Source organism: Phodopus roborovskii, unplaced genomic scaffold (genome assembly GCF_943737965.1).
Source record: "Phodopus roborovskii unplaced genomic scaffold, PHOROB, whole genome shotgun sequence".
Taxonomy (NCBI): domain Eukaryota; kingdom Metazoa; phylum Chordata; class Mammalia; order Rodentia; family Cricetidae; genus Phodopus; species Phodopus roborovskii.
Genome location: NW_026125680.1, coordinates 1399656 through 1543834, shown reverse-complemented (window position 1 = coordinate 1543834; position 144179 = coordinate 1399656). Strand labels below are relative to the sequence as shown.

General features: G+C 40.7%; 2 protein-coding genes and 1 non-coding gene across 4 annotated transcripts; all 3 read left to right on the top strand.

Annotated features, from left to right (window-relative positions):
- Positions 1-62866: 62866 nt before the first annotated feature.
- Lonrf3 (LON peptidase N-terminal domain and ring finger 3) lies at positions 62867-99047 on the top strand. Of its 2 annotated transcripts, XM_051178425.1 has the most exons (12): positions 62867-63779; positions 66475-66593; positions 70246-70368; positions 74579-74734; positions 76640-76886; positions 77589-77679; positions 85384-85498; positions 88421-88542; positions 90643-90801; positions 92732-92894; positions 93892-94041; positions 98705-99047. In XM_051178425.1, the coding sequence occupies exons 1-12, from the start codon at positions 62942-62944 to the stop codon at positions 98858-98860; spliced, it is 2439 nt and encodes an 812-aa protein (XP_051034382.1). In that variant the 5' UTR covers positions 62867-62941; the 3' UTR covers positions 98861-99047. The 2 variants fall into 2 exon arrangements, with proteins under 2 accessions (XP_051034382.1, XP_051034383.1); XM_051178426.1 differs by lacking the exon at positions 74579-74734.
- Positions 99048-100735: 1688 nt separating this feature from the next.
- LOC127217462 (U6 spliceosomal RNA) lies at positions 100736-100842 on the top strand. The gene has a single exon (XR_007834098.1). It is a non-coding gene; the product is annotated as a U6 spliceosomal RNA (small nuclear RNA).
- A 23677-nt stretch (positions 100843-124519) lies between these two features.
- On the top strand, positions 124520-137693 carry Ct47c1 (cancer/testis antigen family 47 member C1). Its single transcript, XM_051178458.1, has 4 exons — positions 124520-125367; positions 125894-126042; positions 134968-135012; positions 137379-137693. The coding sequence occupies exons 1-4, from the start codon at positions 124572-124574 to the stop codon at positions 137691-137693; spliced, it is 1305 nt and encodes a 434-aa protein (XP_051034415.1). The 5' UTR covers positions 124520-124571.
- Positions 137694-144179: the final 6486 nt, after the last annotated feature.

The following is a 144179-nucleotide window of genomic DNA, read 5'->3' as shown; positions in this document are numbered from 1 at the left end:
GCTAACAGTTTTATATCTAATACAGCATCTCGTGTATTATTTGGGGCTGGCACGGCTCTGGGACCAGACCGGCAGGAAAACGTGCACATAACAGATAGCTTTCAATTTTATTTACCCACCCATTTCTCCTCTTGAGTTTTTTAAAACTATCATTTACTACTCTGCCTATAAACAGATGATTTATAGTATTATATAATTTTGTCCTGTGACTCAAGGTACAAGTATGATCATCTACTTTTACCCTGGACAGCGAGATAGGCGGGAATATGTCTTCACTTATTAAGCAGGTCTCAGATTTTTGAAAAAACTATGTCCTTCAACATTTAGCTTATTCTTTATGGTGTCAAAGGCCTATGTCATTGTGTTCGTGGTTCTTCTAACATACAGTTGGTTGTCTAGGATGAATTCTATGACATATTACTCAGGATTTTATGATAGTAATTTTATAAGCTTCATAGATTTCTTTTCTCTACCCAGTGTTTGTAGTTAGAGTAGAGACCAAGCAACTTAATCTCCAGTGAATTACTGGTGCTTTTCTTCACTAATGTTGAAGAAGTTAGTGAGTGCATCTGTATTCACTTCATCCATATTCTTTCTAACATTAGAGGGGTATTAAATCCAACATAGTAACTGCAGGCTACATGCATATTAAAATTTTAAAATATAAATTAAGAATAAATAAAATGAAAACTCCCTCCCTCAGTTATCGTAGCCACATTCAAGGGTTTAATAATCACACAAAGCTAGTGACTCCCATATTGCAGACTAAAAATGTAGGACATTTTCATTCTCACCACAGAAAGTTCCATTGGACAGCAGTGATCTAGACAGGCATGTCCAACATTTTGACATTGTGACAGAACATTGCCATCTACAGTGTTTATCCTTGAGAACCCTGTAATCGGGTTGCTAAAAACTGGCAAAAAAAAATTGCTCATAATTTTTAAGTAACTTCAAGATATTTTAAGTAAAAATAGATTGCTTTTCATACAATATATTCTGGTTGTGGTTCCCCTCCCCCATCTCCTCTTTGATCCATCCCCACAAAATCCACACCCTTTTTTTCTCCCTCCCATTAGGAGACAAACAGGTATCTAAAAATAAATAATAATGATGATAAAATAAAATAAGATAAAAACAAACAAACCAGAATAGCATAATACATAGCAAAGAAGGGCCAAAGAAAAAGCACAGGAAATACACACACAGAGAGAGAGAGAGAGAGAGAGAGAGGGAGAGAGAGAGGGAGAGAGAGAGGGAGAGAGAGACAGAGAGAGAGACACACAGAGAGAAATGCCATAAAAACACAAAACCAGAAATCATAATATCTAAGCAAAAGACTGGTAATGATAAAAGAAAACAACCTTCAAAAACACCATTGAATTTGTTTTCTGTTGGCCATCTATTGCTGGGCATGAGGCCTGCCTTTAAGTATGGTTTCTATATCCAGTGAAACTCCAACGGAGAAAATTTAAGTTTTCTTTAGGTGTGCCTATTAGTTGAAGATAGCTTCTATGTTAGGGATGAAGGAATGTGTCCACTTTCCCTCTAAGTCCTGAGACCCCATCTAGTACAGAACCGTACAGGCCATGTGCACAGTGTCTGTGAGATCATACCTACGTCAGCGCTGTTGTGTTTAGAAGGCCTTGTTTCCTTGGTGCCTTCCATAGCCCTTTGACTCTTGACTCTTTCCATTTCCTTTTCTGCATAGTTCCCTGAGCTCTGAAGGGAGGGATTTGATGGAGAGATCCTGTTTAGGAATGAATATGCCATGGTCTCTCACTCTCTGCATATTGTGTAGTTGTGAGTCTCTGTATTTTCCTCCCATGTATTCCAGAAGGAAGCTTCTCTGTTGGGTTCCATTTGTAGCTCTCCTGTGACACACATGCAGTCCACAGGCCTCAAGTTAGACATGCCTAGAAGATACTGAGCCACTCTTAGACTTTATGTTTCCAGATTAGTCTCATATCTTACTGTCTTTGTAGAGCACACATGAGTGTCCTTCTAAACTTCAGCACCCTCTGACCTCCAACTTCCTCCATCATGTCAGTATATTCATTTCCCATTGCTGTTATAATAAATGACTACGAAGAGAGATCCTTAAAACACTGCAAATATATTATCATAAATGTGAAGGTCAGAAATCCTAAGTCAGCTATGTCCTTGCTCCTGGATACTGCTTGCATTCTTTGTCACATGGATTTTCAAAGCCAGAAGTAGAGCATCTTCACAACTCCCTTTCTGACTTTCAGATTCCTAACTCATATCGTTTTAGAGCACTTTGACCCTCCTTCCCATCTTTGATATGAAATCTGTAATTAGATTAGGCTTCTTCGATTTAAAGACACTTACAAAGACTCCTGGTTTCCTATGAGGCAATATAATTCCATGTCTCAGGGCATGGCCAGGTTTGGGGGACCATTGTTCAGCCCGCTAACAATGAGATGTCTTTAATGGCATCTCATTTTCTTAGAGGACCAGTAATTCACAGAGTATGCCATGTACTGATATTCCAAGATTTTATATAAAGGTCAGAGAATGTCTTAAAATCTTGTTATCTGCTTCAAGCCTGTCTAGAAATATGAAAAGTTGGTTGTTCTGACTCTTAAAAGTATGGTGCTTCTGTGAGCATAGTGACAAAAGGATCTCATAGCCAAGGCAAATTAGCAGTTAATTCAGCGTGTTGTCAGTGTTTTCCCATTGTAATACAGTTATTTCAAGGCCAGACTCTTCTAGGATTTCTTCTCAAAAGTGGGTACACAGGAACACATGCAGAGCCACCTCTTCCTGTAAGATTTCTATATTAACCAAAGCAAAATGTCCCGAGCTTATTCATGCCTCAGAAATGGTGACACTTCAAAGTATGAGTCATCCATTGGAGACTCAGCAGCAGAAACAACTACAAAATTAGCCTTCCATTTCCAGTCTAAATAAGATGGTGTAGACTCATTTTCCTCTGCTCCTTCCTGCCAAATACAACCATAAACCCAGGAAGTAATGCAAGAGATGATAATAGGAACATTTTGAAAACTGTAAATAGAAAGGCAGAGAGTGATTACGATCTCCAAGATTAGATGACCCCCATTGTAGCAGGAATCCTTTTCATTCCCTAACCTAAAAATGAAGGGTTCAAGCCAGCATTTCCCAGCGTCCAGCTTTGCAACAGAACATGGATTAGATAGACTCTTTCTTCTTCTGAATTAAATGGAATTCCTGGCTACAATACTAGGCAAGTATGGCAGCTCCAACAAGTGGGGGTCTAGCAGGAATCTCCACTGACAATATTCCAAGACAACTGGCTCTTTTCGTCACACTGGAGAAGATCCCTCCTACTTGTGCTAAAGGTACTGTGCAAGCAAGGAAACCATCAAGAAGAAATACCATCCTAAGTAGCCTGGCCCAGAAATCCCTTTTGCCACCATGCTCTTGAGGGGACAATCTTCCCCTTGTCCATATGAGAGGTGCAGGTAGCATAGGTAAGGAGAATCTCACTAGTACAAGCAGAGACACCAGAACCTACAGACCTCTACAACCCCAGCCTCCCAAAACACATAGAGGCCTGGGAAACTCTACTTCCTCAGACAGCACCACCAGGGACCAGTTGACCCAGAGTCACATTAATCAAGCTGACCAAAAATCGCATGATGGAACCTCAGAAAAGTAAATTGTCACTGAATCACACAGCCAATAAAAGCAAGCCTGGGCCTGTGCAGTAAACCTAGGCAAAGTACCTGCCTGCTAAGCTGAAGTTTAATTAGTAATCAGAATTTCCTAATAGTCATCACATTCAAAAGTTAATAAAATCACTGACGATAATCAACTAATACTAAACCATGATTAATTGGATGCTGGAATTATTGGATGAGGGTTTTAAAGTGGCAATTACAAAACTACTTACATAAAACTATAAAGTCTATTAAAACAAATAGAAAATCTTAGCAAAGAAAAATAAGATATAAAAAATATTTAGGGACATAGAGAAGGACATTTTAGGTAATACTTATTACCCACATTTCTTTTAAAGATTTTAAACATTTTATTTGTATGTCTCTTTGTCTGCAGGTACATGTATATGTATGTGCCCCTGGAGGCCAGAAGAGGCTGTCATCCCCTGAAGCTAGAGGTACAGGTGGTTCTACACCAACATTTGGGTGTTGTGTATGTGGACATGCAGTTTGCCTAGAACCACTTGTTGGAGATACTGTCTTTTCTCTAATTATGTGTTTGGAATCTTTGTCAAATATTAGATGGATATAATTACATGTACTCATGTTTGAGTCTTCTATTCCTTAACTTATGTGTCTGTTTTTTGTTTTGTGCTAGTACCATGCTGTTTTTATTACCATAATTCTATAATATAGCTGAAAACTGGTAGGATACCCTCTCCAGCATTGTTTTGTTTGTTTGATTTTGAATAGGTTGCTTTGGCTATCCTGGGTCTTTTTATACTTCCAATACGAATTTTATGATTTTTTCTATTTCTGTGAAGAATGTCTCAAACTTTGGGTTTTAATTGGTACTGTGGTTGAATCTGTAACTGACTTTTGGTAGTCTGTTCATTTCCCAACAGTAATTCCAACCAGTCCAAGACTGTGGGTTGCCCATTCATCTTGTAAGTACCCTCTTCAGAGATGTAAAAGTCTTTCATCTCCTTGGTTAGGCCTATTTCTGGATTTAAAAAAAAAAGACTATTGTGAATTGGAATGTTTCCCTGATCTCTTTCTCAATATGCTTATTATGGGTACTGAGTTTTGTAAGTTGATTTGGTATCCTGTCACATTGCTGAGTTTCTAAAAGTTTTGTGGTAGAACTTTTGGGATCTCTATAGACTCATGCCATCTGCAAATAGGGGTGTTCCAGCTTCTTTCCTTATTTATATACCTTTAATTTCCATCTCTTGGATTATTGCTCCAGCTAATACTTTGAATACAATTGTAACAGGCTTTTGCTTTTTGGGGCATCAACTAGCTCCCAAATCATGGCATGGAGACTTATTAGTTATGAATGCTTGGCCTAGCTAAGTTTTGTTTCTGGTTATCTCTTTTAACTTAAACTGTTTCTCTTCCATCTAGCTTTTGCCTCAGGGATTTTTACTTTTTCTTTCCTTCTGTATGTCTTACTTTCACTGCTTCTCCTGTTTATCTGGCTGGTGGCTTCCTGGTTTCATGCCTTGGGTGTGGCCTTCTCTTTCTCCTTGTTGTTTTCTCTTTTCTTCTTTCTCCTCTTATTTATTTTTTCTGCCTGCCAGCTCTGCCTATCCTTTCTTTTGCCTAGGCAGGCAAGGTGAAACAGCAACATCTTTGCATAATTAAACAAATGCACCATAAATAAAAGCAACAGACCTTTACACAATATCCCACAGTAATATTTCACAGCATGAACAAATGTAGCATATTTTCACATAGTTAAAATAATATTCTACAACATACAGTACTGAAAAAGAGTGGGGATAGTGGACAGCCTTGTCTTGTTCCTGACTCATATTGGGGTTGCTTCCAGCTTTTCTCCATTTAGCATGTGGTGTTGGCTGTGGGGTTTTATATATACCCTTTATTATGTTGAGATATGTTCCGTTCAGTCATATTGTGTAGTAATTTTATCATGAAGGCATATTGGATTTTGAAAAAAAATCTATAGAAATGATTATGTGATTTTTACTCTTTAAGTCTATATATATGACATTGCACTTTTTGATTTATGTATGTTGAATACCTATGACTTGACTGTGGTGAATGATTCATGCAAATTTGCTCAACTGATGTTTTTGACACAGGGGCAAAGACATTTAACAGAGAAAGAGAGTGTGTGAGGCTGATTTGGCTCTGACATCTGTCACACCATTGATTGTCAGGCTTGATTTAGCTGATGTGGATGTCCACTTCTTCCCTCATTCATCCATCTGCATCCTTTCTGAAGCTGTGTGCTTGGTTGAGAAGGACACCCTTCCTTGAATTGAGGAGGACTGCTCTTTAATTAAGTAGGTATACAAGCAGCTGGGCTCCTGGCTAGAACCTCCAGACAAGCTCTACATAGGGAAAGAATAGCCTTTGAAACAAATAATATAGAAGCAGTTGCCACCCATATGCAAAATAAGTCAACTTTGATCGTTCAATTTATTCATACATAACTCAGAATGGATTGAAAACATGACTGGAGATGCTTCAGTGGAGGACATGAAACTGTAAATCTTTTTGAAAAATCTAGGTGAAAAATTCATATTCAAGGGCTTAGAAAAGAGTTCTTAGCGCCCCTTACCAGAAGGAAGTAGTTTGGAAAGAACAATGTCCAAATTTCCAAATATTGTCTATAAATGTTTGTTTTCATTTAAATGGACTTTGTTATATGAAATAAATTTAAAAATTTTTAAAAAAAGAGTTCTTAGGTTTAACATTAACATCATGCTCCACAATTAAAAAAAATTAAATTGGACTCCATCAAAATTTTAAAAAGATTCATCATATCAGAAATCCTGTTATGTGAGTGAACATGGTAGAGGTCAGGAAACTAAAAAGGGAGCCATGAAGGGAAACAGAGGCTTTGAGGAAGGGGGTGAGGAGGGTAATAGAGTGGTACTTGTATGGAAGTGGAAAGGGAATACTGAGATCAGAAGGGCTCAAGCAAGGAGATATGAGAGAGCAGTGAATGGCAGTGTCAGGTAAAACTAAATAGGTATGAAAAGACCACAATGAAGGCTGTTCCTTTGTTTGCTAATAAAACATTAAGTGCATTTTTTAAAGCACGAATAGACAAACTGCAGGCAGGCAAAAAATATTTTCAAGTCACACCTCTAGCAAAGGACTTAACTATCCAACTAGGAACAGATAAAATGTCTTAACAGTTATTTCTTCAAAGGAGATGTACAAACAATAAATAACACATGACAAGGTTGTCAGTATCATCAGCCATCGAGGAAATTCAAAGCAAAACAAAGGAGACATCATTACATGCCTATCAAAATGGCTAAAAATATGCTTGGTGTGGTGGCTCATGCCTCTAATTCCAGTCTTGGAAGGCTAAGACAGGAGGATTGATACAAGTTTTGGAGAAGCCTGTGCAGATAAAGAGTAAGACCTTATCTTAACAAAAGAAAACAAAAAATATTTAAAAAGTAAAGTAAAATAGTGGCAATACCAAGTTTTGGCAAGGACACAAAGAAACTGGATAAATCATGTATTGTTGGTTCACTTCAACAGATTAATGATTAAACAAACTAATATATTCATGCCATGGAATGCTCTCAGCAATAACAGGGAATGGGGTATGGGTTCATAACAATTTTCATGAATCTCTTATGAATTTTGCTGTGTAAAAAAGCCATTCTTAAAAGAGTATATCTTTTGTATGTACATAAAATTGAATGTTTTAGAGGTGGGGAGAAGATTAGCTGGCATTAACCAGTGAATGGGGTAGATAGGAAGTTGCATAAGACTACAAAGGCATTCAGAAGAATGTGGGTAGATATGATTGCTGGATTCTCATTGTGTGAGTGAATACATGAAACTGCACATAGGAAATAAAGTAACATAGAGCTCAATATAGATGCATAAACAGAAATGATTAAAAGAAGTAAAAAGAAGAGGGGGTTGTAGCAATGCCCTAGTTATTGCATTATAGTACAGGTTTATAAGCTGTTTTCACTAGGGGAAACAGAGGAAAGGACACAACACCTTAGCAGGGCTCTGATGATACAGAAATGCATTGTTCACATTCTAGAAATTCTTGGCAAATTTGACTGAAATTTGCTTTAGTGTAAAAACCAAATTTTTGCTATGTAACTTTCTATATTTAAGGGTAGCTTTGGAGGTGAGAATAGGATATCATAATCCTTGTTTTTCCCCATCCCTTCTTTGCTTGTCCATTGGTCATGAGGTTAAGATAATACACCTTCATGGGCTTATTAACTGTAAATAGTGAAAATATGTCACCTAAACCCTGGCTAGTCAGTCAGCTGGCTTTTACCACTAAAGAATAGTGGAGGGGAGCAGATTGTGTGTAGCTACATGCTATTGCTGGGTCAAGGCCATAAAACATGTGTCCTATCTTCTTCAGCCGATCCCTCACTTCTGAGGAGCTTAAACAGTTTCTGTAACATTTTATTCAAAGCTCTTTTCCTCCCTCCCTCTCTTTCTCCCTCCCTTCCAGACAGGGTTTCTTTGGGTAAGGCCTGGCTGTCCTGGAATTCAATCTTTAGGCCAGCCTGGCCTTGAACTCATACAGGTCTGCTTGCATCTGCCTCTGTGTGAGCCACCACCATCTGGCTGGCATAGGCTTCTTTCATTCAGCACAATGTGTGTGAGAATCATCACACCATTCCATCTGTGAAAGTTTGTTGAAGCACAGTAACTACTTAAAATGTGCTCCTCAGTTTTTCCTGTGATGAATTCTGGAAGCAGGGTTTTTGATGGTGTAACAACAGTGTGATTTATGTGCAAGGAAATTACATTTGCTCAAATGACTGTTACTTACATTTTAAAAATCTATATCCTATTTTCATCTTCTACTAATGACACATGAAGTAGGTAGTAATTTCTAAAAAAAATATGCTATTGCATTATAAATCAAAAAGCAGGAGCTCTGCCTACCTCAACTCTTAGACCATTTCCCCAACTCACTAGGGAACCTAGCAGGACAGCTTCAGCCACATGAGGTTCCTGCCAAAGGAATCATCTATGGAATTCAAGAACCACTCCTACATAGAGGTACAAGAAGAGTTGCCAAAGACAGCAATGTTTTAAGGTGTTCTTAAATTGCCATTGTGAGTTCCTCACAAGGTCTGTTGCCAGACATTTCCACTATTCTCATGCATTTGGACTAAGGGATTCCAGATATCTTTGAACAAGGCAGGCCTATCATTTATAAAGGATCCCACTAGAAAGCTGGGCCTTGGGAGATTAGAAGGATACATTTTGCTTCGTGTTGGAGGAAACATCTTGGCATGATGTTCAGGACTAATTAATGGGAACCCCAGCTGAAGAATTAAAGGTGGATTTGAAGAATAGGTTTCATACTGGGTCCTAGGAAAGTGGGATACAGAGAAAAGTGGCAAAATTTGAGCATGTTGAGAACAAATTATGTGTATTTCATTAATATGCATAAATTATATCATGACAGGCTCGTATATGAAACTGTATAGCCACCTGCCACATTTCCTTTTGTCTTGTTTTATTTTATTTGGGGTTTTCAAGACAGGGTTTCTCTGTGTATCTTTGGAGGCTGTCCTGGAACAGTCTCAGTAGACCAGGCTGGCCTCAAACTCACGGAGATCCACATGTCTCTGCCTCCTGAGTGTTGGGATTAAAGGTGTGTGCCACTGCTGCCCGGCTGTCTTGTTTTAACAGTTATCCTCAACATTCAACTGGATGAGATTTGAAATTCCCAGGAAGATGGGCCTCTGGATATGCCTGTGAGAAATCATCTTGGTTTGGCTATTTGAAGTAGGAAGAGTCACCCCCTATGAGTGGGGCCATTCCCTTGGCTGGGATCTTGAACTATGCAGAAAGGAGGAAGTGCTCTCAAACATCCCTTGCCCTCTATTTCTTGATTGTGGATGCAGAGGGACCATCTGTCCCAAGCTCCTGCTCCTGTGACTTCTCAAAATGATGGACAAGACCAAGATACAGAAACACATAGAGACAGCTGACCTGAACAAGGAGGAGCTAAGGGCCTCCAGACTAATAGCTGGGAAGTCAGCATGGGACTGACTCAGACCCCCCTGAACATGGGTCTCAGCTAGAAGGCCTGAGCAGTCTAAGGGACCTCAGACAGTGGAGCCAGGATGTATCCCTGGTGCACAAAAGGAACTTGCGGACACATCCCCCATGGAGGGATACTCCCTTAACCTAGAGACAGGAGAGAAGTCCTAGTCCCTACTTCAAATGATCTGATAGATCTACATGACCCCACCTGGATGGCATTGCCCTACATGTGGAATTGGGGTGGGGGATAGGAGGGGAGGGTCGTCAGGGTGCATGTGAGGGGGCAGAGAGGGTAAGAGGGAGGGAGGAAGGGAGGAAAGAAAGGAAGGAGGAGGAATTGGGATCAACATGTAAAATAAAAAAAAATTTAAAAAAGACTGTTTATGAATTCACTGCACTTAGCTAAAACTAGTGATAAGGGTCCTCTTCCACTGCAAGAGAGCTTTTCTTTATTTAGTTTCCTTTCCTTTTGTGTTTAAAGCCTTTTGTTTCTTTCCCTAGTAGCAAGCCATCCTTGAAGTCCTACTTGTAAACAGAACTGGTATGTACTGAATACTGCCATTTTATATAAGGGAGGGCATTTGCCACCAAATTTGATGGCCTGAGTTTGATACTGAGAATCTACCTAGTGGAAAGAGAGAGCTGACCTGTAAGTTGCCCTTCGACCTCCATGTGTCCACCACGGGGACACACACACACCTAAAAATTTTGAAAAGAGGGGATTAGAGTCTGTGATGGGATTTATCCTGGAATTGAGTGTGCTAGGGAACCCTTGCATGCTGAGTGCAGGAAGCACCCCTCTTGACTAGGAACAATGGGGGTCTTAGCTGTTTGCACTACTTTACAACTTTTCCCAACAGAAGCACATGCTGTATGTGGTATGAGTGCTAGCATATCTGCCTCTCTGCCAATTATCTAGGGCCCAGCAATTGTTAGATGGTGCTTTAGCTGATGCTTCTTCAATCAAATGGGTCAGGAAACAGATGGTTGCTTGTTTTTCTTCATATGTAACTGAATCTCAGAGCATTAAAAGGATGATTAAAGCATCGAAAGAATAATCAAAACCAAAAGTTCTTACCTTGGTTATCACCCCAAGCTACATAATGACAGCAGCCCATGGTTAAATAAGAGCAACCTCAGATTGGCTGCAGCAGTACTGAGACAGGCTGTCTCATTCCCAAAGGGTTTGAGGCCATGGCAGGTGTATAGCAGGCAGATGTGCTTAGGCATGGCACAGGGAGTATGGGAGATGAGAAAGTAAAGTTCTAAGCATCTTCACATTAATAGTCATGAAGGACGTAATATTTGCTAAAAAATAGAAATAAAGTACATGTAGGAAGCTAGTAAGGCATTTTGGAGACTCAAATGAAAGTGGGAAAGAACTGTGTATTTAGAGCCTTCCCTGTTGAGGCACACTTTTTTTTTTTTTTTTTTTTTTAGTTTTTCCCTTTTTTAAAAAAATTTTGAAACAAGGTTGTTTTACATGTTAATTCCAGTTCCCCCAACCTCACATCTCATCCCCCTGTCACCCCCACCAAACCCCATCCCATCCCCTTTCTGCTTCCCAGAGAGGGTGAGGCCTTCCATGGAGAGTCTTCAAAGTCTGTCATATCATTTGGGGCAGGGCCTAGGCCCTATCCCTTGTGTCTAGGCTGATGGAGTATCCTTCTGTATGGAATGGGCTCCCAAAATCCATTCATACACGAGGGATAAATACTGATCCATTACTAGAGGCCCCATAGAAAGCCCAGTCCTTGTAACTAACACCTACATTCAGGGGGTCTGGGTCAGTCCTATGCTGGTTTCCCAGCTATCAGACTGGAGTCCATGAGCTCCCCTTTGCTCAGGTCAGCAGTTTCTATGGGTTTCTCCAGCCTGGTCTTGACCCCTTTGCTCATCACTCCTCCCTCTCTACAACTGGATTCCAGGAGATCGGCTCAGTGCTTAGCTGTGGGTGTCTGCTTCTGCTTCCATCAGCTACTGGATGAAGGCTCTAGGATGGCATATATGGTAGTCATCATTCTCATTATCAGGGAAGGGCATTTCAGGTAGCCTCTCCACTGTTGCTTAGATTGTTAGTTGGGGTCATCCTTGTAGATCTCTGGGCATTTCCCTAGCGTCAGATTTCTCCTTAAATCTATAATGGCTCCATCAATTATGGTATCTCTTTTCTTGTTCTCCTCCATTCTTTCTCTGATTCAATCTTCCTGTTCCCTCATGCCCATCTCTCCCATCCCCTTGTCCCCTTCTCTTTCTCCTAACTCCCTCTCCCCTCTCTCTATCTTCCCAATTTGCACAAACACTTTCAAGTGGAGCAGCAACTTCCCCTCCATTTTTGTTGGCCTTGCTTTCCATATTAGTTGATGTCATTTCTTCCCAGCCTTCTTCGGGGCTCCACCCTAATTATCTCATGGCGGTGAGACCATTCATTGAAAAAACTGGCACCTTAGCAATCCCCAGATTCCAGAATTATGGCTTGCATCTACCTGCTCTGGTACAAGGACCACAAAGCAATGTGGCATCCATTGTGCCCAGTTCAAGGGACTGAATCAGCTTCGCAGGCTGAAACAGAAACCTAGACTTAACCAGTTACCCAGGATGAAGCCTCTGGATGTGGTGCTCAGTACTGGTTCTGAGACTCACCTCATGTCTACATATTGCCTAGGTGGTAGAATAGATGCTAGAGTCAGTTTACTCAAAGTGGGTACTGAGAGTGCCAGGCATGTGGGATCCCTGGTTCCACATCTCATGCGAAGGAGCTAGCTAAAAACTTGCACTGCATTTAGAGCAGGGGCTTTCCACATTGACACTTACAAAAGCCCTTTATGCACAAGACGAAATTGTAGAGATGTTTCTAAATAATCTCCTCCTCACCCCTGAGAAAGTACAAGGGTTACTCATAGATCTGCTGTACCAGCTTTCCATCGAAAGGGCAATGTGCTTTTAGTCACAGTCCTTTTATTGGATTATTTTTAACCTTTAGAATGATGTTAGAAACATCGACGTTGAATTGTTACTTAACAGCATAGCAGAAAGTGGCCCAGCCTAATATTTCCAGTGCAGCTCTGAAAGTTTGGTAAAAACAGTAAGTGCATTGAGGCAGTAGTTGAACACACTTTATTTTGTATACACTAAAATATTCTTGGGGTTAGAGAGATGACTCAGGACTTCAGTGCATTTGCTGTTCAAGTATGAGGGCCAGAGTAAAGTTCCTTGCATCCACACGAAAGCTGGGCATGGTCCCCACACATTGACAGCACTGAGAGTGACAGAAATAGGAGGATTTCTGGGGACTACTGGCTGCCAGTCAGACAGGAAAGGATAGTTCTAGGTTCCGGAGACCCTTTGTCTCAAAGGATCAAAGTGGAGAGTGACAGAGTTTGACACCTGGTGCCTTCTTCTGGCCTCTATGCACCCATAATATATATAATGTCAACTGTGGGAAACGTTAGAGCAAGAAGAATCTCATCATCTCCTCTAAAGTTAGCAGGGTTGAGGAGGAGGAAAAGAAAGCAGTCTGAGACCTCCCCGTTTGCGCTGTTGATTAGCTCTCAGGGCACTGCATCACTATTATACAGCTAAGCACCGGCCTGAGGATCTAGAGATCCGTCATACTTTCCCTTTTAACTCTCATTCCCTTATACTTACTGCATTTTGTAATTGTCTGGAATCTTTGGATTATTGCCTGTTTCCATGAGCTTATACAAAGAATATGATCATCTTCAGCTCATTTGTACCAAGGAGAGCAACTAACATAGCTCAAAAAGTCTAGAGGAACCATAAATCAAAGAACCAGGCTGTTGCTATGGAAGAAGCTGTAGAAACCCCAGAGGCCAGCTCCTTCATTTTCTCACAGAGCCAGACAGATCCATGGAAAGAGGTTGCTCACATTACAGTTCCCATTCCTCTTATCGCCCCCTCCCCAGAACACGGTGCATGGCCTTGTCACTACATGCTCTCCTGTCTAATTGTGGGCTGTAAAGGTTACTCATCAGCACTCTGGGGCATGTAGCCAGTTAGGTATTAAGGGGAATGGACCAAGAGCCATGCAACTCCACCCAGACTAAACTTTCATCATGAATTCTCACATCTGGACTACATTATACCTTACTGGGAAGTGTTGACATTTTCCTGGGTTCTGTCCTTCTGCTTCCTATCTGTGCTTAAGAGTAGCTCATGTTCACGGCTGGCTTATCTAGCAAAGAAAAAATGAAGAGGAATTGGAAAGTTTTCACTGCTGTTGTGATACTTTTCTGCCTGTCATGAGAATTAATGCCTTTTCCCCAGTTCAGTGCCAATGTCTCCACCTGTCCATCTTACATTGTTCTTTGTGTTTCTGTTATACTGTCTGCCAGGTTTGTAACTTCAATAAAATCTTGGTGTCATTTAAATGAAAAACAAAAACTTTTAAAAACCTGTTGAATTCTCTCAATTACCTTGTCAGCTAGTATTTCGAAAGGAGAACATCTATTGAATCCTCCAACAGTGTTCTCCATTCTTTTTCTGTTTTAGTTTTTGTTGTTATTGGTTGTTCTTTTGTTTGTTTTTTGATACATTGCTTCTCTGTGTAGCCCTGGCTGTCCTGGAACTCACTCTGTAGACCAGGCTGGCCTCGAACTCACAGAAATCTGTCTGCCTCTGCCTCCGGAGTGCTGGGACTAAAGGTGTGTGCCACCACCACCTGGCTTGTTCTCTGTTAAGATTGTTTTGGCTGCTTTGGAGTCTCTTGAGGTTCCATATGAATTTTAGGATTTTCCCTAGTTTCTTAAGAAGTGATATTGGGATTTTCTTTTTTAGAAATTACATTGAATCTGTGGGGTTATGGCATAATAAGGACATCTTAACAGCATTAATTTGTTCCACCAATAAGCATAAGGTATTAAATTTACTTCTCCAGTAATTTGAGATTGCCTAGTGCTTTCTATTTGGTATACAATCTGTACTGGAGAATTTTCCATGGATTCTCGAGGATACATATCCTCCTGCTATTGGATGTGGAAAACTCAGCATGTGTCTGTTAATCTCATCTTATTTATACTCCTGTTTAAGTTAACTGCTTCCTCGTTGATTTTCTGCGTGGATGTTCTATGAGTCATTGGAAGAGGTGTGTTGGTCTATTACTATTACTTTATTGTTGTCTGTTTCTCATTTCAGGTGTTGCACACACACGGTGTTCTGATGCTAGGTAGATAGATATTTGTAATTGCTGTATTTTTCTGTTCAATTTACCCTTTTATCAATATACATTGACTTTTGTCTCCATGTGTGTGTGCGTGCGTGAGTGTGTGTGTGTGTGTGTGTGTGTGTGTGTGTGCACATATAGACATGTGGAGGCCTGAGGTTGTCATTGACTCTTCTTCCATAGTTCTTCCAGCATGTTCTTGAAGCAGGAGCTCTCCACTGAACCCAAAGCACATTGACACAGTTAGTCTGACCAGGCAGCTTGCTCCAAGGATCCTCTGTCTCTGTTTCTGAGCATTAGAATTATAGGCAGGCTGCCACAACCCACCTAATATTTATGTGGGCTCTGTGGATTCAAACACTGATCCTCACAGTTGTGTGACAAGTGCTTTAACCACTGAGCCCTACAGTCTGACTTATAGTCTATTTTTCTCAATTAGTATAGCTATCAATGTGCTCTAATTTGAATGACATATATTGCTATTGCTTCCATTTGAGCTCATGCATGTGCATGTTTGCTTGTTGAAGACATAATCTTGCTGTGTAGCTCACACTGACCTAGAATTCCACTGATTCTTCTGTCTTATCCTCCTGAGTGCTGAGTTACTGGCATACAACATGTGTGTTGTTGCATTTAAAGTGAGCCTTATACACAGCACATTACTTCCTGTTTGTTAGTTTGTTATTCTTTATGCATATTGCATTTCTATTCAGTGCAGGTACCTCCAAACCTTCGTTTGGGGATGTTAACCATTTGTATTTAATTAGAGGTAAATAAGGATCTACTATTGACATTTTGGGTATGTGTCTGTTGTTGCTGTTGAGAGCTGAACCCAGGACAGTGCTGGGGCAATCTTGTACCAGTAGGCTAAATCTCCGGCTTTTGCATGTGCTCCTCTTTTAACAATTTTTGGGGTTTTTATTTTTTTGGTATTTGATACGTTAATGATTGAAGTAAGTACTGCATCCTCTGCCTGAGTTGTCTTCTGGCTTTTACGATCATCTTCCTTCCATAATCTTAGAAACTGATCAAAGCCTCTCACATTATAAAGTTAGTATCAGGGTCCTCCTATAACCAGGGGTAGCTGTGAAAGTTAATTTTTATCCCCTGTGGTCTCTCTATCAGGTTTTATGTTCTAATAAAAACACAACTTCAATCCAGTTCTATCAGTCACACCTCTTCAACAGATAAACATAGTCCCTGTAGGCTGCAGAGATGGATCAGCCATGAAAGGCTAGGCTCACAACCAAAACTAGAAACATAGCCCCACAACTTATTTATTTATTCTAATTTCATTTTATATTCCAACCACAGTTCTCTCTCCCACACCTCCTACCACTCACTTCCCCCTCTTCCCCAGACCACCCCTCCATTCACTCCTCCTAACTGGTAAGGGCTCCCATGATGCGTTAACAAAGTCAGGCACATTAAGTTGGGGCAGGACCAAGCCCCTCCCCGCTGCATCAAGGCTGAGCATGGCATCCCACCATAGGAAATGAGCTCCAACAAGCCAGCTCATGTACCAGAGAGAGATCCTGGTCCTACTGCCAGGTCCCTTCACATACTCCAAGGTTCAAAACTGTCTCCCACAGAAGGTCTAGTTCAATCCCATGGAGGCTCCACAGCTGTCAGTCTAGAGTTACTGAGTTTCCATGATGAAGTAAGTGCTGTTGCAGTATATTCCTTCTTGGGATACTTCAGATAGTAGCTTTGTCTAGGATGTTAGCATGTTTGTGTATACATGTATGGGAATGTGTATGTGCCTTTTACTGTCTGATATTTGTTATGTAAATCATAGACCATCTAGCACATCTATCTTGTCTTGTATATTTGTGTACATTGTTTTATCTGTAAACATCCCTTCTCTCCAATAGGTCTCTATTGCCTACAAAATAACATTTAAATGATTTAAAGTTATGTGTGGTACTTGTACGACTGCCTTTTACCTCTTAGCTCTTTGAATTTTAGTCAACGATTACCAAAGTACTTGTAGTTGGTTTCTACTAGTGATGCTATTGTACTGCTCTGTGTGGTGCTTATGCTCTGCCCCTGCCTGGGGCACCTTTCTCTCTTTCTTCACTTGTCTCATACTTACTCATCTTCTATGACTCAGCTCCAGCATGAACCTTTTCAGAAAGCCTTTCCTGTAATCTCTCAGAGTTAAAGCTTATTTATTGGTCACTTGTATAGTGCTGACTCTGTGCCAGAAACCATTCTAAGCACATCAAATCCTCATAATTCTACAAATTAGGTTCTGTTGCTGTCCTACTTTCCAGATGAGCAAGCAGAGGCATTAGAGTTTTGAGTCACCCATGTTCAAGTAACATGTGTGTAGCAAATATTCACACAACATTTAAATGGCAAGCCCACACTTCAAACAGGGGACACATGACTTTGAGTCTATACCCACATACTGTTTTATTTGTTCTGGAGATAGGATATTTTCACTGTTTCCCAGGCTGGTTGAGAACCTGTTGGCACAAGCAGCCCTCCTGCCTTATTCTCTTGGTGTGTATCTTCTTAATTCATATGCTATAGTGCTTCCCAATGTCCTTACTACACTTTCTCAAAGCACCTTAGGTATACCTCTACCTTAGCATTTAGTGCAATAGTTTGAAAACATCTTTTTCTGTATATGTCCACTGCTCTACATAAGTCTCTCAAAGTCCATTAGCATCTGAGACAATATAATACTGGGGTTAATAGTTGAGATTATGAAATTTAGAAGCAGATAGTACCTGAGGTTCAGTCCTGTCCCATGTACTATCTATCTATGTAATCTTATATGTGTTATTTAACCCTTTGCTGCTTTTTTGCTCATTTTTCAAGTAGGACTAAGAATACTGAGTATTTGAAAGAACAGAATGGGAAAATGTATCAAAAATTCCTGTCAGGACATATTGCATAGTAGGAAACTCTTATTAATAATACATGGAAATTGCAACTAGTGAACATCCCTGTATCTCTAGCAAACAGCATGGTGTCTCAGAAATAGACACTTGAAAACTATTTGCTGAACCTGAATCATTATAGAAAAGTTTAGGCTGATACAGATATCTAAAGGGTACCTTAGTATGTATAAGTTCACAAGTAATGAGCTGTAGTTGCATAGAACACTCACTTGGCTAGTACACCTGTAGGAGTTTTACCCCAAAGGTTAGTTAGCCTATAACTCTGTAGTCATGCCACTAGTAATCACATATTCCTTGTGGCCATATGTTTTAATGCAGTGGAACCCAGATGGGATAGATAGCACAGAACTTAGAACTGAGTTTCATTTTCCAAAGTCATTTCATCATCTGAAATGAAAGAGAATGTTGTTGCTCTTATTTCCTTTTCTTAGAATGGGGACTCCAGAATACCACAGTGCTGTCTGTTTTTCTTTCCTCCCCAAATTATGAGACATGCTCACTGTTGGAAATGAGATTAACCTAGAGGTGCTGCAAGATCTTCAAGGCATACACAAATCAAGGGCCATTGGAGCATCCTCCTGTGTGGAGGTCAGTAGATTCAGAAAGTGCAGACAGATGTGTCTGTCAGCTGTGGTTTTTCTCCTCCATGTTCACACCCAAATTCTGACTTAGGGGCTTCCATTCCCCTAATATCCTAAGGAATTGTATTGTTCCCAGATATAACAAATACATTTATTTTGAGATGTTTTTTCTCTTGATCTTCATTACAAAAAGGTGGGTTTTTAAAGATATACCTGGGTTATTTTCCTTATTGTGATAATGTCTTCATTCTTGATACTTTCACACAATGAAATTCTATGAAATATGGTCAAGTCTACCTCCTCATTTTCCTCCACTTCCCCCCAACTTCCCCTAATATCACCCTCCTAACTTTATGTTTTCCTGTTTGTTTGCTGACTAAGTCCAATTAATACTGCTCATATATGTACATGGGTGTGGAGACATCCAGCTGAGCATGAGAAATCTATCAGTGGGAATATCCTCAAAACAGAATAATATTTCCACCCCTAGCAGCTATAATCTGCCAATAGACTCCGTTATAAAGGGTGTGGCCTGGAAAGAACCTCCCCCAGTTGTTCCATACTTTTGGCTGGCTTGATCTTGTACAAACTTTACACAGGTAACCACAGCTATTCTGAGTTCACTGGCTGCATTATGTCTAGAAGATACTGTTTTGAGAAACTCCCCTTATAAATTAGTTCTTACATTCTTCCAGTGTCCTTTTCCATGATGTGTACCTGGGATATTTTCTCATTTATACATTCTCCAAAATGACTGGGATAAGTCTGAAAAGTACATTTTTTATTCTTTTGCCAAATGACTTTTTTAGTAGAAGTAATTGACCCAAGCATTGAGTAATCTCTGTCCTCACCTAAAATCTGGCAGTTTGGTTAAGCCTCTCTTGGTTTATGTTATCATTTCTTTTTCCACATAAGCTAGTATATAACAATTTATTATCACAACCAAAAATAAATTTAATGAAAGTCTCCAGCTTCTTAGGTGCTGAAGGAGTTTAATTGTAGGCAATGCTGTGGTGTGAATTTGGGCAGAAAAGTCCTGAAGAAGGTTTCTCAGCTGGATGATGAAGGGTTGGCAGGGTGTACTACAGTGGATGGATTATGGCTAAACATAAGCATGGACATAGTGAATTAAGGTAATGTCTCTGCTGTTTTGCTCATGTTAAGGCTGGGATTGCCATCTATCTTTCTCTCCAAGTGGTAGAAACAAATGATGATGGATTTAAAAAAAAAAGTTCATCCCTAGAAAAGAACACTGGCTAAAAGTAAGATGTATTTGCTGAGCCAGGTTCTACAACTGACAAGTTCTGTAATGGTGATGAGATCTCTCAGACCACTTCTTCATTGGCAAGATAGAGATACCTGGGTACCACACAAAAGAGGGTGGGAAGGTTTGGTGAAAGCTTGCAAGTGTACACTAGATGTGTTACTGGGACACTGTTGCTAAAATGTAGATGCCCCAGGAAGAAAGACCACCCACAGCCTATCCAGCTTCTATCTTATCAGATAATAAACATTATCTGCTCAGAGACCCCAAGAAGTATTAGGTACAGAGAAGGGAAAGAGTATTTCCTGTGGTGCTGGGGTGGGATCCAGGGCCAAACATATGCTAGGCAAGTATTCTAGTCCTCATTTACAACCCAGATTAAGAAAGGGTTGCATTTAAATGAAAAAATGGCATCTCAGAGGGCTTTAATCACTAGTCAATGGTTGAACAGGAAAGGTGCCAATGCTCAGTGTGAATTACTTCACTGTTTTGCATGAAGACCTTAGAAACCTGTTTGTATCCTTTTGGAAAATGTGAGTGACTATGGGTGAGAGTTCCAAGGGTAAGAGAAAGCTGCTGATGGGAGTGTTTTCGGGGCTGGCAGATGGTTTCTGATCCTAATAGTTTAGTCTGTGCGTCTTAATCCACATTGACTTCTGAGTGACTTGATTGCTTCTTAAACTTCTACTAGGTAAACCTTTTCACTATCCTGAAAATGTGTCTACTTCTACTGAGACAGAATTCTAATAAAAACAATTCCATTTTTATGTACTTTTGAAAGACCTTGTAAATTTTGGTTTTCTTCTATGTGAGTTATGTCATTCTTCTGAGGATGACCTAGAAGAGAGAGCTCGAGTTAGTTGGTAACCTATAGGGAGACTATGTCAGATAAATAGGTAGCAACTATTTGTGTAGTGGTATTTCAGGAGAGAGGGGTTAGAGGGAGAGGGAGAGGAAGAGACTGATTAGAAAGAAATGTTGCAAAGAACTACAGTTGGTTCTGAGTTTAGATTTGTAGAGGAGGGTCATGAGCATGGGTCTGGGGTGGGGAAGGAGGATGGAGAGGTAGAAAATAAGAAAGAAGGACGAAGAGGGATGAATTGAGAGAGCACATTTGTGTAAGCCTGCTACTCCCAATACCCACTAACTAGATTGAAAATGTCCTGATTCTCATATTGGTATCTGGTCATCAAAGCCATTCTAATCTTCTTCTTAGATTTTATCAGTCACCTCTGTCTTCAGCTCTTGGAGAAACTTGACCAAAAGGAAGAGAATAAATATTCAAACCTCTCTCTAAGGTGTTTTTACTGGTCTTTTAGACATCTGCCCCTGGGAAGGCATGTTCTGATATTGTGGGAATGATTCCTTCCTGCCACTCCACCAGCTTTTTGCTACTACTCTTCCCCTCTTTGTCCTTGGCCTCATTAGCTGTCACCTGGACATGATCTTTGGAACAGGTTTTTTTTTTGGGGGGGTACTTTTCTTCTAAAGATATATTTGACAAGATTTGTCACAAGTTTTCAAATATTAAACTCTAAACAAACTTTGATTTAAATATTCCAAACAAAACTTAGCTCTTTTGTTTCCTTGTATTGTTTTGTTTGGATTTGTGACAGAGTCTCATGTAACCTGGGGTAGACATGAACTTTCTTTGTAGCTAAAGATGAGTTTGTACCAGTATGTCTTTCCATCCATCTCCTGGGTTCTGGGATAATGGAGAGTCGAGTCATGTACCATACCACTCCCGGTGCATGAATAAAAGGGAATTTAAATAAATCTTACAGCTTTGCTGCAGAGATTCCAGTCTTCCTCCCGCAAAGGAAAAAAGATTTTACTATTTTATTTTTATTTATTTATTTTGTGCATGTCCATGTATATGTGTGAATGCAAACATGTGTGATTGCTTTGACAATTGTGTGGAGTCAATCTCTCCTTCCCTCTCTCTCTCTCTCTCTCTCTCTCTCTCTTTAAATATCATCTCATTTATATAAAACTAGATTCATCTGTGAAGTGTTAGAGTAGGTTTTTCTGCCGTTCTGGTCCCATTTCTGAGCCAACCCCAAATAGCACATAGAGACTCTGTATTAGATATAATGCTGTTGCCAGTTACTAGTTTCTTATCAGCTAACTCTGTCTTAAATATTAACCCATTTCTATTAATCTAAATGTTTCCACGTGGCCTCATCTTACCGGAGAGTGGGGCTAGTGTTCTGCTCTCTCCAATCTCCCCATGTTGACTCCTCCCTACTGCTTCCTCGAGTCCTCCTTATCTCCTAGTCCTGCCTATCTTGATTTCCTATTGGCCAACAGTGCTTTTCATTAACCAATAAGAGAAACATATTTACAGAATGACATCTCCCATCATCTCCTCTTTTCTGTCTAAAATAAACAGGAAGGTTTTAACTTTTAACATAGTAAAATATATATCAAATAATTATCAAATAAGAATCACAGTTGACAATATTTAGTTCATTAACATTTAGTAAGATTTAAAGAAACTATTCTACCATCTATCCTATTTTTGTGAGTTTAAAGTCTTATATGTAACTTATCTTTAGTCTTAACTAAGGAAAACTATAACCATAACTATCTGTCTTCAACTCCATCAAAGACCACAGAAGGATAATATATAAACTCTACAAATGACAGAGACAACTTGCCTGGTCAGGCACCTGAAGTTCTTCTGTAATGTTCCATCTTCAGCCCATAGCCCATAGTGTGTCTGGAAGATTTCTCAGCAAAGCAGGAAACTTCAAAAAGTCTACCTGTATCGGCAGTTTGTCAGTCACCTTTTTTTGTTTCCTGTAGAATGTCTGGCAGACTCTTTCATGAAGAAAGAACCCTGTATCAATGCCAATCTTGTATCAGCAGTCACTTTCCTGTGGGTCCTGTATGTCCAGTTTATACTGCATAAAGTCAAGCAGTCCAGACAAGAGCAGTATCTTGCCCAAATGGCTAGTCTTGCTATACTGGAGGCAAACTGCATAATGTGTTTCTTTGATGTCCATCTTCCTTTCTGATGCAGGTGGTGTTGCCAGGAGCAGTTTTGCTTCATTGTCAAGAAAAATCCTAAACTATTTTAAATGTCATATTCTGTAGGTCTTTGAAAGGTTTGAAGAATGCCTATCTATCTCAAATACATCTTAAATACATCTTGAAAACCTAATTTAACTCTAAGAATTGGCTATCATATGTAACTATCTATAATCTATGCTAAATTGTACATTTCTAATGAGCTATATAAACACAATACCTAAACAAGAGAAATATACATACAAAATTGACCTTAAGTTTGTATCAAGAAAAGAAAATCTATTCCAAAACAAAGTAATCATAGCTATACCATAATACTCTTTTTACCTTTAAAAAGACTGGTTGTTGTCATTAACCATTTATAACCAACCCTATTTAAATGAAAACAAACATTTATAAACAATATTTAGGAATCTGGGCATATTTCTTTCCAAACTGCTTCCTGCTGGTAAGGAGCGCTGTCACGGGGGATCTTTTTGTTTCTGCCACACTGAGTACTCCAGGCGAGCGGGCCAGTGGCCTTCAAGCTGATTCTCCTGACTCTGTCTCCCATGTTCCTATAGGAATGCTGTGATTGTGGATGCTTGCTACTGCATCCCATCTTTTTCATGTGGGCACTGAGGAGACAAACATAAATCCGCAAACATGTCAGTCTTGTGTGGCAAGCATTTTCATCTGCTAAGCCATCACTCTGGCCCAGGACAAGATAATTTAGGTGACATTTTCTTTTTGACTAAACTAGAAAAGTCTTTCTTCTTGCATGTTCTTGACTATAACCTATATTTGGGAGAATTTTGAATACAATTTCCTGTAAAACTGTTGGTTGAGGCCATTCACATAGCAAACTCTCACCTTTTATACTTTTGTCAAATAAAGGAACTGAATTCAACTGTTGAATTTAAAATTTGTGTGTTATCATATAATTTTAATAAATGTTTCAAGATGGATCCTTGAGGTGAAGGGAGATGCTTTAAAGTTCATCATGATCTTCTGCTCCCCACCCAGTGTATTTTACATAAAATGACACAGATTTTCTTAATAACTTTAATGGTGTGCTATTATAATATATCTGCAACATTAAACCAGGAGTATTATCAGTGCTAAGTACTCTCCAATTTAGAATACATGAATAAATTCTCTAAAACACTTAAGAACATCCATTTGCCTCAGCTAAATGATCTGAAAGTTCAAAAGGTAAGAGGAACATTTCTTCTTATATGAAAAGTGGCACGTATTTCAGGGTAGAAATTTGTGTGTGTGTGCGTGCGCGCGCGCGCGCGCGCGTGTGTGTGTGTGTGTGTATGTGTAAGAGAGAGAGAGAGAGAGAGAGAGAGAGAGAGAGAGAGAGGGAGAGGGAGAGAGAGAGAGACTGGAGATTGAAACCAGAAAAACTCTGCCATTGAACTGCATGTAGTAGTCTCCCCTAGCCTTTCTCTTTATTTTGAGACAGAGTATCATATCACTATCTCACCCAGGCTGGCTCTGAATTCACTTTGTAGGCCATTGAGGCCTTAAACTCATGGGCCTTCCTGTCTCAACCTCCTGAGTGGCTGGAACACAGGCCTGGGTCAAAAGCTTTCACTCACATTAGAGTTCAGTCGTCTCCTTTTCCCTCTCCTTATTCTTTTCTATATTCCTTTTCTTTCCTGGGTTTTTGGAGACAGAGTTTCATGTAGAATAGCACTTATTGTCACTGTTTCTTGTTGATAGTCATGCTGACTGGAGTGAAATGGTCTCTTAAAATACATTTTATAAGACAGAGTCTCATGTAACCCAAGCTGACATAAAAGTTGTTTATAGCCAAGGATGACCTTGAACCCCTGATCCTTGTCCCTTTATCCCAATGGCTAGGTTGATAGGTATTCACTACCATGTCTGGCTTCAGAATATTGTCTTGATAATCACTTGTGAGCGCCTTGCTGGCACATTTAATCTTCTTTGGTAGCAACTATGAATGCTGTGTCCCCTTTCACGTGGAGGTCAAAACAGTGTCTTGAGGTACTTGTAGCTCTGTTACTTCCACATTCCATTACTACTCCTATGGTAGGAACTTGCCATAAGGTCACACGATATGCAACAGAGACTGACACATAATGTTTAAGATGATAAAAGGGTGGTTAGAGATTTGGGGAATGGCTAAGTCCCTTTGCTCCAGCTAAGTTATCCCAGTTATTAAGTTACTCTTTGGGTACTAAACCTACTCTTCTCTATCCTGCTTTGTGAAACTAGCAATAGCCCACAGCAAAGTGAACTTCTGCCTTGTCAAGTGACTCTGTTGTAGGTTCTCCCACAGGGGATCACCAGGGCCTGAACAACTGAAGAACTTGTTCCTTCCTGTTTGCTGACTGCAGGTTTCTGGTCTTTTCAGGCTTCCTGTGAGCATCACTCCAGCCTTGCTTCTTCGCTCTGGAAATAGCAAATCTTCCCGATAGCACCAGCTGATTCACTTTGGAGCTTTTCAATCCACTAGCCTCAACCACTTCACTCTGAGGTACCAACTGAGGTCCATGGCCCTCCCAGACCTCTGTATTCTAGGACCACAGGATCTTCCCTTCACCTGAGGCATATCAGCTGATATAAGATACTAGCTAGCTTACATGACTTAAGCAGGTTTTATCAGTTTCAGCACACACGTATCAGTTTTGAATGGCCTTGGCATTATTATTTTTGTTTTTATTTTGTTAATTCAAAAATTACTTTTCAGTTTACATACAAACTCCAGTACCCCCTTCCTCCTTTTCTCCCGCCCTCCTCCCCTCCCCCACCTCCTACCCTTCCTCATGGTTATGCGGCATTTTCCAGAAGGTACTGATTTATGTAACCACCACTGCCTCCACAACCATGAGGAAGTTTTCCCGTGGACTTTTTCTTTCACTCTTTCCACCACCCTTTTCTTGACAGCTACTATATGTTCTCCCTCTCTCATTCTTTATTTAGAGAATATTGTATGACTAGAAACATACAGTGTGTAACCTTTTTGGAACTGGCTCTTTACTGAGTTTACTGAGCACAGTGTCTTTAAGAGTCACCCAAGTTGTTGGATGTTAAGGGTTGGTTTCTTCTTGTTGTTAAGTAGTTTCCATGGTATAAATGTAGAAGAATATACTTAACCATTCACAAAATGAGGAATATTTAGCTTGCTTTTAATTTGGAGGTATTAAAAATGACTGTGAACAATTTGAGTAAGATTTGTTTTGTTTTGGGACAGGATCCCTGTGTGACTCAACCTAGCCTTGATCTTGTGATGTTTTTTCCAACTTCAGATTCCTGGCTTCTGGGTTCATAGGCATCCAGTTTTTGTACAGGCTTTTGGGTGTACATGAGAGTTTTTTTTTTTCCTTAGAATAAATGTCTAGGAGTGTTATCACTAGATCACATGGTAACCGTAACATTTCACTGTGGTTTGAATTTGGATTTCTCCTTTCACTGGTGATGTTGAACATCTTTTGTGAACATGTCATCACTGATGGTGTGTTTGTTCAAGTCTTTTGCCCATTTAAAATTTGGTTGGTTAGTTGTCTAGGTTAAAGGATTTTTAAAAATACACTCTGTTGGTTTGTAAATATGTCCTGTCTGTGAGTTATTTTTCACCTTTTTTGCATAATCTTTCAGAGGACAAAAAATACATGAATGTTTCATTCATGTTATTTCTCCCTTTTTTTGGCACTATGTTTAGTGAAGGGTATATAGTGAACGGTTTATGTACCCTTCACTAAACCTCAGTTCATGACATTTTCTCATGTGTTCACTCCTAGAGTCTATAAGCATATTTTAATCAACAATCCATTTTGAGCTAATTTTTTTAAAAACCTGTGGAGATTTTGACTTAGGTTTTATCACTGTTGTAGTGCCCAAAGATCTGTAATTTTGGCAGTACAATTGTACATAAAACAACAATTTCCTGCTAAGGGGTCTCATGACTTCAGGTCTACTGATTTTCTGGAAGCTGCAAGACTCAGTAGTAAATTTAGTTAATGCTAGTGAAGAGGATGCAGAGCAAAAATTTTTGGAAAGAGCCATGCACTAGGTAAAATCCAGCAAGAGTTGGCACAGACTTCCTCCTTATGAAATGGCGTAGGATATACACAGGGCAACCCTGATTTGGAAAGCTGGGAACTTACAGCACCCAGGCAGATGGGACCTGTAGCTTATCTGAATCTTGGCAGAACAACTTGTGATCCTGTCAGTACTGAAGAGAATGGGAGGTCCCTTTTGTTTTGATGCCATAAGGATCACAAAGAGACAATGCTTTTGGGCATTCATTCTCCATGTAATTAACAAGCTGTCTTAACCTTAGAAGAGCTGTTGTGTCTTGCTGCCAAATCTTTCTGGGCCTTAATATTTTCTTCACATTCTACCAAATTCCTTTTGCAGTTTGGCTAGAAACCATCACTTCAGTTAAGGTAATGACCCCAGAGTTTCCTAAGTTCACTAACTAAGCCACGCTTTGCCCCTTCCCCAGCCTCTTTCCTGGCAATCACTCCACATAGTCACAGCTTTTGTCACTTTGCATGAATTTGTGGTGTTTAGAATTTGCAAATTGAGGGGTTGGAGAGATGGCTCAGTGGTTTAGAGCCCTATCTGCTCTTCTGGAGGACCTGGGTTCAATTCCAAGCATTCATATGGCAACTCACAACTGTCTGTAACTCAAGTTCCAAGGGATCCAACACCCTCACACAGACAAGCATGCAGAAAAAACACCAATGCACATAAAATAAAATAAGTATTTTTTAAACATTTTAAATTTTGCAATATAAATTTATTTCATAACATTTTCAAAATATATTATACAATAAACTATATTCTGAAATGTACATTTACATATCCTTACATTTACATGTAGACTCATACCTCTAGTTAAATAACTTCTAGCTTCATTGAGTGAGCATAATGATTCACCCACTTAATACCAGCAGCTAACCTATTATTCTTTTGCCTGAGTATATTTCACCATGTGTGTATAGTTGAGTATCCCAAATACTAGGGATGAGAAGTGTTCTAGATTTCAAGTTTGGGAGTTTGAAATACTGTCATATACATAACAAGATATATTGGTGATGGGCCCGAGCCTCATCATAAAATCCATGTATGTTTTTAGACACATAAGTTTGAGGGTAGCTTTATATACTATCCTTAGTGTGCCTACATTTTAACTGCTACCCATTACATGATGGTACATGTGGGCTTGTCTATTTGTTGTATCATTCAATGTTCAAAAGTTTTAAATTTAGTACATTTCAAAATTTAGACTATTAGTTGTTGAACCTGGAACATCATTTGTTTATTCATTTATCTTACAGTGATTCAATTGTTTTCAGTTTTTAGCTAAAACAATGCTAAATGTAATAGGCATCAACAATACAAATGATTTCTTTCTTCCTCCTTCCCTCCATCTATTTCTCTTTTCTTCCTTTTTTTCTGTTCTCTCTCTCTCTCTCTCTCTCTCTGTCTTTCTCTGTCTCTCTCTGTTGTGCTGTGGTTGAATGGAAGATCTTCCAGAACTAGGCAAGTGCTGTACCACTGAGCTGCAAATTAGCCTCTATATATTTTTAATTTGCATAAATAATGAATGATGGATGAATCACTTTAGAAGTTTAGCTTTAAATTTGAAAAAGTTAAATTTGGGATGCTGTTTCAAACCATTTGCATTCTTTCTAATTGTACAAAACTTTAACATTCAACAACCATTCTTTAAATTTTAAGCCATTTTAGTTAATAATGCACAGTTACAACTCACTGTGGTCCTAATTTATACTTTCACCTAATGACTATGCTGTCAAATACCTTTTCATGTGCTTCTGTGAAATATGTGTATCTTTGGTAAAGTATCCATTAAAATCTTTTATCAATTTTTATTGATGGATATACCTTCCATTTATTAATTTTAGAGTGTGCTATTTAATGTGAGTTTATTGAAGAAAGCATACACTTGGGACCCTACTTTGTTATATATACAAACATCCTTTCCTGGCCCCTGGCAGTTTCCTCCTTATATGTATGCACCAAGAGTTTTCTGTGGAATACTCAAGTGACTTTGAAGCTCCAATGAGTTCTCTTCCTGGGTATGACTCTTCTCTATTCTCTTTGGTCCTGCACAGTCTAGATGCTTTTAGCTCCTTGGACTCTCCACGTTGTCCTCTCAATTAAGTTCAATCCAGAATCAGAGATGCTCTGTTGTGTTCATATGTGCCTATTAACTGTGAAATTCACTTCAGAAAGAGCTTAGTGGATGAAAGAAAAACATATTAGAATGGAGTTGCTTAATGTAACAAGCAAGTTATTGAAATTTTGAGTGGAAATTTATTTCCCTATTCACCAGGAAAAGTGTTTTGAGAAAATATTCCTATGTTCTTCATAACATCTTTATTTTCGATTTCCATGAATTTAGGATAATGAAAAGTATGTGAAATGAATAGTCTTCCTGGCCTAATGATACCTGTAGCTGAGAGAGTCTGAGGGTATAGCTGATTGGCAGATAGACTACCCAGTATGCATGAAGTCCTAGATTTGATGCCCAGCACTGAAAACTATACTCTCATTCTTGAAGTTGGTTTTAGAATTAGGGGATTCCCACAGTGGATCTTAGGAACTGATTCTGTGGTCTTTCAAAAGTAGAGATATAGGGACCGGTGAGATTGCAGGTTAGATAAAGGCACTTGCCACATAAGCTTGGTAACTTGAGTTTGATCCTCGTAGTCAACATAAAGGTAGAGTGAGAGAGCCAACTCCACAAAGTTGCCCTCTGATCTCACACATGCACTGTGGGCTGTGAACCCATGCAGAAACATCATTTACATATACACAGTAACAATAAAAAGGGGAGAGTTGTAGCTTCACTTTCTAAAGAAGACTGATCTCCCTGCCACCTCTAGAAGTGACTGATGACAGCTTTGGGATGAATGTGGTAGATATGGGGCAGCACATTATAACTTCTCTTTCTATGTTCTGGTTCTTATCACAGAGCGTGATAGTTTGAATGTAATTGGCCACTCTAATCTCATACCCAGTGACACTATTAGGATGTGTGGTCTTGTTAGAGTAACTGCAACCTAGTTGAATGAAGTGTGCCACTGTGGGGGCAGTCTTTGAGGTCTCCTTTGCTTAAGCTTCCCTCAGTGTCACAGTCAACTTCCTATTGCCTTCTAACCCAGATGTAGCCAGCACCATGTCTGCTGTCATGTCGTACCATGATGATAATGGAAAGAATCCCTGAAACTGCAAGTGAGTCACCCCAATTAAATGTTTTCTTTGTAAGAGTTGCCGTGGTCATGGTGTCTCTTCACAGCAACATAGACCCTAACTAAGACATCAAAACATAACTTTTGCACAACAGATTCTTTCCTGGTTACGAAATGCTGTAGAAATGATATTAGCTTCATTTTTGTGGCTTCTTTAACTTCCTATCATAGTTGTAAAATATTTCATATGCTAAATACATAAATAAATGGAAGAGAGCCTAGTATAAAATGGCTTTGTCTCATAATATCTCTGGACCTGTGTCATTTGAGTGTGTTGGATTCACTTCTAGACTGATTTGTGAAACAGATCATTTGTCTCTGCTGTCATTTGTTTATAATATTTTCCTTTCTTTCAAATGTCCAATTCTCTTCACCTACTCAAGGTCACAAATCTTAAATCCCCAAAACACATGTTCTTTCAAAATTACATCTTATACCGGAGATACCTCCTGATCTATGCTACCTTGTCACATGATCTCCTTCATGAGCACTATAAGAATGTCTACTGCCAGGTAGTGGTGGCACACACTTAATTTCAGCATCTGGGAGTCAGAGGCGGGCAGAACTCTGAGTTTAAGGCCAGTCAGATCTATAGAACAATTTCCAGTAGAATTGTAGAGCCAGGGCTACACAGACAGACTGTCTCAAAAACAAAAACAAAAGAAAGCAATTAAACCATTCTACAGCATTAGGTTTGATACCCAAGGCATAAGAGTTACAGAAGTGAATGTAATGAACTCTTACTAGCATAGAACACTTCCCAGCTTTCAACCATTTCACTCCATTCCTGCTGGACAGTACTTACCCACTTCTAAAGACTTTATTTTCTCTCCAAAGACAGTCTTATGGAAGCTCAAAGTTGTTTGCCTTCACCAACTGTAAGCCACAGAAGCAGAAGACAAGCCTTTCTCTTGGGTCACAGTATCTTTGCTCATCATAGGTTGAAATTACTGCCCTTCAAATTACTACCTTGAGGAAAGCACAAACCTCTGCTAGGGGAGAAGACTATATTTTTTTGGGGGGGGGGGAAGTTAAATGAACAAATACTTTCCTTGAAACTGATCGAATTATCATGCATGTACTGTAGACAACAAAGCATCGCTTTAGAGGTTAAGAATGTCATTGCTTATGAACTGGAGCGCTTCGTCTTCCACACACATACTTAGCTGGATTTTAGCTTGGATGATATTCAGCGTAAAAGTGCTCATTTTCCTTATTTGTAAATACATATAATAGTACGTCTTCCATAGGATCATTATGAGAATTCAGCTAATCATTTCAGAGTCTTAGGATGTAGAACCTAGTAGATAGTAAGTACCCAATTAGATTATTTTTATTATCATCATTTTTATAATTATCACTATACTCAATGTCCTGTGTTACATAAAAAGATATGCTTCTCCTCTTAGCAAGTCCACAATCTAGTGGAAAATATATACATGTAATTTGTATGTATTATTGTCTATTGTATGTATGAAGGGTGCCCTGAAATGTCTGCTGTCATTGAGGGAGAAACTTACATTATGAAGATGAATCTTAAAATGGTAGCATCTCTGTACATTTGTAAAGTATCAAGTATTTTTCATGCAATTAACATTACATACCGAGACTATAAATGTTTGAAGAACTAGGTGCACAATGTTTCTTGTTGTGTGAAGGGAAATAACTGGAGCTACAGACTTCACACTTTCACTCAGACACTTCTGATGCTTTTAAACAGGAATTCTGTGGTCATGTGTTTGTATTGTAGCAGTATGTCAAGTAGCTGAGGTAGGCCTTGAACTCCAAATTCTCCTATGTACTTATTGATTTTAGATATCTCAAACATGTTGATTTTGGGCAGGTACCACCATGCCAGGGTTTTAGCTTTTTTATCGTTGTCCTTTGTTTTGATTTTTGAAGATGGTATAAATGTCTGTGAAAGGGTCTAGTGTTCCTTCCTTCACTTTGAATAGAAACCTTTATGGACAGAGGAGTTATAACCTCAACCATTGATGTGTTTCTCTCTTTTTTTTTAAATCTCCAATCTAAATAAATAATATCTTTATTAATTCTTGGAGAATTTCATGCAATGTATTTTAACTATATTCCAACTTCTCACAGACTTATCCCCATCCCCCTACCCATGCAACTTTATGTCCTTTTTTTTTTTTTTTAAAGACTCCAATGTGCACAGACCAAATATTCTTGAGTGCTGGAGGCAACCCTTAAAGCATGTGTGGTCAACCCTTCCAGGGGCCACTGCAGTTTTGGATTCTACTTTCAATAACAAAATTGTGATTCTGCTCTGATATTGAAAGAATTAAATGATCTGCAATGGTTTGTCATCTTTCCAAGATAATTTACAGCATTTTATGGATTACAATTGAATTAAAGATTAGGGACATTATTATTTAATTACTCTATACTCTTCATTTTGGAAATATATTGCTTCTTCCACTATATTATCACTCTTGGATTGTGTAGAATGTTCTTCAATTAAAATATTGGTTCTCTTTTTTAAACTACAGTTTCCTTCTTTCAGAAGTGGTTATGAAGATGACAGTTTATTTGCAATTGGTTATTTTGTATGATTCATGAAGTAACAGTTTAAAAATAACTTTGTAATAACGACACAAAACTGTTTCTTCGCGATTGTGATTCATCATAATTATTTTTGAACATTTGGTAAATCCTATTGCTGTGAACTTTTAAGAACTTTAAAAGCCTTTCTGCTGTTCAAGGCTGTCCTTAATGGATCCTCCAAAGGCTTAATTTTGTGATGTGAATGGGTTTGAGTTAAGAGGAAAAAAGAGTCATAAAATGTGCTCATAATGTGTGTGTGTGTGTGTGTGTGTGTGTGTGTGTGTGTGTGTGTGTGTGTGTGTGTCCCAACATCATCCTCATCTTTTCATTTTCTCCTCTGATAAGTACAAATGAATCAGAGAATTAAATTGAAGAACTAAAGAATTTGAAAAGAGCTACTCTGGTCCCTTCCCAAATACACTGTTCTGTGCTTCTGGGCCCAAGAGGCTAGTACAAAGTAGGCTGTGAATTGAAGTCTTTCTGCTTCACAAGAAAAGGTAAGCTTATCATGCCAAGTTTTAAGAAGAGACCTGAAATGGAGCGAATCAATGAGCTTCCGGAAAAAGAGGCCATGTGTTACATTGATGTTTGTTCCAAGTTTATTTAGTTGAACTGAATTTTCTGGTTCAAGTCTGTAATGACTATTTTGAGAATGTGGACGATACCACTCTGAATTTTACAGAATGAGCACACAGCTGTTACCTTCATTTCCTTCCCCCAAAGGCTATTAACAGTTTGTCCTAAAGTGATGGATTTTATTCTACTGCATGGAACATGAGCAATCATAAAGCATACCAATTTGATGATGAAAATCTGCATTCTGCTCATGTATATAATCACCACATTTTCTTCATGTGAACAATGATGCCTAGGGTTTCCAAATTCAAATGGAAGCCATGTATGCTTGTTCACACCTGTAGTCCTAGAAGTCAGGAGGCTGAAGGCTATGGTGTTTGAGTCCAGCCTGGGCTACATAATGAGTTCCAGGACAGCCTGTGATAGAGTGAGACCTTGCCAAACAAAACAACAACTTAGCTGGAACATTGTAAAGACTGTGCAAATAAAATTTCTCTGAACTATAACAACTGTAATGCCTATTATTTGCATGGTATCAAAATTAAAAACTAAAAAACATTCAAGTACAGACTTTAATGGGAACTTAAATTATGTTGTTCTGCCATAAATTCCCAAGACATCCTAACTTCCATGAGCCTATTTCCTCCTTCTCTACTTCCCTTTGGGTCTACTTGACCCATGCGCATAAATTTACTATGCTACTTCTGGATCCTCAGGGACTTTTGTACTTCAAATGTCCCACCCAAGTTTCTTCTCTCTAGACAGGTGTACCCCTTTCCCAGAAAGTTCATTGTTTGTATGCAAAAAAGCTATTGAATTTTATAATGGTTTTGTATCATGCTATTTTGCTAAAGGTATTTTTTTTTTAGGTGTAAGGGGGTTTTAGTGGAGTCTTTAGATTTTTCTTCTCTTAATACAATTAATTTAGACATGTATGTACGTGTTATTTTGTTCTTCTCTCATACATTTCATTGGAACCACACTTTCCCTTCCCTTCACCCCTCCCAGTCTCTGCCACCTCTCCTCTCTCTGAGATTCACTCTTTCTTAGTTTCCCTACAAAAAGAAAATGAATAAAAGTAGGCCTCCTAGGGATATCCATCAAACATAGCTTAAGAAGATGCAATAAGTCTAGGCTTAAATACTCGTATTACAGCTGGACAAGGCAACCCAGTAGGAGGATTGGCAAAAATCAAAAGCAAGAATAAGTCAATGAAATGATTCCTAATGATATTCTGCTATACTCATAGATTGGCTCCTAGCCAAATTATCACCGGAGGGGTATCTTCCAGCAACTGATGGGAGAAGACGCAGAGACCCACAGTCAAATACTAAGGAAAGACTGAGGAACATTGCAGAAGAGGGACAGGAAGAATTGTAGGAGCCATAGAGGTCAGGACATCATGAGAACACTGCCCACAGAACCAACTAAACAGGAGACTGAAGTGCCAATCACGGACCCTGTATGGGTTTGAGCTATATCCTCTGCATATGTTATGGTTGTGTAGCTTGGTGTTCTTGTGGGACTCTCAATAGTGGGAGTGGGGGATATGTGAGGCTCTTTAGACTGATTTAAATGTAGGACCATATCTGTAAACAGGGATATTGTAACTTCTTAATTTCCTGTTTATATGCATTTTATTTCGTCCTTTTGTCATATTCCTTTTTCAAAGACTTCAAACATTATATTGAGTAAAAGAAATGAGAGTGAACACATTTATCTCATTCTTTATCGGAGAAAAAATGCTTCCTGCCTGTCCTTTATTAATATAATGTCGTCTAGTGGTGTGTTATATGTTCCTTCTGTTCCTAGTTTCTTTAGGAATTGTATTTCTTTATTTTTATTAATTTTTCATACATTATATTTTGACTGTATACCTTTCCCTCACCAGATCCTCCTCACCCCCATACCACCCAACTTTATATTCTTTGTCTTAAAAAAAAAAGCTAAGAGAAACAACAACTAAAGAGAAAATCAAAACAGACAAATTAAACAAAAATAGGTAAGATCAAAAAATACCAACACACACACCCCCACACACACACACCCCCACACACACAAACAACTGTAGCGTACATTTTGTGTTAACCAGCTGCTCAAGGGTTTGTTCCCTTTCCTGGATGAGGTTCTTATAGAATTCAGGGATTTTATAATGGGTGGGTGTAGACCTTTGTCAGTCCTTTTACTGATTCTAATGAAGGGATCATGTGATTTCTGCCTTTAACTGTATTTTTGTGTTATATTAATTGGTTTGAGTATGTTGAATTTGCATCTTGGAGATAAAACCAACTTTGTCCAGTTGTATGGTTATCCTAATGGATCTCCTGAATTCAACTTGCAAGTATAGATTGAGTTCTTTTGTATGTGGGTTCATCTTGGAAATTGGTCTATAGTTTCCTTTTTGTTGTGTCCTTATCTGGTTTTGTATTCAGGGTAATACTGGATTCATAGAATGATTTATTAGTGAACTTTCACTTTCTATTTTGTGGAACAGTTTTAAGAGTATCAGTGTTAATTCTTCCTTAAAAGTTTGGTAGGATTTATCAACAAATTGGTTCATCCTTGAACTTTTTTTTGTAAGTATATATTTTGGTCCAGTCTCATTGCTTGTTACAGATCTGGTTTGTTTATATGATTTTCATTTAATTTTAGTAGGTTATATTTGTTTATAAAATTATCATTTCTTCTATATTTTTTAATTTCATGGAATACAAGTTTTCAAAGTATTTTCAAGTTTTTTGAGTTTCATTCAAATGTGTTGTAGCATCTGCTTTTCATTTTTTTATTTTCTTTTCTTTTTGGTTTGTTTGCCTAGGATGTTACTAGTATTAATCCTAAAACAAAACTTTTTCTTGATTGATTCTATGTAGTTTTGTTTTTAAATTTAATTAGTAAATTAATTTTAACAAAAAGTAGTATTGAACAATATACCGTTTTATTGGGCTAGAGCAGATAAAAGTCCAGAATATTCCCTAGGTCAAGCAGTTAATTATTACATAGCATGTCAGTTACTAGTCTATTGCTGTGAAGAGGCACCATGATCAAGACAACTTTTATAGAGGGAAGCATTTAATTGAGCAATTGCTTGCAGTTTTAGAGGGCTAATCTGTGATCATCAGGGCAGGAAGCAGATAGGCATGGCACTATAGCATTAAGGTGAGAGTTTTACATCCTGATTCACAGACAGCAGGCAGAAAAAAAAAACACTGGGTCTGGTATGGGCTTTTGAAACCTCAAACTCTACCCCCAGTAACACACTCCTTTTAACATGGACATGCCTTCTAATCCTTCACAAACAGTTCCACTCTCTGGTCACTAAGTATTCAAATGCATGAGCCTATTCATCACACACACACACACACACACACACACACACACACACACACACACACACACATCCTGAGCACTTTCAAGAAAATCCCAATGTCTCTGAGCTTTCAAGATCAGCAATAATAATAATAATAATAATAAACTTTAACTAGATCAAGCTGGTAGATGTTCCAGCAAGAATGTGAGAGAGGCTAAAGAGGAGATATTGGCAGTTAGTGGAGAGAGGAGGAGGGAGTTTCTTTAAGGACATAACATTTATTAGGTGGACCAAGCTCCAGTGGATAACCTCATAAATTAAGCTTTATAAATAATTTTTTAAAAGCAGACATGGTTTAGAGGGACAGGAGAAAAAGTTTGTATGTTGGGGTGGGGTGGTGGCTGGATCTGGGAAGAGCCTTTTTGTCTCAGTTGAGATGAGGCAACTCTGTTTTGTGTAATATTACATTAATTAATTTAGGTAAATTCAACCAACCATGCATCCCCGAGATGAAAACAATCTTTTCCCTCATTTTAGAATTTTATACCAAAGTCCTTTATTTATGTCATTATTTCTGCCTCTCCATCCTGCAACTACTTCCCTGTTTTCACTCCACTCTCTTTCAAATTTGTATCAAAAAGTCTCTGTGAAAACCTCAAATTGGTATGGTATCATACATGTATACACGAATGCATAGGTACATACATTTGTACTACATATGCATGTTATAGGTGTAATAACTATTGCTTTTATTTGGGAAAAGACATCTTTCCTGAGATAATTATGAGGAAGAATAATAATTCATTATTAGTAATTGTGCATACCTTTAAAATGTAAGCAGTATGTTTCATTTTCAGTGTTACAATGAGTGCTCTATAAAACTGTTAGCCAAAGCCTAAGATCTGTTTTCAGCACACTTTATTTCTCAAAATAGTTTAAAAAGCATTGCTATTCATGATGTGTATGCTTGAACTAGAGCAGATACTTAAAAAAGTGTTCCCTAAGAAACAGTAAGTGTAATGTTTCCATTACTTGTTGCAGCCTAAGGACTATCAAAATGGTGCTCATGCAATCAATATTAGTATATTGCCAAAGTGGAGAATTTTTCCTCTCGGTATAAGTGGACTTTTTACAACAGAATGCTTTTTGTGTTTTATATAATTAAGACTTGAGGGCTGGAGAGATGGCCCAGCCATTAAAGGCTAGGCTCACAACCAAAATAATTAAGACGTGTTTACAGTAAACATCAATAAAATAATACTGCAGTGAGATACATTAGTAAAATATCAAGCAAATAAATCTTGAACACTGACAATGTTTTGCCTCATAGAAAGTATAGCTCTTAATAGAATATTTTCCTGCCTTATAGCATAGTGGTACAGAATGTCTAACTCCAATTATCATTAAATGAATATTAACTAAATGAAATGAAAATATCACCTGGTTTCTAAGGTACATGAGCAGCTGCTGGGATTTATTTGTTGAAGTGCAGTAAGGTTTCAGAACATTTGCTGCAATTCAGGATAAAAGAGGCAAGTCTTTAGTCCAGAAGATATGTCAATTTTCACATCTAAAATCACACAGAAATCACTAATGCAGTGTTTCTACAAAAGTATTTTAGGCTGACATAAAGTGTTCAGTGTGTAGAGGGGTAGGCAAGCTCAGTTCTCTTTTGTTAGCAAAATGTTGCCTTTACTACATGAAATCTGATCTTCAGTCTCATTATCCAATGCCTGCCTTTCTTCATGGTTACACACACAGTAATTACATCATAAAGGGTCTCCAGATCACCCGGTTCAACTGTAACAGCTGGTTTCTGTGATATTACAGGAGCTAAGGCACTTTCTCCAATAATTCTCATGTTGATAAATTTCATTTTACAAGTACATTCTGCAAAAAGACAGTGGATAAGTTAAAAGAAAATAGGTTCAGCCCACTCAAGAATTTCCTCCATGGACAGTTACTGCAGCTCAAACTGTAACTAATCTGTGAGGTGAAATCGTACACAGGCATCTAGGTTGGGAAGAAAAAAAAACTTCTACTAATAACAGCAAGTAAAAGCTCACAATTTCTGCTTTGTGGTTATTCTGAGGTGCTGCAATAAACCTAAGCTTCACACTGTGCCAAAATTGCCATGGCTCCAATTCATCTTCAGCTGGTCCCAGATGCTGAAAATTGTCAAGGTCAAAGAGCCAGTGACACAATTCGCCTAGGTGACAAAACATTTTCATCCTTTACATTTTTCTTGCCTGGTGGTTTTGAAAGAGCTGAATATCTGCTGTCTTCATAGCTGGATCTGGCATTTCCTTCAGTTTCCATCATGATTGATTTTCCAGTAATCTTTCACATGCTGCGTAAGATGGTGTTTTTTAGTAGCAGAAAGCATAACAAGCCCCTGTGTTACTAAGAGTTTAAATATGACTTCTCCTTGGACATATTTTTAGTCCTCAAAAGTCCTCCACTTTGGCAATACACTAATATTGCATGAGTAGGATTTTGACAGTCCTGAGGCTGCAACAAATAATGAATATATTGCAAAGGGCCTGATATCATCGTTGTCAAGTATGCCAAGCAGGTTATGACAAACCTCCGTCTTTAACCATAGCTGAACCCTAACATCTTACATCAGTGGGCAGGAGGGATATAATGACAACATACAATTTTGCCCGTACAAAGTCCTCTAGGCTTAAAAACAGACACTTTAAGTAGTACCATTTTTCTCAATTCTATCTATTTATGTCTGAATCTTCCTCATTTCTTTCCACTTACTACTTTAAAGTTTGGCTTTTTCTTGTTTTTCCAAGACGTTGAGGTATACTGTTAGTTTATTTATCTGAGGCCGCTATGGCACTTTGCATGTAGGCACTCATAGCTTAACTCTTAGAACTTCCTCAGCTCTGACTCAGCAGTTCTGACATGCTGTGCTTTCATTTTCATTTCTAGAGACATCTTTTCTTGCTCCTTTATTCCTTCAGTGATAAGTGTGGTGTTGATGAGCCCATAGGCTCATATGTTTTAATACAGGGTCCCCAGTTGGTGGAACTGTTTAGGAAGGATTACGAGGTGTGGCCTTGTTGAAGGAGGTGTGTCACAGGGGTGGGGGGCTTGGAGGTTCCAAAAGCCCAGCCATTCCCAGTTAGTTCTCTCTCTCTCTCTCTCTCTCTCTCTCTCTCTCTCTCTCTCTCTCTCTCTCTCTCTCTCTCTCTCTGCTCCAATGCCATGCTTGCTTACCTGTCACTGTGCTCTTCACCATGACAGGCATTGTCTCTACTACCCTCAGGAGTGGTGAGACCCAAATTAAATGTGTTCTTTTATAGGTTGTCCTGGTCATGGTGTATAGTCACAGCAATAAAACAGTAACTTAGATAGTGATCAAGTAACTGATCATTTAAGAGTATATGGTTCAATGCTGGTGGAGATGGCTCAGTGGGTAAAAACACTTGCTGTGCAAGTCTGAGAACCTATGGACATGTTGAGTACACATGGTAACATGCTTATAATTTTATCATATGAAAGGTGAAGATTGCATCTCCACAGCAAGCTGACTAGCTAGAAAAGGTGTTTGTCAAAAGCTGGATGGCTGAATTTGGGTGGCCTTGTATTTGGTTCTTACCCTCTATTCCATTGCTCTACATGCCTATTTTTTGCATGTAGCATGGCTTTTATTATTCTGGTTCTATAATATGTTTTGAAATCAGGTATTGACATTCCCTGAGTATGGTGGGGGTTTGCTGAGGGATATTACCTGTTTTTTTATTCCATATGAATTTTAAGATTTTTTTTCCATTTCTATGAAAAATGGTACTGGGATTTCATTGAATCTGTAGAATGCTTTTGGAAGGGAGACTTCTATGAGCACAAGAGATCTTTGCATCTTCTATTGTCTTCCTTAAATTTTTTTTTATCAGAATTTTGAAGTTTTCATTGTAGAGGTCTTTCACTTCCTTGCTTAAGTTTATTCCAAAGTATTTTAAGGCTATTTTGACTTGTGTTGTTTTCCTAATTTTTCCCAGTATGTCTATCATTGGTATATAGAAAGGCTGCTGATTTTTGTGGTTAAGTTGGTGTCCTTCCACTTTGCTGAAAATGTCTATCAGCTCTAAGTGTTTTCTGATGTAGCCATAAGTGTCTTTTATATATAGAATCATATTGACTTCACATGGGGTTACTTTGATTTCCTTCTTTCCTATTTACCTCATATGTATTTCCTTCTCTTGTCTTACTGTTCTAGTTATGACTTCAAGGACAGTACTTAATAAGAGTGAAAAGAGTGGACACCTTTATCTTGTTCTTTATTGTAGTGACACTACTTTGAATTTTTCCCATTTACTATCCTGTTGACTATTGGTGTTTCATACATAGGTTTTATTTTATTGAGACAAGTTTCTTCCATCTGGTCTATCTAGTTTTTATCATGAAAAGATGTTGCATTTTGTCAAAAGGCTTTCTGCTTCTTTTGAAATTACCATGTTATTCCTGATTGAGACCACTTATGTGATAAATTACAGTTATTAGTTTACATATGTTGAACCTTCCTGCATCTTTTAAAAGGACCTAACTTGATCATTATGTATAATCTTTTTGATGTGGTCTTGAATTCTGATCGCAAGTACTTTACTACAAATTTTTTCAAGTATGCTAATCGCCATTTACTGCAAACAGAAGTTGCTCAGATTTGAGATGCATTGATTGCCAATTCTAAAACTGTCATTGGAAGTTGTTTTAATACCATGTTCATTTTTATAATAGTAATAATAGGTTCTCCTCTAGGGCCTATGACCTGTTTATCCATATGTTTTTAGCCTAATAAAGGTGACAGGTATGGATTTCATCTCATGGAGTGAGATAAATCCAAATAGAAAGCATCTGATTATGTTCATGATATTCATGCCACTATTGTACTAGTGGGCATATCTTGTCAAGCCACTCTTTTTGTAGCTTGCAGAGTTTACTTCTTGGTATGATTTTGGATTGTCTTTCGTCTCTGTTAGCATGCTTAACACAGAGACATGCAACTGGCTGAGATAAGTGTGTTTGGTATATGTATCTTTAGAATTGTAATGCCCTCTTGATAGGTCACTCCCTTATTCAGTATGAAAATTACCCCCAGCCCTTCTGCTAGTGTTAAAGTCTATTTTAGTATATGTTTTAATATTGGCACCTTTACTTCCTGCTTCCATTTTCTTGTAGTACCTTTACCTATCCTTTCACCCTATGGTAGTGTCTATCTTTAATGGTGAGCTATGTAGGTTGATGACAGCAAAAAGAAACATTCTGTTTTCTAATCCAATCTTCTAATTTGCGTCTTTTGGTTGGGATACTAGGAATAGTGATATCCAGAGGTTCTATTAAAAAGTATGTTTTAATTATGGTCATTTTATTGAATTTTGTTGGGTTTGGAGTTTTCCTAGTCCTCTTTTGTGTTACAGCTATCATAGAATCAATTCCTTTTCACTGTAGCTTAGATGTGTTAATTCTTCTTTTCAGGCTTCAGCATCCTCTATAGAGCTGGCTTGTAAAGTGATGACACAAAGTTGAATTGTTTGGAAAGGGAGAATGGGTCTGGGAGGAGTTGTAGGAGAAGTAAATATGATCAAACTAATTCATATGAAATTCTCAAAGAATCAATTAAAAATAAAAAAATCACTTTAGTTATTTTATCATGGGCAGACTTTATTTCTCTACCTATTATGAGAGATAATTTTCTGAAAATAGTAGTCTGGATGGTAGATAAGACCTTTCAGAATTTGAGATACATCTTTGCAAGCTCTTCTACATTTAGAGTTTCCATTGAAAACTAAATTGGCAAGTTCTTTGTATGTAATTAGTCATTCTTTCTTGATGCATTCATATGTTTTTCTTTGCGTCTGCTAGTCTGTATGCTTAGTGTTTGAGAGTATAACATGACAGGAGACATTTCTTTTCTGGTGTTGCCTATTTGATGTTCTGTATGGCTCTCATAACTGGATAGGCATTTTCCTTTCTAGATTGGGGGAAATTTCTCCTATGATTTTTTGAAATTATTCTATACCTTTTGACATGGAATTCTTATCCTTATTCTAGGCCAATGATCCAGATGCCTTTGTAGTTTCATAGTGTCTCAAAATCTCACGTGATGTGCTCATGCATTTTTAAAGTTATAATTTCCTTGATTGAATAACACAGTTTCTCAGCTTTTCTTTAAGACCTGTGTGGTCTTAATTGGTCCCCATAATCTCATAGGAAATGGCACTATTAGGAGGTATGGTTTTGCTGAAGTAGGTATGGAATTATTGGAGGAAGTGTGTCACTGTGGAGGTGGGCTTTGAGGTCTCATATATGTTCAAGTTTTGCCTAATGTCTTAGACCACTTCCTGTTGCCTGTGCAAGACTTGGAACTCTCAGATACCTCTGTTGCATGATGTCTGCCTGCATGCCCCCATGTCTTACCATCATGATAATGGACTGATCCTCTGAATTGTAAGCTATCCAATTAAATGTTTTTATTTATAAGAGTTGCCATGGCCATGGTGTGTCTTCAGAGCACTACAAACCCTAACTATGATAAACGGATATCCTGACCTCCACATGATACATTCTGTTGTTGAGGATCTCCACTGAGTATTGAAGTTTTCATTTTTAGTTTCATTTCAGTTTGTTTTTCAGTATTTCTCTTATTTTTATGACTTCTATTTTTGTATCCTAATTTGATTTTCTCATTTCATTCAGCTGTTTGTTTATACTCCTTTTAATTCATTCAGTGGTTTATTCCTGTCCTGTTTAAATTTATTCAAAAGTGTGAGTGTCCTCTTTTATTTCCTTGAATATATTTATAAGTGTGATTTCGAATTGTTTGTCTGGAATTTCTTCTAAGTGGCTTTCATTAAGGGTCATTACTAAAGGATTAGCAATTTTGTAGAGAGACACATTTCTTTGTCATTTATTTTTCATTTTAACATGCATATCTAGGATTAGTTTTTGTTGTTGTTTGGGTATTAGTGTTTAGTCTCCTGCATTGAGTGGATGTTTGGATATATTCTTGGTGTTCCTACAGCTTACTGGTTTGGGATCTGCTGGTGATGCTGGGATTCAGTTGTAACGAAGGTTGGTGCTCATTGTGGGTGGGGAAGCTGAGGTGATCCTCACTTGCTTACCTAACTTACATACAGAAGATACACAGGTTCTGACTGGAATCTGTAGAAAGGGAAAGGTCAGTGGTGAGTTTGGACAGGTGGCTTGGTTGCCTAAGTTTCTGACTGCTATGACAGAAGCTTGGAGATTAACAGGGGTCTTGGATTGTGAGTATGTGACCGAATAAGGAACCTGGGGTAACGTGTCAGCTAATTGTAAGGAATATTGAGAGTTCGTGTGCATCACATTTTAAACTGAGAACAGGAAGGATCCTTGGGTCACTCCTCTATAAGCACTGACAGTTGTCATTTCAGTCTGAGTTTACACAGCAATATGGGGATGGAAAAGGATCTAAGGTCACAGTTTTGTTTTGTTTTGAAATCTCACACAGGTGTCACGGCTGATTTGTGTTTGCATAGGTTTCAAGAGGAACTGGTAACTGGGGGGAACTTGGGGCCATGTGTCTGCGGCTTCACACAAGTGCTGGTTTATGCAAGTTTGTGTGGTCCTGGGGGAAACGGGGGACTGAAAAAGCCATAAATTCCAAAGGTTTTATAAAAGAGCTATAGCAACAAAGACAGCTTGGCATAAAAACAGATATGCCAATTGTGGGAACAGACTAAACTACCCACGAAGCTACAGTTGCCTGATTTTTCACAAAGATGCCAAAAATACTCATTTAACAAATGAAGCTGAGAAAGATAGCTATCTACATGTACAAGAATAAAACAATATCATATCAGGGGATGGTGTGATAACTCAGTTGTTTAGAGCACTTGTTCTTGCAGAGTACCCATGTTCGATTCCCAGTACCCACATGGTGTCTCACAAATGTTTGTAGATCCAATGCTAGGGAAACCTCCATGGTCACCATGCACACATGTAATATACATAGGCATACATGCAAAAAAAGAAAAAAAGAACTATGAAACTTAACAAGTTCTCAGAGGAAGAAATAGAAATGACCAATAAGTTTTTTGAAGTGCTCAACATTGTTTGGCATCAAGAAAATTCAAATTAAAACTCTTTTGGATTTTGAAGTTCTATGTTCCCTTGGTTAGAATGGCCATTGTCAAGAAAGAAATAATACCAAGTTCTGGCATGGTTTGTAGGAGAGGAGAACCCTGAGTGTAAAGTGCTGTGGCCTCTATAGAAATAAGTATGCAAGTTCCTTGAAAGGCTATAAATAGAACTATCATATGACCCAAATTTACCACTGTCAGACATAGATCTTTCAGATCCTGCATCCTATCATCAAGATACTTGTGTACCCATGTTTCTTGATGCTCTGTTCCCACTAGTTAGGAAAATAGATCAGCCTAGATGGCAATTAACCCATAAATGGAAAATAAAAAATGTGATAAATATATAAAACTGAATTTTATTCAGATGTTAAGAAAAACAGAAATTAAGAGGTTTGCAAGAAAGTGGATGGAATCGGGAAACATTACATTGGGAGCTCAGGCTTAATTAAATACCACATGTTCTCTCTCATATGTGGATCTAGCTATGAGTGTATGTAAAGGCCAGGAAGTTGGAAAGAGACCATGAGAGGGGTGGAAAGTGACAGGCTAGAAAGGGCAGTAGAACACACATATTATGAAAGTGGTAGGGGTTATACCAGGAATGGCAAAGTTTAAGTGGCTATGGAAGGGTAAGGAAATAGTGGTGAGCAGGCTCAAACAAAACTAAGGACGTATGAAAAAGTCATCAGTAAATCTGCTACATTGTAAACTAATTACAAAACAAATCAAGGAAGATCTTAAACAGATGTGCTTTGCCTGAAAAAGAAAGCAGCACCTAGAAGTCATAGATTGATAAGTGAAATTCCCAGTACTAAAATTTGAGTATCTTCCTGGGAATTGGTAATCAAGGAGGCTCCGATGCCCCCCCAAATCAATATAGGCTTTATCCACTGCTGTTGGTTGCAGGAAATACACACACACACACACACACACACACACACACACACACAAATTGGCCAAGTTCTCTGTCCCTCACATGACCCCCAACCCCCCTCCCATCCCATTCTTCCCCCACACTCCACAGGGAGGGTGATACCTTTCAGGAGGGATCATCAAAATCTGTCAAGTCATTTGGAGTAGGGATTAGGCCCTCCCTCCTGCCTCTAGGTTAAGGGAGTATCCCTCCATGGGCAATGTGCTCCCAATGTCCTCTTGTGTACCAGGGATACATCCTGGTTCCACTGTCAGAGGTCCCTTAGACTGCCCAGGCCTCCTAACTGAGACCCATGTTCAGGGGGGCTCAGCCAGTCCAATGCTGGTTTTCCAGCTATCAGTCTGGAGGTCTTTGCTCAGTAAAGACACCACACACTTGGGTTGCACAGCTACTACGGAATAAAAGGCATCACCAGTTTCAATCGACTGTGAATCCTGTGCTATAATACTGATCTGACAGGTAAGGTGTGCCTATTGATCCAATAGTGGCATGGCTGCCACTTTCTGTGTCTTTAAGAGAAGTCATTACTGAAAACATGGTCAAAGAAAGCCTATGGCTGAAGAGGCCATAAATCCTAATGTGGAAGAGGGGTCACTGTTGCTGTATTAATTGTATTATACTTGTCAAACTACTTTCTAAATATGTTATGTGCATAGATGTGTGCTGTTGTCCCCTTTGGTCAGAGAAGCTTCTCCCCCCCGCCCCACCCCCCCGTGCATGTCAGTTACAGCAGTGATTCCTAACTGATCAAAGTGTTGAGGTGATATACAAGACATGTATATCACCAACTATAAGGTTCAAGGGACATTGCAAACGAAGGCACAGAAAGACTGTAAGAGGGAAAGCTAGGTGAGAAGAGTTGTTGTGGAAGGCTGCCATCTGGGCATAACATAGCCATTAGTTAAACTTGTGAAATATGGCAGCTAAGATTATCTGCACAAGACCTGCACAAGATAGGAATTTTCAGGGTTTAATCATGGTTGAAGGAAGGTATCTAAAGGCCCCACCCTTCCCTGAGCTGTTGGCCATTAATGGCCACAGAAAGAGAAAGATTTTCTTCAGTGGTGTATCTATTAGTAAGTTGTCCACACTCAGGGAAGCAATTCTAATTAAACCCATTGGATCACCAAGATAAATAAGTGAAAAGACATGAAAGTAAAAAAGGAAGACTGATTATAAAGAGGAAGGGCTTCAGTGGGAGCAGGAAGGGGACAAGAGGTAACAATGAATGTGACCAAATCTAATATACAAATTTATGACTATGTCATAATGGAATCCATTGTTTTGCATAGTTAACATGATTATAAGTATTTAGATTAATTAAAAATCACTCGCACAATGAAAGTTGAAATGTTCTCCTTAATTCTGTATCTATATACTTACCACTAGCACCTGGAAGTATAGTTCTTCTTTGGGGAGCTCATACCCACTCTTTTGGGTGTGCTTTACTCTTTACCTATGTATTTTTATTTCTGATTTTAAAGACACAAAACTCTGTTTCAAGAAAAGAAAAAGATAAGCATCACTTCTTGATTTCAAATTTTACCAGAAAGCAATCGTGATAAAAAAAAAAAAAAAATAGTGTGGCCAGGGCATATAAGGATATCTATACAACTCAATAAGACAAATTAAGAATCTACATATCTCTGGGTAATGGTTGACAAGAGTATCAAAACTATTCACTGGTGAAAGAAGAAATAAGTCTAAAAAATAATGGATAGCCACATGCTAAAAGGAAAATGTTGGACAGAGTCTTATAACATATATAAAAATGTGATGGCTAGTTTCTGTCAACTTCACAAAAACTAGAGTTATCTGAGAAGAGGGAGCTATACTTGAAGAACTGAGGTTGGCCTGCACTTTGGGAGGGCCTAGGTCCTGCCCCAGATGATGTGACAGACTTTGATGATTCCTCATGGGAGGCCTCACCCTCCCTAAGGATTGGATGGGGGTGGGATGGGAAGATTGTGGGATGAATTGGTGGACAGGAGGGAGAAGTAACTGGAATAAGTATGGAAAAATAAGATTGTTTTTAATTTAAATTAAAATTAATAAAAAATAATTGTCCTGTAGGTAAGCCTGTGGGCCATTATCTTATTCGTGAATAATGTGGAAACAGGAGAGGACAACCTACTGCCATTGATGCCACACCTGGGAAGGTGATCTTGAATGACACAGGAAAGCAGGTTGAACAAACTAAGGATTCAATAATAAAAATATAAAGTGTGCCACTTGAACACAAGAAGAAATAAAATAAATGTATGGCATAACATGGACAGAATGTTATACTGAGTATGGAAACTATGTACTCTACTATTCTGTTAATTAGAGATTGTCATGAGTGGAAAATGTATAGAGATAGAAAGGACATGAGCAGTAGATTGGGTGTACAAGTATCTCTATAGTAGGATACAGTCCTTTGGGTAAGTTCCCAGTAGTGGTAGAGCTGGATCATATGGTAGATTTATTTCTAGTTTTTTGAGGAACCTCCACACTGATTTCCATAGTGGCTGCAGCAATTTGCACTCCCACTAGCAGTAAGTAACTGTTCCTCTTTCCCTGCTTCTGTGCCAGCATTTGTCATCATTTGTGTTTTGGATCTCAGCCATTTTGACTTGGGTAAGATGAAATCTCAGAGTAGTTTTAATTTGCATTTCCTGATTGCTAGAGGTGTTGAACTTTAAAAACAGAACAAAACAAACATTTTCTCAGTCATTTGTATTTTGTCTTTTGAAAACTTTGTTTGGTTCCATTTTTTTTATATTTAGATTTTTTTAAGTTCTTTGTATATTCTAAGTAGTAATGCTCTCTTAGATGTACAGTTAGTAAAGAATTTTTTCCTGTTCTGTAAGACTTCATCTTCATTCAAATTATTTATAATCTTTGGAATAGAGAACCTTTTTGGTTTCATAGGACCCTATTTATTGTTGGTCATAGTGCCTAAACTACTGGGGTCCTGTTCAGAATATCCTTTTCTGCACCAATGAGTTCAAGCATATTCCTTTCTATCCCATTGATCAACGAGTCTATTTTTTTGATGCCAATAACATGATGTTTTTATTACTATAGCCCTGTGGTATAACTTGAAATCTGGAATGGTAACCTCTTTTTATTGTTTAGGATTATTTTGGGTATCCCAAGTCTTCTGTGTTTCCGTATGAAATTTGAGATTATTTTTCAATTTCTGTGAACAAATGTGTTGGAATTTTGGTGGGGAAGATTATTTAGATTGCTTTCAATAGGATAGCCATTTTCACAATATTATCCTACCAATCTATGAGTATGGGAGGTATTTCCATAATTTTCAATTTCCTTTTTCGGTGCCTAAAATTTTTCCTTACACAAGTCTTCCAGTTCCTTTATTAGATTTATTACAAGATATTTTGAAGCCTTTGTGAATGGAATTATTCCTCTGATTCCTTCATTAGTCTATTTGTCATTTGTATATAGCAGTGCTAGTGATTATTTTTTGTGTATTAATCTTTTATCCTGATACTTTGTTGACAGTGTTTATCACTTGTAGGAGTTCCCTTTTGAAATTTTTAGGGTCACTTATGTATATTATCATATCATCTGAAAATCATGATGCTTTGACTTCTTTTCAAATTTCTATTCCCTTCATCTTCTTCAGTTGTCTTATAGCTCTAGAGAAGACTTCAAGTACTACATTCAATAGATATGAAGAAAGTGGACAGCCTTGGATACTTCCTGGTCATACTGGAATTGCTTTGAGTTTCTCTAAATTTAATTTAATGTATTATGTTTAGGTATGTTTCTTGTATCCCTGATCTCTCCAAGACTTTTATTATGAAGGGGTATTGGATTTTGTCAAAGGCCTTTTCTGCATCTAATGATAGTTTCTGTCCTTATGTCTTTTTACATGATGAATTATGTTTACTGACTTACATGTGTTGAATCATCCTTCCATGTCTGGGTACTTTGATCACAGTGGAAAATACTCCTTCACCCCCTCTCAAATTCATAGCCTCCTTTTCCTTGTTATTGTGACTTATAGGTATAAGTATATAAATACAATCTAATGAGTCTGTTTTATGTTGATTGTATGTATACTATTTCATGTCTAACTGCTTGATACTGAACAGCCAACTGGCGTGCTCTTCCCTGGAGAAGACTATTTTTTTTCCCACTCTCAGAATTCATTAGTTGCCTGTAGTTCTTTGTGTAGGAGTGAAGTCCTGAATTTTCTCCTTTCTGTGATAGTAAATCTACTGGTGTTTTCATTGTTTGGTTTCTATTTACAAGCACTAGCTTTTTAGTCATACATTTATTTAATCTGTTTTTATCAAGGAAAGTTTTTCATTCCTCCTTCAATTTTAGTAGATAGTTTTGCTGGGATTACATTTATTTAATCTGTTTTTATAAAGAGAAGTTTTTATCCCTCCTTCAATTTTAGTAGGTAGTTGTGCTGGGATTGATAGCCTGGTTTGACAGTTGTAGTCTTTCAGGGTTTGAAGTATATCTTTCCAGGCCCTTCTGGCTTTAAATATTTCTGTTGACCACAGAAACAGCTGACTTGAGCAAAGGGGAGCTCACAGACCCCAGATTGACAGCTGGGGAACCAGCATAGGACTGAACCAGACCCCCTGAACCTGGGTGTCAGTATGGAGGACTAGGCACTCTATGGGGCCTCTGGCATTGGAACCAGTATTTATTCCTAGTGCATGAATGGGCTTTCGGAGCTCATTCCCTATGGAGGGATACTCTCTCAGCCTAGATACACTAGGATGAGGGCCTTAGGTCTTGCCCCAAATGATGTGTCAGACTTTGGTGATCCCTCATGGAAGGCCTCACTCTCCCTGAGGAGTGGATGGGGTTGGGATGGGGGTTGGTGGGGAGCATGGGAGCATGGGAGGGAGAGGGATCTGGGATTGGTATATGAAGTAATACTTTTTAATTGAAAAAAGATTTCTGTTGAACAATCAGTCTTATTCTAAGATTCCCCTTTTCATAAGTGACTTGATCTTTCTACCATGTAGCTTTCAATATCCTTACTTTATCCTGTGTTTTTAATAGTGTAACTATATGTAGTGGAGAATTTCTTTGTTTGACCACAGTTATAATCATTCTTTAGAAGTCTTTGTAAAGTTCTTTCAGATCACTTTTGTTAGGGGCCATTACTATGAGACTTGTAGGTTTTGTGGGTGACATTAGTTTGGTTTTTCACTTTTTCCCCCTTGTACTGAGTTTTGCCATCTCGAGTTAGTTAGTGTTTACAGTGTTCAAGACAGAGCTAATTCATAAATTCATAGCTTCCTGACTGAGGCCTGTAGGACAGGGCAACTGGAGTGTCTCAGTCAGGAAGCAGCATTGTTCTGAGAGTATCAGTAACATGTGATGACTGGAAGGTCCCTGATGAACATCAGGGGTGAGATATGTTGAGTCCTAGAGGGAGTAGACAGGCTGAGAAGAAAAAGCTATCCCTGGCAAGCAGCTGAGGAACTTAGGTGAGCCAAATGGTGGTGGACCAAGAAGGAGAACACAGGTAGCCTACTTGAGTCCTCGTTATGAGTGGCGGCTACCAGGTCCCCCTAATGGGAGATGCCATTCTGTAAATATGTTTTTCATACTGGTTAATGAATAAAGCACTGTTGGCCAATAGGAAAGCAAGATAGGTGGGGCTGGGAGACAAGGAGTATTCACGGAAGGAGTAGGGAGGAGTCAGCATGTAGAGACCGGGGAGAGACAACACCAGCCTCTCTCCGGTACGATGAGACCACGTGGAAATACTTAGATTAATAGAAATGGGTTAATAATTAAGACAGAGCTTAATTGCTAGTGTCTCAAATATCTAAGAAACAAGTAACTGGCCAACAGCATTTATATCAAATACAGAGTCTCTATGTGTTATTTGGGGCTGGTGCCACTGTGGGTCCAGACTGGCTGCTGAAAAAACTACTCACAACACCTCCCCCAGTACCAAGTGATGTTGGGATCACATGAGTCCCAAGGGAAAGGAGATGGACAGAGATGATATGGCTATTCCTGGCAAGCATCCAAAGGACTTGGGCAATCTGAATGGAGGAAAGTGAGGAGAGGGTTCAGGTAACCTATGTGAGTTCACAATGCATATGGTTGCTATTGTTAAAAACAGTTGACTATTTATTATCTGTTTATAACTAACTTATTTTGAGACAAACTGTGATCACATAGCTCAGGTTAGACTGAGAGTCACAATCCTGCTGCTCTAGTAGTGTCTTGGGAATTCTTCTTTTATTATTATTCTTATTTATTTTTCTTATTTTACATACAGATCCCAGTTCCCTCTCCCTCCCATCCTCTCATCCTCCCTGACCCTCCCCCACTTCCCCTCCCAAGGAGGGTGAGTCCTTCCAGGAGGGATCATCAAAATCTGTCAAGTCATTTGGAGAATTTTTGATTTGTATCATTTATCTTTATTTGTTTTCATGTAGTAAGGGAGACACATACCATATTACTCCCTCTTAGCCAGAAGTAGAAGTTCCCCTAATTTTTAAATTGAAGAAGCTGAGACCAAAGGCATGTAACAAGCTCATAGAAAACTCACACAAGTTGCTAGCATGTGGAAGACAGATGACAACTTACAGAAGTCTGTGTTTTCCTTTCTCTATGTGGGGTTCTAAGGATTGAAGCTCAGGTCAACAGGGTTGATAGCAAGTACCTTTTCTGGCTAAGCCATCTCTCTGGCCCATGAGTAACTTATCTGTCTAGCATCATCTGTAGCAAATTGATTGCAGAAAGGTAAGTCAACCAGGATTGCACTAAGTAAATGTCTTTGACTTGAAAGGCTCTGATCAGTTCTCTTGTCATTTTGATCTGCTTACCTGTGTGACAGTGCCTTATTCCTGAGGATCAAGAAGCGGATGGCACCATGAATGACAATCAAGGCTTCAGAGTCTATTTGGGAGAAAAGTGCTTCTGGAGCCCTATCTGTGACTCAAATGACTCAAGCATATTTACTTGTAATATCATGAGTCACTCAGCTGTGCAGCTAAGGGAGTCAGAAGAGGACCATGGCATGTAGGCTTTTCTCAGGAAGGGCTCGGAGGAGGAGGAAGCAACTGGGGCTTTGAAAGGAAAGCAGTGCTCCTTGAGGGAGGAAGTAAGGCAGGCCACCATCTCTGCAGGCCCACGGTAAGGTACACATAGATCCTTGAAGGCTCTTTTGTTGTAGGAGAGGGATGGAGGTGTCCTGGATAAAAGGCAAACAAAACATTTGGTGGGAGTTTTTGGTGATGAAAAGAATGAAAAATGGGGAACCTTCTTAACCTACCACACAATCCATTCCTCTGGGGAGATTTTTTTTTTTTTAATAAGAAAGTAAGTTTCTTTGCAGGTCAGCAAAAGCTTGAATGTCCACATGAAGCAGTGGGGTAGATATTTGAGACACTAGCAATTCGATCATGTGGTGAATATGTATTGAGCATTTACTGTATTCCTGGAGTTTTTCTGTGGACCGAGAAGTCACTGGTGCCTAAGACATCTTGCCTTATTTCACAGCCTCCATGTGAACTAAAATGTGAATAAATGGATATGATACCAGATTTCCCTAAGGAAGGGCATTCTTTCCCATCCCTCTCCCTCTAGCACTCATAGAAGTGGCCCAATGCAGACCTACCTTCAGTCCAGGGAGAGGCAGGGGAGGGACCCCAAGAGCATACCACCCGAATGACTTCCCATATAGAGCCAGGAAAGAGAGGGAACACCCCTGGAAGGTCATTTCAACCCTCTCCTTTATATCCTGACTGAAAACAGACCAGGTTTGGTAGACTTCCTTTCTGCACGTACTCATTCCTCCCTGTTACGTTGAATTAAGAAAGAAGTGCTTAGGTCAACATTTAGCTTTTCTGGGAAAGCACAGCCTTTTGAGAGATTACACCCAAGATTTCATCAAGGTTCTATCACCTGTGGAGCCTGTAATGCTATTCTGTACAGGGTGAGTATTTGAAAAATGTCCCTTGAATAAATCTGGGTCTTTAGAAACCCTATCACCCTTAGTGTTGTCTCTCTTCTACCTGCACAGGCCTAAATGTACTTCTTTTATCTCTTTAGATGTCTTCAGGGTGACAATGGGGATGACCACCCTTGTGGGATGCTGAGACAGTGAAGATGTCATGCTTGATATGTGATCCTGACTCCAGTTCACACACATGGCAGTTTACACACTTGGCCTTTTTCTGACTTCCTAGTTACCATGGTACAGGGAGAGGGTGCTGTAGTTGTTCCTCCAAAAGAACCACCTTTACTGGATGCCTCTTCCATATAATGGGAGTAAAGAGCCCAGGGTTCTCAAACAGAGCCTTTCCTGCTGCTCATGCAAGTCTTGGAAGGGCGGTAGACCATAAGAAATGCTGGTCTCTCACAAGACTCAACCTGGACTCTCATATTCCAAGGAAATTTACCTTCACAGGCTCTGTGACCTATACACTCAACTGTTGAGAGCGTAGTTGCATTCGACTGTTGAATGGGAACTGGTACCCCAGCAGCTTGTAGCCCCATGTGCTTTGTATCACCAAAATTCCCTTTTCAATCATAGACTTTCCTGGATACGAAAGAATAATGCTGCCATCATCGCCCTCTGCATAGTCAGTGCTTCACCATTCACTCACACAATGCTCCATCATCTTGATGCCTTAGGGTAGGTACACTAGATGGATGTTCTATAAGCTGTAACTTCACCTCCTTGTTCATTTTTCTTCTCTCCACGAATTTTCCATCCTCACCAAAATAAAATCTTCTTAATACAAGTGTCCCAGATAGAAACATACCTATGTATCTTGGTTGACAGCTTGGGTTTGATAACACCATGCTCAGCAATTCTAGGATGGGGATATATTCCCAAGTGAACAAACAGTAGAGTTTTGGAGAAAATTCCTATCATCTTCAAGGACATTAGATCAAAAAACACATTTGCTCAGCATACTGATAGACGAGTGTTTACTCAGTTTGAATGCACATTTACTTTTAAGAGGCATCTATAAAGTTATTGAATTTGAGTGCATTGTTTTGTCTATCCCCCCTTGGTTTTCAGATAGGGATTTATAAGACAAATGTGACTGGCTATATCTCATAGCTATTTGTGGCTGACTTTGACTTTTTTAATATAAAATTCTCATTATCACTTCTTGGCCTTTTGTCTACAATCAAGTGATCTTTTGTGTCAGCATCTATTTATTATACATTGTGATGGATTTCATAAAGAGTTTTTTTCATACATCAAGCACTTTGACTATATTCTCCTCTCCTCCTTCCCTTCTCCTCTCTCCCTCCTATTATTCCTAGTCATTTTCTCTAGGCAATGTCATTTCTGTTTTCAGGTTCTATATACATGTGTGATACTAAATCCAGGATGTACAAATTGGTAGAAACGTGTTGGTCTGTGTCTGATTGCACTTAATAAAATTATTTCCAGTTGCATCTATCTTCCTGCAGATGACAATAGTCCCCTTTTTCTGGCCTTTTCCAGCCTGTTTATCTGAGCCCCCCAGGATGGACAGGTTCAATTATAGGCTTCATACTCACTTAGCACTCATTGGATTGGAGGGAAAAAGAATGATCTGAAGGTTAAGGATTCAAAGCTATTGATGAGCAATTGAAAACTGATAAATCATTCCTGAAACAACAGACTATTGCATAGCAGCCACCAGGAAAGCAGGGGTTGGAGCTCTTAAAGGGAGCAGATATGGAAACTTGTCGATACATGCAGATATACATGCAGATATGGAAACCTGTCTCCCAGATGGATCTCATGAAGTGAGTTAGACAGAAAGATCTTGTGTCAGCTATTTAACTGTCCTCAAACCCCATTGCTCAACTGGAAGGAAACTGTGCGAATACATAAGTCACTAACTGGCAAAGTGTCAACCGAGGTCATGCATTAAGTGCCCACCTCTGCTCTCTATTATTTGGAATGCCTCTCAAATACTGTGCTTCTTTCTGTTCTCAGCTGTATTCTAGTCTCTCTACGGTTACCAAAGAGACCTTCCTAAAAGAAAAACATCATATAGCTTCTTTTCTCTAAGGCCTTGTCTAGCTCTTCTATTTCTAAAATAAAGATTCCAACTCCTATAGTTGAGTGTAGTAGCTCATGCAAACTCTTGAGGATATGCCAGCCTGAGCTACATAGTAAGATTGTTGTGTTTTAAAGAAAAGGAAAAGATTCCAACCCCTTACTATGATCCAAAACAATTTTCATGACTGACTAGTGCTGCGCCTTCTAGTTTCCCCTATCCCTCTCTTTGCTTAAATTTTAGACTGCAGTCACAGCAAACTAATACTTCTTTCCCAAGGCAGTCCCTTTCACCTCTAGCCTTTGTGCTAGTTTCTTGGTGTACCTAGAACACTCAGTCCTTCTAGCTTGCCCTTTCTTTCCCTTAGCTGTTGAACTGTGCAGAATTCTGTGCCCTTATTATCTTTCCAGGAGGTCCTCCCCCAATCTGAATTGCTTCCCCTCTGTACCACCTCCCCTTCGTGTTTCTTTCTTCTTAGCACTCACTCATCAACCCGGTTTATTTCTCCCACTCAGTTCTGCAGGACTGTGTCTTACTCATGATTATGTTCCCAGCAGGGCCTGTTAAATGAGTGATACATGTCTAAATGTTTTTTTGAAACGGCAGACTGCTATACTAGTATTAAGTGCTGTGTTCAACTTGTTTATTTAGTATTGTTGGATACAATTTTTGATGGTAACTAATACACATTCCAGTTATGTCATTCTCATTCCTTCGTACAGCTGATACTGAATAAGGCCTTCCAGGTGTTAAATATTTAACGTATACTAGACTGAGGTAAGATCTGATATGATGATATCATTTACTCATCATATCAACCTTCTAAACTAGGTTCTCCTATAAGTATCATCCTAATTTTTCAGGAGCAAAAAAAGAAAAGAAAAGAAAAGAAAAGAAAAAAAACAAGCTCGCAAATGTAGGTTCAAAAACACTGAGAATCTTATCCACTATCTCATGGCTAGATTTTTGTTGTTGTTTTTGAAACAAGGTCTGCCCTACAGGCCAGGGTGGCCCGGAACTTACTCTGAAACCCAGGCTGGTTTTGAACTAGTGGTGGTCCTTGTGCCCAGTCTCCCAGATTCTGATTGCAAGCACATTCCACAATGCCTAGCTTCATAGACATTACAATGTCAAAATCCTGGTCCTGACAAATGTTTCCAAAAAGGAATGTGCTGTGCGAGCAGAGTGAAAAGGTAATTCACAAGCTGAGAAAACCATTCATCAGTTATGTATTTGCCGAGCAACTGACAGGCTGCAGATCTACTAGAATTCAGTGATTTGAAACAATTCGAACATATTAAAATTGAATACAGAAACTTGAATAGGTATTTCTTTAAGAAAGGTAGGGGTGTGTGTGTGTGCAAAAAGCATATGGAAATATATTGAACATCATTGATCATCACAAAATGCTAATTCAAACTACAATGAGATAACACTTCACACCTATTAGGGTGGCTTCTATTTTTAAAATGTGTTGACAAGGAAGTGGAGAAGTTGGAACCCTTGTGCATTGCTAGTGGAATGCAAAATGGTTTGGTTGTTGTGAAAAAAAAAATGGTATGGATGTTCCTTTAAAAATAGAACTACCTACCACATGATCCAGCAATTTCACTTCTAGGTATATACTTTGCAGAGTTAATCACACGATCTCAAAGGGATATTTGCTTGCCTCAGTTTACAGATGCACTATATACAATGATTCAAAGGAGATTCAGTCTAAGTGTCCATTAATGGAGTGATAGATAAATGTGTAGACATTCAACAGAATATCATTCATCCTTTTAATATTAGGATATTCTGATATATACCATGGTATGGGTAAAACCAAAAGACACAGTGCTAAACTGAATTAATTCAGCTATAAAAAGAGAAAGTCCTGTGAATCCCCTTATTTGAGCTACTATCACAAAACAGTCGACAGAGGTGGATAGTAGAGTGGGGATGGGGAATAGCGAGTTAACACTGAATGGTATATGTAGTGCTTTTCACAGTGGGAGGGACAAAGCTCTAGCTATTGGATAGTGGCCATGTTTTCCCAACAGTGTGAACAGGATCCCTGCCCTTCCAAATGGTTAAAGCATAAAACTTGAAATGTTGAGTATAATTGGAAAAGCTGACCCCTGATTCTAACCATTTTCCAGTCTTGCCAATGTCAGAAAATACACCCATGGTGAATCTTTTAACCTGTATTTTATTTCTTCTCTCCTAGGTCAGAATGCTCCCTGCCAGGGCCATGAGATCTTCCACATTGGCCACTGTGCCACTATATCCCAGACTTAGATGCCTAGTTCATTCTCCTCCTGGGAAGAATATGCTTACTCTGAAGGCAGCACCCACACATTTCACTCATCACTATTAGCAGGCAGCTGTGGATTTCTTCTGTTCCCAGGAATGACATCAGGACTAGCTTTGCTGGGCCTTTTCCATCACTGGGAGCTAGCTAATCCTGACAGTGACCGTTGGACATCATTATTAATAGGTGAAGAAAGAACACACATAAAGAAAAGGGGAAAGTGGCTTGGGCTGAGTCACACAGTGAAGTTAAAACAGTACGCTCCCAGCAGGGAAAAACAAAAAAACAAACAAACAAAACCCAAAAACCTCTCTCTGACTTTCTTACACGGATGCCAGCTCCACAACTTTGCTCCATTTTTGTACTTTGGACAACAGCTTCACTGGCTATGGAAGCAGTTCTGAATTGTCTTGGTAATAAATGTAACAAAGCTTCCTTGGTTTAGTATTTTATGATCTTGCTTTGCCTCATGCTTGGCAAGAGTCCTCACCATTGGAAATCTCTAGATCATCAGTTTGCCCTCCACTCAAATGTAGCAAAGAACTCTTGATATCCCAGGCTCTTTTGGGGATACTGAGGATGAAGGAGAGAAAGAAGGACCTACCTCATTATTTCCACAGGTGAACACTAGACCAATTGGAGCCTCACAGTCTCCTGGAGAACTTTAAAAACTACAGACGCTTGGGCTGAGAGTACAGCATAATGCACCTGCAGAGAATGCGGAGGACCCTAGGTTCAATCTCCAGTATCACAAAAAAGATGCCCTGGGGTTTGACCCAGCTCAGCTTGGAATGTTCCCCCATTTCCCCAGGGAACCCAGCCCCAATATAGATGGAGCCCCCCCCCCTTGAGTTGAGAAGCAGCTGTTCAAAGCCCCTAACTGACAGGCACCTTCTTTTGTGAGATGGGAAGTGCCACAGTCTGTTGTCTTTGAGCTTCCCCATAAACACACTGTTCCTCCAGTCTTGGCACTTATTATATACTGCCTGTTATCTTCACTTAACTGCTTCAGATCTTCCCTTCTCATTTCCTCATGGAGCTACTGGAACGTAGGGAGCGTGTACATCATAGCCTATTATTATTGCTCCAAAATGCCAGCTTCGTTAGCACACAGTGCATTTTCAGTGTGTATTAGTTGAACTGATGGAAGTCTTAGAGATAGGAAATCTGACATAATTTCTTACTTATTTGGACAGATGCTCTGTGTCCTTTGGAAGCAAAATGATCACATGGGAAAATCCTCATAGAGACAGAAGCCCTGGCTTCTAATCTTGGCTGTGTCCTAAACTCCTATTGTGACTTGCAGTAAGTCACTAGCTTTCTCTGGCATTTAATTTCCTCATCTGTGAAACCAGGGCTGGGCTTGGGTTATTCTGCATAGCAATGAGCAGCCTTTTTCTCATACGAAGATGTGAATGTCTTTTAGGAGTGTAAATCGATCCCAGGTTCTGAAATGAGAAACTTGGGTACAGAAAAAAATAAGCGATTTGGCCAAGGTTCTTTGCATCGTCTGTGTGGAGGGGAGAAAGCTGCTCACTTCTCATCTGTGTCCTTGGCTTTGACTGGATTCTTTCATCCCAGGAATGTTAAACATTCACTGTCTACGTGCCTGCTCTGGTCTTTTATGAATGAGCTGGTGCAGAGGTTCATTGAGCTGGATTTCTGCCTGCCCCTCTGTAGGTTTCCAGTCTAGACTAAAATATTCATTATTGTTGAGAAATAATGTTATATTTGAGAAAACCTGTTCAAGTGATGTGTTCTGAGGGGGACAAGAACGACACAAGACACTAGTTTTTGTTTTGTTTTGTTGTTTACTTCATGGAACATCTAGTTTACTCAGAAAATCAGTACATAGACATGGGGAAAAAGATGTGCTACTGTCCATAAAAAAACACATGGGAGCTAAGGGTTGCTTACAGAAAGCTCTAGTACTTAGGAGTAGATTCTTCTAAGTAGGTGATACTCAAATTTCTGAAAGTGAATGAAAATGTCAGTGACTCCCAAACCTATTTTAAAGAGATATCATTAATGAAATTGTATGTTAAGCTCACTAGATGAATGAGGTAGTTGTGATGATTGAGGAAAGCTGAGGTCTGGTCCTGTTTACTCTTCTCCCTGGGACCCGGGAAGTTTCCTGGGAGCCTAACTGGGACACTTTCCTTGTAGGCAGTAGAAAGTGAGAAGTACTTCAATTCTTGCTCTCTTCCCAATTCATTTTGGCCATGTGCAATCTTAACAAAATAAGTTAAGTGGGGACTGTATATCTGAAAACAAATGCTGCCAACACCCTCCACCTACCCTCACTCCAAAGATCCTCCAGTTATTACTAAGAGAATAGAAGAGGTTATTTTCAGTAGGAGACTTGATCCCCAAATGTATATGAGACTAGTGTTTGTTTAACTTAAATAAAGAAGGAAAGACAAGTGCTGTAGTAGTTTTTCCCAGCATTTAGTGGAATGCTCATTGGGTATAGTCTACTACAGTGGACCACAGTGTGAAGCTCTTTTGTGGAGACAGCCTGCTAGGTGTAGCTACCTTTTACACCAGAGCACCCTACATTGCCCTGACAAGCAGAAATATTCCTAACCAAATCCACAGTCAGTGTCATGCACATGCAGGTATTCAGAAGGTCTCCTATGAACAGGACATCCTTGTCCATGCTTCGTAGCGTAGGACTGTCATCCTTTGCCCAGCCTGTCTGACATCCTTGTTTCTCCATCACAATTGGTTAAGGATGGATAAAGTTAAGGATCTTACTTGACAGAGTGGTCTGAGAAGCAAGGTACACCCCCATCTCTATCTTTGGAAAACAATCTGGGGAAATGTTTTGAAGATGGCAAAAGGATAATGCTTTTAAATTAAGAGGTTTCATTGTTACTGGTGTCATGGATCTTTTCATATTTATCTCTTTGTGTCCTACAGATTGTCCTTCCTTAGTTCTATATCTAACTTCCTTATATGCCAGAAGTGGTAGGCATAGAGCTGGTTCTGGGTACCTCATCTGACACTAGAGTAAACTAAGGGGTGAAGGGAGTGTCCCAATCCTAGACAAGCCACCAGAAGCTACAGCTTCTTCACCTCCTCCATCTCCTGGCCCATCTCCTAATGGGTTCCCTATCTTCAAACTCTGGTTCAGGCTGGACTCTGATAGAGGACAGTATTTGCTGCTGCTGAATTGTCTCCAGTACCAAGCCTCTGCCTGTTCCCCTCCATGGTACATGGTATAGTTATTTGGGATTTGGCATTTAACACCTAAAATCTGGTTTTAGGAGCAAGAACACTCAAGGTTAGGACTGGAGGAAACCTTGGACCCCAAGGATGTGTTCAGGGTCTGTTTGACAGTGAATCATGACAAAGCAAAGACTAGACCAAATTTTCCTATGTTGATCCTGCCTTCCTGGTTGTATCCGGAGCCTACTTTCATTTCTTACTCACTTTTAGTCTATAAACTGCCTTCCTTCACTTCTCTGTCCCATGCTTACTGTCCTGTCTGACCAGAGAGCGTGTGCTGCACACAGTATCTGTACTTAATTTCTGGAACCTTGGTGTTGGTTGGCTTATGTCTGGATTAAGGATCTCAGTGCTGGGAGAGAGTCTGACATCCCAACTCTGAAACAAAATTTTATTCCAGCTAAAACCATCCCAGACTTTTGTTTAGCAGCGAAAATAAAGTGTTTTGATGCTATTGACCAAAGTCCCCCAGCTAAATGACCACAGCAGGAGTCAACTTGGTGGCACTTCGCTGGGAATCTTCTTTTGAACACTGTGCAGGACCTCTAGGCACTGGAGGGGGAGGCCAATTGAAAGTAATCTTGAGCTCTGCCTTCTTCCTTCTTGGAGTAGCAGCACAACTGTCCCTGAAGAGTGGTGTTCCTTTATGTATGGAAACCTGTCTGTTCATTTTGTTAACGGCTCTGGTCTGAAATGCAGGAGCTGGCAGTAAGCTTCTGTGTGGTTTGTAACTAGTCTGGCATTTAAAAATGTTTGCCTGATTGAGACCCCACCCCCGCTTGCCCAAGTCCAGCCTAGCCCAAGGGTGCATGTCCTATGGTGAGGCACCTCTGCCAGAAGTTACTTCCTATGAACCTGTGGGCTGTTTGGTAGCTGGGCTGTACCTGAATTCTCTGACTTTCTTCTGGATTTGCTCTGCCTTGGCCCCATGTCTTCCACCCGATACTCTCTCACGCCCCCGAGTGTCCACCAGATTCAACAAACTTAGCTCTGGAGGGTGTGCCCAAATGGCCTCTTGGGTCCTGGGGCCAGCGAATCTCCTGCTGGGTGCCCACTGCTAGCTCCACAACAGGTTCCGTTCAGAGTTAGGGGAGAAAAAGAGGAGGAGGGCTGGAGGGCAACTCCCTGGGGTCCCAGTCAGCAATCCGGATCTTTGTGCTTTCCCTGCTGCCGGGCATGGCATAGCACGGGCTGCCCAACTTTTTTCATCTGTTGGACCCTTGGCTCGGGGATTCGCAGTCTAAGTGGGAAACAAAGAACTCTCTCGAAACTGCCCTAAGTCTCTGTGAGGGAATTCCCCCAGGAAACTCAGGAGCTTCGGTGCAGGCACTTAAGGCTCTTCTAGGGAACAAAGAGTGAGGGCTTCTTGGGCGCCCCTCGGCTACCCATTCCGTGTGCACACCGCAACCATCGCCCCCTGGAGGGGAGACTGGAGTTCCAGCAGATCCTGTGCCTGGAGCCTATTGGGACCGGCTTCTCTGGGCAGGGGACTCTAGCAAGCGGCTGGCAGAGCGGACCTGTTTGCTGGCTACTTTAGAGGTGGGATGGGAAAGAGTTTAGAGATGGAAAAGTGTGGAAGAAGAGATTGCATTCCTCTCCCAGGTCCAGAAAGGATCCAAGTCGCGAGTGGGAAATAAAGAGTAAACACAAACAACCTCAAAAAAAGAAGCCAAGAAACGCTAAGCCAAAAGAAGCAAGCGCAACGCTGTTACAAAACTGTCTGGTTTTGTAACAATTTCCCCGCTGCCGGCCAATGAGCAGCGTGGTGGGGTGTCACGTGGTCACGTTTTATATAACACTTTGCTGAGACAAGACAGTTATTAGGCGGCGCGGGGCAGCCGGCATGGAGCTCGTGAGGCGAGGCAGAGCCGGGCGCGCTGCGATCCCGCGTTCATGGCAGCGCAGATTGCTTCCAGCTGCCGCTCTTTCCAGCTAGTTCCCTGTTCCTAGACGCCTCCCCCCCTCAACCTCCGTAGGTCCCTCTCTCTATGGATTCATTTCAGTCTGCACAGATGTTGAGCTTGCCCGCCGAGCTCGGCAGCAACAACTTAGAACTGGCGGAGCTGGCGGAGCCGGAAGAGCGGGCGGCATCAGTGGCCAGCGGAGACCCGGTGGCCCACCCAGAGGCGTCTCCCGAGGGCTCTGAACCTCCCCCGACGCAAGAGCTGGAGCAAACGCAGCCTCCGGGGACCTCGACGCCGCCAGAGTGCAAAGTCCTCCTCACACAGGCGGATGCCTTGGCATCCGGGGGGCGCCTTCGGGAAGCCCTCGAGGTGTACCGGCAGCTCTCTGAGAGGCAACAGCTAGTGGCTGAGCAGCTGGAGCAGCTGGTGCGCTGCCTGGCTGAGAGCGTCCCGCAAAAGGGGATGGTGGCGCCAGCTACCTCGGACCAGAGCGGCACCTCAAACTGCTGCAAGGTGGCCGTGGAAGAGGCAGGGGAGGCTGCGGCCGTGGCCCCCGAGGTATGGGATGGCTTTAAGTGCCGGAAGTGTCACGGATTTCTCTCAGACCCCGTGTCCTTGTGGTGCGGCCACACCTTTTGTAAACTGTGCCTGGAACGTGGGCGGGCCGCCGACCGGCGCTGTGCGCTGTGCGGGGTCAAGCTCTCGGCTCTCATGGTGGCCAGCGGGAGGGCACGCGGGACGCGGCGGGCTGGGCAGCCGGCACCACTGCAACTGAGAGTCAACGTGGTACTCAGTGGCCTTCTGGGCAAGTTGTTCCCGGGCCCCGCGCGGGCGTCGCAACTCCGGCACGAGGGCAACCAGCTGTATCGTGAGCGCCAGGTGGAGGCAGCTCTGCTGAAATACAACGAGGCAGTTCGGCTGGGTGAGTCCTCCGCGCTGCTACCGGGCCGGGAGGGCTTGGTCACGACGCGAGGGGGCGGGAGAATGAACCGGGCTGCAAGATGGGGGATGGACCAGGGCAGAGTTTGGAGCGCGCGTGGGGGGTGGGGGTGGGGTAGGGGTGAGGTCGGGGGTGGGGTGAGTGGCTGTGGCCCAAGAGGAGGAGGAGGGACATTTCTAGGAGTTTGGCTTCCCTACTTTAGCTTCCTTTGGCTGGGCCTCCGTGTCTCTTTTTCTACTGCTTTTTTTTTTTTTTTTTTTTTTTTTTTTTTTTCTTTTGCGTATCTTACGCTTGCTTTTGTGTTTCTATGCCTCCGGTCCCAGTTTCTATATGTTTCGTTCCATTCCTCTTTTCGAGCGTCTCTTCTCATTGTTGCCATTGTTTCTGCCTTGCTCAGTGTCACCGTCTCTATTTCTCTCTTTCCTGGACACTTCAGAGCTCCGTCTTACACCTGCCGGTACCTTCCCTGCCAGGAGAAGAACTTGGCACTATTTCTCAAACTCCCGCGCGGTCCTCCTGGCTTTTGCCGACCAGAGGTGGCCCGGCGGCGCCCGAGTCTGCGGCTCCCGTCTCTGGGAGTTGTCCCTTCCGGGGCCGCGGCTCCCTGTGGGGTGGGTCCGGCCTGGAATTAGGTCAGGAGAGCACTGGTTGCATAAGGACCTCGAGCCGCCCGGGCCGGCGGCCCCTCCTCCGCGCGGGCGGGCGGGCAGGCGGGCAGGCGGGGATTGTGTAACGCTGAGGTAACCAAAGTGGGCCACGCTCTCCTCGGAAAGCATCCCGCGAGCGTGTGCGGGGGGCGGAAGGGGGGGGAGCTCGCTCCCTGCTGCCCTGTGACTCATTGTCACCGCTTCCTATCACACGATGCTTGGCTGAAATAGATGCACTTGCCCCCACCACCACCACCCGCCACAGTCAGACAGTCTGTGCCCTGACATCAGACCCTTTGACCCCTCTAACCCAATGGGCAGCAGGACCAGGCAACTTCTCCTCGTGATTCCAAAGGAAACAAGGGACCGTCTACAAAGGGGGGGGGCATGCTTTTGTCTACCTTCTCCACAAGTTGCCTGAAGAGGTAGGGTGGGCTTTTTAGCTTCAAGGGCAACTCAGGCAGTCCCAGAACTCTCCAGGAGTTCTCTCAGGGACCTGTTTGCTCCGCCTGCCTCCTCCCACGTAGACCCAGGAAGTAGCCTTGGAACCACAAGCTGTTGCCAGCACCTCTGCAGGCAGGCAGGGCGCAGTGTCCAGAGAATCATGCTGGGGAGGAGGCAGTGAAGCTAAGCAGACTGGGATGTGGAATCCTAGGATGGAGGAGGGATGGGTTGGAATCTCCACATGTTGAATCCCACTCAAGCCAGCAACAGGTTATGTTGGAGGGAACAAAACCAGGGCTGAGGGGATGTGATAACTGAAGGCCACAAATGCACTCAGAAACACATAACCTGTTTGTACCTACACAAAGCAGGTTGTGGGCTACAGCGGGTTTCAGAAAAGTGGCAGAGAAGAATATAAACTCTATGCTAAAGTCAAGAGCAAACAATGGGCACCCAGGTCCTCCCTGAGCCCACTCCTGAGGGGAGGGGTAGAGGCACACATCAAAGCCTGTTTCAGGCAGTAGAAGCTGTATCCCAGAACTTGAGGAAGAATGCAGCAATATGGATGAAATAGGTTCTGGCCATTTATGTATGGAGAGAAGCTGTGTTCCCTTTGGCCATTCCCCAAGGCCTGGACAGGAACGCCTCTTTCCACATTCTGCTTCTATCCCTGTCACCACTTTCCTCAGCAGGATCTTGCCTTTGTTAATCTCCTTGGAGTAGTCAGGGCAACAATGCAAATACCATCTTCACCCTTCTAAGAGGAAAGGGGGCCTCTTCAATAGACTATATTTATCCTGGAAATGGCTGGTATTTTACTATTCTAAATGCTATGCTCACACTTAGAAAAAGGAACTTCCCTCCACCCAAGCCTCAAAACTTAAACATCAACTAACATTGACCCTAACCAGCTGTGTGACTTCTAGCCCTATCACTTCATTTCATTGGCCTTGATTTTCCTATCTGAAGAATGGGTGGGTAGAAGACCTATCCAGGCCTGAACGTTAGTGATTCAGTCATGGTGAGAGTAAGACTCCTAAAAGCCTTGTCAAGGTACTTTCTCATTTGGCCATCGATGGGAGCATGGACGTTGTAAATGCATATCTGTTTCCTCCAGGAAATCTTCATATGCACTGGCCATTGCGGAGAGGGGGAGTTAATGGCACAGGTAGTTCCGCTATTGTTTTGTTGGGTGTCCAAATAGGGGTCACATCTGGTTGCCTCTCTCTCTTCCCTGGTTTCATTCTTTTCTGATGGTGGCTCATTCAGGAGCCAGGTTGCTGGACACTCGCAATGTGCATCACTCATCTGGCAGAACAGTGTCAGGTTTCTCTCTACATGAGAGTTTCTAATGCATTATGGACACCACACCTCCTGGGACCCGCTTGAAATAGGAGGGCAACATTACTGCTTTACGTGGAGAAGCTAGGGTGTTAAAGTCAGGGCAATATTAAGACTGGAAATGACATTTAACCCTTTTTGTCCAGTAGAAAGAGTTTAGGTATCCTATCTTTCAAGATCCATCCTCATACAGGACTTGTGCCGGGGGCCATTAATGAGGGCTTTTTTTTTTCTCATTTTGGCAGCTCCAAATGACCATTTGCTTTACAGCAATCGGTCTCAAATTTATTTCACCTTGGAGTCTCATGAGGATGCACTGCATGATGCAGAAATAGCATGTAAACTTCGGCCAATGGGTTTTAAGGTGAGTGTGGAACAGGAGGGATGGGAAGGGGCTGTACTGCAGAAAGGGACTGTCAGGAAGAGCTGTTCCTCTGGGGATGGAGATGGTGGATCTTGGGAAGAACAGGGAGAAGGCTTTCTGAATGATTTGGACAGTGCAGGAAATCCCTTAGTAAAGGGAGGTATAAGTCTGCAAAAGTTCTCAACAAGTCTACATTCAGTTGGTGACATTCAGGATAGCCTGGTCTTCATAATTTTTTTTTTCAAACTGTGGAATCAGTACCAGACAGCCTGACTTCATGTTTCAGCTCTGCAACGTTTCTTAGCTGTATGATCTTGAGAAAATTAATTAATTTTTCTGTGTCTAATGCCCTCGTCTATAACATGCTTATATTAAAAGCAATACTGAACAGGGTTGTTGTGGGGATTATACAAGATCATGCAGGGAAGATGCTTGGAACGATGCATGTAGCATTATGTAACTGTATGCTATCACCACCACCATCGTCATCACTCTTATAATTTTCTAGGCATAATAGGGAGAGGGATCTGAGAAAGATATTACTGCCCTGGTCCTTATGATTGTATACTGATAATACTGATAGCCAGGTTTCCTGAGAGCTTAAATGGCTTTCCTTAAAGAGATCTTCATATTCACACAATGGTTGTGCCATTCTGAATCATTAATACAGTCATTTGACATGTCAGTATGTATACCCCCCCAAAAAAAATCTAGGTCACACAGGAGAGGAGAGAAGAAAGACAGGATAGACATCAAAACAGGGGATACTTGAAAACAAAGTACCACTTTCTGCATCTTTACCTGGCATCAGGACCAACCTCCTCCACATGTCTGTATTTTGTTTAAAAGACTAGAACAAGGTCTGGGCCTCAATGTGTGACAATGGGGAAGTGGCTACACTCTCTGACACTCAAGTGTTCTTATTTGTTAAATACACTATTGCTATCTGCCATGACTGCTTCATAGGTAAGCATAAGGATCAAAGGTGAGAATGACAAATGGAACATTCTGTAAGCTATAAACATTACAGGAGCTTGGTTTAAGGTCCTCTGTGTACAACCCGAGGGTGGGAAAAGCAGTGTCTCCAAGACTAGGGTCACTGTATCTATCTGAATCTTATGGGAACAAGTGTCCTATGAATTCAGACTGTTTCTAACGGTAGAAAACCATGGACTAGGCAATACCGTCAATAATCTCCAGACAGCCTCCCAGTCAGTCTAATTAAACATACTCTCTGAAGCAATTTACATGCAAAAAATCACACTGAATAGGATAAATACTACAAAACACTTTACATCAGTTTAGTTCTGATGTTGCTGCCGAATGCATTTTGATGTAAAACCTATGAAAGCATTGGATAACCAGAAGTTTTTCAGATCTAGGAACTTCAGATAAGGCCTTGTAAAGTTGGGTGTGGTGGCATGTGCCTGTAATCCAAGGAAGACCATGTGTTTGAGGCCAGGCTGGAGTCTTACAGTGAGCCTATAATATTAAAGTGAATCTCATTGGTCTTTCATAAGAGAGTTTTCATGGATAGTGACTATCAGTGTGTTCTTTTCCCTAGGAACACATTTACAACTTAATACAAATTAAACTGCCATAGGGACAGGCTAACATTCAAGACAGGGAGCTGCCTCAGGGCAAGAGGGGCTTCTCTTATAGCCTTTTGCACAGGAAACTAAATCTACATACCCTGATGGGAAGAGGACTGAAAACAGGTTCTAGATGCAATGAGAAAAGACATTTCTCCAGTGAAAGAAAAAATTGATGCAAGTACTCTGCAGGGTTTCATTTCCCCACAATTGAGAGAAAGGGAAAGGGAAAGTTCAGAGAACTCTGTTGCCTTGGTGGCTAAAAGGGTATAATGAATATACCTCTACAGATTGTTTGTTGTATTTCACACTATTTTTATTTTTTATTTTTTTGGTGAAATGCCATAAAGGAGCAAATCCATTAGGCAGCCCAATTTCACCCATCTATCTAGGGCTTAATGTCATTCAAAGCAGCTCGCTAGTAATACAGCTAGCAATGGAGTAAGCTGGCCACCGTGCGGAAGCAGGGTGTGTGAGTTGCTACTGTGTTCATTACTGGGAACCCAGAGGCCTCTCCAGTTTCCAGCACTTATCCCCCTAAAGCTGCTCTGCAGTGCCCTGCTCGCTTTCCTTCAGAAGGATACTCTTGGCAGGAACAACAAGGGAGTGTGGCGGCCAAGATTAGGATCCAGAAAGAAGGGAGGGCGTAGACAGAAGTCCCCAAGAGGTTTGTGGCTGTAACCACTGCTCAAGAAAGCAACTCCTAGCCAGGTCCTGACACCATGCAGACATATGTTAGAAGATGAGGAAGAGGATCACCGGAAAAGTGACACCTGGGCCTTTTCATTCAGACTTGGCACAAAGAGATGGGAACCCTTTACTCTTCCTTCTTCCTTGCTCAGGCCCTTCTAAAGAATTTAGTCCACAGTGTAATATGAAAAGTAAAAGACCCAGAGACAGATATTGGGTTTCAAGCTTCAGGCTGAATAACAGAAAAGCAAAGTAGCAGGCCACTAGCTCTTTCTACTACCTCAGGCTGAAAGGGCTGGTCCTGCCGACTCTCCTCAGGGTGCCTGGAAAATGAGTGACAGGTCTGAGACCTTGCTCTTGTTTTATATACCCACCTAATTCTGAGATTAAAGGTGTGTGAGCCTGGGTGCTGAGATCATGTTTGTGTGAGCTGTTTCTCTTTAGGACTGGATCGATCTTGTGTAGGTCTGGGTGGTCTTGAACTAACAGAGATCTGTCTGTCTGTATCCTGAGTCCTAAGATTAAAGGTGTGTACCACCACCACCTACCTAGCTCTATGGCTACTGGGATTAAAGGTGTGTAGCCTGACCTCTATAACTTGAAGCTGATTTTGCTTTTTGAATCTGCAGGCAAGTTTTAGTAAATAATAAATATATCACTACACCCCAGCACTTGGGTTTTAATTCTGATGCAATAAAATTTCCTTATGTCTGGAAAATGTGCAATAGAGGAAAAAATAGCTAAGTTTCCAGAAGCAAAAGCATTGGCTCAGTCACTGTTCAGACTTCTGGAAGGTGGTTGCACTTTGAGGAGAAGAGTGCTCTGGAAGTCCTGAGATCACAGTTCCAGTCTTAGATTGCTGCTAGTGACCTTTGAGATCTTGGAGGGTCCATTGTCTGTCTCTCGGGTCTCTGTAAAAGCAACTGGCAACCTCAAGCCACCAGTCTTCCAGACTAGTTGAAAGAGAGGCAAGTCATCTCTGCACGAACATTGAGAACTGAGCTATTGTAGCCTGTGGTTCAATGGAGACTCTGATGTGTTTGTGATCCTCAGTTGTGGGATGGAGAGGAGTCAGTAAGCATAGAAGCTAAGAATATGGGCTTTGTATATAGTCAATCCCAGGTTTAAACTTAGACTTCACAGCTTTCTAGCTGTTGTACTTTGGTCAAGTTATTTCTCTGGATCCCCTTTTGTTGTCTTTAAAATGGGATTCTGAATAGTTTGCTAATGTTACTAGAATGAAAGCCAAAGTCTTTTGACAACACCCCACCCGCTAGTGACTGCTTGGTGAGTACTCAGAAATCACTGTTGATAGTAGCTGCATTAAGAAGGTAACTAGGATGTGATTCACTGCTAATGCTTTCTTACAGGCACACTTCAGAAAAGCACAAGCTTTGGCCACCCTAGGCAAGGTGGAGGAAGCACTCAGAGAATTTCTCTACTGTGTGTCTCTTGATGGAAAGAACAAGAAAGCCAGAGCTGAAGCTCAAAGGGTGAGTTGAGTAACTCAGGATCAGCTGCCTAGTGGACCCCCATCACTCTATCTTCTCTAGGGAAAAGGATGAAGATGCAACCTTCCTCAATATATGTGATCCTGAGTGGGTGGTTCTCTGGGTTTAAGGGGTATGAGAGAGATGCCAACTGATTGCCCAGAAGCCCCACCCTTCTGGTATGTACTATCAAATTGGCAGGTCCTACTTTTTTTGTAGGATCAGTGATGAATGCTTTAACTTGAAATCAGTGGGATATAAACCAAACTAAAGCAAGTAAACAAACCTGGGGATGAAGGCTTGTTGATGAGAGATCAGGTATAGGGGGTGGGTGCTGCTTGCAGCTGTATAACTTTCCTTCGTCTGAATCACACATTTCACCAGTCACACATGGAGGACAGCTCCTGAGAAAGGACACTGATGGTCTCCACATTGCTTGCCACAAACAGAACTCAAACCTTCACTGCTTCTGCTAGAAAACTAAACCTAGTATCTCACAAATACAAGTCAGGGTCCATTATGAAACAATATAATTGGCCCTTCCAACTCTTGGGTCCCAGGAGAATGTAGTTGTAAAACAAATATGAGAAATACTAAGAACTGAATTGAAGGGACAAGCATCCTCATTTGATGGGCTTTGTCACTTATTCTGATATATTCTTCTGGTGTTTGGAAGTTGGATGCTGATACTCAGTGATTGTATTTTGTTTCCTGTTCCCATGCACTATTCAATAGCAGCCTGTGAGCCCTCTTATCCATGTGTAATGGTTTGACAGGGAAAGGGAGGGAGAAAGTGAGCAAGAGACAGACCTGCTTTCTGAAGACTCTAGAATGAAATATTTAGCAAAACTAATAAGGTTGGCAGAGGCTGGACTCTGGATTTTCTGACTCTGGCATGGAATGTGCTGTCTGAAAAAAATTTGGCCTGGTTTGTGTGTATGTGGATAAGGTTTTATTGAAAGGGGCATGGTTTAGGCAGAATTAGTAGCAATCTATGGACCTTTCCTAAAACTTAAGTGTAGTCAGTCCATGGTATAGCATTACTTGAGCATTGACTATGTGCCAGTCATTTGGTTTGTACTTTCTGTAGAAGATTCCATTTAGTCTCCATAATCTCACTGTTATTTCTCACCGTGTTATAGTTGAGACAATTAGATGAGGAATCTAAGGCTCAGTGACGTTCTTGAGGCCACATGCCTTTCTTTCATTCGTTCCTCAGGTGGCCCAAGAGGTTCTGGTATCATGAATGGAACTAACTTCTCTCTCCAATTTGCTTTTAAGGATGGGTTGTTGTCATTTCTATACTGCCTGATGAAAGACACAAGAAGAACTAAGTTCCCCCATGGAAGTTGCAATATTTTAATGGATAATATGAATATGAATGCCATGTAATACAAGTGAATGTGTGCTTAAGATAGCGTTACAATACTCTGAAACTAATGTAAGAGTTTGGAGGCAATTTTCTGCTGAGTTATATTAGCCTTTTAAACACACTGGGAGGCTTCAATGTATGTATTCACTGGATCATTCAGTTTTAGGGCTAAACATTTAACAAATGTTCCAGATGCACCAGGCATTAATAAGCCTCCTTAGAACCCACAGCTCTATGTTTTATTTCAAACTACAGTTTCTGGACCACCCCCTTCCTTCTTGACCGAGTTGTGGCTTTCTATGGCTGAAATTACATCAGAATTGACTTTCATTCATGTGTAATGATTATTCTCACTAAAAGCTGACCCTAACTTGTGTTTTCAAAGTCATTAAGAAAGCCTAAGGAAAGATCTTAAGTAGTCAAGTTAATATGGGAACTGCTGTATTATTCCTGCATCCTGCATTCTGACTCCTAGCATCCTTTTCCTCATGCTACCTTCAGTCATTTCACCTTGCACTGGGTGCTATATGGCCCTCTTCAAGGAGACTATTGCAGAAGTGGATATATCCTTTTGGGTCCCTGAGTGGGATTTCTGAGAACCAACATTGATTCCCAGGGATGAGTTAGCTCTGAAAGATTATATTTATGATCCTGGGCATTGTGTACCTTCTCACCTTTGCCAACTTATACCAGAAAAGAAGGGTTTTAACAATGCAAAGGAACATAAACATCTCTCTCTGAGGATTTGAGGCACCTGAGTGCTGGATTTCTACTTGCTCTCTTGGGTGTATCAATGTCTTCATCATTTTCCTGAGTATAAGGTATATTTATTATCTCTGGTTGGACAGAAAGGCTTTTGTGACACACTTCCAATACACAGTAAGATGGTATAGTTTAAGGTTTGGTATCATGGTGTGTAGAGAATGTCAAGGATAAGGTGAGATCAGAGAGACAGGAGTATTGAGGCAAGGCAGCACCTGAGCTGAACTTTAAGGCTGAGTAGGGCTTCTGTGCTGGGGAAGGGCGGTTGCAGGAAGGAACATCTTGAAGAAACTTCAGAGGACAAGCAAGAGAATAAACCAAACTTTGAGATTAGTGTTTTTTCAACTTCTCTTACTAAATTGACACTCCCGACTATGGAGACTGAACAACAGTGCCTGGCATTCTTTAATGGGTCTTCAAACATGACAAGGCAGGGTCTACTAGATGATAAACATTTGAATATGTTTTAGAAACCCATTGATGTGCTCTCTCTCTTGATGTCTCACATGCATGCAGATGGATGGATAGATAGATAGATAGACAGACAGATAGACAGATAAATACATAGATACATAGATGCATACATACTTACATATGGTCCCTAACCTCTGATGGCATAGGGGAGAACTGAAGTGAGAATGTGTACAGCTAATTGTGCAGCCTGCACTCACCTGCTTATCTTTAACTCCTAGACCCCTTTCTTCTACTCCCTTCTCCTTTATCAGTGTATCCAATTGGAAGTGAACCTGAATGTCCCTGGCTACTTGAAATTAACCTGACATTTTATGTAGAGATGATCAGGAAGTGGCTGAAAGGGGAGAGAAAGTCTGAGCTCTGCTTTCTTAATGTTTAATTACTCAGGTCCCCAGCTCTGAAGGGATTAAAATCCAGAGGTTTTGATGGGGGAATCTAAACAGATAGACAGAGAAAACCAGCAGCAAGGAACCCATTGTAGATTTGTGGATTTCTCTGACCATTGAGTTGTTCTGGACTTGACTCTGTATTCTTCAACTGAGGTTTCCTAGTTTGCTTTTCTATTGCTATGATAAACACCATGGCCCAAAGCAGCTTAGGAAAGAAAGAGTTGGTTTTCCTTACACATCCCAGGTCAGTCTGTCACTCAAGAAGTCATGGCAGGAACTTTTAATCAAGGCAGGAACTTGGAGCTAGGAACTCAAGCAAAGGCCATGGTGGAATCTGCTTACTGGTTTACATCTCAGGGTCATTTTCAGCTTCCTTTCTCATACACACTGGTAGCACCTGTCCAGGGGTGGCAGCACCCACAGTGTGCTGCTCCCTCCTACATTAATCATTAAGCAAGAAAATACCCACACAAACTTGCCTACGGGCCAATCTGATACAGACATTCTCTCAATTTAAGCATCCTCTTCCCAGGATGACCTAAAACTAACGAGTAGAGGAGTCATCTCTTCTGACTTAACCTCTCTGTTTCCTTTGGTTCAGATAGATTTTAAAGCCCCATTGCAGGTATTTCTGCAGAATGGTGGCACCATAGAGGTGGCTCTTAACCTTGCCTAAGTAACAAAGGCATTTATCATGCCTTCTTTGAACCCAGATTCCTGGATCATACTTCAGACCTGGGGACATTGGAGCAGGACCCAGGAACTGACATTTTCATAAGCTCCTGGGATGACTCTTTTAAAACCGATATATTTAATTTTTTAATATGTATATGCATTTGAATCTATGTGAATATTTGCACATGAGTACCGGTGCCTCTGGACGTCAGAGGTGTCAGCTATCCCTGGAGTTGGAGTTCCAGGTGGTTGTGAGCCACCTTACATGTGTGCTGGGAACTGGACTCAGATCCTCTGCAAGAACAGTATGTGCTTTTAATGACTAAGCAATCTTTCTATCCCTCCCCCATTCCTAGATGATTCTGATGTGTGTTGATGCAACAAACTTTCCTTAGTGTGTCTAGGGACACTGCTCCAAGGCTTCCTCGTTGGAGTTTTGCCTTGCAAGCTGTGCTCTCTGGTCCCCCATCCCTCCCCCCGTTCACCTTAGTCTAGCACCTGTAGAAACTTGAGTAGTGAAGTCTTCTGTTTTATGTCACAGCTTCTCTTTAGTTTCTTTTCACCATCAGTCCCGGGGGATTCTCAGGAACATTCTCCCGATATCCTGAAGCTGTTGGCACCTCACCCTAGATTAAAGGAACACGTAGAGTCAATGGCTACTGAAGGCACCAGCCATAATCTACCAAAGTTGTCACAGGTAAAACTCAACTCACCTAGCTCGTTCATGATGCTTCGTTTGGCTCTTTTGTGGGCACACGAGAAGTGAGCCCTACCTCTTCTACTTTGGTTCCTGAGGGGGAAAATATAGAAAGATGGAGTCAATAATGGCTGTGTCCTTTGCTTAAAGTTACAACTGGGAATTTCAGGCATAGTTCAAAAGTTTGTTTATTAATTTGTTTGTAATCTTGGTCAGATCCAGAAAATAGAGAGAGTCAATAGAAGTATAAAGAGATTGGCCCACTTCCCCTAAAACCCTGTAATTAGGGTGTGCTTATGAGTTTCAGCTTTAGGGAAGATTCAAGCTGATGGCCTTTGAGCACCAGTGAGAGCTTTGTGCAAGGGTAACTCCATTTGGGGAGCAAATGGAGAGTACTTCTTGTTCTTGCACTAGACCTTACACATAAGTAGGCTTCTCATGCACATTTATAGCAAAGCAGAGGTATGAGAATTGAGTTGAGAATAAAGACAAGTACTTGTGGTTTTCTTGGAAAACAAGGGAACAGAAAACAGAGAGATTGGCTTCAAGAGCTGGCCTTTCTAGCACAGGGTAAGTGGGCAGAAGTCGGGGCTCAAAAGGATCAGACTTGAAGCAGGGTTTAACACTGAATTCCTGGGCACCTTTGGGGAGCAGTTTCTTCTCCATTTGTGCCTGAAGTTCCTCGCTTGTATATAAGCCCTGGATACTTACATCTTCCCAGTTTTCGTCCCTGCTCTAAAGAGGGCTTAAAACGCAAGGCAGCTGAGTTTTCTTGGTAAAGGCAGAATTTAGAGTGTCTGCTGAAATCAGAGGGCCCCCAGTGGTCATAAGTACATGACTAAGACAGCTAACACTAGGCCCCAGAGCCTGGAGTGGGGACTTCCACTTGCAGCTCAGTCTAAAATTAAGGAAACAGAACCTCTGGCTTTTCAGTATGAGCAGACTGGGGTGGGGGTAAGGGGGTGGTAAGCAGTGAGCACATTTCCACCCGAACTTTGTTTTTGCAAGGCCTTGTGTTCTTATGTGGACGGTGTGCTTTGGGCTCATGGAAAGTCAAGGCTGGAGTATTGTTTAATTTAGTGTTTAAAAAATGCTAAACCTACAGGGACATAGACCGAGAAAACCCATGTCCTCTCCTCTGTTCTCCACTTCATTGTTTCCTCTTGCCCGTGTTCCCTGGAGTTTCTGGCAGGGGTAGAGGGGAAGCAACGAAGGTGGGAATTTTGCTGTCAAATATGGATTGATATTACAGAGAGCTTTTCACAAGCAATCTGCGTAATGCCTTCAGAGTTATTCCTAGTTCCACTTTCCAATATCCCTCTCCTGGACAAAGTCCTCTAAAAGGCTAGAGACAAGCTATTATGCCAAATTATTTTTGTCTCTTTTTCAGACCTTTCATTTGAAATTGAGGAAAAGGAATGGATTGTCCCCTATTGCTTTGATGACAATAGCGTATAGTTCTGGAGTCTCACCTAAAGTTCTTTGAAAAAAAAATGGCTCTGAATGACAGCAAGGGTGAGAGGAAGTATCCAGTAACAGGATATCCCCTCACAGAGTGCTTTGATTTCCTTACAGAGCACTGGGAAATGGTTTAGATTGGAGGGAAGAGTGGTACCTCCCTTGTAGTTCCCCCCTCACCCCTGCCCAGGGAGCTTTTCCTCTGTGTGCCTTTTGTCCATGCTTAGGGAAGTCCCCTAACTCTACTTAAGCTAGGCATGTCATTGGCATAGATTGGATGTGAGCAATACGCGTCATGACTGCCCCTCTGTTGAGTTGTGTATCCACTGAGTGTCCAGGAGTAAAGATCAGGGTTATGTTGCTTTCTCTTTGTCCCTCAGGGTAAGACTATTGGAGGACAATATTGGTCTCAAGTCAATTCTGATATCTGGCTTTTGCTTCATCTAGGAAAATCCAGAGCTTCCACATTGCTCTAGTCAGGAGGAAGTGGCAGCTGTGGGAGACAGCAGCAGCCTGGAGAACTCAGCTCAAGTAAAGGTGGGTAGTCAAGAATACAATGTGAGAGATCAGGAAGAAGAGAAGCAGGATGCTGCCTCCATCAGGACCGGCAAATGCCAGGAAAAGAAAAGGAACCGTTGTCAAATTGATGAAATCCAAGAAGACACAGACGTGCCTAATAAAGTCTCCAAACAAGGTACTAATTCCGCCTAGGGAGACAGTAGCTTATTGCAGATGGGTGCACTCACTGACATATGTACTTATCCTCTGTCTGGGGCCTCCTCTGGCTCTGAGTTTATAGCCTAGCTCTAGCACTTACCAGCTGTGAAATCCCAGGGGCTGCTGTAGGGTTTCTGTGAGCCTGTGCAGGGTACCTATCACACTTAAAGTGCTGCTACAAGATAATCCCCATCCATAGTCAAGACATCAGGGCAGGGACCCTATCAAGTGATGCCATCCCATGCTTTGCATCATGTCACTTTCTTCCAGGCCAACCATTTCCTGCCCTCATCCCTGGTCTGGGAATGTAGGATGGGAGAGGTGTGGTCAGGTCTCACTTAGTTGTGTTCTGATAAGCAGTAGCTATGGCTTCCTATCTCTCCAAGAAAGGTTGGCAGCACCAAATATCAGCTTGGAAGACATGGCTCAGTCTGTGAAGTTGCCACTGCTGCTGCTTCTGAATGACCTGCCTACTGAATTGGAATGTGCTCCTAGGAAACTCTAGACTTAAACTTCTCTGTCTATGGGGACTGCTAAAGCACCACTGGGAGGCCACTTTAGGGAATACCATTGGCAATTGCTTAGGAAGCCACTAAGTTAAACTCTTTATTTTTCTTCAGAAGTACTGTCTGTAAAACTAGGTTGATCGAACCCTGACCTACTGTTTTCTAAATCACAGATCTTCCTGCTGAGGAGGTGGCCAAACCAGATATCAGTATTCCGCTTGCATCTTTTGATGCATCTGACCTTGAATGCTCACTGTGTATGAGGTATGTGGTATGGGCCATCACTGCCTGTTCTTTCCCTCTCTTTGGTATCTGGGCCTTTCCTCTAGTAATTACTGAGTTGGTTAGTATGTAAAATCATTGCACAGATGAAATGGAAATCACATGTTGTAAGACTGCTGGTGTCCCCAGCTTATAAATGGTGTCCTTTACATCCTTAAATCCTGACTTAGAAAGACCTGGGGAGCAGCAAGGCAACAAAGGTAAAAAAACAAGACTACAAAGGCCACAAGTTGAGCATGCCTATTTGGTTCTCATTAGATTTGATTTTGTTATATATGGCTATACTGAAACTGGACTTATATTTTCTAGCTGGTCCTGATCCCATTAACTTATAGCAGCCTGTCTCACATTATTGTTTGAGCCTTAGAGGTATTTGAACTTGTGACCCTGAATCTAAACTACTAAATTAAGAACTTAAGGCTCAGGGGTTAATAACAATGGCATACACATCTTCTTTGAGAACCAAATAGAAGGCAAAATTGGTTTGTGTTTCATGCAGTCTAAAGAGCAATACATGTGATACTTGGTCAAGCATTTTCCTTCCAGCTAGTATGTTATCTCTAGTTTCTCAGGTCTCTGAAGAACTGATTATACATATATGCCACTTCAAGAACAAATGAACAGATTCTGTGATTGTGGTCTGAGTGACCACCTTGAAATTCAAAAGTGTATTTCAGTTTATAGCTGTGATTTAGTAGCTGAGAGAAGGCGCTCTGAAGCCAATGTTTGAACCTGAGCTCTTTCCATCTACAGACTCTGTCCTAGAGCAAGTGACATTTGCTGTCACTAATTTTTCTTTAGTAAAGTAGAAAACAGTGGAATGAACTTCATAGGTTGTGATGATTAATTCAGAAAAGCTATTTAATGCCTACATAGTGCCTGGAAAACAGTAAGTAATCAAAAAAATTAACTGTTTTTTTCCCCCATACACAGATGTCTTTAATGTTAGAACCACAGACCTCTGAGGAAGCTCTATGTATGCATTCAAATAGATCCATGGATTCAGTGAAGTGATTTGTAAAAGTGTATGTGTGTGGGGGGGGAGGGGTTCTGAGATAAAAGTATGAAGCTTTTTTTAGATTCTCAAAAGTATTAAGACTGTCTACAAAAGTATTAAGAAGATACCGATACACTTGAACAAATGTTTGCCTGTCCCTTGCAAGCTCTTATTCCTTTCCTTTTGGTCATGTGAGTGTATATGACTTTTTTTTTTTTATTATTATCTGAATAAGAAAACAGCAACTCTTACCTGAACCATGGACTTTTCTTAGAGAAAATATACTTGGATCTAGGGGAGTAGTAGCTCAATGGCCGAGTACTTTGCTACCATTCATGAGGTTCTGGATTCAATAATCAATATCACAATAACAACAACAATAATAGTAATCTAACAATAATCTGTAACAGCAAGATTTTTCATAAGCATAAGCAGGTCTCAGCCAGCTGAGCAGACACAGCATAGATGTCATCAAACTCAGCTTCAAACACACTGTCAGGAGTCTATTTAGGTGGTGTGGACTAGAGAGGGATGAACTGTAGAAGCAGACCCTTCCTACCACTCATCCAGACCCTCGCAACATAGAAGTAAGTGCATCATGCTAAAGCCAAGGTACAAGATAGCCAAAAGCTGCTTTCAATCAGAGAATGGGCTGTTTGGCCACCACACCAGTGCTGCATCTCTAAACCCCATGATGGGCGTTGTGAAGTAGATTTCATTTAGCTTACTCAGAAAGAGCGGGTCTTTGTTCTGCTTAACCCTCCTTAACACTCCTGCCAAAATCCCAGCAACACAAAATCAAACATACAGACTCATCCTGTTTGTGTTTTCCCTGTGGAATAAAAATCCCGGGGTTGAAATTCCTTTGTTCCTCTTCCCTTTCTTTTCCTCTTTCATCTTCTTTGTCCCTAATCACAAGGGACTTTGTAGAAGAGTTAGGAATTTGGTCCAAGAAATAAACACACAGAGTATAAGCACCCGGTGTAGTTCACACCCCCCTGAGCTTAAAAGCCATTGTGTCTCTCTTCCTGACCCCTCATTCCATCTTTGCCCAGAGTAGCTGTTATGTAGGCTACTAAATTATAGCTAGACTCTCACTGCCTTGTGGTGTAAGAAACCTGGCTAGCCTAGAGGGCTCTTTGATCTGAAGCTCTTAACACTTCAGCCCTTGGTAAGAAACATGCAGCTTCTCTTCCAATAGGGTTTGTCTGTCAGTTACACATCAGATGCTGACCGAATTTGTTTTGTGTAGATGCCTCCACCTGTATTTTCCTAGCAGTGAAGAGTTTTTTTGCCCACTTGTAGCCATTGCTATTTTTGTCAGGGTTGTTGTTGGATTTTGTTTTGGCCCTCATGTGTCTTTGGAGGAGAAGCTTTGTATTTGGTTACTTTTCTTGTTGCTCTGACTAAATATTTGACCAGAAGCGATTTAAGGGAGGAAATGTTTATTCTGGTTTACCATTGGCCTGGATTATTCTCTCAATGGTAAGGAAGGCATAACAGCAGGTGGGCAAAGTGTGGCTGTAAGATCAGGAGTCCTGCTGCTCACATTGATTTCACAATACACAGGAAACAGCCTGTGATGAATGCCAACACTCAGCTCAGTTCACTGGCTCCTTTTTAGTCAGTCTAAGATCCCAGCCCATGGAATGACACTGCCACAGTTAAAATGCACCTTTCCACCTAAACTAATGTAGATAGACTCTCACAAGCATCCTGGAGGTTCATCTCTTACGTGAGTCTAGATCATGCCAAGCTGACAATTGATATTAATCATCACAGGTCTAAAATTACAGATAATTTCAAGCTGTTTGGCTATGAATTAGAAATTTGTACCATCTGTTTAAGATTCTAGACTGAAATCTAAGTCTGTGGTATTGCCCTGGCAGAGAAAAGTTAGACAAACCATGAATTTATACATTTTGATTCTAGAGAGAAAGTTGATTGGGTTTTAAGTTTCACAGGGAAAATATGGATGGAGGCCAGGTGTAGTGGCACACGTGCACAAAGTAATCCCAGTATTTGGAGAATAGATATAGGAGGGTGAAGAGGTCAAGGTCATTTTGGGCCACACAGTGTGTTAAGGCTATCCTGGGCTACATGAGGCCCTATTTTTTAACGGAAGGGTAATTGGAGAGCATATCAATGAAATCATTTTAGTCTCCAAGTCTCCATTGCTGAACTGGAAGACCTCTATTAAAGGATGCCTCCCCTAACCCCAACTCCTCAGAACCCTGCCCTGCAATCATTGGAGGCATGACATTCTCCTTGAGGTTTACCTGGCATGTTATTATCACCCTAGCCACTGGGGCCCATCCTGGGCTGCTGTAATGCTGTAATGATACTACATTTTGAGATATGAAGTGAGAATATTTGCTACCTGAACTAGTTCTCTGGTGGCCCAGTGACACTGATGATAAGCAAAAGGATCATTTTTTATGTAATCTAGTTATAGCTCCCTAAGTCACTGGGTATTAAGGCAGTTTACTTTTCTTTCTGTCTCTCTTCCCTCCCGCTTCCTTTTCTCTCTTTGCTATAATCTGATAGCAAAAGAACACAGTGCAAGGCTGTCTGTTGCTGGTAGGAAAAGATAGCCCTTTTCAGATAAGCCAGACATTTTATCTGGACTGACATCTAACAACGGAGGGCATTTTTTCTTACTATTGTTTACGCCTGTCACTCTGATAATGTGGAATGCTTCCTTGTGACACAAGCTGGCCCTGCTCTGATTTATAACTGCCTCCCTGAAGTGTTTTCAAAATCCTTATCTTAAATGGAAAAGGGACAGACATTCTAGTACTTGCCTGTACCTTCATAGGAAAAACAAACAAACAAACAAACAAAAAACCCCTTGGTGTCTTTCTTTCTAGAGAGCAGAGAAAGGAGGGGCAGTGACAGAAAGGGGAGGAGAAAAGTGCTTGTGAAAGTGCATGCTCAGATGGCTGGCTGGCTGGCTGGAACGGATTTGAAAACATGGATGCATGTAGTCCTGGCTGTCTTGTAGACTGAAGGAGGAAGAACATTCCAAACTTTCTGTCCACTAGCTAGCTGTGTAATCTGGGCCATGAGTTAGCCATAACTACCACTTCCAGGAGGGGTCGTCTAAATCTGTCAAGTCATTTGGAATAGGGTCTAGCCCCCCCCCCCAGCCTCTAGGTTAAGGGAGCGTCCCTCCATGGGGAATGTGCTCCCAAAGTCCTTTTGTGCACCAGGGATACATCCTGGTTCCACTGTTAGAGGTCCCTTAGACTGCTCAGTCCTTCTAGCTGAGACCCATATTCAGGGGGTCTGAGTCAGTCCCATGCTGGATTCCCAGCTATCAGTCTGGAGGCCAGTTAGCTCCTCCTTGTTCAGGTCAACTGTATGTGTTTCTGTAACCTCGTCTTGTCCTCCCCCTCTGCATCTGGATTCTAGTTCGGGTTAGTGTTTAGTTGTGGGTGTTTGCTTCTGTTTCCATCAGCTACTAGATGAGGGCTTCTTTTAAACTCAGTATCAACATGTAAGTGAAGTTTGTTCAGTTTAATTAGCACATAGTCCTCATCGTGTGAGTGTCCACAGTCTCTATTCTATCCTAGGTGGATGCTTGGGTTGGCTCTAGTTTGGAAATGTCATGGATGGCCACTGCTTTTGCATGTGCCAGTATTTGCCCATTTTTCTACTAAGTTATTTATTTTTCCTACTGCTTGAGTGGGTTTTCTTACAAACTTAGGTATATTTTAGATACAAGCTTTTTCTTACCTGTGTATTGCAAACACTCTCTCCTGCTATGTAACTTGCCTGATTACCCTTTTAGTTATGCTTTTAGATAAACTTCAAAACTCTTAATTTTAGAGCACTTGAAATCAGGAATCTTTTCATTTATATTTAGTGTTTCTTTGAGTTTCCTTTATTTTTAGTTCTGTGACATAAAGATGTTCTCTTTATGTTCTGAATGCTGCATTGTTTTTCTGTTCAGATTTATTTTTTCAGATCACATGGAATTGTTTTTTGAGTATGATGTAAATGATGGACTACTTTCATTTCCCAGTACAGATAGCCATTATAGGATTTATAGCATTTATACAGAATGCTATTTTTTGCATTAAAAATCCTCCTATGGCCTTGTTTTAAAATGTTACATTTGTCACAAGTCCAGAATCTAAGCCCGGGTCTATTCCTGAGCTTTCTATTCTGTTCCATGGATCTATTTATCCCTGTGTTAGTATACACTGTTTTAATCATCATGGCTTTGTAATAAGTTCTGATGCTTGATGGACCAAGTCCTCCCACATCCTTGTTCTTCAGATTTGTCTTGGCTTGCAGCCCTTTGCATTTCCATATTGCATCTAGAAACATCTTGCCAAGTTTTTCCTCAAACAAATCAACCAATAAAATAACTCATTGGGTTGTATTAAGACTCACCAAATGTTTATAGTTCTTATTAAAATTGATTTTTTTGAGAATGTTATATCTGAGTACTGTATTTACGTCATTTCCACCTCTCCCTTTCCCCCTCCAACTCCTCTTGTGCCCCGTCCTCCTGCTCCTCAAATCATTGATCTCTTCTTGTATCGACCTCTAATTAAATATGTGTGATACCATATATTATGAGGCTGACAACCTCTTGCTCTAAATTGAGCACTCTTGGGAACTCAAAAGAAGCTGATCAAGATTTGTCTCCCTTTACTCTGTGCTCATCATCTTGTTAAATGTGAACTGCACTTTTTTTTCCTTTTTTAATTTAAATTTGAAACAAGCTTGTTTACATGTCAATCCCAGTTGCCATACCCTTCCCTCCTCACCTATTACCCCCACCAAACCCCAACCCATCCCCTGCTCCCTAGGGAGGGTGATGCCTTCCACGGGGAGTCTTCAAAGTCTGTCAAATCATTTGGAGCAGGGCCTAGCCCCCCCCCCAATGTGACTAGGCTGAGGGAGCATCCCTCTATGTGGGATGGGCTCCCACAGTCCATTCGTATACTATGGATAAATACTGATCAATTACTAGAGGCCCCATAGACTGCCCAGTCCTCCCAACTAACACCACGTTCAAGAGGTTTGGGTTGGTCCTATGCTGGTTTCCCTACTATCAGTATGGGGTCAATGAGCTCCCCCTTGTTCAGGTCAGCTGTTTCTGTGTGTATCTCCAGCATGGTCTTGACCCCTTTGCTCATCACTCCTTCCTCTCTGCAACTGGATTCCAGGAGTTCGGCTCAGTGTTTAGCTGTGGGTGTCTGCTTCTGTTTCCATCAGCTACTAGATGAGGGCTCTAGGATGGCATATAAGGTAGTCATCAATCTCATTATTGGGAAATGGCATTTAAGATATCCCTTCCACTATTGCTGAGATTGTTAGTTGGGGTCATCCTTGTAGATCTCTGGGCATTTCCCTAGTGCCAGATTTCTCCTTAAATCTATAATGGTTCCATCTATTATAGTCACCACCAGCTGATCACCTCACTCCTGGTCCTGCTTCAGCTGAGCCTCTTTTTAAATTATTTTATGATAATATTTTTCATTTAAATTTAAAACAAGGTTGTTATACATGTCAATCCCAAATCCATCGCCCTCCCATCCTCCCCTGCTTCCACCAACCCCCATTCCATCCCCTTTCTGCTCCCCAGGGAGGGTGAGGCCTTCCATGGGGAGTCTTCAAAGTCTGCCATATCATTTGGAGCAGGGCTCAGGCCCTCCCCCATGTGTCTAGGATGAAAGAGTGTCCCTCTATGTGGAATGGGCTCCCAAAGTCCATTTGTGTACTATGGATAAATACTGATCCACTACCAGAGGCCCCATAGACTGCCCAGTCCTCCCAACTAACACCACGTTCAGGAGGTCTGGGTTGGTCCGATGCTGGATTTCCAGCTATCAGACTGGGGTCCTTGAGGTCCTTCTTGTAAAGGTCAGCTGTCTCTGTGGGTTTCTCCAGCCTGGTCATCACTTCTTGGGTGACCCTCTCCTTACACAAAGTAAATCTACACACCTCTGAGTGTGCAAAACAGACTGATTTAAAAAATATCCTCCCTCCCAAATGCAATTAAAATGAGATCTATTGAAAATATGGTACACCTGAATATAATTTTATATGTGAGAATATAGGTAGATATATGCACATATTTCATGTATCTATTGGTAGGAGCAAGTGTATTAACAATATTACCTATTACTGCAAATAAAATTATCCACAAAAAAGGCAGGCACATGTTTGCTACAGTTGTAAGATCCTTCAGGAACCATTTGTCACTTAAATGAATAAAAGAATAAAATTAGCAAACAAATTTAATTTTTCCTCGTAGTAATGTGATGTACAGGTCTATGTGTGTGCATGTATGTGTGTATCGCTCCATGTGTATCTGTGTGCTTACAATATACTCAGGTAAGCAGGCTGGCTAAATAATTTTTAGTAGCAGACACTCTGAGTACTAATCTGAATTTTTCTTGGACTTGACAGGAAAACGCTGGGACTAACGTTACAAAATGATTTAGCTATGCCCTAAATCTGAACCTATGTATCTTTCTATATATAGTTCAGGAATGAAAAGGAAAATGCTTTCCTGAGGTGTAACAGTACCAGTGATGAAGAGCAAAAAGTGTACCCCTCCCACAGGTTTTGACCAACAGTTCTGTGAAAACTTAACCATGAATGTCCCTGTCTTTTTTTTTTTTTTAATCTTATTACAGTGTTCTCCTATTTCATTTCCTAAATTTCAGATTATTCTATGAGCCAGTCACAACACCTTGTGGGCACACCTTTTGCTTGAAATGTCTTGAGAGATGCCTAGATCATAATGCAAAGTGTCCACTGTGCAAAGACGTTCTTTTACAGGTAAACTGTTCTTTCTTCCTTGGTTGCATTAGCTTATTTTGTATTAACTCCGTGCTCAACTGGATCCTAAGTCACTGTACTGTGCTTGACCAAAATACACCCCCTTACCATCTGTTTATTTCTGCTGTCTCCTAGACATCCTTCCTCCTCAAAGTCCTTCAGGAAAATGAGGCAGCTTCTAGCTTTTCAATAACAAATGAAGCTCATTTGTGTTAGAAACAAAAACACGAAATAGATGATAAACACAAATCTTGATTCTGGTCCCATTGTGGTATCGAATAAACAATCTTGAGTGAATTTTGTTTCCGCTTTCCTTGAACTAGATAGCTCTGATTTCTGTGCACCATGATGCTTATTTGTGCTTAATGAGGTCAGCTGCTTAAGGCCCAGCCACAACCCCCTCAAAGAACCCTCTCAGATTCTCAGTGTGGTTTTTCTTCAACTCTTCAGGAGCCACTGTTCTTATTAGCAGTTACTTGGCAACTTGTAAAGCTCTGAGGACTTCAGATTCTTTAAAATTAACCACACAAGCTTACATCTTCAAGTGTGCCTTATGGGGTTTCCTGTGGCAAAAGAAAGGAATCTGTCTTGCTTTCTTTCCTTCAGAGACTTGGGGTTCTCAGCTTTAAAACAGCATTAATATTGCTTATCATTCTTGAAGAGAGCTTGCAGGTGCCAGGTTATCTCTAGAGAATGGGAATGCATGCTGGTAGTCCCAGAATTTGGGAAGATGAGATAGGAGCATTGTGAGTTCAATGTCTACCTGAGACACACAGGAAGACCTTGTCTCAGGAATAATAGGGACGTAGGTTCCTATAGGTCCAGAGACGTGTATGTTGAGCCTGACATTGACAATAAGGAGCTGGAGTGAACCCATCATCCAGGGTAGCCTTGGGAATGTGTATCGGGATTTGCAAAGTGCTTTTCTTAGATAAAGAGATGGGATTTGCAACCTGATTTATATAAGAATTCCATGGTCCTTCTGTTTAAGGAAGACATCCGTGCTGTATTAAAACCACAAAGTTCACACTAAGGAAAAAACTCTACCATATGCTCAGCCTCTAGAGAAAATCACTGTTATCGTTTTAGGGTGCCCACTTCCTGGAGTTTTGTTTCAGTGAAGGGATCACTTTCTCCCTTAGGTTGGCTACCTTTTGAGTCACTGCTTTCCCCTAAAGCCTGGAACTGGATGTTGTGGAGTATTTTTTTCCTGTTGCCAGGCAATGGCAGTAGCTGATAAGACATCCAGTAAGCAGAAGCTATGGGATCTCAAACTCAGAGGCTAAAAGATATTCTCATCTACCCCTGTATTCATACAGGGCCATACTTACACCATTTAACAAAGCATTGCAATTTCCAATCATGTTCATTGCAGAATAGAGACTCCTGGGGAAGAAGCAAAATTGTCTGAAGCCAGCAATTTGGAACTCAGGAGCTCCCTCTGCTGAGTCCCACAGCAATCAATTTTCTGTAGATATTTATTTTTTATTCAGCATTATTTGAGAATTTCATATTAATGCTGTATTTACTTTTCCCCTCTCACTTTCCATCCAACCCATGTTTCCCCTACTCCCTCTTACTTTTGTGCCCTCTTATTTTCTATTGTTTCATATATGTGTGCATATAAATACGTAAGTACAACATCCCGAGTCCATTTATTGTTGCTCATATGCTCTTAGGGCTGACCACTAATGTTGGATAACCAATTAGGGGGCTTCTTCCTGGAGAAGACTGATTCTTCCACTCCCAGCAGCCATTAGTTTCCTGTAACTCTTCATCTAGGAGTAGGGCCTTATGGGATTTCCTCCATACACTTTTGACAAGTTTTCTGGTGTTGTTATTTGTTTGAGTCTTGTTTAGAGAACTGTTATTGTTCAGGTTTCATGGGTACAACTTTCCTGTCACATAGAGAAGAAAGCACACATCCTAGTCCTCTGGCTCTTACAACCTTTCTGCCCCCTCTTCTGTGATGCCCTGAGCCTTACATGTAGGGGTTGTGTTGTAGTTGTATCAGTGGAACATGAGCACCCCATGGGGGACTGTTCTCTGCTTTGTGACCAGTTGTGGCTTTCTGTACTGGTTTCTGCCTGCTGGAAAGAGAAACTTCTTTGGTGAGAGGTGAGAACTGTGCTTATCTGTGAGTATAAGAATAAGTATTTAGAATACAGTTATAAGTATATTGTGCTGATTTAGAAAAGTGGAGGTAATAGGTTCTCTTCTAGTTTCCAGATATTTTAGCAGTCATTGTTTGCTCCATATTATTAAATACACAATGCTCGTAGATCTCTGGATATACATATGGTAGGGATGTTTAGGAAGGGTAAACTAGTGATATTTTAACCTAAGTCTGATTCTGAATTTCAGTGATACCTAAATGGTGTCATAAATTGGAAACTATACAATCAACTATTTATGGCTGTTAGTGTATGTATGGTTTTTATTTTGACTACAGTTAAGATGTAGAGACTTGGAAATATCTAGAAGCTGGACATTCATTTGGAGTGGAGGTAGGGTAGGGCAGGACAGGATGCTCTCTGAAACCTTTGACTAGAGTCTTTCAGCACATCCCTGTAACGTGCTGTAATGATAAGGTGAACACGAATTATGATCCTCCCCTCTTTAGCTCAGACATGAATATCTCAAAACCAAAGCTTTAGGTCATCTGTGAGATTTTCAAAAGTTTAATATAATATTCTTCTTGGTTAAAAAATACTCTTAATTATAAATGTTCAATTGCATATTTTTAAGATAATCAAAGCTCTAACATGCAAATGATATATATGGCTGTATTAGCTTCCAAATTGTGGGTACAAATTACAACACACTATTATCTGCGTTATATCAGACTATGTCTGAGCTACACAATTCTCTATGTTGTTCTGTAGGACTGTAAAATATATCTTTGCCTTGCTCCATTTCTAGTGCTTGCCATCAAGAAAGTATAGCAAAAATGTAATAATGGAAGAACTAATAGCTAAATTCCTGCCAGAAGAACTCAAGGAACGAAGGAGGCTTTATGAGGAGGAAATGGAAGAACTTTCTAAGTATGTACATGCATGTTTCCTGTTTCTATTTTCCACTTCATGCACATCAGTTCACGAAAACGTGCACATTTGTTACCAACTCCTTGTTCAATACTAGTTTGAAATGGCTGTGGTGAGACTATTTACATCATGGAATTCATCAAATGCTACAGATAGTCCGCCATTCCACTCAGAAGCAGTTGTTAAACATTTACCAGCATGTCTTTGAAGAAGCTCATCAGCCAAACCACAGAGCCACCTGAAGCATATCAGCACTAGTAAATGCATGCTATGGGCAGGAGTGAGTTAAGAAGTAGCTTAGTTAGGAGACAACTGGAAGATGCCTTCAAGCAGGTGATGGGTGCTTTAACAGTGGTGCGAGCCACACTTGGGGTTAAGAGCTAGTTCTATCACTAAGTATGTTTCATGGTCATGGACATGCCATTTAACCTTTTTGGGATTCAGTTTCCTTGCCAGTGACTTGAAGATAATAGCTCTTACATTATAGACTTGTTCTAAAGACCAAGGTGTGTTGGTACACAGCGAGCACTTAGTAAATGGCAATGATGCCTGTACTCACTGTGCATTTCCTCTGCCACACACGGTGTGAGAGGCCAAGGGTGTGGATGGAGACATAATCAGATCTTCAGGAGCTCTGACTGTTGTACACTTAGCAAAAAAAAAAAAAGGGGGCAGGAAATAATAACTAAGTTCTGCACATCAGGGTGCTGCCCATCTCCCTGCCCTCCTGAAGGCTTCTCACAGCATTGTGAAAGTGAACTGCTTCCTGAGGGAAAAATCATTTCTGTTTATATGCCCTCTGGGAAGAAACTGTTTCTGAACTGTGCATCCTGCTGCTGTGCATATGTCTTCCCTTGGCATGTGTTTCCTCAGAGACTAGACTTGTTTGTTTCTCATTGATTATCATGATGAAATTAGTCCGTACAGTTTTATCTGTTTCCTAATTCTTCCTTTACTCTTTAGCACAGTGGTTCTCAAACTTCCTCATGCTGTGACCCTTCACTATAGTTCTTCATGTTGTGGTGACCCTCACCCGTAAAATTAGTTCGTTACTATTTCTTAACTGTAATTTTACTACTGTTATGAATCAGAGTGTAAATATCTGATATGCAGACTACCTGATATGCAGCTCTTGTGAAAGGGTTGTTTGACACCCCTCCCCCGGGGTCATGCATCATAGGTTGAGAATGGCTGCCTTCATCTCTCTGAGTCCTTTTCTCAGCTATCACTTAAGATTGTATTAGTCAAGAGTAGGACATACTGAGGGGCTTTCTCTTTAAAGGCATCTCAGACCTAGCCCCCTTTAAGATTTAGACAGATGGCCTTACATTTCTTGGACCATTTAGGTGCAGTTTCCCTGCACTGGACTTCCTCCATGAGTCAGAGACTATAATCTATGAAGAGCTAACCCAGCTGGGGTATCGCCATATGGCCATGTGCCTGAGTTTTCAAGGGTATTTATTGAAAAGCAGATTCCTGTGTTGCATGCATGCGTCAGTATCTCTGAAGGTGTGTTGGCCCAGTCATCTAGATTTAAGGGTGCCCCGTTATTCTGACGTCCATGAGCATTTGAGCATCATTGGGATACGTTTTTCTTGGTGGTCTCTAGCTGGCTACTCCTAGCTAGGTCTGCTCTGAAAGGTCCCTGAAAGTCTTGGCCAATTTGAGACACATGAAAGGATGTCAAAGGAAGTTTTTAATGTCTCTCTGGAAAACTGAGTACATTTATACCATAAGTGTCCTTCTTCATACCTCAAGCAAAGTGCCTGAATTGATCCATTTGGGCAGAGAAATGGAGAGGGATGGGGAAGAAAGGAAGGAGCAGCATACTGTCACCCACAGTATTATGGTAGTAGATATCTAATGAACAAACTTAGAATACATGCCATGCCAGTTTAGGTTTTCAGACTTGGCTAGTCCCTGCATTGGATCATGGAACTTGGCCTACAGCATCAATTGCATTTCAGTGTTTTCCTATCACCAATTAAATGTTGATGACTCCTTGTCTTACTCCAAAAGAATCATATCATGACATTTGACCAAACTATCTGTACTCAGCCCCATTGGTTTGAGATCCATCTCATCTTCTCTTCCCAACAGCTTAAATAAGAATGTGCCTATTTTCGTGTGTACTATGGCCTATCCCACCGTTCCTTGTCCCCTGCACATCTTTGAGCCTTGTTATCGCCTAATGATTCGGAGATGTATTGAGACAGGCACAAAACAATTTGGTATGTGCCTTGGAGATCCTGTCAAAGGGTAAGTGAGGAGACCTAGGGAAGAGAAAAATTAGGTAGAGAGGGATTTCTGTTTCATGTTGGAGGGCTTCTAGAGGTGGGATCAACAAGTTCATGAGGTTAGCCAGCTCAGAACATAAAAATATCTGTGAGTATCATAGTCCCTTTGGTGTCTGCTTTACAGTATGAGAGGCTCCTATTTAAAATAACCCTAGAAATAATCTTTCATTAAGCAGGTGCCATACATTATAAAACTTGTTTTGTGGGCTTGGGCTATAATACAGCCTACCTACCAGTCACAGCGCCTTGGGATTGATCTACATAAACTTGGAGTCATGTTGCACACCTACAATCCCAATAGGGGAGAGGTGTAGGCAAGAGAACACAAAATTTAAGATCACCCTTTACTACATATGAAGTTCAAGGACAGCATGGAATATGCAAGAGGTTATCTCAAAACCACAAAAAAAAAAAAAAAAAAAAAAAAAAACAGAAACAAACAAATTTGTCTTGTTAAGAGTGTTAGCCCAAGAGCTAAATTGCCCACTTATATATTTGAGTGCTGGCCTTAGAGTGTCTTCGATGTTGGGCAAATCATTTAACCTTTCTGTCTCCACTTTCTTTGTCTGTTAAGTGGACATGAGGATATGCCTACCTAACAGGCCTTGCTTATTGAGAGAAATTATGTTATTGATGCACTCCAAGCACTAAACATGATTCCTGTATAAATGAGTCCATTTGGGATACTATAACATGCTGTATACTAAGTAATTTATAAGCAATAGAATTTTTTGAGACAGGGCTTCATACTGTAGCCTAAGTTGACCTGGATGTCACCTTGTATCCCAGACTGACCTCAAACTCATGGCAATCCTGCTTCAGCCTCGCAAATGTAAGGATTACTGGTGTGGGCTGCCACAGGCAATAGAAATCTATGACTATGATTATCAAGGCTATGAAGTCTACAGCCAGTGTGACAGCATCTAATAACAGTTGGGTGTTTTTTCTGAATCTAGAGCCTTGTACATGCTAGGCAGGTGTCTTACTTAGACATGACCACAACAACTCTTATAAAGGAAAACATTTAATTGGGGTGGCTTGCTTACAGTTGGAGGTTTAGTCCATTGTGGTCATGTTAGGGTATGGCAGCATGCAGGCAGACATGTTGATCAGGAGGCAACAGGAAGTGGACTGAGACACTGGATGTGGCTTGAGCATATATGAGACATCAAAGCTGGCCTCCACAGTGACACACTTTCAACAAAAGCACATCTACTCCAACACGGCCACACTTCCAAATAGTGCCATTCCCTGTGAGCTTATGGGAAACCATTACATTCAAACTACCACAGCAAATATTCTCTTATTGAGTTATATTACAAGCTTGTTTGATTTTATTTTGAGACCAGGTAGGATTGCATTGCTGGAGCAAGCCTCAAAATGGGTGATTCACCTGTTAACAGCCTCCTTTGTCGCTAGGACGATCATTGTATGCAATAATGTTCAGGATGTGATAAGGCCTTGTGTTATAACATGGTAGAAAGACAAATGGAAAGAGAGAAGGGAAGTCCAATGCTTCTCTTAATAATGAACACAATCTTTCAGTAATTAAACCCACTCACATGGGCAGAGCCTTCATGGCCTTATCACTACTTAAAGGTACTGCCTCCTAACTGTGTTAAAATGGCAATTAAATTCCAGCACAAGCTTTGAGAAGGACAAACTTTTAAACCATAGCACTGTACATAGTATATGCTCAACAAATGATAACAAATATACCATTAAGTTCAGAATTTTTTAAATAGATGCTGCCTGTTATACAGCTGCAGTTGTAGATCATGGCACAAAGGTCCTATAGCAAACAGCACAAGGTGCTAGGAATGGCTGGGGTCTAGACCAAAATAATAGAACTCATCAACAATCTATCTCTGGACTTGATCCTCAATAAACAGGTTTGCAGAATATGGCTGCATCTTAGAGATCAGAAATGTCCAATTCTTTGCTGATGGCCGATCAGTGGTTGACAGCATAGGCAAGAGACGTTTCAAGGTACTCCATCAGGGCCAGAGGGATGGCTACAACACAGCTGACATTGAATATATTGAGGATCAAAAGGTAAGTGTGACTAGTGCCAAGAAAACCTAAAAGTCATTTTATCACTGTAGCTTGGAATACAAATATGATTGCAAAGGGGTTTCTCAGAATTGTCTTGGGGGCTTGGGATTTCTCACCAAATTGATACTGGATGAATGCTACTGGAGTGCATCCATAGTCCTCCATCTCCCTCCTCTACCTCTCCTCCTCTCCCTAATTAGCTGCTGAATTGTGGTTGTATTTCATGCTTGTCCCAACTAATCTCTGGGCCCATTCAGCCTGAGTTAGGTCTCTGCTAGGGACACCAAGGGCTCAAAATTTAGATTGGGGTCTACACATAAGTATTTTAACTATGGATTGATTTATATTTTCGAATACATTTCTTTTGAGATTATTGTAGATTAAAATATTTTTATTTTATTTGTTTTTTGCCCAAGAACACTATTCCTAAATAAAAGTCATTCACCAACCCCAAAGGAAAAAAAAAGTCACATGTTCAATTCTTGGTTTTCTGAGCTATTGGGTAGATGAAGATGTCAATAATCCAATGCTCCTTTATATTACTTATGTAGTAGGTAATGCATGATTAATGGATAAATGGATACATTCATTGACCTTGAAGATATACTGAGGCAAAGATATATCCATATCTTCCCAATGGTTGAGAAAGAAGAGCATGTGAAAATGAAAGATGAAAGTGGCAAAAGTATAACCCAGTGCGATGCATGATACACTTCAATTGTATGCAATCATCCGGGCTAGCTGAAGCTTCTAGCTGTCTCTACGCTTGCTGTTCCAGGCATTTTTCTCAGTTAACTCTTTTATCTTCCTGCTCTCTCTGCCATATTGATTCTTCATCCAGCATCTGGCTACTGGGTATTCCATATCTTACATGGAAGAAAGCCAGATGGATGACAGAAAAGCCAGTCAGATTCTCAAAAGAGGGTCAGATGTCAAAACAACTCTGAGGTGGATGGAAAAGGTAGAGATGGCTTCACTTTCATTTTGATATTTTCAGGTTCAGGGAGAAGATTGTGCTGAACTCATGGGGTTACATAACTGTGTGTACGAGCAAGCATCTTCATGGTTTCATTCACTCAAAACATCTCTGAAGACTCGGATACTTAATCATTTCGGTCCAATGCCAGAGAAAGATGAAGATCCCCAGGTACATAAGAATATCTATTTAGAACAGGTTGTCCTACCAGGTGGGTGGGAGAGTCCAGGGTGTGTGGTTGTCATCCATTCAGGCAACTGCAGAGAAGAGGACAAATCCAATACAGTATTGTGTAGCTAGGTAGTTTGCATCATCGGTAAGACCAAAAGGATCCCAAATCAGAATTGGCTTAACAAAGGTAAGTAGTAGGAACTTGGAACTAAGACAAACACTGAGAAATAAGAGAAGCGAGAGAAAGGGAACACCAACAGCACAAGCAGAAGAACGTTCAATGGGAGTCCAAACCCACCGCGTGGAATTGTTAGGGTGACAGGATACATGCAAAGGCCAGGCTGCCAGTAAGAGAGATGACAACTAATGCTGCTACTTCCAGCCAGCTTTGTGTCCCCTTCTCCAGTCCTTCAGGAGCTAGGAGGTAGGATCACCCACACTACCCAAGAGTCTAGCTGCAGAAACCTTCATTACCCCGCCCATCTATGCATACCCTGCAAGTCTAGACCCTTGCTATTATTTCTAGCTTGAGCAGGTCTGAGAAAATTTACCCCCAGGACATAGTTCATTAGGTTCTACTGCACTGCACTTCTTCCTTGAGGAACAGATCTCTGTGAGCTCAAGCTTCAGATCCAGAGTCCACTAGGAAAGTGGGTGGGCTTCACCACACTTAGCCTGCCTGTCTTCTTTCAATCAGGCAGTTTTTGGGGAATTCCAGTTTGGATAAAAGATGGCCTAAGCAGATCTTAATGCTACCTCTCCCCTATTCTAAGCTGGCTGTCCCTCAGAATCACTCCTGGAAGTTCTTTGATATTTTTTTTTTTTTAATGTGTGATTCCTGATTCTATCACAATAGAAGAACCTGGCTCTATATACAAATTCTGACCTTTCTGACTAAAGATCGTGTTGCCTACCTTTCAGACAGTGTGACCTTGGGCAAATCCTGTTCCCTCTCTCAACTTTTCTCTAAAATCAAACAGAATCATAGTGTTGTTCTTTTGATACAATTAATGCCTAAGAAACACAAACACGAGACTCAGCGCCCACGTAGAGGTTATTGAGAGAGGGGAGAGAAAAGGGGGGTAAGCTGGTAGCCAACCGAAAGCAGGGGAGAGAGAGAAAGAGAAAAAGAGCAGAGAGACCAAGAGAGGGGGCCAGAGAGAGAGAGAGAAGCGCGCTTGGTGCGCTTGCTTTAAAAAGGGGGGCTTGCGCATGCGTAACTGAATCCTCTGGCCTCCAGGTAAAGCTTGATAGCTAGCAATGACATGGCCATGAGCGTCCCGCCCAGGCGGGGTCAGCTGGCTGCTAGTCCCTAACACATAGAGACTCTAAAGTTCTTCCTCCTCCTCCATTCTGAAGCTTCAAAACGCCCATCTGTTTCTTAATGGCCTCAAGTGTCCTGCTGCCTCCAGCTCACAAAGTGGCTCTTCTCCCACCGTACAAAGGCATCACTCACATTTTCTAAAGAGAGCGAGGCCAGCAAGTACTTACTGGTGACCCAGGTCTTGGCTATGGTGATTCAAGAAGACAGCATAACTCGGAACAAGGTCATGTTCAAGCTTAATGTTCCCCTTCACCTGCTGGGGAACATTGTCTCCCGGCCAGGCAAAAGATAGAAATCAACAGTGCTAACCACATCTTCCACAGGAGAAAACAAAGATGCCCCAGTGTGATTCATAAGGCCTTAATGACACAGCAAGCCTCCAAATCATTTCCTTTCTCATTAGCTTTGTTATCGTGTTGCCTTGGTGGTGGTGGTGGCAACAGCAAAAATGCATCCAGTTTGCTATATCTAATCCTGCAGCCCTAAGAAGTTCCATGAATAAGAATGTTGTACCTTGGTAGGAGGGTTCTTAGAAGGAGCCACAGTAATAACCTCAGCTTAAGTATCCTGGGGAAAAAAAGTTGAGAATAGCAACCTGGTATCCAGAAGTGATTGTAAGAGAAAATACATTGCACACTACAGTGGGGTACAAACATACACACACACACACACACACACACACACACGAGAGAGAGACACACACAAACACACACACGAGAGAGACACACACAAACACAGAGAGGGACATACAGACACACACACAAACACACGAAAGAGAGACACACAGAGAGAGAGACATACAGACACACACAGAGAGAGAGAGAGAGAGAGAAAGAGAGAGAGAGAGAGAGAGAGAGAGAGAGAGAGAGAGAGAGAGAGAGAGAGAAGGGGTGTTCAGATGAGGCTACAGGCACAGAAAAACCAAGTGCTCAGGGACATTCAGGGAGAAACACATGAAGCAGATAGACCAGCATGTGCTTTTCTGTAACTGGAAAGCTGACTCGTTTTGAAAGTTGTGGGAAGAAAACTCATTTGAGGTTTAGTAATAAACGTCTAAAATGTGTGCCCAGGAAGCTGATGACAAAGAGAATTTTCATGAGGGATGAGAAATGTCTTATCAAAGGAAAACCTGAGCATTAACAGGAATGAATTTTCTAACTGGAATGGTTAGTTGCTGGTCTTTGAGACTGGAAATCATAGCTCTTGGTTTCAGGGAAGAAGGTAGTTGTGGTTCTGTTTCTGACATGGTGCATTTATACTACAACCTTCCACCAAAGTAAGAAAATGATGAGTGTGAAAAAGACGTGCCAAGCTCAAAGAGTTGTAGGATTAAAGGCTGGAATTTTATTCTGTTTTTTTAAATTCATTTTACATAACAACCATACTTCCCCTTTCCTTCTCCTGCTTCCTCCACACCTCCCCCCAACCCACCCCAAACTATTCCTTAGAAAGTGTAAGGCCTCCAATGGGGCATAGATTTTAAATGGATCAGTCCAAAGGACATAACCAGAGACTTAAAAGTAGAAGAGACAAAATAGTGGGTACTCCAACTTGTAAAATCACACTGCCCAGGGAGCATAGGGTATGTGGTAAGAGAGAAGGCCCCAGTCTTGGAGGACTAAGGTGGTTCAATTTCAATTTCAAGAGAGCATTCAGGAACGCGGGCTATTGCATCACAGAGCTCTGCCATCTTTAGAGAGTTGCCTTACCTGACTGAATACTGAGCATCACCGTGGTTTCAATGCTACTAGACAGACGGAGAGGGGCAGGAGACATTGCTTGAGAGCACTGGATGCTCTTCCAGATGACCCAGCTTTAATTCCAGCACCCACACAGTGGCTCGAAACCACCAGTTCAAGGAAATCACATGCCTTCTTCTGCCCTCTGTGGCACATGGACACAAATGCAGACAAAACACCATACACATAAACAAAAAAATATTAAAAGAGAAGCAATAGGAAGAAAGAGGAAGGCAGAGGCTGCATGCTCTTTTCCCAGAATACGACTCAGAACTTACACATATCACCTCTCTCTCTCTCTCTCTCTCTCTCTCTCTCTCTATATATATATATATATATATATATATATTTCTTATTTTACATATCGATCCCAGTTCCCTCTCCCTCCCTCCCATGCCCCTTCCCACTCCACAGGGAGGGCGATGCCTTCCAAAAGGGATCATCAAAATCTGTCGAGTCATTTGGAGTAGGGACTAGGCCCTCCTGTCTCTAGGTTAAGGGAGTATCCCTCCATGGGGAATGTGCTCACAAAGTCCTTTTGTGCACCAGGGATGCATCCTGGTTCCACTGTCAGAGGTCCCTTAGACTGCTCAGTCCTTCTGGCTGAGACCCATGTTCAGGGGGTCTGAGTCAGTCCCATGCTGGATTCCCAGCTATCAGTCTGGGGGCCTGTTAGCTCCTCCTTGTTCAGGTCAGCTGTCTCTGTGTGTTTCTGCAGTGTGGTCTTGTCCTCTCTCTCTGCAACTGGATTCCGGGAGTTCAGCTCAGGGTTTAGCTGTGGGTGTCTGCTTCTGCTTCCATCAACTACTAGATGAGGGCTCTATGATGACATATAAGTCAGTCATCAATCTCATTATAGGGGAAGGGCATTTAAGGTAGCCTCTCCACTGTTGCTCAGATTGTTAGTTGGAGTCATCCTTGTAGGTCTCTGGACATTTCTCTAGAGTCTGTTTTCTTGTCAAACCTATAATCTCTCTCTCTCTGCTCTTGTCTATCCATCCCTTGACTCAATCTTCCTGGTCCCACATTTTTTTTTCTCCTCCCCTTCTCTTTCTCCTAACTCCCTCTCCACTCACTTCCCCACCCCCACTCCCAATATGCTCAGGAGATCTTGTTCCTTTCCCCTCCTATGAGGGACCTTGTGTGAATCTCTTAGATTCCTCCTTTTATCCTAGTTTCTCCAGCGATGAGAATTATGGGCTGGTGATCCTTTGCTCTATGTCTAAAATCCATATATGAGTGAGTACATACCATGTTCCTTCTTTTGTGACTGGGTCACCTCACTCAGGATGGTTTCTTCAAGTTCCATCCATTTGCCTGAGAATTTCAAGATTCCATTGTTTTTCTTTGGCCAAAATCTTGTCTATGAATTACCTGGCCACAAGGGAGACTGGGAAATAATAGCATCCCCTATCCCCTGCCACCATGTGGCTGTATGCTCAGCTGAAATAAAAGAAGAGAAAAAGAAGAGAGGGAGGCTCTGAGCAGTCTCTGGCACATACAGAAGTGGTTCCATATGGGGTGTTTACTGTATGCACGTGAACATCTGTCTATGGACTGCATGGGAATAGGATCAATGAACTGTGTTTCTCTGTTGCAGGTTAATCCGAATGGCCCAGCCTGGTGTTGGTGGACATTAGCGGTTCTTCCCCTGGAAAGCAGAGCTCAGCTCCCCTTCCTAGCAATGAGGTCCTTAAAGGATAGACTCAATGGTATTCGGCGAATCCTGGCCTTTATATCCAGAAACCAAAACTAATGGGAGCAGATTGTGGAAGAGGCATTTCCACCCTTTCCACTGCTCCAGGGCGATGTTCTTGTAAATATGTCTAATTGCAATAACACCTTAACAGAAGATAGTATATCCTAGAGAGATGGTACTCTGCTTTTTCACCACACAGAAACTGAGTAGGAAGACAAAAAGGAGGTAGCCTGATTGACTTTCTGTTTTCTTTTTGATACAAACAGCCAGAGGTGTAGAAGAGTCCAGAAAAAAAGTTCATGTTTAGCATCAATTTTTCTGAAAGTCAAACATGACTTACCTGACATAGCTGAGTGACTGTGTGGTTGAACTGTGAAGCAGAGATACTAATGTCACTGCATCCTTCCACTGACTTGACGTCTCATTTCAAATGGTTCAGGTTTTATAGAGCATTGTGTAAAATAATGTTCATACTTCTTTCTGTTTTAATAATTTATTTTTTGCACTACTGTGTCCTTTTTCTACATGTACATTTGTAACTATTTAAGTGTACATTACCGAAAAGACCATTGCTTTATTTATTGACGTGGTTGACTATATATGTAGGGGGAATAACAGTACTAAATACGTGCAATGTTCTTTCTTTACTTTTTGCTGAATTAGTGCCAATTCTTGGGCCATTTTTATATAGTTCATGTCTATCCTAGTGGACTAAGTTTCAAAGAATTTTGGAAGGGTTCTAAGGTAAATTATCTTCACAGAGTCCACTCTTTCCATTTGAATTAAGCGATAGAAAATAATTGATTTGGTATAAGTTGTGGCGTGTGCTAGAGTAAGGTAAAAGAATCCATTTTCTATGTGTAATATAGAAGAATGCCGAAAGAATTATTCAAGAATAGAGAGATGAATTAGAAGTGTTATTACAATCTATTGGAGGTATTTTTTTCAAGCAGTCTGATTACAAGTGTATTCATTTCTTCCCAGTGCAGTGAAGGATAAGATTCATATTTACCTGGTTTATCAGAATGCCATCAAGACCTGTACCAGCACCTGCTGAAGTACTTGAGGGGCTATTCCTTCTTAAAAGTGTAAAGAAATCAGATAGGTTAGAATCCACTTTCAAATCTGTATGAATGAATTTTATGTAAACACTGCCTTCCCTGCTGGTAACAATGGGCCAAAGATTTCAATGTAGGGGAGAAAAGGAAGGGAATGGGTAGGAAGAGGTAGAAGAAGCACTTCTTAGCTTGATTAGTGTTAGTTTGAGTCTTTGGGTGTCAGAGAAACCTGGAAAAGCTAGTGTGGGAGTATTATAATGGCATAGAGTCAAATCAGAGCCAGGCAAAGTGAATTAAGTGAGTTTGCACATTTGTTTCTTATGCTAACTACTCCCACGTGATTTTGGACAGCTATGGTGCATTATTCACCTGTAGCCCCTCCACTCAGAGAGAGAGGGAGAGGGAGAGAGGTTCAGGGAACAGTCTGGGTTTCTCTGTGACCACCAGAAACAATGAAAGAGGTGGGGTTTGTGTGAAAGAGAGGTGATCTCCAGATGCTGTAAAAGAGACTCATGTAAACAGAAAGTCAGCGATCATCTTCACTTGCTTATGTAAGCTGTGTTCTCAGAGCATTACCAGCTTTGATGTATGGAATAAGCTGGGCAAGTGAAGAATACAAGGTGGGGAATGGAAATACAGGAGTGGGTCCTATCTGAGTTAAATCTAGAAGGTTCAGAGAGCAGGAAATGAAGATGCTTTCCCCTCTCGCCTGACAGCCAACCATATGGCAAAGTCCTAGTATGATTGTTTCCTGTTCTCTAGTGCAAACACAACAGTGAAAAGATTCAAAAGTTTCTTCACTTACTACATGTGTTACTTCGGCATTAATTTAACTTGCACTGAGCCCAGTTTCCTCATATATGAGACGGCACTGGTTCTCACTTCAGCAGCACATATACTAAAATTGGAATGACACAGAGAAGATTAGCACGGCTCCTTTGCAAAGATGGTATGCAAATTTGGATAGCATTCTACATTTTTATTAAAAGATGGAATGGTGGTGATATTTGTAACATATAGGCTTTTTAGGAACATTAAATGGACCATGTCAGAAATTACTTAGCACAGTGCCTTGTCGATGGGATATATAAACTGTAACTGTTACCAGCCGTGTTGTAGAATATCATCAATGGTCTACAGTTACAGGAAGCACTGCCTTTACTTGCAATACTCACTTGCATCCACTTTAAGCTTGATTGGGACAATCCAAACCACTGATACTTGACAGTTTACAAGTAACTCCTATTGAGGTTAAAACTAGGAAAGTAGGACTGGATACAGCTCAGTTGCTAGTGTTTGCCTTACATGCATGGGCCACTGAGTTCTATCTCCAGTACCATAAAAGTACACAAAATAAAAAGAAAATGAAAAGACTGGAGAACAAATGAATGTTTGAGAAAGGGACTAATTCCTATACCAATTTTTAAGCCCATTTTAATGAGGGCTAAAATGTAATGCTGTATTGGGCAATCTAGAATTCCTGATAGAATGGAGGCCTTAAGTTTTAGCTCCATGGGCATAACCAAACCATCTCTTCCCGTTCTTCAAAAGGTGTTGAGAATTTCAACTTTACCAAAAGAGTTAGATTCCACCATCTTTGGGTTTTGCACATACCTACTGGTATTTCTTTGTGCTGCCCCAAATAACAGGCTCTGCAATGAAGTGTTGAGAACCTACCATGTACTAATCTGAGTGATCTCACTCACCTAAACACATAAAATGACCTTTTAGACAGCATTGTTAACCCTGTATATGGATAAGAAAAGAGAGACTCAGCAATGTTGAAGAATATGCCTATGTAACATGTTCATCCAATGAGTGGCCAAGCTTGACTCTTTACCTTTCACATAGCAGATCTGTCAGTAGTTTTATACATGATTTATTCAATAGATTTGCCAGTCAAATTACAAAACACCCAAAGATCTCAAAATGAGAAGTTCCAGGTGAAGTAAAATGAAGCTGCCCAACACAGCTTTTGTTAATCTAAGGGAAAAGGAAAGTTTGGCTTCTTAATAAAAATCCCATTGATAAGAGTTATCCAATCTGAGCACATGGAAATCTTGGCTGGGCTAAATAGCACGTTCCTCTGAGCATCCTGGGCCCATGTTGTGGTTGTTCTCCAGCCAGCTTTTTTTTTTTTTTCTTTCAGTAATGGCAGGAAGCAGGATAGTAGGCTTTGACTTTCTTCGGGATGTACATGAGTGGAAAAATCAGATGACTTGACTGTTTTTAGTACTTGCAGATTGATTCTGCTTCTAAGTGCAGTGGTGATAAGTATAGAGATAAAAGCGACCTCTCAGCCAGAAGGACAAGATTCCCCCTTGTAGACAGTGCCACTTTCTTGGGTTAGTCTTCCTTTCTACCATGACTTCGTGGCTGACCCAGTCCTTTCCTTGTAGACGTGTGTGTGTGTGTGTGTGTGTGTGTGTGTGTGTGTGTGTGTGTGTATGTGTCATACACTAGGTAGCAAGCAGACCTTATGCCTTTCTGCTCTGTACTGTACTACTGCTGCTAGCTAAAAACCAGCAAAATGTAGAAAGTGAAAAAGGAAGAAACTACTTTTGGGTGAACAATTTGAAGGAAGGGGTATTTGCTCCTCACTTGTGGGGGGGCAGAGAACTATCCCAGTAGCAGCCTTCAGCTGCTCCAAGTTCAGTGTGGCCTCCAAAGCAGAGCTGAGTCATGGCGCATGCGGTGCTGCCACCTCTGCCTGTGGAGTGTGACTAGCCACAGAAGCCTCAGAACTTCCATAGCTGGCTTACGGCCAACAGGTCATGTCCTGTTGATGGACCTGCAAGCCACCGGGGCCTGCATTCCCTGTGCCAACTCCATTTCCAGCATGTGAATTTTAGCCATAGATCCATGCCTTAGGTTCCCAGCTTGTTGACTGTGTGTCCATTTCTACTCATCAAGGTTGAAATGGGCACACTGTGAGCCCACGCTGGGGCCACAGGAATGAAGTTTTGATTCTGGGTGGGAGACAGCTGTGAAAAGTACAGGGCACGAGCTTGGCTCTCTGGTGTTTCTAATGTACAGAGAGTTGGAAGGGAAAGGAGCCATGCACAGTGTACACATTCAATTCCTTTTAGAATGGTGGCTTCCACCCACTCCACCGCTTAACTACTTAATACTCTGGATTTTACACATCCACAGGGGAAATGAAGAGCTCTTCACTTAGAAGTGGGTGTTTCCAAACATGGTAAGTTAACCTCCAGAGAGAAGTGCCTGGAACTGCAGTTCCTGGTGTCACTTTAAAGCTTTGGTTTCATGACTTTGTAGCATTAAAAAAAAAAAACTGTTTGCAGCCACAAATGTGATTAACAGAAGTTTACAAAGCAACACTGTACCTTGTGCATTATCTGAAAAATCCGCTGACATTCATTTATTGTTCAAGTGATGAAGACAACCAGTGAGCTCAAAAGAGCAAATAGTTGGGTGTGGCACCATTGGCTGATGTTAGATAAATGAGTCTCATTATTGTATGCATTTCTCTGTAATGCCAGGATTAAAACATCACACAAGCCACTTAAACAGTGGCAAGTGTGTATGTGTGTTTGTTTTCCATTTGTTTGTTAAGCAGCCATTTTACCTTTGCACAGCTATGAGTTGAAGGGAAATTAAGATAACGCTCCCTCCCCCACCAATGCTATTCAACTACCTCTATATGCCTGATTTCCTTTTAGGGTTCCCTTCTTCTAAATCTGCACAAAATAGTTTCAGCTCATCTATGTTGTAATCGCAATGTGATGTAGACAGTCTCTGCAAAAAAAAAAAAAAATTGTTTGTTCATTAAACGAAAGTTTCCTGTTGTCTCTGCGTCTACCAACGTGTATTTTGTCCTAGAAAAACAATTAAGTGGCCCAGGTAAGCCTGGTGGTACAGGACTACAGTTTGAGCTACATGGGAAGCTGAGGCAGGGGGATTGCAAGTTCATCACCAACTAAGGGAAATATAGATACTGTCTCAAAAACTAAAAACCACTCTGAGTTCTAAAGGCCTGTAATCTCATCTGCTTTGCATGCGGGGGAAGCAGGGTTGCAAGTCCAAGGCCAACGTGGGCTTGCAGTGAAATCTTGTTTCAAAAATCAAAAAGTAAGTAAGTAAATAAATAAATAAATAAATACCATACGAAAGGACTGGAGACACAGCTCAGGCAGAACACTTGCTGAGCATACACAGGCCCTGGCTTCCCTTCCAGTTACCACAGAAAGAGCACCAAGAAGATGAAGTGAGCAACTGGTTTCAGCAGCACTGGAAAGGAAGCTATGGTAGCCTGTATACTGTTCTGTTGGCTGTAACATGTTTTGATGACAAGACCCTTTAAAGACCTGGGTATGTGATTCAGTGGTAGCGTGCTTGCCTGGAATGAGCCAATCCCTTGATTCAACCCACAGCACAAAAAAGATTAAGTTGATACAAATTAAAAGAATTCTTTATGGAATCAAGTCTGCACCCTAGCAGCAAGCACTTACGTATATGGCAATGAGGCAGGAGTGAATAGATTAACATGACTAATATGGTCTGAAACACTGGTTATAAATTGAATGTTTTCTTTTTTTAACAAAACAACAACAAAACACTGGAAAGGTTTGCGTATGTTTAACGATTTATTTTTTATATTTAAAAAGTTGTTTTGATGACGCCCAAATTCCCAAATATTGTGTATAAATGTTTGTTTTCATTTAATTGGACTGTTATATAAAATTAAATAAAATTAAAAAAAAATACCCTAATAAAGGGAGCCATTATAGGTTTAAAGAAAAATTTGACAGTAGGGAAATGTCCAGAGATCTATAACCCCAACTAATACTCTAAGCAATACTGGAGAGGCTACCTTAAATGTTCTTCCCATAAAATGAGATTGATGACTCATTGATGACCTTATATGCCATCCTAGAGCCTTGATCCAGTAGCTGATGGAAGCAGATTCTCATAGCTAAACACTGAGACAAACTCCTAGAATTCAGTTGGAAAGAGAGCGAGGAGTGATGAGCAAAGGGGCCAAGACCAGGCTGGAGAAATCCATAGAAACAGCTAACCTGAGCAAGTTGGAGCTCATAAACCCCAAGACTGATTTCTGGGACAGCAGCATAGGACCGACTCAGACCCCTGACCAATTGGCCCCAGCAAGAGAGCTTCAGTGATGTGTTCCATTTTCTCTGCAGTGCTATCTGTATTGTGCAATTAATGGTGTTTATGCAACTTCTGTTATACCATTGATAAAGAGACACAAGAATGAAACAAAATGATGAACTGAAGCTGGGGGATGTAGCTCAGTTGGTGGAGTGCTTGCCTAACATGCAAAAAGCCCTGGGTTGGGTCATCAAAACTACATAAATTTGGCATGGTGCACCTGGGAGGTGGTGCCAGTAGGATCAGATGTTTAGGGTAATTTCCATTACATAACCAGTTCAGAACCAGCCTGGAATTCTTGAGGCGTTTAAAAAGAAAAAGTAGGAATGGAAAGAAGAAACAAAAAACTGAATTGAAAGACTGGAATATAATTCAGTGATAGATTTCTTCCTTAGTATATGCAAGGACATGGGTTCAATTCCCAGTTAAGAAAAAAAAAAGAAATGATAATCCAGGCTTACTGTCACACAACTGTAATGATCACTAGAGAGGCCCAGAAAGGATGATTTTGAGTTCAAGGCCATTTTGGACAATATAATGAGAACCCTCATTCAAAACAATAAAAATGGAGTAGAGAATAGCATAAAATAAAAAGCTAAGCATGTTGGCACACCTATAATATCAGTTACTCAAGAGGCCTAAAGTTCAAGGATAGTCTGGGCAACATGGATCCAGTCTTAAAAACAATGAAATAAAATGATGGGAAAACTCTATCTACTTGGGCCCAATCTTATTTCTTCTAGTAAGACCTATGAAGTAATCTAGAAATATCAAAATTCTTGACCAATAAAGCCCCAGAGGGGATGGATTGTATGTGTTGAACTGGGCCATTCTGTATCCAATCTGACACTACACTTAAGCCAAAGACACAAGCTCCCTTTCCAAGACAGTTCTTCCATCCAGAATGGCTGCATGGCTTTTTCTCTCTAGAGAACTGGATCGGGCCATCTATAAAGAAAGCCAGTCCTATTTGTAGTTGTTCCAGAATCCAAAGCTGTCAGTTTCTGCTTCCTCCCCTCTGGGATCCATTCTGGCTCCTCTGAGTTTTCCAGGGCCAAATATGGTTTCCTAGAAAGTGCTCCCAGTGGCAAAATGAAGGCCGAGGAAATGGAGAAAAGTGTCTTAAGCTCACAGGCTCCGCAAAGTTGCAACATCACTTTCTTTCATTTGGATTTCTTCATACCCAGGAAGGGTTTAGGAATTATGGGGGGAGGAGACTTGTCTATGCCTATATTAAGGTGGATATGTATCCTAGTCAAGAAGCCTTGGCCTCTCCATGCTTCCTTCTACCATTCCCCAAGTTTTTCGCCTACCAATTTTCCCATTCCAAACTATAGTCACACTGATTAGCCACCTTTATTTCTTTTCCATTCATACACATGTATGTACTAGTACATGTCACTGGTACACTGAAAAGCACCAAAATTTTTCCCTACATTTATTGAAATGCAGCCCACCCAAATTGTACCTCATTGCAAATACTACCTATCTTTTTGTAAGTATTAACAATGTCTAAATATTTAAAGTGTAGCAAAATTGAGTTCTCAAAATAGCTCATTTGCTCTAGATCCAATGATGCTATAAATATCTGGCTCCTTTTGGATGCTAAAGGTTTAGTATAATTCTGTTCAATAATCACAGGAAGAGGCAAGATCACTGCCCCCTTTGGGTCACTGGGATATCTATTCAAGTTGAGAGTGTGAGTCAGGCTAGACAGAGAAGATTATCTAAATTTAATATTTATGTATGTATATGATATACCTATATGACATGAAAGTAGGAAAACTGAGGAGGAAAGAAGAGGTATAAAAGGGGTGAACAAGAGAGCGTAATGGTAGGTGTGCTGGCTAGTTAGTTTTTTGTTAACTTGACACAAGCTAGAGAGTTATCAGAGAGGAAGCATCCTCAACTGAGAAACACTTCCATGCAATCAGGCTGTATACAAGCCTGTAGGGCATTTTCTTAGTGCTTGATTTAGAGGGTCCCAGCCTATTGTGGGTTCTATAAGAAAAAGTAGGCTGAACAAGCAAGGGGATGCAACCCAATAAGCAGCATTCTTCCATGGCCTCTGCATCAGCTCCTGCCTCCAGTTGCCTGCCATGCTTGAGTTCCTGCCATAGCTAATTTTGATGATGAACAGTGATATGAAATTGTGAGTGAAATAAACCTTTTCCTCCTCAGGTTGTGTTTGGTCGTGGTGTTTCATCACAGCAACTGTCTCACTGGGACAGTAGAAGAGAAATGAATATTACACTTTACTAATATGTGGAATCAATCTTTTTCAGAAAGGGAGACTATTTGTGAGAACAAAGGGACTGGTTGGCAGAGGTAGAGTGGCTAGAGGTGGTAATGGGTGAAAATGAGCAAGGTACAATAGTACATATGAAACTATATTAATAAAGTCCACTATTAAATTGTTAACTACAAAAGTCAATAAAAAGTGTAAAAGAAAAAAAAAATAAGGAAGCTTGAGGAGAACAAGCCCCTCCACTTTCGGATCTAGGTTGTGTTTCTTGCTGATGGAAATTTCAGAGTTCCCACACAACTTTTTCTGGGTTATATCACAAACGAGTATCAAAACATTGAATAAGCCACGCCAAGGCAAAACGTATGTGACCTTTGAGTTTTGACCTTATCAGCACTACTCTAGTATCCATAAATCGTAATAAATGTACCTGTACCTCCTAAACCAACTCAGGATTTCATTTACAAAAGGAAATTTTTGTAGAAGAAATAAATAAACAAGGTAATAATTTTTACTTAAACTTAAAATTTTGCCTAATTTTTAAGCTTTGTTTAGTCTTGAGCTTGATTGCATCTTTTGACGAATGTAACTTCAAAAGCCAAAGCCTAAAATCTATATAGCTATTGTTTAAGCCTTGAAGCTGATTTTACACAATGAATACACTATTTATATTTAGATGATATTTAATAAAGGAACAGAAATAGACATCTGTGCTATACCATTTGTTCAACTCTTACCTGATAAAACACATGCTGTCCTCAAGAAGTTGTACTGGGGAAGGAGCTCTTGATTGAGCAGAGGTCCTCCTGTAAGCTAGGCAACCATTTGTTCACTTCTTTTTGTTGTTTTGAGACAGTGAGTCACTAAGTAGTTCAGACGACCTTTGAACTGACTTTGTAACCTCAGCAGGCCTTGAACTTGTGATTTTATCTTAACTTCCTGAATTGCTGGCATTACACACCTGTGCCTTTAAACCTGGCAAGAAAAGTTTTATTTTATTTTATTTTTCTTACAGATTGCTTTCAGAGACTTAGGGAAATAACAATGTCTATATATTCCCCAAACAGCTCCTTAGTACTACCACCCCTGGGGTTGTTTCCCAATCTTATCTCAGAAGAGATTTATGCTGTTCCTGAGTTACTTGCTTGGGGTCTTACTTTCAGTTGCCTAGCAACCTCATTGCACAGGATTTTTGAGTCCTCATCTCTTGGGCCTGGACTCTATCTCTTAGCTGATTTTTTTGTATGCATGTGGGGATGTTTATATTTTGATTTTATTTATTTGTTTGCTTGTTTTTAGGTAAAGTCTCCCCTTGTAGCACAGGGCTAGGATTACAGGCATGTACTATGCTCAGCAGCTGTTCTTGACAATTGTTTTTGTTGACGTTTTTTGTAGGCTATATATAGAATGTGGGAACAATGATGGAGATACAAATAAGGAAGATTTCCCAGGTTTTACTTTTTTCCTTTTGGAGAACTCGATTATAATATACTATAATATTTGGCTAGAAGTGTAAAAATACAAAACACAAAGCCCAAAAGTGCAGGCTTTCAAGCACTCTCCAGAGTGAAAAAGAACATTTCACTTAAAAGATACCCAATTCTTTGTTGAATTTCTGGTTTAAGTTGTTGTTTCTGTTTTATTATTATTTAACTTTTCATTAAGGGAGAAAAGGGGCCAGTAAAGCAAGGGTTTTCATAGCAACCTAGCTGACACACCTCTTGTAACCTATGAAATCATTAAGTTGAGAGGTGCAACTAGGTCAGAGAAGAACTTGATGGGAGCTGGCTGACCAATAGTTACATAATTTCAAGATAAGTGAAGGTCACACAGCCCACTCCTCCAGGAAGAAGCAAGTGGGACTGGCAAAGGCCCAAAGCGAAATCTTATTGCCTTACTTACTGTCAGAAGGACCTTCACCTCTGTGTTCTCAGAATGAGGGCCAGAGGGATGCTCCAAGAAGTCAAAAGACAAAACAGGAGATAACAGAAAGGAATATTTGAGCTAGAAAACTGTGGTGCTACCCAGACCTGGCTTTGATGAATTGATAACCCTGACTTTATGGTTCAAAAGAAATCCTCCTTCCCTTAAGTTGTTTATGTTCAGTATTCTGCCTCGGTGATGATAATACAGTTTCAAGAACTGAAGGTTTAATCAGATTAATAGACTGTGATCAGGATATACTTGCCTTCGGGTCCTGTAACCCATTGCAGCAACTAGAAATTCTCATTATGCCTACAAGTAGAAAATTGGTGGCTTTACTTTGACAACACCTCTGCAAACCAAATGTAAATAGATGAATCAGCCCAGTTCCACCCACTATGGGAAGTTCAGAGCACAATATAAAGCAACTATTTAATTTTGTACCTTCCGAGGTAAACAGGCTTTGCCTTAGTAAACTTTGTTTCCAGGATGTATCATACAGCAGAAGAGAGAGAGAGATGTGTTCTAATTTCTTCTGCTTAACGCCAGCCCTGTCACAGGCACTAGAGTCCCTACCCTCATAAATTATGCTAATGCTACAAGTCAGGTCTGAGATGATGCTCAATTCTTGGATGCTGGAAGTGACATATTTGATAAAATCCTTGGTGCCTTAGAACCCATCCCTTCCCTCCACGTTCTCCAAACAGCATACCTAAGTATTACCGCTTTTGATCACATATGTGAGAGGGAGGTAGGAGTGAAGGACAGAAGACTGTGAACTTTAGGGAACTGGTGAGGAAAGGGGTCAGTTGGGGACAGCAATCAAGCTTCAGTGCTCACTCGCTGGCTCTAATACTACAGTTAAAGGTGATTCTGACTTGCTGGGTGACCTTCAGTGCTCCATGAGTCACAGCTTCAGCTGAGTCACAGACGGTAGAAGAGTTTGTTCATGGGACTCCTTCCCATTTTCTTCCTGGTTAATTGAAGAAGGAACTAGATTTCTATTATTCTTATTGCCCTTTAGAGTCATGGATTTGACCTTTACCATATGCAGATTGCTTCTGGCTAAGGCTTAATTTCCTCACCTACAAATGAGATAAAATAGTGCCTCATAGCATATCACAAGAGCACTGTGGCATTTGAATGGAATAAGCCATATAAAAATTTTCTACTGGCTGGAAGTTGGTTCAGTGGGCAAGCACTTGCTTGTGTAAGTTTGAGGATTTGAGTTCAGATCTCCATCACCTGCACAAATGCCAGGTTTATGTGGTATCCCATCTATCAATTAAGTGCTCGGCAGGCAGAGACTAGGCATCCCTGGGACAAAATTCCTAGACAGACCATTCGACTCAGGGAGCTCTGGGTCAAACTGACTCAATATATAAAGTGGAAAACAATTGAGAAAGACATGCAACATCAGCCTTTGGCACACACACACACGCGCACACACTTTTACACATACTCATAATGTGTACCCACATGAATGAATATGCATATATACTAAACACATACACACACGTGCGCGCACGCACACACACACACACACACACACCTGTAAAGAAAAGAGTATCTGAGTCACTATCATATAGTAAAGACTCAAAAAATATGACTCATTACTAAATTATTTCAGAAATTTAATTGGTTGATGAAATCTCAATATCTGAAATAATTGCTGAATAGAAACCAGTAGAAGATTATCCTCCACTATAAATTAATAACATAGACTCTGGGTCTTAAAAGTTCATTTACCAGGAGATTGGTTCCTGGACCTCATCACCCTACATGAAGAGGCAGGTCCTAAGCTAATTTCTGAATTCTCAAAGGTAAAGGCCAAGGACTCAAACCTGTGGAAGCACATGCATCACACAGGCTCTGCAGAAGACAGTAGATGGTCTTCTCAAGATCCTTTGCTGGTGGTGGACATAACCTAGATGATGAATACATAAACTTTTCAGCTTCTACTAAAGGCTAGAGGTACTGTGGGCTTCCTGTATTACTCTTAATAGAATAACTTGTTTCGCCAACATAAAAAGATGAAGTTTCTTGTCACTGCAAGTAGAGCCTGAACTTTGGACATTGAATGTCTCCTGGGTGCCTGCCATACTTGATCCTGTAGCTCTCAAAATAAAGATTACTTCATTATCTTCTTTTTCTCTAGAAATAGCACATTCATCAAGATTTCTCTCCTGCTTTATATTTACTTTCTTTTCCCTTCCAAGAAAGCAAAGTCTGTAGTGAGATTCTATGTCATGTTCCAAAGTTTCCCACAACAGATTCAGACAATTGCCTTCAGCACAGAGTGTGCTTTCAATATCTTTGGAAGATGATAAGGGCTGCTTTGCAACATAGTCGTTCCTTTCCAGATTGCAGTTATAGGAATTGGGAAGGGCTGCCAGACTCTAGAGCACACGCACGCGCGCGCGCACACACACACATACACACACACACACACACACACACAGAGAGAGAGAGAGAGAGAGAGAGAGAGAGAATCAAAGCTAAGATAGTGGTTCGTGTGCACAAAGTCAAAGGCAAGTTCAGTGCAAATGTCCTAATTGTTCCAGACACAGTGAACAAAGTGGGGGTGCAGAGTTGGTAAACACCGTGTAGGGTAGGGTGGGGGTTCAGTGGGCCTTGTGGAGCTCACTGATGACTTACCCTGGTCTATGCCATCTTCTCCCACAGGTTTTGCTGAACTTATGCTGTGCTGCAAGGCAACAACAGCTTACAGATGTGGGGCAGGGTGGGCTGCCCTGCAGGTGCAAAGTCTGCATGTTCTATCTATCACCTGAGTTATTGAATTTGTGAAATCCAATGAACACATTTGTTTCCGCATCTTAAAAGTGTATTTTTCTGCAATAAGGGATTTACAGAATTGTTTGGGATGATGTTTAAACTCGGAGGGGTTCTTAGAAACTCCTCAGTGCGTTGTTTTCCTTTTACATACACAAAAAACTGAGGTTCAGAGAGATTCTGTTACTTAGCCAAGATCAATGATGTCTATTTAGTCTAAGAATCCCGGCACCGATTTCCTTGCATCTTCAAGGACAGTATGCTACTTTCCACTGTAATGACATTTGTTTCAGCTTAAATAATAAGTTAATACTTATGTTCACTTCCTCTATACTGAACAATTAAACACATTGTGTACCTGGTCCATAAGACAAGGCTAAGTAGTAGCAGATTTTTATTTTCTCTGCTTAGACATGGGGAGGTAGAAGCTAAAAGAGGTCAAGTAACTGAACCAAGGTTGTAAATTGTGCCAGAGAACTCATTGAGATTTAATTGATCTAACTAATTTGATCTAAAAAGAAGACTATTTAGACTAAGGGAGATATTTATATACAGTGAGTGTACAAAGCAGAACATCAGAATGTACATTTGTTTATTTTTGTCCCGACAAGATAATTGCATTAGCACTTTACACGTTTATTTCTGGGAGAGTCTTCCAGTTTCTGAATGCTCTCATCCATATTCACCACTATGTTTAGGAGCAGCAGTGAATGCGTATAGGTCAGAATAAAGAGTGGCTTTATAGAGACTGGAGACTGAAACAGTAATAGATTAAAGCCTTGGTCTCATAGAAGTTCACGGCAGGATAGGAGTTTAGGAATGGGAGAAGCACAGGAACCATGCCCCCACATACTCTTCAAATCAGAATTAGCAGGTCTTCACACACTTTGTGATTGGCCTGTGTTTCTCAGCAAAGGACACTGTATCTCTCAATACTCTGCAGTTGGCTGCTGGGCAATATTTTTTGTCAGAGGAGCTGAGATCGCAGTAAAATGTGACCATTTAAAACACTGTTTGGGGGAAACACTCTTGGGTGGCTGTAGTGGTCTCAAATGATTTAGCAGCCCTAATTCATTTCTAATGAAAGACAAGTCATGCTCTGAAATGCTGTTAGCACAGAGGAAACATCTTTGACCTTCATTTTATATTTAATTCCACCCTTCTTTCTCCACGACGCCTTCCTGTTCTCACCTGATCAACCGGGAGCTCTTCCTGTGAGGATTCCTCCTATATTCAAAAGGCCGTGGAATTTAGTGCTTCTCCTGGGTTGGGTTCTTGCTATACTTGTCAGCAATCTTCTCTCTATCAGGCCATTCACTTCTTGAGAATAAGCCTTCTTCACTCAAATGAGTATTCCAAAATATAGCTGAGAATGGTCTGAAGGAGGATGTCATAAAATCCATTATTAAGCATTTAAGAAACTGCCAGAAGTAAGGGGTGACAAAACAGCTAAGTGGGTACAGGGGATTGCTGCCAAGACTGAGCACTGCAGCTTGATCCCTGGCACCCACACAGTGGAAAGAGAAAACCAAGTCTGTAGATCATCCTATGGCCTCCACACATGCACTGTAGTGTACTCCCACTTCACCCAAATAAGGAAATAAAGAAATGTTAAACATAAAAGGAGAAAAAAAGGAACAATGAATCAGCCAGAAGGGAGTTCCTTTCACGCCCATCAGCTGTGCTTTTTTTCCCTGCAGACGCTAAGACTACATCTCCATATTTACCCAGACTACAATCTGGACCTTTTTTCCCTGGGCCCTTTGCCATAATCACAGAGAAAACCCAGCCTTGGATGAATGTCTGCTGGGAGGTAGAAAGATACATCCCAAGTGTTGGTGTGGGAACAGCAGTGGAGGATAGCTGAGTCATCTCCCTCACTGGAGGGTGACCAGGAAAATAGGAAATTACTATGCATGGTGGATTGTGGGATTGTGCTTTGCTGGCAGCTGGTGAGTGGCAGAGCTGGACTAGGAACCCAGGCAGTTGGCTCTACAAGCTGTGTTCTCAACTCCTGGGCTACACAACCTCTCAGGAGAGTGCAAGGACCCTCTGTCTCTGTGTCTGTCTGTCTTTGTTTCATTCCCAGTTTCTAAGACAGGCAATAACTGTTTAAAAAAGAAACTTATGCAAAGGGGTCCTTCCTCTGTCCCTACAGTGCCCTATGATTTCCTCTATCGTTTTAGATGATGCTTCTGGGAAGTTTTCAAATGAACCCATGCAAAAGGGTTGCCTCTGAACCCCCCCCCAGACAGTGTGGTAACACTGTCACCACACATGTACATTCCATCAAAATAAGCTTCTTGCTATCGCAGCGAGGGAGCACCAACAGCACAAACTGTATAGCCAGCTCAGGCCCGGGATAGTGTGGGATTTGAACTTTGGTTAGGTGGTTTGTAGGAAGGAGGCTCTGCTTTGCCCTACATTGGGTGTGTCGGGAGGCACAGCCATTCTGCAAGGTGGAATCTTGATAAAATCTTATCCAGCGAGAGAGCAGACTAGGGTGATGCTAAGGGTCTAGTTGAACAAGAAGCAGCAGACACTCACATAGCTGGGGGAGCAATCTTTTGTCACTGCTGTGGTTTGGGCTGTGTTCACAGTCTGAATTCAGACATTACGGAGTGGTCTTGCTTTTGTCTAGATCCATCATAGTCACAGAGCTGCCTTGTCTGGTGCTGGCATCCTGTGTTATTATGTTCAGCAGAACACCAAGACCTACTTTAGTGTTGTAACCATTGCCAGACCAGCTCCTAGCAACCCCATGGCCTAGCTGATAGCTCTACTTCCACTCCTGAATGGTAAAAGAAAAATGCTTTTCTCTTACTCAGATCAGCATTTTCCCAGAAGGCTATGTGCAGGGGACATTCCTAACTATGCTGTTTGAGTAAGTTCCTGGTTGCTCTCATCACATAGGTATGCCTACCTCCAAGCCTTTGTTCTCTTGTCCTGACCAAACTGATGTATCACCATCTACCCAGCCTCTGGAATATTTCGGAGCTAACACCCTATCCTGGTTCACATTCCTGTTGCTGTGATAAATGCCATGACCAAAGTCACTTGGGGAAGTGTTCATTTCAGCTTACAGATTAGAGACCATCATCAAGGGAAGCCTGAGTGGAAGGTCAAGGAAGGAACTCAGGGGCAGGAAATGAAGCAGAGACCATGGAGGAACACCACTTACTAACTTGCTCCCAAACTCATGTTCAGCTACCTGTCTTATGACGATGTATATGCAACCTTGTTCAACTTCCAGAAGGTCTGGTACTTCAGTGGTATGATGCGGCAGAATGTTGCTAAGAAATATCAAGTGGTCCTTTAAATGTGAATTAGCCCAGAGTATGAGCCAGTGGGCTGCACTGCAAAGGAATTTGTTTGATTGCAGCCCTAGGGCTTCCAGAGCTAGACTTGACAGTCATTTACTTTAGAGTCATTTGCAATTCCTCTTTGATAGTTCATTCAAGGGAATCAGGAACCCCTACTGGCCAGGCATGGGGGGATACACACCTGCTCTCCCGCCCCAGGGAGACTAAGGCAGGAAGATGATGAGTTTGAGGTAAACCTGAGTTAGATAATGAGTGTTCAAAAAATAAAAAAGATAAGTTGTGATGGCACAAGCTTTGATGCCAGCATTGAGAAAGCAGAAGCAGGTAGATCTCTGTGAGTTTAAGGCCATCCTGGTCTGAATAGAGAGCGGCAGGCAAGCTAGGGAGAGAGATCCTGTCTCAAAATGAAAATAAACATTCAAATAAACTAATAAAATAAAGACAGCCCCTTCTGCTAACCATTGGAAAAGAGAGAGAAGGAAAATCTGATCTCTCTCTGTGTCTCTCTCTTTGTGTCTCTCTCTTTCTCTGCCTGTCTGCTTGTCAGTATGTCTGTCTGACCTGAATTTTGTTGTCATTTCTGTGAGCTGGGATTGCATTTAACTATAGCCCTGCCTTGTTCTTTTCCATCCTTTCCCTGCCTGCTTCTTTGTCATGCATGGATCTGAGAGGCACCAGTGCAATGAGCATTTGTGAAGAATTAGCAGGCTGGTTGGCTCCCAGACACTGCAAACTGATGGAGTCCCTGGAAAACTCACTCTCCTAGTTCTTTGTGCTATTTCTTTTATACTTCCCGCCCCTGGCTTGGGAGGGATGCACAGCATTAGGCAGAGTGTCTGTGCATGCCGGTCTTCCCTCCAAACATTACTTGTGCTCAGTTCCCTTTACATAACACATTTCTGAAAATAGGTATTCCTGTGACGATGTTTGCTTGAAGGAAGCAGCTTCCATCTCAGTGTGGATTAGAGTAGAATGTTGTGAGACTATAAGAAGATACCACATACCAAATCAGATCAGTAAAATGTGCTGTGTAATCTTTTTCAACCCCCTCCCAATGGTGCTACCCTTGTCCTCATTTTACGTGCAAGAAAACTGAGGCGATATGATTACCAGGAAGAACAGAGGAAGAAAGGATAGAATGGTAAAGATAAGAGGAGAAAGGTCAGGGAAGTGCTGATCAGGAAGTAAGAACATGGTGGAGCTTGGTGGAGGTAGGTTAGGAGGTGGGGAAAACTTTAAAAGACATGTACAAATTTTCTTACTAACCTAGAACAAGAAAAATAAGCCAAGACTTTCCTGGAGGAGCTGCCCAGGTCCCCGTCTTGAAATGGGATGATCTGGTCAGAATAGTGAAGAAAAGCAACTCTCTCTCTCTCTCTCTCTCTCTCTCTCTCTCTCTCTCTCTCTCTCTCTCTTTCATTTTTCTTTACTATTTAGGCAAAATCAGACATCCACAGGCATCTATTCAAATAGGGCCATAGTGCTCTATCTAGTGGCAGTATTAAGAAAGTGCACTAAGAATGTGCCACAGCCTCTACTGACTGGGAAGCTTGAGATACGGTGATGAGATGTAATTTTTTTTTAAAGACAGTGAGGTACTGGTGTGCTGCCACATTTAAAAAATGTTGATTAATCTTGTATTATACTTATGACATGGAGACTTTTCTGATGCCACTAATGCGGAGTGTCCCTGGACAAACCAGTAACTTCAGGTGACTTTACTTTCGCATTCTTTGCTCAGGAGACCTGTTCTTAGTCTTAGTGGTCACTCCATGTTTGAATAGTAGGTGCTTGGGACATAGTGCAGCACAACTTGAACAATGTTTCTGTTCTAATGGATCTTCCTGTGAGAAATAAAGAAAAGTCAAAGTCACCCTTCACAAAAATATTAAAGAAACCTCACAATTTATACAGAAGCACAATTACCAAAAGGCAACCATAAGCAAAAAAGAACAACAGTACAGGCATCACCATACTTGATTTCAAGTTATACTACAGAGCCACAGTAACAAAACAACATGGTACTGACACAAAATCAGACAATGGGACAGAGCAGAGGACCCAGACATAATCCCATAGGACACTAGCTATTTGCTTTTTGACAAACAAAGATGTAAGAAGGAAAAAGTCCTTTTAAGCACGCAGTACTGTGAAATCTGGACACCTACATGAACAGGAATGAGACGAGATCTGTATCTCTTACCCTGTACAAAACTGAAATGCAAATGCACCTAAGACTTTAGTATAAAAGACCTAAAACTTTGAAAGTGCGAGAGGAAAGAGATAAGCATTCAAGAGAAAGGCATGGACATGGAGTCTTGAAACAGGGCTCCAATCACTAACATGATAAATGAAACCTCATGGAACCTTATGAAATAAAAAACCGTCAGCACAGTAAAGGAGATGGTTAGTGAAGCAAAGTGATAGCCATTGGAATGGGAGAATACCTTGGTCACCTCTGCATCTGGCAAAGGATGAGTATCTAGAATTTACAGAGGGCTCAAAAAACTAATCATCATAAAAAAAAAAACATCTCAATCAAAACAGTGACCTAAGCGAATACCAAGTGGTCATCTCTGAAATCATACACAAACAAGTAAGACTGTATTGACTAAGCACTTGTATGTATGTGTTTAGTAGTGTACAGATGTGTGTAAAACAACAAGGTAAAAGAGGCCATGAATTTGAGAAAGAGGAAAAAAAGAGGATACATGGACAGAGGTAAGGGAAGAATGATAAAATTATATTTGGATTTCAAAGATTAAAATGAATTAAAATAACAATAAGATAAAGAAATATACATGGCCAATATGTTTTTAACTGATCAACATTCTTATCCTTCAGAAATGTAAGTTTAAACTACTTTGAGGTCCCATGTCACTCTTGTCAGTATAGCAGTAATTAAGAAAACAAGAGCAAATGTTGGTAAGGATGGGGACAAAAGGGAATCCATGTGTACACTGTTTTGAGGGTACAAACTAGTCCAGTAACTGTGGAGTTCAGTATTAAGGTTTTTAATATAGATTTCTTATATTTATTATATGACCAGCCATACTATTCCTGGGTACTTAGCTGAAGGGCTCTGAGTGAACATATCAGAGAGATGCTTGCACACCAATGTTTATTTCAGCACCATTAATAATAGTTAAGTTGTGGAGCCAACCCAGCTGCCTCATGAGAGAGGAAATATGAAATAAAATGTACCATGGTAGGAATATTTTTTTTCATCCGTAAAGAAGATAAGTATTGTCATTTGCAGGGAAATGGATGCAATTTAGATAGTCATGTTAAGTGAATAAAGTCACCCACAAAGACAAAATATATGTTTTCTATCATATATTGTTGCTAAAATTCCTGCCCAAAGGGTGATTTAAGCAAGGTTTATCCCTTGTCCTGTGGTCTTGACCACAAACTGAGGTGTGATTCTACCAGAGTACTCTGTGGAGAACCAATGAATTTATTGGGCTTCCTTACAAAACATAGTGAAGGGGTTACTCAAAAAAAGGGTGTGGGCATGTCTCTTCTCTGCAGCCCAATCCCAAAAACTTAACCCAGCAGAAATTTTATACACACACACACACACACACACACACACACACACACACACACACACAAATATGAGAGAGAATTAGAAAAAGATAACGTAGCCCCTCCCGCAGGCCATGTAGAGTTGCCAGTTGGTAAAGAGCAGTTGGATACTTCAAGGGTGCTGTAAACTGTCAACAAGCCTAGCTGGGATAATCTTTCACAAGAGAGACATAGCTAAATGTTCCAAGAAAGCAGTTGTTGGCTCAGAGGACAGTCACTTACAACACACTCTATCTCTTCTTCCAGCTCTGGCATTCTTTCTATTTCCTTCTTTCCCAAGGGTCCCTGAGCCATGGATGGAATGTGTGGTTATATTTGATGAGTGACTATAGTTCTTGTGCTCCAAGAGGGACTATGTCTCCATTCCTTTCTATCCAGTCCTTCATTTCCAGCACATGGTGGTTAGAGCCACTATTGCAGTAATTGATGTCTCTTGCCTGGCGCTTCTGTCACAAATCATGCAGTGTGTGGCACTTGCTTTTAATCTTAGCACTCAGGAAGCAGAAGCAGGGGATCTCTGTGAGTTTAAGGCTGACCTGGTTTACATAGCAGGTTCTGGGACTCCATAGAGACCCTGTCTCAAAAGGAAACAGAAATATGAAGAATCAATGGTTACTGGGATTTTGAGGCCCACTTTTAAATTTATTTCTTAAAGTGTACAGCAGCCAAAGCCTGCAACCTTTTCAGCAATAGGGTCCATTCAGGTTCAGACCCCAACAAACAACTGTGGTAATTTATTGTTTGGGGGGCATCTGGGGCCAACAATTGCTAAGGAAGTAACCCACTTCCAGGGCTTGGATTTTTAAGTAAAAACCTTATGCATTCTAGGAACATCTGTGCATACCTTTTAGATTCACTTCAACATTTACAGGCCCAGGCTATTGAAACTTTCCCCAATGGATCTGTGGTTTGTTATCACTTTAGTCTTACCCAACCATAACACTTCTAAAACTCCCAGGGCAACACCTCACTTTTGCATCCTTTTTGAACTCTTTCCCTATGCTTGCTTCTTTAGGCACACTCCGTGTATCTTAAATGAGTCTCTAAATCTGCACTCAGGTTTAGAGTTAGGGTATCCATATAGAACAAGGCCTTTATCCAGAGAATGGACAGGCCAATAATGCAAAGCCCTGAACCGCTATCTCATAATGAATTGTGGGGTTGCGGAGAAAACCTTGCTAAAGCACTTTGCGAGTCCATTGCCACAGAAGGCCACAACTAAGGAGATACTGAAGTCAAACATAAGCAAGTTCTAATGCAACAAGAGTCTAGCAATTAGTATTAATTGTCTCTCTCACGGATTCATACTGGGTACAGGAGCATGAGTAGGAGGCACCGAGTTCACTTTTCACTGTCAGTCATTCTGAGCCATTCCATACCCTGGAGATCTTCCTTGGAACCTCCCTGCATTTCTCCAGCCCTGATGAGCTTGGTGAGGCTGGCTTATGTGACTCAAGCCTGCTCATGGCTAATGGTGAGTGACCTCCTGTTTTCCCCCTGATGCTTGTGCTGCTCTGGCTGGTTCCCTGGGTCAGAGAGGCTCTGGACTGAAACTATGGCTATAGCTGCTGCCTTAGCCTCTCCAGCCACCATCTTCAGCCCTGACAATGTGCAAGAGAGGAAGATGCTCTGCTTAGTCTGGATGGCTAATTGCCCAACCCCTATATAAATTTGATCTTCTGCATCTATATAATTTCTCTTTTTTTCCCCCTTCTTTTTCATCATGAAGGCCTTCTGAAAACTGCACCTTGGGCAGCTTTAATGCCTTCCACAAGTTCTTTGGCAGGGGATCTGGCTTACTGTTATCCCCCACCTCCCTCCCACACACACACACACACACACACACACACACACACACACACACACACACTAAGGAATTCAGGCCCAACACAAATTTCACCACATTTGCCTTCCAGGAACCCAGACAGACCTCTTTAACAAATTTGACTTTTTCTTACTTAAGGCTGCTCTCCCACACAATGGACACCTTTTTCTTGCTGATCTAAGTCCCTTAGATCCTCCAAAGCTGTTCCTACTTCATAAAGATCCTGTCCCACCAAAGAGCCCGGCAAAGCTGCTAAAGCTCTACGCCATGTCTAGGTTCCCTTTGAATCCATCTCTGATGGCTTCTATGAGCTAGTCCATCAGGGACTGAGTCCCTTTGCAATTTGTTGACTATTCTTATTTATTTTTTCATTTTCTTTTGAGACAGGGTTTCCCTCCATATGGAGGTGCCTTGATGCGCATCATTTTTTCTGAAGTAGATTGGTGCTGTCAGGAGCAGAAGATGAGTCTTGCTGTCATGAAAAGCCTTATGTTATTAAATGCCATATTCTGTAGGCCTTTGAAATATTTTAAGACAATATATATGTATGTATGTGTGTGTGTGCGCGCGCGCATGTGTGTGTGACCTTGAAAACATACCTAACATGACTATAAGTTTGACTGTTAATTTTTATTTTTTAGTTATTCATTACATTTCAAATGAGCTCCATAAACACAATACCTATGGTGGCTCACACCTTTAATCCCAACACTTGGGAAGCAGAGGCAGGTGGGTCTCTATGAGTTTGAGGCCACCCTGGTCTATAAAGTGAGTTCCAGGACAGCCAGGGCTGTTATACAGAGAAACCATGTCTCAAAAACACAAAATAAAATGAATTAATAAACACAATACCCTAAGCAAGAGTAGTAACATAAATACAGTATAACAAAATGAACTTCAAATCTGTATCAATAAACCAAAACCCATACCAACGTAAAATATTTTGAGATTAATAGTTGTTTTAAGATTAAAGTAGATTCAATAATCTACCCTTTTATCTCATCATTTCTATATCCCCCTTTTTTTTCTTTTCAGAAAGAGATCCCTGAATATAATCTCCTTTGTTCAGCTTTTTTCCAGACCATTACCAATGACAAATTGTAACCAACACTCTTAAAATAATGATAAACATCTATAACCCATCTTTGGTGATGTAGGCATTGTTCTCCAGACTACACCTGTTGTTTGGAGCACTGGTAATCTTTGGAGGAACCTTATGAAAATCAGGATAATTGTTAGGTCTTGGATGGCAAGTTCTGTAAGGCTGAATAATCTCAGACAGCAGCCTTAAAGCTGTTTTGAACTGCTAGATCACCTGACCCATGCATTTTTATTGGTATCTGGTTCCTTGCTCTGAAGTACATAAATTTTTAAATGTAAGATACATACCTGTATTAGTACAAATATAGACAGTGCATTGTACATAAGTCAACCAAAGAGGATTTTTTTTTTGTTTTATGTATTTGAGCAGATAAAATATACAACACATGTCTTGTAATTAATTCTTCTAAGTTTATGATTCTATGTTTGTAGTCAGATTTTTCAGGGGGTCTTCTTGGATCAAACCAGGCTTTCTTTAACCCGGAATGATTCCACAGCCAAATAAAAGCATAACATCTCTCCCAAAGTAACATATCTTTTGACTTAAAGTTTGAGGTTAAGATATTTTTTTACACATATAGATTGTTTAATCTAGTACCTTTTATACTCCAGTGTCTCTTAGCAGTCAAAACTTTTTTTTAGAAAACACAGTAACATATAGTATCCAGATTCCGTGTGTATTTTACATCTTTACATGGCTTATTTTTTTTATATTATTTTAAGGACTTTATTTTAAAACTATATGCAGTTTTTATGACTGTCTCTATGTTTTCTTTTCTCTCCCAAACCTATGTATATTTTTAAATACACTGTAACCAATTTTTTTAAACATCTGAATCTCTCTATTTGTGTATCTGTAATTTTTTTTCTGATCACATGAGCCTTTAAACTGTTAAATTGTGTGACTAGGACCAAACCATCTGCTTTGGCAGCTGGCTCCAACCCACTTGGTTCCCTGAGAGCCTAGCTTCATGGTGGAGGAACTGGCTGGTGAGAGCCTCTTTTGCCAAACCAACTCTGGGGAGTTTTGGGATCCATGCTGCCACTGAGCAGTGTGTCATCTGCTGCCCATAACCACCCCCCCCCCCGTTTAAGTGTTCAGTAGCACAACCTCTTAAAAGAGTCACACAGTTTTTTGCTGCTAACACTCAGGCAGGAAGCTCTCTCTTAAAGGAACCATATATCTGCTTGTTTCTAGCAAACAGTCCACCTGTGAAAAGTCAGTTATCAAGAAGCCACACGTGACTCTGTTTTTGTATGTTTAGGGTCCTTTTCTAAGCTTTGACAGTTTTTATGTGGAAATTCTAGCCCCACATTGGAACAGCATTTGTAGTAAGAGTTTTTCTTTCCCAACCTCCAGTTCCCAAATAACAGACATAGAGCCTTATTATTAAATGGAAATTCTAGGCTGATAACTCGGGCTATTACTAACTAACACTTACAACTTAAGTTAACCCCCTTCTATTAATCTATGTGCTTCCATGTGGCTCATGGATTTACCTGACCGCCAGAATGTCTTGCTCCCCGTGTTTCCTGGTGACTCTTCAGACACCACACTTCTTCCTCCCAGCAACTGTAGTTTGGCTGTCCTGCCTAACCTTACTCCTGTTCAGCTACTGGGAATTGATCCAGAGTCCTCAGGTTCTCTTCAACACTGAGCTATGTCTCCAGCCCATGAATTTGTAATCTTAATAAAATATTCTAATTTTAAAAGTTATATGAAGCTGTTTACAAATCAACAGATGAACATTTGCAACCAATTTTGACAACAGAGAACACTAAAATTGAAACTCATTTAGGCAATATTGGCCTCTGAAAAGTTCAGTGTTTGTCCTCCATAGGCCTTAATTCCTAGTTAAACATATGCATTTATTGTGTTTTAATGTAACTTGCTTGTGGAAATTTGTTTTCTTTCCTTTCATGGAAATACCTAAACCAGTTTTAAGGCATTCTCTGGGAACTTGTGAGCCTAAAATACTCTGTACATTTTGTAGGAGAAGCTTGCCCGACTTAGAATTCTTCATATTACACAACTATATTTTAGCTGATAACCATAGAATCAAGACAATAGGGTTTGGACAGACGAGCTAGCTCAGATGCTAAAGACATTTGCTTCTCTTCTAAAGGACTCAAGTTTCGTTCCCAGCACTGATGTCCCTGCTCATAAATTCTGTTAACCTCAGTTCTAGAGGAATCTAATGCCCTCTTGACCAGCTTAGGTTCCAGCACTCAGTTGGCATACAGACACAGTTAAAAGAGGAGGGGAGAAGGGGATAGAACTAATTTAAAGAGAGCCCTGTTTTTCTAAAGACACAAAGAAAGAAAGAAAAGATGGTGTTTTCTAGAAATGGAAGATTTTTGATCAGCCCGTCAATCTCCTCTTTTCAACAAATCAGCTTAAAGCAGTCTATGTGGGGACAAAAACATAAGCCCCGCCCACATCATCTGTGACATAAGTACTTCCCACCTAGTCCCCGGATGTCAGAAGAGCCGCGCGGGCTGTCCTCCATCTGGCCTCTTCTGCCCTCTTGCCCCTGCTATTCCCATGGGACCACCTCAGGTATTATCATAGACTTGTTTTTCACCTGCTGTCATTTCCGAAGCTCCTTCTCCTCTAAGCCCCTCGCTGACTGTCTTTAGAGGCCATCCATCAGCTTCTTAATCACCATTCACCCTGTCATTGTCGTCATCTAACATCGTTCTGACCGTTATATTTGAGTAGCCGTTATCATCACTAACCCAGCTCAGTCTAGGCTTTGTGGAGATACCTAATAGTGTCATGTCTACCAGAAGAGATCAAGATCCAACCAAAGAGAGCCGAGAGAACCCAGTAACCCTTGAAGGAGAGTGGGTACGGGAAGCTGCAGAGAGCGGCAGGGTAGGCCTCGAGTCCAGCCTAGACGGGGCCTCTGCCCCCGCAGTCGAAGAAGTAATGGCCGTTCATAGTATGGAGGTGGAGAATGTTGGGCCTGAAAGAAACCCAGAGGAAGAGGGTTACAGGGGACAGAGCGTGGATGGTGAGGAAGACTCGGATATTGAACCTGCTGAGGAGGAGGGGGAAGGAGGACAGGAGGAGGAGGAAAACCTTGTAGCAGATCAAGGTATGGTGGATGCCCATCGATTTCCAATGGCTGGCTTCCGATTTATGTTTCTGGATCTGATCCACACCATTCTCAACCGTGTCTATTACAACGACCACGTCCTGATTAGGCGCCCCTGTGAAAACCGAATGGTGGAAACATCTGGCCCTTCTACATCTGGCCATTCAAGTGCGGTCCAAATACCATCCGGGCCCACTCCAGCGACAGTGCGAGCCACAGAGTATGAGGATCAGACCTCAGGCATGGCCCGAAGCCTACCAGAGGTTATCTCTACATTTCCAGAGCTGGAGGAGCCTCCAGACTTCGAGGAAAGGGTAGATCAGTACCTGCTGGGGCCAGATCTTTGCATGCTGGGGCCTGCAGTTAGGGCAGCAGCCGTGGAACCAGGAATGCAAGCAATAGAAGAGGGTGCGGCAGAGGCAACAGCAGAAGATCCAGAAAAGGAAGTCATACAGCAAATCATGGCCTCAGAGGGTAAGGAAACAAGGCCTAGCGGACTAGATGAGGCGGTTGGTGCTAGAAAGCAGTGGAGAGGCAGGGAATAAGGGCAAAGTTTAACACTGGGAGGGAGACAGCTGCCTACCCTAGCTAAATTGGTTTTGCTCAGTGCTGGCCTCTAGTGGGGAAAGTAATAATTACATGGCTTGAGAAAAATTGACCACAGAATTTGTATACTTGAGGCAAACAAGTATTTTGGTATAATGAATGCAAGGTGACCAATGCCTCTGATGTCTTTTTCAAAGGAAAAGAAATGAACATCATTTCTTGGGATATTTTCTGGGAATGTGGTAGAAATGTCACCGTGCAAACGATAAGGTGGCAGAAGTGTGAAGATTAGGGAACAGTAGCATGAACAGAAGGAAGGTACCCAACTATGGTTTTTTGTGGTTACTCATGTCCCCCTGTTTCTTCTGAGAACAGATGTGGATGGTACTGTTGGTTGGGAATTAGGCTATTTTTTCTTCTGACTGGCTTTTAATGATCTTTACTAAATAAATAGGTGAATACCATTATGATACCTGGAATGAAGAGGACAACATCTTTGATGAGGAGGAAGAAAAAGAAGAAGAACAGAAAAATCAAGATGAACTCAATGAAGTGGACCCAGATCCAGCAGACTACAGCACTGGAAAATCCAGGTTTCTGTGTGTTTGTTTGTTTGTTTGTTTTTGAGTATCAATCATCACCCCTGTAGTTACTTTTCAGTTGGGCTTTCTTGTTTTAAATTCTAATTAATTAATTGAGGAAAACTATTTTTAATTCAAACAAAATTCAATTTAACTTTCTTAGAATTTGACTAAAATATACATGTATTTACTTATCTGAAATGAAGTGTGTTCTTTGTGGCAATTCCTTGGTTAATCTGAGGTCTTTGGTTCACCACTGTAAGAGTAATAACAAGTGGTAAAACTATTAGACTTACTATCTGCATCAAATATAGACCAGTATCTGTTTAGAGAACAATTGTCAGAAGTTAACAGTGTTGGCGGCTGGGTTGGGCACTAACTGATTCCTTAGTACTCGGCCACAGTTATACAGTCACCTATAGTGTCAGAAACAATGTCTTTTTAAACCACTACGACAAATAGCAGACACTTCAAGTGGCATTGTTTTACATGGTTAACACCATTTAGGTGTGATTTTTATATTTCATGCCAGTCAAAAGAAATTTAGTACTCACATCATCATTTAGCACCAAATTTAAGGAATATCTTTTCTTTCAGTATCTTTAAGTGATTAGCATTCTCTTCTCTTCATTTTCTTTTTCCTTCTTTCTGTTCTTTTTCCCCACATTTTCACAGCTGAGCGTTCCATCAAATATGTGGAAGTCAAATGTCTGGGAAGGTAAGGAAGTATCACCTCTGGAAATAGCACTAGCTTTCATAGCTCAATGGATTTATTTACACTCCAGCACAACCTTTAAAGCAGAATAAACAAACACTTACAAGGCTGAGGTTGTAGAGCATGGAGTTGGCATGTACAGGACTCTGAATTTGATTCAGAGCTGAGTACACACACACACACACACACACACACACACACACACACACACCAAAAAGTTAGTGTAATCACATGGTTGGTTGCATAAACATCATAATAACCATGGATTTGATTCATAAGAGAAAAGCATGTTTTTTTTTTTTCTGTAATTGTTGAGATAAAGCACAAATGCTACAGGCATGCACCCAGAGATGGTCATTGTTTTTAAATACAGGAAGCAAATTAATCTTGTATAATTGCTTATTTTCTCTCATTTGTATTTGTAGTTAAGAAGAATAGGAAGAAAAGAATGAAGAAGGAAGGTTTACTGAACTTAATGAAATTTAGGTTTTTCCACTTTTGACAAGCCCAACAAAGTTTCATCAACACTGATGTCATCCAAAAGTTCATTATCCATTAGTGATTTCCTTATGAATTTAATATAGTTCACTCAAGTTCCAAATGAAACAGTGTCATGTGATAAAATAAAACATAGGCATGATTTGGAGGCAACACTGCAATTCTGTTTTACTTCTTTCATGTTCCTTTGATGAGAATCACAAGCATTTAATACTTTTTAAATTATTTTATTGCATCTAAGTAATTAAAATAACAAGCTTAGAACAATTTTACAGACAGGAAGATGAAGTTTAAGGCTTTACTTATCCAGTTACATGTGCATTTTTCTTACCAGTTATGGATAGATATGTTTGACAATATTTGGTAAAGTGAAAAAATAAGATTTTTAAAATGAACAGAAATATTGATAGCTTTTGTTTAAATACTTTTCTCATTTCTACTTTTTGCTTCTTTGGCCACTTTAGTTTCAATAAATGGCAAATCTATTTTGGTTATTTTATTATGGAGCAAATGAAATAAAATATCAATTCTAAAACAATTTTTATATGTGGGGGAGCAAAGCCTTTAAAACTATGTTCCCTCCTACATGAGTTACTACTCTTAGTGTCTATTGAATACTTAGCATATGGCTAATCCGATTTTACACATACTGTGTGAAAAACAATGTACAATATTTCATTGACTATATGCCTAAATGACAACCTATTGGTATGAAAATTGCTCACACATGTTTATTTTTAAAAGTTTTTATTTTACTTTTTTGATTGTATTTTTCATTTTTCCATATGACAATTTTATTATTTTAGAATTTCAAGAGAGTTTTTAAAAGATTTATTTTACTTTTATTTATATGTTGTGTGTATCTTATTGTGTGAGTGGGTACCCACACAGACCAGAAGAAGGCACTAGATCCCATAGAGCTGGAGTTACAAGAGACTCTGAGACACTCAGCGTAGGTGGTGGTAACGGCACTCTGGTCCTGTGGAAGAATGGCAAGTGCTCTGAACTACTGAGCTAACTTGCCAGTCCCTGTAATGACTTTTTGATTAATTGTTCCCTTTATAAGAATGCCTTCTTTATGTCATCTTACTAGTTTGAATTTAGATACAATTTTGTCAGATATTGAGATAGTGGTGCCTGCTTTTTTACTGGTTCCATTTGCTTGAAATAATTAATTCTATTCTTTCAATGCCTATCCTTAAAGCTAAGATTAACTGCTTATAGCTAACAGAAAAATGGATATTTGTTTCTTAACTCACTTGTTGAATAAAATTATTTCTGAAGTTTTATGTTGATTGCTATCTTTTTTTCTGTTTGTGTTTATAGCTCTATTTGTGTTTCAGTAATTGTACCTTCATTTGTTTTCAGAATATGGCCTCTTGGCTACATTTAGTATTCTTTTCTGTCTGAAGTATTGCTTCCAGTATTCCCTGCAAGACTGGTTTGGTCGACATGAATTCTTTTAGCTGGTTTGCATTGTGGGAAATTCGTCTTTATTCTTCAACCCTGGAACATAGTTTTGCTTGGTTAAGTTAGCTGGGTTGGCACTGTGGTTTCAGGACATGGAGTACATTGCTTTAAGCTTTTCTGACTTTTAAAGTTTCCACTAAGAGGTCAGTGGATGGTATTGTTATGTAAATTATTGTGATGTGTTTTTCTTTATGAGAACAGTGATTTTTAAATTCATTATTTTTGTTTGTTCGTTCGTTTAAAGATTTATTTCTTTTAAGTGCTCTATAGGCATGTACAACTTTATTTGAGAAGAGGGCATCAGATTCCACTAAAGATGGTTGTGAGCCACTATGTGGTTGCTAGGAATTGAACTAAGGACCGATGGATGAACAGCCATTGCTCGTAACTGCTGAGACATCTCTCCAGCTCCCTCATTATTTTTAATATGAATATAATTATATAATTTTCTGCCTCCCTTTCCCCCATTTGAACCCTCCTATATATCCCCTGATTTCTTTCTAATTCATATCCTTTTCTTAATTTATGTATATATATATATATGCAAATACATATACATGTATATATATATACACACACACACATATATACATATATATGGTGTGTGTGTGTGTACACACACACATATGCTTAGTCCTTATATTGTTTATGTGAATATGAGTTCAGGGATGACCAGTTGGTATTGAATAACTAAGTTGAGAGAGGGGGACCTTTCCCCGAAAACGATTATTTCTCTTGCTCTCCACATTCATTATTTGCCTGTAGTTCTTTGTCTGGAGTTGGGACCCTGTGAGATATCCCCCTTCCATGTTAACATTTCTTGATTTAAGTATCGTCTCTTCATTCTGTATATATGGTTGATCAGGTATAGAGTTTCTTTTTTGGTCCTGTCTGGTGTTCTGTGTGCTTGTCTGTCTGTCTCTGTGTTTGTGTGTGTATGTACATATTTATTATTCTATATAGTGCCCAAAGTCTTAGCAAGAAAAATAAAAGGAATACAAATATTTGAAGGTGATACAATCATATAACTAAAGTGTCTCAAATACCAAATATTCCTCTTGACAATTCTTAGATCTCATACACACTTTTAGCAAAAGAACAGGCTACAAAACAACACACCCAAATAAGCGGTCTTTCCATTACTAACAATGAAGTTGTCAGGAAAGAAATAGGGGGAAAAAAGAAATTGGGGCATACTGTAGGAGATTTCCTGTCCCACAGCCACTCTCAAATAATCACCCAGATACTTAATATTAATTACAAATGCTTGGCTTAGACTTATTACTAACTAGGTGTTCCATTTTAAGTTAACCCATATTCATTATTTATGCTCTGCCATGTGGCAGTATCATTATTAGCATGGCACATTCATCCCGTGCTCACTCTGTACCTGGCTGGTGACTCCAGATTCTGCCCTTCTTCCCAGAATTTTCAGTTTGGCTTTCCAGCATAACTTTGTCCTGTTCAGCAATTGGCCAGTCAGCTTTATTAAACCAATCACAGTGACAGGTTTTCATAGTATACAATTATTCCACAGCATTTCTCCCTTTTGTCAAATTAAAAAGGATGGTTTTATCTTTCACGTGGTTAAATTATATACAACAAAACAGTTATTCAGTAAGAATTAGTTACAATATTCAGTCCATTTGTATTTGACAAAATTAGAGAAAATATTGTTTATCTTCTCTTTGTGACTCCTAAGTTTTGAACCTAAAATACTTTTATGACAACTAAGGAAAAGTGTAATTATCTAGTCTTCATCTCCACCAAGGACCCCAGAAGGATAAAATGTCACCTAATAGCAGGAACCTCAGGTTGCCTGAACAATCACTCAAAGTTCCTTTGAAAAAATTTCAGGCATCCAACTCAGACCTATAGGCCTAGTATATCTGACAGACTTTCCTGTAAGCAGGGAATTTTGAAGGACTGTCCTTCCTTGTCTTAGCAAAGTTTAGCAGTCACCTTTCTCGCATCTTGCTGGTCCAGTTTGGACATTAACATCAGCAACTGAGGCAAGGGCAGTTTCTTTGCATACATGGCTAGCTTTTGCCATAAAGAAAGCAAACTCCGTACGGAGTTTCTTTGATGCCCATCATGGTCTCTGAATTAGATTGGTGCTGCCAAGAGCAGATGTGTCTCACTGTCATGAAAAGCCTTAGGTTATTAAACATATTACATGCCATAATCTGTAGATATTTAAAGTATTTGAAGACCATCTGGATATATAAATATATCTGTGCATCACTTTGTAAACCTAACATGACTATAAATTTGACTATTATAGATGAATATTAATTTGTATTTCTTATTTATTCATTACATTTTTAAATGAGCTGTAAAGCACAATACCTTAAACAAGAGTAGAAATATACATACAGTATAACAAAATTAAATTTGTATCAATTAAACAAAACCCATGCTAATGCAAATATTTAAGATTAATAGATTTTTTGGATAAAAATAGATTTAATAATCTACCCTTTTATACTATCATTTCTATACCCCCTTTTCTTTTTAGAATGAGATACCTGAATCTAATCCCCTTTGTTCAGCTTTTGTTTTTCCCTGACCATTACCAATAACAATTTGTAACCAACCTCCTTAAATGATAATAAATATACATAACCCAGCTTTTGGGAATGTGGATGTAGTTCTCTAGACTGCTTCCTATTGTTTGTGGGTGCTGTTATCTTTGGGGAACTATGAGAAAATTTGGGATTATGGTTAAATCCTGAATGGACTATTCTGTGGGGTTGTATCATCTCAACCAGCAGCCTTGAAGCTGTTCTGAATACAGAATTCTGAGAAGACTGTAACAGGCATTTTGAAATGCTGGATCGCCTCAGCCACCCATTTTCATTGCTGTTTGTTTGTATTAATGTGTCTGGGTTAATACAAGTATAGACTATGTGTTGTACATACTTCAGCCAAAGATTATTTTTTGTTTTATGTGTGAGCAGGTAAAATGTACATTGTGTGTCTTATAGTTCTTTTAGGTTTATTTTTCATGTTTGTAGTCAGATTTTTCAGGGATCTTCTGTAGAAGGAGACTTTTCTCCATCTACTCAGTCTCACTTGGACCAGTTTCTCTTCCCTACCCCAAGTCCATGCAGCCACTTATAAGATAACCACTCAGAAACTTTATGTATATTTATAATGGATTGGCCAATGGCTTAGGCTTATTACTGGCTAGCTTTTCTTAAAATATTAAGCTGTTTCTATTAGTCTGTATATCTCCACGTGGTTGTGGCTTACAGGTGATGCCTTGCAGCCACATGGCATCTCCTTGACTCTCTCTGTCCCTTTGTTCATATTTTCTGCCTGGCTAAATTCTGCCTGTCCATTGGCTGAAACAGCTTTATTCACCAAACAATAAAAGTAGCACACATTTGCAGCATACAAAAGGGCCTCTAAATCAGTCTTCCTCTACCAAAACTGATTTCTTTAGCCTGGAATGAATCCATAGTCTTTCATTTCCTGTGAAAATTAAAGCATAACCTTTCCCCTAGTTACATACCTTTTGATTTAAATTTTGAAATCAAGATATTTCTTAAATATATAGATTGATTGAATCTAGCAGGTTTTATAATCCAATGTTTTTTAGCAGTCAAATACAATAACATTAAGATCCAAACTCTCTGTATATTTTTCACCTTTACATGGCTTTTTATGTTTTTATTATTCTATCCCTTTTTAAGGAACTTTCTTTACCCTGTTTCTTTTATCTCCTATGTGTACATATATTTTTAAACATTTTAACCCATTTAGAGGTTTTATTCCCATTTGAATCTGTCTTTACTGTGTATCTGTAATCTTTTCTGTCTATATGAGCAAAAACTCCAATCCTGCCACACAATATGCTGGTGAAGGTTTTGCTGGTAGCTTAAGCCCACAGACAGTTGCTGTGTACTGAATTCCATGTGATAAACTGCAGGAACCAGCCATGTGGCTTAGCTCATGGTGGTTGGCTGCCAGCTCCATCTCACAGGCAGCTGTTGGGAGACACATCCCTGCACCGCACCTGGCATGAAGCTGTAAGACTAGTAAGCTGCATCTGGCTCCATTTCGTGTATTTAGAACCAGTTTTAAAACTTTTTTAGGTCTTACATGGGCCTACATCAGACAGTGAGTGCCATTTGTAGCTGGAGTTTTCCTGTCCTCAGATGCTCTCAATCACTCAGAAGCTTAATATTAATTACAAATGCTTAGCCAATAACTCAGGCCTGTTACTAACTAGCTCTTACATTTTCAGTTAAGCCCATATTCCTTTTTTATGCTCTACTATATGGCAGTACCTTTATTAGCATGCATGGCATGTTCATCTCCTGCTCCCTCTGAGTCTGCCTGGCAACTCCAGACTATGTCCTTCTTCCCAGCATTTTCAATTTGGCTTTCCCTCATAACTTTATCCTGTTCAGCTATTGGCCAGGCAGCTTGTTTATTAAACCAATCACAGTGACAAATCTTCACAGAGTACAAAAGGATTATTCCACAGCAGCATACATCACATTCACAATAGCTTTCAGATAATGAGGAAAGAAACTGAGAAAGACAATAGAAAATGGAAAGAATTCCCATGTTCATGACCTGGCAGAATTAAAAGGATGACTATATCACTGAAAGCAATTTATTGATTCAATACAATTCCACTAAAGTTTGAATGGCATTCTTTGCAGAACTAGAAAACGTTCTAGGGATTCTTATGGGATCACTGATGAATCTACATAGCCAAAGCAGTCCTACACAGAAAGAAGAATATAAAGTCTCAAATTCTAGTACAGCCTCAAAACATTTGGCCCTACATTTTATGGGCCAAAAAGAAGATATCTAGACAAATGGAACATATCAGAGGACTCAGAAATAAACTCACATAGCTACAGCAACCCAATTTTCAACAAAGGTGCTCAAACATCCTTACGTAACGGGGGGAAATGCTTTCAGATTCCACTTCATTAAAGTCCGGATGGCAAAATTGCTATGAAAAAAAAAAAAAAACAAATAAGAGCAGTTCCTGGCCTTTTCCAGACCTTAATTGGTGGAGGATGCAGATGGCTGCTCACAGACTTCTTGCTCTGGGGTGGGGTGCACACAATCAACTAGGAGCCTGCCAGACAGCTCTGTTCACACTGGGTGCCATCATACCAAGTGCCACCCAAGGTTTCTAGACCCAGGTATGTGAAAGAAGAAAAGCAACAGCTCCTTGCCATGCTTGAGGCTGGTGTGGGCATACTCAATCACACACCACGTGTGACCCAACCAAGAGCCCAAGTGTCATGCGGTTGGGCACCATTATGCTGAGATAGTACAGCGTGAGGGAATGTAAGAGAAAGAGAGCGGTAGAATGGTTCAGGGGCTTGGGAGAGAGGGAGCTCTAAAGAGGAGAGAGTAGTGAGGAAGAGTCTGAATAAAAGTTAAAAAAGAAAAGAAAAGAAATGACAATGGTGCTGGTGGAAATTATAAAGTGGAGCTAACATCTAAAGCAGCTACTCCTAATCCTGTAAGGGATTCTCATCAGCACGTCACAGGCATACATACACATACATTTTATTCCTGCACTACTCAAATCAGCTAAGAAATGGAACCAGCACAGCTTTTGTTGTTGTTGTTGTTTTGTTTTCTCACTTTATATAATTTATTGCAGTTAGCACACAGTTTAAAAATTCACCAACACACCAATAGTACAAAACTAAACAGCATTGTAAGGTATTCCCCCTCAGGAAATAAAACATACTATGATTGTCAAAGCTAGATGTCAGCCTAAAATTTAGAACAAAGGAAGAATGTGAAACTAAGAAAAAGGAAAAGCAATTGCTCACAATGACCACAAAAAACAAAAAAACAAAAACAAAATCCAAAAGAAGTCACAGATATTGAATGTCATCTCTAAATTAATAAAGATTATTTTAACATAAACTGTATTTTTTTTAAAAAAAAAAAAGTTTACAGTAATTAAGGCCATCAAATTTTAAACAAGAGCAATTAAAAAAGAAAAAGAAAAAAACAACAAACATTGTCCATGCTACTCCCATAGACCTTACTTGTAAGTGCAAGACAGGAAAGAAAACACTGCAAAATGCTTCTCCCCTGTGTGCTGGTCATTTCACACGTTGGGTTGCAGCCTCCGCTGCTGATACACATAGTCTACTAACCCCCTTCCCCACTTCAGTCAAAGTAGTGCAGTCCTTTCAGCCTGGGGCTTTCTCAGTCCATAGAATCTTTTCACGAGTTAGGCGGTAGGGAGAAGGAAAGGAAATAGGGGACGAAAAGGAAAAGGGAGCAGAGGGGGAGAGAGAGAGAGAGCGAGAGCAAGAGAGAGCGAGAGAGAGAGAGACACACAGAGAGAGAGACAGAGAGAAAATGACCGATGACCTATTGTCAATTTGCCAGCACAGCTTTTTAAAACATGAATGTATGATGCACATAGTCACTGAAACATTTTCACTTTACTAAACAGTGAAGGTTCCATGGCAGGGACATCTGCCTCCAGGCCTGAGGACCCGAGTTTCATCCCTGGGGCTCACATAATGGAAGGAGACAAATGGCTCTTTAAAGTTGTCCTCTGTTTTTCACACACAGGCCACAACATCCTGCCTCACCATCCACCACATACATGCCCACACTTGTGTGCACACACTGGAGTGCGCGCGCATGCGCGCGCACACGCAAGTGAGCTGGCGAGTGAGCGAGCAAGAATGCGTGCGTGCATGGGTGCGTGTGTGCGTGCGTGCGTGCGTGGGGGGTGTGGTGTGTGTATATACATATACAATGTGTAATATAGTGTTGTGTGTGTAATCAAACATTTAAAATAGAAACTGTGACATTAATAGGAAAATGGAAGGAACTGGACATTATAATGTTAGACAAAATTTAGAAAAACTAGTGCCAGGCATTGGTGACACACGCCTTTAATCCCAGCACTTGGGTGGCAGAGGCAGGCAGATCTCTGTGAATTCGAGGTAAGCCTGGTCTACAGAATGAGTTCCAGGACAGGCTCCAAAGCTACAGAGAAACCCTGCCTTGAAAAACAAAAACAAATTAGAAAAACTATACCACACTTTGTCTTATATTCACAATTTAGATTCGTGTGTGTGTGTGTGTGTGTGTGTGTGTGTGTGTGTGTATACACTTGCGCAGGTCAGAAAATCAGAAAGGGGAAGATGAAGGAGAGGTCTCATGGGAGGCAGGAGAGGCAAAAAGGGAAATGTGATATGGAAAGAAACTGATATTTTAATCTCCCACTATAAATCAGTGTAAAATATAAGCATTCAATAGGCCACCAAAGCCGGGTATTGGTGGTGCACGCGTTTGATCGCAGCACTCGTGAGGCAGAGGCAGAGGCAGGTGGATGTCTGAGTTCGAGGACAGTGTGATCTACACAGCTAATTCCAGGACAGCCAGGGCTAGACAGAGAAACCCTGTCTCAAAAAGCAAAATAAACTAGAAAGCCATCAAAAGGAACATATCATAAAATTTCTCTGCAAGAGAAAGTAATTTCAAGCTTAGTATAAAGCTAATTTTAATTACCATTAAAAAGGCAAAGTTGTTTGATTTTTTTGCAACACGAAAATAAAAAAGTACGTAACTACAAACATTAACCAACTTACAAATCAAATCAAACCAGGTAGCAATTTCAATAAATTCCTAAACTTATCTACTTCTGACTACCCGTCTGACTGAATTGACTGAAATGATTCATAAATTTTACCAGGAAACAAATTTATAGTTCCGTGTGACTGGGAAATATTGAGGTCTGACTATGCCTCCTTCCACTCTGTCCTTAAGTAGAAGTGTATGTTTAGGATGCACACACTGCAGATATATGTGGAGGTAATCCCCTGGAACCCTCGATGCTCCCGTAGTGCCCAGATTACAAACACATGTCACCATTTACTTGGTGCCACCATCCAAACTCAGGTCTCCAAGTTTGAGCACCCGAATTTCACTCGGTGAAATTCTTTTGAGACGATTGTGCTCGACAGAACCAATACCAGGTGGAAACTGATGAGTTACTCCCTTTTAAACTTGTGTCAGAATCAAGTCTATACTAGTTCCTTCCCTATACTATCCGGAATACATAGAAAAGTAAAATGGCGGTATGTATTTGAACATAAAAGGAAGCCTTGGTAACAGAACCAGGTGTGTGGGGGAGGGGGAGTGAGAAAGTCGTACTAATTTAAGAATAGGCGGGCTGGTCATTCATTGGATGGTGGGCACATCACTCGAATTGTCAGCAAATCCGTGTAGAGCTTGCTTTCCAAAGGGCGGGGAAGTGGCTCTCGGCTGAAGGCTGCCCCCTATAGTACTCCACAGGCTTTTTTTTCCTTTCTGTTGCGACTTGTGGAAAGAAGTCTGGGTTTTCGGTTCCTGACATTATACACCTGTCTCTCCGTGGAACTTCTCAGGTGACGTTAACTTAGAATTTTAACCTACATAATATCTCCTCCACGCTATCTACACCCCTCAGAACTCTCCATTACCTTAGCCTCAATTTCTTACCTCAGCCGGTACCCTCTCGCCCTTTAGCCCCTCCCCCCTTTGCCCACACCATTACCTCAGCCCCACTTCGTACCTCAGCGCTTCAAAGCTCACCCATCAGGACCCTCTCCCCTTCGCCCCTACTTCTCACCCCACCTCTCACTTCAGCCCCTACCCCTTATTTTCATTACTCTTTTCAGATGTTCGGTCACCTTAGCTACGACCTCAGCCCCAACCTCACACCTCAGTCCCCACCCCTCACATTACTCCGCACGTCTCACGCCAGCATCCACCCCTCATCTCAGCTTCCCAGGAACCTCAGCCCTCATCCATCACCCAGTCTCCTCCCATTTTTGCCCACCACCCCTTGCCACACAGCCCCACCTTTTATCTCTGACCTCAGGGTCTCCACTTCACTCTCACCCCTCTCCTCAGACCTCCTCTCTAGCCTGCTTTCACTCAGCCTCTACACCTCTTCTCCACCCACACCCTTTCACCTCAGCCCCTACCCCTAATCTTATCCTCCAGCCTTCACTTCAGCTTTCCTTCTCATCTCAGCTACTGCTCCTCTTTCTCAGTTCCTTTTCTTTCCCATTGTTGTTGTGGGGGGGGCGGGGTCGCGACAGGGTTTGTCTGTGTAGAATTGGAGGCTGTCCTGTCACTCGCTCTGCAGACCAGGCTGGCCTAGAACTCAGAGATCCTCCTTCCTCTACTTACTGAGTGCTGGGAGGCCACCACTACCTAGCTTCAGTTCCTCTTCTTACCTGAGCTCTCACTTCTCACACAAGCCGTGGACCCTCCTCACCTGCATTCAGCTTGTTTTTCCTCATGGGCTTTGTGGTTCTAATGCCATGTAGCTATTATCTATTGGTAAACTGCCCCATGCAGTGGAAACTGGACCAGATGGGATTAAAAAAAAAAAGGTCAGATGAGTTGGTGAGTGTTGAAGTATAATTAGAGACAGTAAGGCTATAGTCTGAGATAGACTTGGGTCACTGTGGCATTGGCAGTCGGGGAAGCCAAGTTTCAGACTGAATAGAAGTTCAACTCTCTGAGAAAGGCCCCAAGGGAGAATGAGGTGGAGGTACTTTGGTCCTAGACAGAGATCAAGAGGGTTTATTTGGAGGAAGACTGGACTAGTATACCTCAAAAAGAGGAGGCAATCCAATATCAAGACAGAACATGGGTGTGGACAACTTTCAGTTCCCCATGGTTGGCTTTCTTTTCATATCTTTGGGTCTTTCCACTCCAGTCTGCACCCTGTCTATTGTATCACATCTTTATTTATTCCAGGTGTCCCAGAGGTTTTAAATGATGGGTGCTTTCTGGGATGGCGAAGGCCAAGGTCTAAACCTAATCCTGGGACTGATCTTGGCCTTTAGCCTCATCTTGAGCCCAGAACTTACTCTAGCCTTCCTCTTGGGGCTGCTCTTGTACATCTGCCTGGGCCTAGGCGCGTCCAACGAGACTCCCGAAGTCGCAAAACGCAATGAGTTAAAAAAAGCCAAGAAATTGAACGACATGGATGCAGCCTGTTCCACCATGGTTTCCGTGGAGCCAGCAACAAAGGAGAAAGAGAAGGAAGAATTGGTGGAAGAGGATATGGGTATACTGATTACAGATGTACGGGGTAAGGAAGCAAAGCATCAATGGGTTGCTGCCAAGGCACTAAGTGATGGATGCAGGAAGGGGTATATGAGAGAGTGTCAGAGGGGCATCCAGGCTATAGACTGTGCTTAAGCAGCCTTGGAGCAGATCGCATCTGCTGGCCCTGCTCAGCTGTGGCCTAGGACTAGGGCAATTGCTAGACGTCTCTTTCCTCTAAACCTGAAGCTATATGGCTCAGAGTAAAAGCCAAGTTCTAAAAGGATCTTTAAAATTCCAGGAGAATATCTGCCCTCTAAAAATTTGTGTTTAAGAAGAGAGTTGAATTTTTTTTTAACTTGTGAGCCCACAGTTAACTGTTTAAGGGAAATAGATGGGGGTGGGGGCATTTGGGAGAAAATGTGAAAAAAGCCTGAAAGGGGAAAAAAAACAGTAGCTGTTTCTCATTTTTAGTTCAAAGCTTTTTAAATTTTTCATTTTTACTTATAGTTTTAAGTTAAAATATGTGATTTCCCCATCCTTTTCCCACCCTCCAACCCCTTCCATTTTAATTTTTGAGAATTCTGTAGATGAGTACTGTATTTACACAATTTACCATCTCTCCTGCAACTCCTCCCATGACCATCAGACACCTACCTGCTCCCTCTCAAATTCATGCCCACTTCTCCTTTATTAGTCTGGGTGGCGGGGGAAGGTGTGTGTGTCTGTGTGTGTGTGTGTGTGTGTGTGTGTGTGTAAATGAACTGTTGAGTCCTATATTGTCGCTCATATATGTATGCTTATAGGACTGACCACTTGGTATTGCATAACAAATTAGACATTTTAAAGCTGTAAAGAGTGGCTGGAGAGATGGCTCAGTGGTTAAGAGCACTGATTGCTCTTGCAGAAGAACAGGGTTTGGTTGCCAGGTCTCACATGTTGCTTCAAAACCATCGGTAACTCTAATTTCCAGGGGACCCAAGGCCCTCTTCTGACCTCTGTGTTGAGAGATTCTTGGGAATTTGGTTCCTCAATGCAATTAACTGGTAAGGGACACTTTGTGGAAAGGAAATCCACAGGGAGATGAGGAAGCAATCAGCTTTACCACATAGTTTGTCTTTCAGGCAAACAACAGCTCACCAGTCCCCATAGCATAACAGAATGCGAGCTGACCCCTTGACTCTGGTCCCTTCCTTCCTTCAAGAAGTAATCAGTAGCAGGCTAAGCAGGTTACTGGAAAAAGGAATGAAATATAACCTGGAATATGAGGGCCAGGGAAGGTGCCCAACTAGTTGTTTCCTAATTGCATCTAGCCTCAGTTTTTCCCAAGGATGCTGCTAATATTTATGTGGTGAGTTATTTTTCCACACCGCTTCTCAAACTGTTATTCTTCATTCTAGCCATAAGTCAATATGAGTTTGATCATTTGGAGGAAATCTACCAAGAGACTGGAAGTAATGAAAACAACCAGACAAAAGAAAAAAGATGGTCAGAAAAAGTTAGCAAGGACCCTGATCCAGGCTATCCAGGCACCTTCAGGTACCCGTGCCCAGCTTTGTGTGTTACTCCCCATCCCTGCATTTATCATCACTTTATTTTTTAAAATTCTACTAAACTAGCTGAGAAAAATATATTTAAATTTAGATAGAAATTCAATTGATCCTTTTTGAGATGTTACCACATCCTTAATGTTGCTAGTAATACAAAATGCAGTTTGTTTTGAAATACACAGGAGAGCTCTTTAGTACGTCTTTTTAAAGACTACTAACAAGCAGTTATTCTGTCAGACTTAGGAGCTGTGCTCTACCTGGGCCAGCATCTGTTTAGTGAACAGTTACCACAAGCAGCTTGAGCCAGGCATTGGCTGAACTCTCAATATATATCCAATTATGCAGTCTTCTGTAATGATTAGAAGGAAACACCTTTTAGACTGTTTCTGCCAACAAACTGAAAAACCTATTGATCACAGACAGTACCATGCATCATGGCTAATAACTATGGCTAAAACTATTAAGTTTTATATTTTTTTGCCATTGAAAGTATAAGTTAAGCTTAGTATTATCAATAGAATGGCAGTTACGATTAACTTTCTGTCTTGTTTTTAATTATACTTAAGTGATCACAAAAATATTTTTGTACACTTTTCTGGTTAGTTTTTATTAAGATATCTGGGTTTTGTGACAGGATCTTCCTAGGTAAGACAGGATGGCATGAAATTCACTATATAGACAATGCTGTTATCAAATTTATGATAGTATTCTGAAGTACTGGGATTACATGTGCAAACACCCATGCCCTGCTTCATTTTTTAACGTTTATTTTTCCTGCCCTCATGTTTTCACTTGTGTAATCCCTAATACCCTCTTACTCCCTCCTCCTCCTCCAAGGTTCCCCTTCCTACATTCCTTCTTCACATTCATGTATCCCCCCTATTTTTTTTTAATAAGAAGGCTCTTAAAGATTGGGAGATTTATTTAAATCTCCAAATGCTCTCTCAAATGAAACCCCGGGTGTTAAGAAAGAAGATAGGGTTTTTTGGCATCACGTGTTGAAGCTATCAGTTGCATACGCACTCTGACATTGTAGCGTACAAACTGCAAAAGGAAAGTGTGTCCTCTGTTGGTTGCAATTCAGCACACAGATGTATAAGATTTGTGAACTGATTGCTTTCCTCTGCTTAGGGAGAAGTCGTGGCTGATTCATGTTTAGTTACTTGCTTTTCTTTTATCTGATTCCACAGCTAGAAGATATCAAAGGAAGGAGGAACAAGAAGACTCTGCACCATGTTTAGGATTTGCGGTTTTTAGAAGGCATCAGAAATTTTAAAATTGATGTCATCCTGGTTTTCATCACCCAAAGGTGGCTCTCAATGGTGTGTGCCATTTCTCCTTCCTGTTGGAAATATATCTCACAATGTTTGTTAATGTTGAAAATAAATTTAAAAATAGGCAGACATTCTATTGCTTTTTATTTACATAGTCTTGACTAAAATCTGTGTTTTTCCTCTTTCGACACTTTTAATTTCATTGAAAAGTGAACTTGTTTTAAATTACTTTATATAACCCAAAGTAAATTAAAATGTCATGCCTAAAACAATTTTTGTAAAAGAGGGCGATGGAGGCAAGCCTTCTGGGCTTTACTGTTCACTGCATTAATCACTAAGTGCATGTGACAACGGAGTACTGATGAGAAATGGCACGACTTGGATTTTAGACGTGCTCTTTGGGAAAGAGTGTAATTTTCACATTAACGCTTTAAGTTAGCATACAAAATGGTGTGTTTCATTATAGCTCTTTCGTGTGCATGTGATTTTCTTTGTTCATGTTCAACCCCTTCCACTTCCTCTGCCTTATCTCTCCTGCCCTACTCCTGCTAGGCATCTTCACCCCTTAAAAGTCTTCCTTTCTGCTTTTCCATTATAAGTAATCCATTTTCTTCATTTTTTTTCTCCCCTCTCAACCCCTTTGAAGCTCTCTTTTCAGGATCTCCGTCCTATTTCCATGACACACACACACACACACACACACACACACAATTAAATCAAAATTCCATATATACGAGAAAACATTTTTCTGAGTGTGGCTTATCTTGCCAGCATAATTATCTTCAATTTCATCCATTCTCTTGGAGATCTTATGATTTTGTTTCTTAATTCTTAATGCAAATGGAGAAAACCCTTCAATTTTGTATATGCTCCATGTTTTTCCTTGGTATATTCATCTCTTGAGCAGTTCTGCTGGTTCCATTTTTAGCTATTTTGAATAGCAGCAGTAAATATGGATTGTATACATCTCCGTGATCTGTAGATTTGGAGTCCTTTAAGCATATATCTAGGACTGGTATAATTGAGTATTTGGTATTTCTATTTTTTGTTGTTGTTGTTGTTGGAGGATGAGGAGCAAACTCCACACTGATTTTCCTATCAGCTACACTAGTTTACATTCTCTTTTGCAATGTATAAAAGTTTCTCTTTTGCCATATCCTTGCCAATATTTGTTATCATTTTCTTTCTTCATAATACTCATTCAAACTAGGGTGAGGGGAAATCTCAAAACTACCTTCCCTGTTCTGTAAGTATATTGAATACTATTTTCAAATATTTATAAACCATTTGTATTTCTTCTTTTGATAAATGATCATTCGTTACAATAGAATTTATTGGTAAGACAATTTTTGATTATTAAATCATTCTGGTTCTTTTTATATTATAGACATTAATCTGAATGATCAGTTAATCTGACTGATGTATAGGTGAAAATCTTGTATTGATTTTATTCAGGGTGATAGGTAGGGATCTACCCTTATTCTTGTACATGTGGATTCCAGTGTAAGGACATGGTAATTTTTTAATTTTTTTGAGACTGGATTTCACTATGTAGTCATCACTAGATGTCCTGGAGTTCCTTATGGCCTCAAACTTTGAGATTCTTCTGTCTATGTCTCCCCAGTGCTGGGATTACAGGCTTGTAAGGGATGTAAATATTGCTGAACCTCACTTCCTGTGAGCACATCTATTTTGGGGGTCAAGAATACTAGTCTGTGACTGTCTCTTGACTAGCAGGTGTAAATTTCCTTGGGGCAGGCTAATTACATCCTATTGTCTTTTAGCTAGTCTGGTACAGCCCTTTTCATTTTTCATACACTGGGCTTTTCCTATGACTAAAACAGGTGCCCAATTAAACATGTCCCTTTTGTGTTTGATCAAGTCATTGCTATTCCAGTTTAAGTAACCAGGCTTGCCTGTATGTATATCTTGCAGTCTTGACCTAGATTGAGGAGATTACAGATGACATTTACTAAAGTCAGCATTTTTGAAACATGGCTTTCCCACAGGAGGGGCTTCTCTATGGTCAGTTCCCATATTATTCCTCCTCATCCCCAATGCCCACTATGACCTTATCTCCTTGTTCCTCTATGAGACCTCCTTTCCAGACCCCTTTTGCTAAGAAGTTCATGGTTTAAGATAAGACCAATAGATTTCCCCACAATTGTCCTTTTGTCCTCTGGCTACTCATCCATAGGCTGTCACTAGCTGGAGCCATAGTCAAAAGGGCCACAGTCTGTTTTACTGGTATGGGCAGTTTCATCACAGTATACTAGGTCTGAGGAGTGATCCATGTAGAACTTCCTGCAGGAGATAGTAAGTTATATATTGATGGGTGTTCAGGAATTGGGATTTCCTTTGTAACAAGGTTGCAATCCATACTCATTTATGTGACAGGGTCAGAGAGTTTGTATGTATGGGAACTAGCGTGGATTTGCATCCACAGGATCAGGAAGGACATCAAGCTGAGCCATTGTCCCTTTTTTGTTTGTTTTTTGTTTTTAGAAACATGGTTTCTCTGTAGCGTTGGAGCCTGTCCTGGAACTAGCTCTGTAGACCAGGCTGGCCACAAGCTCACAGAGGTACGCCTGCC

Bases quoted from the DNA above. Each gene is read 5' to 3' on its own strand.
- Lonrf3 (XM_051178425.1), top strand. From the start codon at position 62,942: ATGGATTCATTTCAGTCTGCACAGATGTTGAGCTTGCCCGCCGAGCTC. The intron at 70,369-74,578 runs GTGAGTTGAGTA...TTTATGTCACAG, and splicing joins CCAGAGCTGAAGCTCAAAGG to CTTCTCTTTAGTTTCTTTTC. The intron at 74,735-76,639 runs GTAAAACTCAAC...TGCTTCATCTAG, and splicing joins ATCTACCAAAGTTGTCACAG to GAAAATCCAGAGCTTCCACA.
- Ct47c1 (XM_051178458.1), top strand. From the start codon at position 124,572: ATGTCTACCAGAAGAGATCAAGATCCAACCAAAGAGAGCCGAGAGAAC. The intron at 125,368-125,893 runs GTAAGGAAACAA...CTAAATAAATAG, and splicing joins GCAAATCATGGCCTCAGAGG to GTGAATACCATTATGATACC. The intron at 135,013-137,378 runs GAGAGAGCGAGA...TACTCTTTTCAG, and splicing joins GAGAGAGAGAGCGAGAGCAA to ATGTTCGGTCACCTTAGCTA.